The following is a 144,179-nucleotide window of genomic DNA, read 5'->3' as shown; positions in this document are numbered from 1 at the left end:
GTGTGGAGAAGTTCTTTCCTGAGGCCTTAAATTCTCTCAGTGAAATATGAGGCAAGTCCACCTAATAGTTAATGTTTTAGTCTTCTATGTTTTAGTAATTTTTTTTTTTGTCACTGTGAATAAAAACAACAAAGAGGATACAAAGTTAATTTGTGGTCAGGGTTTTAGAGGTCTCAGTCTTAGATGGTTGACTCCATAGCTCTGGGCTGGAGGTGAGGCAGATCATCGTGGTGAATGGGCATGGTGGAGGAGAGCAGTTCAGGACATGGCAATCAGGAAGCAGATATTTGCTCACACCAGGGAAAAATATAAATCCCAAAGGCATGCCCGGAGGGACCTACTTCCTCCAGTTATACCCTATCTGCCCAGTTACCACCAAGTTAATCCATATCAATGGATGAATCCACTGTTTAGGTTACAAATTTCATAATCTGATCATTTCACTTCTGAACAGTCCTGAATTGTCTCACATATGAGCTTTTGGGGGACACCTCATATCCAAAATAGAACAGTTACCATTAAGTTTGATGTGTGCCCTTTGTTTTTGATAAATATTATTCTTCCAATTAAAGTGCCCTTCTATTCCTACTTTTCTATGCCTTTATATCATAAATAGTATTAATTTTTTCAAACTCTATTATGCAGATAATCATATGGTTTAGTAGCTATTATTGGTAAGAGCCAGTTACTATAAAAAGATAAAGATTTATTTCAGAAGTGAATGTGTTAGAAGAAGTAAAGTGTTGAGCTTCTAAATAATGTGTTTACTGAGCAAAACTTTTAAATGTGAATTAATATGGGGGATCTATAGAACACAGAAGACAAGAAATTTTCGGAATTTAAGAGGCCAGCGATAATTTCAGCATGAATTACCAGAATGGGTCTTTGCATGGTGACAGAAAAATATAGATTCTAGTCCTAATTTTGACACTTAAAAATTATCAAGCAAATTATAAACATTTAAGATTAGGGATCTCATTTTGAACCTTCCACTTTAATTTTGTAATCAAACTAAGAAAATTCTCTACGTAATGTCTTATGTACACCAAGTATCATACTATCAAGATCATTTTATTCTTCTTTGACAAGGTAACAAAATATAAAATGAATCTAGGTATTTAATCCCAAAATAGTCCCATCATGCAGTAAATATTATCTTCTACTAATGACACAGCAAAGGGTAAGTGAAAGCTGTGTGCAGCTATTTTTATGCTGTTTCTAAATTCATCTATAAATCCATGTCTGACTTGATTTTTAATTATAGTCTAATATTAGAGTCTCTTTGATGTCAAAGCTCTGTTTTAACTTAAGGATGAAAAACTAGTAGCATTGTCTACCAGGGCCTGGTCTGCTTTTCCTGTCTCACCTTGTCCTACAGCCCCACTCCAACTGCAGTGCACTGATTACTCCACTTCTGGCTTCTCTCTCTGTAATATTTTCTCTTCCCACAGATATGGTTGTTCTCATCATTCAGATTTCAGCTTAAAAATTTTTCTCAGAAAGTTTTTTTGCCCACTTCTCCAGAGTTCCCCAGTCACCTTTGTTCTACTCCCTTAAGATTTTCTGAACATGTGATTGCTCTATGATTTTTGATTTTCATTTTCATAAGTTATCTGTCTTCTGCACTAACATATAAGCTCCGAGGTATAAAGAAAGTGAGTTTTCTTATTCATTGCTGTAATCTAGCTTCTAGCAAAGTATCCAAACTTTATACAAACTCAGCAAATATCTTTTAATCAACAAATGAATCTTGAAGTTACAAATACAGTTGGGGATTATTACAGCAAGATTCTTATAGCTGTAATAATATTTGTATTCTATTTCAAAATACAAATATTTGATTTAAATAATACCTTATTTGAATCCATAACTCATGCTGCAATTATTGTCTTCATATATATCATGCATATTTGTTTTAATAAGGAAACAATTTGCTAAATCATGCTAGGACTTTAGGCTCCTACATACCCCAAAAAGGGTGGTGACTTGAAACATTATCAGTGTCTTTTAGTCGTTTCCACAGCTGAATCTTGGAGAAAATAAACATCTTTGGATTTGAATATATGCATTTTGAAGTTAACAGCAAAACCATTTTCTCCATAATTAATAAATTAGGTCTAGGTGTGCATAACTAAAAAGAACCAATAAAGTAAATAAATAGGTCTATACTCTTGCTTTTTTCCCATAGAGAATATATAACTTCAAGACATAGACAATTGATTTGAAAGCATCTTGACTTAACCACCAGTGGAACTTGTTTTGCTTCTCTGAAGAATACTAAGAGTTGAGAATTTGGGGAAGTTGAGAATACTTCTACCCTTTGTATTAAATAGCACACTAACAAATAAAAAGTGTTTCCAAATGGGACACTTGGCAGTATGCCAAATATGGGGATTCTAATCCCCTAAAGTGTTAATATATATTTGTCTTCCCCATTTCTTTGTTTATTTGTAAATATTTTAAACTCTTAAGTCTCTTTTAGATTAGGAATCATCCAATAATGTTTATTAAGCACATATTGTGCACCCCTGAGGATATAGCAGAAAGGAACAAAAATAATCCCTACATTGACAATAACTATGATTTGGATATGATTTGGAGAACAGAAAACAGAACATGGACCTGAAGAAGTATTTTCAGGTATAATTCGTGATTGTAGACTTTGAGGGTAAAAGCTGAGTGGAGAAGTGGAGGACAGATGACGGGAAGGACTGAAGAAAGTCATCAGAAAATTCATTTCTCTCTCTCTCTCTCTCTCTCTCTCTCTCTCTCTCTCTTTCAGATAGGAGTTCATTTGAAAATAGAAAAAAAAAATCAAGGAGCCAGCCAAGCAAAGGCTTTTGGAAAGACCATCTCCAAGAGAGAAAGAAACCCCTAAACTTGTGAAGACTAGGGTTGTTCAAAATAGAATTTAATTTAAAAGTGTGCCTAGAGGATTTTGGGGAAGGTGAGGTAGTACAGAATGTACCTGTGAAAGTCTTAGAGACAAGTCCTGGTTAGACAAGATACTGCAGTATCTTCACTTTTTTTTTTTTTAAATGGATTCTGCTGTCATGCATAACTAAAGAAAATGAATAAAATAAAATGATGCATCTAGTTTCCTGTGCCCAATGAATTGCAGTTATGGGGAGGCTAAAACTCCACTGGCATTGTAAGGCAAATTTGTCCTTTGGTGTGTAATTCAGTGACCACCCAGGGTCCCTCATTTCACCCATAGTTTCCTCATGGCATGTTTCACCTCTGCATTCCTCAAGGTGTAGATCAAGGGATTTAACATTGGTTCAACAACAGTAAAGGACACAGCCATAGCCTTGTCTATGGGGTAAGTGGCCACAGGCCTCACATACAAAAAAATACATGGCACAAAGAATAACACCACCACAGTGAGGTGGGAGCTACACGTGGAGAGGGCTTTGCATCTTCCTTCAGAGCTGTAAGACTTCAGGGAGCAGAGGATGACCACATAAGAGGCCAGTAGGAGAAGGAAGATGGTCATACACATCACACCACTGTTGAGGGTGACCAAGAGACCCAGGACGTGGGTGTCCATGCAGGCCAGTTTCAACAATGGAAAGAAGTCACATATAAAGTGATCGATGATATTGGGGCCACAGAAAGGTATTTTATACATGAAAAGAAGCTGTATGGTTGCGTGCATGGACCCGCCCAGCCAGGCCCCTCCCACCATCAGGCAGCACACTCGGGGACTCATGATGCTGGTGTAGTGCAGGGGCTTACAGATGGCTACGTAGCGGTCGCAGGCCATCACAGTGAGCAGGATGATCTCCACACCACCAAAGAAATGCCCTGCAAAGAGCTGGGTCAAGCAGCCTTTGAGGGAGATGGTGGTGCTCTCAGAGAGGGAGGTCACAATCAACTTGGGGGTAATGATAGAAGAGTAGGTGACGTCTATGAGGGACAAGGAAGTAAGGAAAAAATACATGGGAGACTTCAGACTCTGACTTGCACTTATGGTTACCACAATGAGGAGGTTTCCCAGTACTGTGACCACATACATGACTAGAAACAAACCAGAGAGTATTTTCCTCAACTCCGGGTTCTTTGTAATGCCCAAAAGGATGAATACAGTCACATTTGGATTCTCCATTGAATGTGGGCTGAGGACAGCGTGTCCCTCTGCACTGGAAAGACTGCAAAAGAAATATCATTTTTAATTAGCAATCACTAAGTGCACTGGACATATTTTTGCATGCTGTCCCATATCCTCTTAACCTATCTTTTCCTCCAGCCGTTGCTACAGAAATCAGCTAACAATAAAAGCCTAACAGCAGCTTGATCCTACTGATCCACACAACAGCTCTTCCTCCCTCTGGTACAACTTCTGCTCTTTGTTCCACTGGTTGTTGCTTGTGATTCTTACAACTAGTAATTACTGAAGTTGAATTCTAATTCAGATTTTCAAGTTCCAAAATGAATGCTAATAACAATCCATATTGTTTTTTTAAGGGAGTACCGAGGATTGAACTCAGGGCCACTCAACCACTAAGCCACATTACCAGTCCTATTTTGTATTTTATTTAGAGACAGGGTCTCAGTTGCTTAGCAACTTGCTTTTGCTGAGGCTGGCTTTGAGCTGTGATCCTCCTGTCTCAGCCTCTCAAACTACTGGGATTACAGGAGGCACCACTGTACCTGGGTCATATAGTTTCATCTTATGAAAATTTCAGTGCTTAATATCTGTATTTCTGCCTATCATCTATCTATTTCAATTCTAAAACTTGGTTACAACTATTAACTAATAGTTAACAAAAATTCTAATAATTTTTCACATGTGCTTATTAAAGAAAATTAAGCCTTAAGCTTTTGTTTATCAGCTCCAGAAACCCAGATCTACATTCTAGCTAACAACATCCTTACACAGCCTGAGTTGGCAAATCACTGTAACCTCCCAGCTTTCTATTACTACTGCCTATGGCCTCCATTAGCAAATCTATCACTGTACCTTCTCCATCCCTTACTTCTTTCCCTCTACCAGCTTCATTGCTGTCATCCTGATATTTATTACATGCACCTATATAGATCATATTAGCAACAATTCAATTATCTTCTTGGCTCATATTTCAATAAAAATTGCATGTTGGCTTTATCACTTTATGGATATGCTTAAGGATGGCTAATTCATTATATTTTAATCATATTTCTAATAATGTGCTATACTAGTAAACATTAGTCATTTAATTAAGTTTGTTTTAAAAAATACAATGGAGTTCCTGCATGGGAAACTGCATTAAACAATGAAGCCCAAGCATGGCTGCTATCAGTTCTTGCCTGCAGAAATCACAGCATCATCTTCTGGGCATGGCTGCTATTATTCTGGCATCCTGGTTCAAATATCCTATTTACCATTTTATATCTGTAGCATTTCCTTTCTTAGACATGCTTTAACCACAACCAGAAGCTGCACTGTACCTTTCACTCTTCATTCAGTGTTGAATCATTGCCATCAAATCCTCCTTGTGATGTTAATTCTGACAACTTGCCAAAAGAGATTAAAGTACAGCCAGCTGAAAATTGTTGATAGCTCAAGGCTCTTCATCCTGAGACCAATTTGTGCCTATAAATAAAACAAATAGATGAAATACTGACATGTTTAAAACATAATTGTGTTCCAGTTAGGTGGTTTCAATTATCTCCACAACTTCAAACTAGTTCCTCAAATTAATAGAAATGTGTTTAATATTCAAGTAAAATTTCAAGGTTACCTTCAAAAAGTTCAGTCTTATGAAGCAAATAAGTAGAAGTCAAAAACTGTGTAAGTAAAATGTCTATGATCGCATAGAGGAGACAAAAGGTGTAGCCCCATCCAGATATACTCACATGAACTTTCTTCTCCAGAATTAGGAATCATAGCAAAGTAGAGGACCAAAATAAGTAAGGACCTGCACAGAGAATAAACAAAGCAATCATTCAAAGGGGAATCATTTCAATAGAAATAGACTTTCTAATGAAAAGAAAGATTATAAAAAGGCACTTGAAGTATCCACACACTTAAATAAGAACAACCACTGTAGTTGGCACAAGACTATGTTTCCTCTAAATAGAATAAGTTGCCAAAAGGAAAAAAAAAGAGGGGGGTGGATCTCTAATAAATTTTTGAGCTTAATTTACAAACAATCTCCAACCCAAGTTTTAGGAGAAACACCGTCAATAAAATGTTATCCTTCGGGTAATAGACATGGGGTAAAAACTACTGAGTGCCAGTTTCAAGTGGTGCAAAATTCCAAATATGCATATTTGCATCATTCCAGTTTGCATCATTCCAGTTGGATCCCTTTGTTGCTATTTCTCCTCTGACTGAGAACTAATCACTACACCAGCAATTCCCATCTGCCCTTGCAGTGATTGGTGTTTCCCCAGAGACAGAGACTCACTAGAGCCAGGCCAAGCTGATGATTTACAAGCAAAAAACAGATCATAATATTAACCATTTAGTTATTTGTTCCACAACTAAACTTTCTTTAATACAGAATGGCCACTCTGTGACCATCTGTTCATTTTTTTTTTAATACCTATGACTGAACCCAGGGTTGCTTAACCACTAAGTCACATCCCCAATCCTCCTCCTCCTCCTCCTCCTCCTCCCCCTCCTCCTCCTCCTCCTCCTCCTCCTCCTCCTCCCCCCTCCTCCTCCTTCTTTTATTTCTATTTTGAGACAGGGTCTTATTAAATTGCCAAGAACCTCTCTAAGTTGCTGAGGCTGGCTTTGAACTAGATATCCTCCTTCTTTAGCCTCCAGAGTTACTGTAATTACAGGCATGTGCCACAAGTCCTGGCTCACAATATAAATTCTTTAAAACTGAATGACTTATTTTGGCTACCTTGCAATACCAGAATCAAATTTTTTTTCACTTCCTCTGCTACTCCATCTATTGAAATAGGTCATACCTACCTGCAGGATAGCTGCCATTGTTTAAAAAGAATTTTAAATACCTCAGTCAGAAAAATTCTCTTGCCATAACAGCATTCTCAAATAATACATTTTCGATGTGGAAATATTTGGGCTTACAGTCTGAATTTTTTTTTAACTTCAACATTAAAACATACTAATATACTACATTCACAACATATTTTACAGGTTACACATAGTTCTTTAACATATTTATCTATAAATCCCAGGGAGTCTTCTGAGAGAATAAAGTGACTCCATTTTAGGAGATATGATCCTCAGAACTGACAGGCTAAACTCTGCATTTGGATTCTTAAAATGATTCTCTGAATTTACTCCATGTTCTAACCTAACCATTTAGAAATGGATTTGACAGGGATCTTCAACTTTATCTCTTTATTATGATCTCCCATGAGGAAATTTGAAAGATTTTTTTCCCTAATCATGCTGCTTCTGAAATTTTAATATCTCAGACACAGTATCTACCTGTTATACATGTTATGGACATCTGTACTTTAAGTGGAAAATCACTAAGATTTTTTTCATCCCCCAATATGCCATTTTCATATATTCATGATGTTTCATATATCATGTCCATTATATTAGGTAACTAACTTATTTTTTAAGAAATAAAAAATAATGTGGTTGTTTACATTTGGGTCTAACTAAAATTCTAGCTATTCTTCAGAACACAAGTCTGTGTCTGGTTCTTAAGTTCTGCATCACACTCTTAAAACTATTGTACTAACAAAATTATATTATGTATGATATGTTTGTTTGTTTGTTATATATCTATTTCTTGGAATTGAAGTTTGAACACCATTCTTATTTATATTGTGACACATCATATATCTAGTTCATGAAATTATCTGACTTACTCTAAACACCAAACAACATTTTGAAATAGATAAGTGAAAATTTCCTGATAGTAACTGTCCATATAGGCACATTCAAATAACCATATTAATGCTATGGAAGAGTCTGGGGGAAATCCCTGTAGAAGCATCACTTGTCTCTGCAGGTTCCTAACCTTATATCCATAAGGGGCGTCAAACCAATTCCCTGACTGCGTCACTTATTCTTCTTCTAAGCATCTCTCTCACCATGCGTCAGTTTCCTTGAAATTGAACCTCTATCACTAACTATTCAGTCCTGGAGCCCTGGACTTTCCATTTTGGATGGGGCTCATACACGTGTGGAATGAGATCATCAGATGGCTTTTACCTGACAGGAGAAATAAAGAGAGTGTGGGGAAACCTGGGAAGTGGAGGCCAAAGCAGAGCTAAAGGGAAGAAGATACCCCCCAAATAAACAAGGAGATAAACCCGAGAACAATCTTCATGACACAGCTAGTGACCAGGTCTGTGTTTTGATGTTTTGCATGACAGGACCAAGAATTGTTGTGGCAGGAATGGCAGAGAGGGTAGAATCCCAAAGATTTAAAACCTCGCTTAGTCTGAGTCTCACTTTCTTTTGTAGAAAATGGCATTCAAAGATACAATTTGCTGCATTAAGAGAGTTAAAATATGTAAAGGACCTAACAATATAAATGCCTCATAATTGGCCTTAACTATATATATATATATATATATATATATATATATATATATATATATAGTTCACTTACTTTCCTTATTAAGTAGTGTCTAATATTTTCATTGAATTGAGTGTCCAGATTAAACCAAGTATCCTTATATATTAAATTATTTTGTTGTTCATCTTAAGAGCTTTTAGAAGAAAACATACAGTTTTTTTTTAGGTCATTTTATTTTTAACATTAGAAAAAAAAAATCAGATGCAGTGTCTTCATGAGAAATTTTTAATGATGAATGCCAAGGATCATCTTAACAATCCCTAAAATGTTTGCAAACCAGTAAGACTGTCTACTGAAGATGTCAGGTTTACTTTCATCTCTTCCTTTAGTTCTTACATCTTCCACGATTGTTGTTGACAATTTATAATCTCATTGATCTCACCCTTCCACTGAGCAGTTGGTATAACCACAAAGACAGAATCATTGACCTGAGTTTCCCCCTTTAAACTCTCTTTTATCTTGGACTAGAAATGACAGTTTTCTCAATTCTGCTCCCCCATCCTTATTCCTGAATTGCTTGTGTCTCCTGTCTATCATAAGGCAAAGTGAATCACAAATTATTTACTCTGGAGTCTTTAGAAATGTTTATTTATTTATTTTACCAGCAATGAAAACTTAATCATTCTTACTGGATCAAGGGCTGACTACATCAGCTTCCAGGTGTAAACTTTATGAATAAAATGTCCTATTTCTTATGATTTTGAGACATTCATGCATAAGTCAGAATACCCACCCCCCAAAAAAAATAGTTGTTCCATATCTGATTTTACTGCATGGTCAAATTATGAGAGAAACAGCTCCAAGTGACCAGTGAGTATGAGAAAGGGAACATTTATGAGAAGAAGCAGGATTGGGACAGTTGTAATCAGAGAAGTTTGATTCACAAAGACATTTGCAGTAACATAGACTGACCTGATATTTTCTGAACTCATAGAGGAGCATTGCTGCTGAAATACATTGCTACAAGTCAGAAAAGGACACAACAAATTTGGCCTCGTTGTTCTCCAAGGATAAAGTGAATCTTGAGACTACATATGAAGTCCTTATGTATACACATTTACATATGACAAACAACTGTGTTTTATTGAAGAAAGTAGAACTGAGTGTTGGAAAACCCATATTCCAATTTCATAGCTGAAACTGTTGGATGTGTGAACTGAGGAAAGTACATTAGACAGTTTCTGAGCTCCACTTTGCTTCTTTGTAAATTGGGAACAGTTATCTTGAAACTACCAGTGTAGTACATACATTAAATTACCTAAATAAAGTGAATGTGTTCAATATATAAAATATATATATTCATTTAAAATAAATATATGTATAACACATATCACACCCAACGGCTTTATGATCTTATGCCTTTTTGGTGAGATTAAATAAAATAATGTTTACACTTGCTTCTGAAAATGGTTTCTAAAGTATTGGTAAGAAAAAATAAACCTTCCTTTATGTTCAAGAAAAACTGTGAGCAATGAGGATATCTAAGAAAATAAGAAATCAACAGTAATTTCAAAATTTCTGACTTATTTTTATGACAGGAAAAAATAGAGATAGTTCAGGAATAATTTCTTCTGAGGTCATGAATTGCTTCTTTTATGAATTTCTCTCTTTTTATATTTTTAGGTTGCCAAAAACAATGTAAAATAATGAAAATCAAGAGTGATTCTTTCACTCCCCAACTATCAACCTCATATGTTCATCTAAGGATTTCCTTCATCACAAAAGGCCAAGCAATTTTTTTTTAAGTTCTAAGACCAAGGTTCTGTAAGTAGAAACCAATTCCATGCAAATAAACCATGTATGAAAAATTTAGTAAATTCTCACTGAAATTGTTGAGGAATGCACACATCAAAATCATCACACTAGAGATTTAAAATTCTTATGTGAACATTGCAGCTTTGCTAAAACACATTAAACATTATCAAAACTGCTCAGCAAAAGTCTAACCAGTATAAGTACCCAATAAATGTTAGTTTATTTTTATTTTTATTTTTTTTGGGGGGGGGATTGCTTTTTTCACCAATGATCTGTAGAATGTGTTACTTCTCTCTCGGTATGTGTGCGGCAGATACCATCCTCCATAGTTATGGACACCATCACTGTCTTGGCACTATGAACTGAGCAGTTACTCTTCTCTTCCACAAGCTCCTCATGGCACTTTTCACCTCTGTGTTTCTCACTGTGTAAATTATGGGGTTCAACATGGGAGTGAGGATGGCAAAGAACACAGTCACCAACTTGTCCACAGGGTAGGTGGCCACAGGACGCATGTAGGTGAATATGCAAGGCACAAAGAAGAGGACGACAACGGTGAAGTGACAGCCACATGTGGAGAGTGCTTTGTGCCGTCCTTCAGAGCCGTGAGATTTCAGGGAGCTCAGGATGACGATGTAGGAGATGAGTAGCATGGAGAAAATGAGCAAGCACATGGCTCCACTGTTGGCTGCCACCACCATTCCAAGCAGGTAGGTGTCTCTGCAGGCCAGTTTCAATAATGGGAAGAGATCGCACATGAAGTGATCAATGACATTGGGACCACAGAAGGGCAGGCTGATCATGAAGAGAATTTGCACAGTGGCATGCAGGATCCCTCCAATCCAGGCTACCACCACCAGGAGGCGGCAGAGTCCCTGCCTCATGATGGTCATGTAGTGCAAGGGCTTGCAGATGGCCACGTAGCGGTCATAGGCCATGACAATGAGGAGGATGATCTCTGAGCCTCCCAGGAAGTGCTCCACAAAAAGCTGAGTCAGACAGCCACCCAAAGTGATAGTTGTCCTCTGGTAGAGCAGGTCGATGATCATTTTGGGGGTGGTGACAGAGGTGTACGAGGCATCTATGAAGGACAGGTAAGTGAGGAAGAAGTACATAGGAGCCGAAAGCGTGGGGCTGAGGGAGATGGTGATGGCGACGAACAGGTTGGCCAGCACGGTAAAGAGAAAAATGAGCAAAAAGACGATGAAGAGGAGCCTCTGCAGGTGTGGATTCTGCGTGAGCCCCAAGAGAACAAATTCAGTCACATTACTGGGAGACATGAGGTGATCCTTTCAGGAAGTGGCACCTGCCTGGGGACAGAATTACCTGTAAAAAAAGGTAAAGAAAGATAACAAATTAGCCAGGAGAGGGTTGCAGGCTGAGGTTCATAGCACAGAGATGGGGCAGTCATGGCTACTGTGGAGCATGTCCTTGCCCACCCCTGCCCAGTGATGGTCTCAGTCATTCTTTTTCATTTTCCTCCATGATGCTCTCCTCTCCTCAGGTACCTAGTACTACCTGTCACCTATAAAGCCTCTGTGGCTGACAGTTATTGTGTAATTTACTGATAAAACACTAGGCTCTACACATGAGATCTCATTTCTCCTGTTTCCAATTCCATGTCAACCTGCTAAGTAATCCCAGCAGTCTCTGCCTTTGAGCCCCTATATCTGTGAATTCAAAAATTATAGCTCTGAGATTTAATTTGTAAACTGTAAAGTGTTGCACACTAGTAAAGGCTATTCCCTCTTCCAAAATTTGCATTAGAACCCAAGCTTTACCTGTGAAAGAAGTTGGCCAGGAAATACCTACCGTGAGCAGGCAGATAGGAAATATATATAAGTCACAGGAGATTCACCTTCTCTGACACCTACCATAGCAATATGCAGCTTTCTCTTTCCTTGTGTCTTCAGCATCTGGCACCTTTGAAGTAATGAATAAATGCATCATGAATTCCCTCACTTCCTACATTTCCATGGATGAGGATAAACATGCTTCCCTGGTCATAAACCAAGAACAAAAGTACCCTTGTCTTCCCAATCTGCTTCTCCACACCATCTACTCTATGAAAAACATAAATTTCTGAAACATAAACTTCAGTTCAATTTCCAGCATATTTAGGGTATGTTACTGGGTATTTTGGCTTTCAAGATAATTATAATATTAGTTAATTAATAGTGCTTATTCTTGAAAATGATGTTCTACATATAATTTAATATAGTCCCATTCATTATAGTTCCAATAGAGTGGAAAAAAAAACCTCTTGAATAGTATCTCAGTTCATTGAGATCTATTAAATAAAAATAAAACCTAATTACAAGGTTATTAAAATAGAAATTCAATGTGGAGAATATAAAGACAGTGTCACACATGATAGGTAAGGTCCTATTCCGAAACACACACATATCAGTACAAATGCATATATTACCCTTAATAACTGCAAGTGACCATTACACTTTCACTCACTCCACAAACATTCATTGGACACTTATTATGCATATTAATGTATTTTGTTCATACAAGTTGTATAAATATCTCTGCCAAAAACCTTGAGTGATTCCTCCCTGGTTTTTTGTTACTGCATAGCAGCATCTCATCCATTCATGAGCTGAATGGTCACCTTTACTTCTCCATGTGCTTCTGCAATGCACATTCTCCTGTCTTTGTCTTTCCATAGCATCCATCATGCATAACTCTTGGTTAAGGAATATTTCACCATGAATAGAATGGGGAAAAATCATCCCAATTTGAAGACATAAATTCCCCCAATGAAATGAACAGCAAAAAAATACATATAACCAGATGTATTCTGCAAAAACAAACAAACAAAAAAGACATCTTTTCTTTCCCTTTCAAAGTTTAAAAAGACAAAGGGTTTTCATTCTTAATTTTCAAAAGCTTTTACATAAGTTAAGAAGAAGTAGAGAAGCTTCATTATATTCCGTTATTTTGAGGTCTATTTAGTAGATCTCAAAGAGTATGGTTAACATAAAATAAAAAGAAGCAATTAACAAAAGTGATTAAGAAATAATTATGAAGAAGTGGACCATCATTTTGTCTTATGTCTTTGATTTTACAATACTCTTTCTGGAATTGAACCCTAAGGAAAATATTTTCACAAGAGGAGAATTCTTAGGTAAAAGTGTTTTCAGCAAAATTATAAAGAACCTTGAAAGACAGGAGATTGTGTAGAAGGTTCAACATTAGAGCAGTTTATGAGTATACTATAGTGCCTCCCATCGATAATGGATAGCTGTTAACAGAGATTTTTAAAGTATGCAATTTTTATGTTGTAATAATGTGGGTAAAATTCAGAATGTAAATTTTAATGAATAATATAATTATGATGGGTTTAAATCATTATTTCTAAAGGGAAAAAAAGACCCACAATATTTTTATTCCTAAATTGATGGGATTATAGTTGATTCAATTTTTCTTGTGGCTGACATGCTAAAGAAAGATTGAAACCTTAGCAGTTTGGTGAGGATAGTCATCATTATATGATTTTTAGGGTGCATTTAATCCTGAAAATTTGTAATTACATGATTTCTCACCTGTTAACTTGTCTGACACAGCTCCATGGTCAGGGCCCCAAGCAGCTTCTAGTTCATGAAGAGATAAAGTTAGGGTAAAAATGTCATGTAGCTCAGAGACAATGAGTCTTGTTGATTTATAAGTGCACCATTGGAAGATGCCTTCCTCTGGAGCCTTAGCAAGAGCTGCCACATATCCTGTTTGCAGACAATTTCTCTCAACTATCTTAGCTGTGGCTAATTAGATCTCAGGGGTGTTTCATTGTCAGCAGACCTTGCCAGAAGCCAATTATTTTACCTTAACGGAGTATAAGAGAACGTTCACACACTCATGTTTAATTGTTAACTTTTTCCTTAAGTCCACACAAACTCAAATCATTCTGTCAAAAGAAAACAAAGTAAAAACGAGTCTGCCATTACTGAGTTTGGATATTTGATAATAGAGGAATTTAGTATATTAGCATGGAGTTTGAATATTTGGTATGGTATCAACTGAACATTTGAGTAGGTAACTATCTTATTTCTTAAATTTTATTATAATATTTTCTTTATCAACCCATCCTTCATTCTTATACTTTTTGTTGTTGTTTATGCAGTACTGGGGATGGAACCCCAGACCTTGAGCATGCTAGACAAGCTCTCTAACTCTGAGCTACATTCCTAGACCGTAATCCTCATTATAAGAACAGCACTTCAACTCAGGAACAATTCACAGTACTTCTTCAAAGCAGTTGTTTCTCATGCTAATTCTAGAACTACATTAACATCATAATAAAAATAATTATATTCTCGAATTATATTTAGACATGTTGAATGCATTTTTTTCAACCTTTTAAATTTAATCTAATAAAATTCCTCTGTAAAGAAGAAAAGGCACCAATGTTCCTGCCTGATAAAGTGGAAAACTGAGTTAGGGAATCAAAACATCATCTGCCAAGATAACACAAAAGCATTGGGTCGGGTTCCTTATTCTTAGCTTGTGTTTTGTTATTACTGTGTCATGACATTTTTTATGTTGTCACCAACTATGAGGCCTATAGGAATCATCTGCAAATATAAACACATGTCAGTATTTAACATTATTTTAAAGAATAAATTAAATTCAATTAAATGCAAGAATATTCCTATATAAAATTCTATCCACTCATCCATATTCAAATATATTTTCTACAATAGGAAAACGAAATTGTACATACATGTGAATTGGCTTGAGAGAATTCTGTCACTGTGAGCAGAGTATATCAGGGTGGAAAAAGAGTTTCAGGAAACTGAAACTATATGATCAAATCTAGTTTGACCAGACACTTGAATATTGTAGAGTTATTACATTTGTGATAGTAGGTGACAAAGAAAATTGAGTGAGAATTTGAAACTATGTAAATAATTATAATGAATATGCATTTTGCTGGAGTTAGCTTGCTGGAGAGAGCATATGGAGATCACATAAAAAAGAGAGAGATTCCCAAGGAGAGCACCCACCATTTTAGACCCCACTGTTCAATGTAAGATCCTTTTAAATAACCAGTACTAACCAATTTCTGACTGAACCTTTGAAATATCTTAAGCCAGAAGAAGCCAGTTGAGCTGCTCACAAATTTCTGACCAATAGAAGACAATTGATGTAGTAATAGGGTGATGGTTGGTATTGTGGACCACTAAATGTTGCAGTGATTTATACACAGCAATAGTATCTGAAATTCTACAGCAATTTAGATTCTATTGAATTGGCTCACAAATAGACAAACTAAATAAAACAGAAAACTAAGAATGAGAGTTTATATAGAGATTTTTATGTATGAAAGGTGGCATTTCAGGGTTGTGGGAATCTGGCTATTCAATAAATGTGCTGTGAAAATTAAATACTTTTATAAGAAAGCAAAGTGTATTTCATCTCATATTATATTTAAAAATTCGAATGCTACAAGGATTAAATTTCAAAAGCAAAATTTCAAACTTTTAGAGAAATTTAACATTATATATGACCCACAGCAAGGAAGAACTTCAAGACGCAGACGCAAGGGTTTTCTTCTGAGTCCAACTTCTTCATCTCTGCACCATGAGCGCTTTGGGTCTGAGAACTCAACTGTCTTCACATCTCTATCCAGGTGCCAAATTCTCTACTTCCAATAATTATGAAGTTTTTTATTCTCTGTATTGGATTCCTTTCTCATGAAAATAACCAGAGTAGTTTTTATTTTATCCATTAAATAAGAAATGAAGTTTCACACTGGCTTTTACTGCACATATGCTGAATAACTGGAGGTGTTAATATTGCTAAGTACCTCAAATAAATCCATTATAAGTTGAGAAAAAGATTAAGAAAGAAATGTCAGTTTTTCATTGTACATGTTATACGTGGACTTTTCAACAAGCCCTAACATGTAATGCCAGAGCTATCTGAAAAATGATCTTTGAAACACCGTGTTAGATCTCCAAATGTACTACAGAGCAAAGACAGAGTAACATCTTTGATTTACCATGCAAGGCAACAAGAACATATAGTTTATAGAAAATCAAAAGGGAATTTATTGTGTAAAATATAACAATCTCTGTTCCCAAATCATTTAGCATTCCCTGCATTAAAGCATAAATAAGTGCTCCCAAAGAGTTGGATTTAATGTAGGCAGGTCTGGTAGTTACTCTGTGGTTTGAGAGACTTAAAATAGGCTTTTCTTCTATTGGAAGAACCCAGTTGATCTGCATATATACAATGGTGTTGAACAGAACCTCTAAAAGTTGGTCAGGAATTACAAATTCAACTAGTTGCTACATGAGCATCTTACCTCCTCATAGTACAAAGTTAACTAATTTAATTTCTTATGAATTTCTCTTGATCTTTGAATACATAGTTTGAAATTTGAAATTCATCCAGTTGACCAAGAACTGTTAGACTGACAGGATTCTGCTGTTGTTTTTGTTTTCAGTACTGAGGATTGAACTCAAGGCCTCGTGTTTTCTAGACAAGCACTACCCAATGAGTTATATCCTCAACCTCTAGATTAAGAGGTTTTTTTTTTTAAGCATTCGGAATATTTGAATTTAAAGTATACTTCTCTTGAACCAAAGAGAATGTGTTCTATTGAGTCACATGTTTTGTGTGAAAGGAGGCAGCATAATCCCCACACAAGAACAGATTTCACCATTCTCATCAAAAAAGGAATGATAAGTTAGTGAGAAAATTGATGTTAATTAGCTTGACTGAAACTTTTATAATGTGTACATGGATTTAAACACCATACTGTATTTCATAAACATATACAATTATCATATGTCAATTGAAAATAAACTAACAAATACAAAAAAAGAAAGAAAATTAAAAGAACTTGAAATTAAAAGATACTATTGTCCATCAAATAATCTTAAAATAATATGATTACACATATAAGGCATTAAACCCATGCAATTTTCTTGGTCTCTAAAGGGCATAACACTTGCACTTAAAGATTAATTTATGTGGCTGATACAGAATAAATACACTAAATTACCAAAAGAGAATGGCAATACAAATGGAATCATGGAAAGTGAAAGTATTCTTTGCTGCTTAGAAATAATGAACATCATGTAGAATGTGACAAACATAACTTTTTGCCCTTCAGGATTCTGGGTGAGGCCCAGGAGGATAAATTCAGTCACATTGTTCCTGTTTTCCATGTGATCTTCTGAAGCCGGTAACCTTAGGTGGCAAAGCCTGCAAAGTAGAGGGCCAATAATGAATTTGAGATGATCCCAAGTTCTTCTTCAGAAATGGAAATAATCAGAACATTAGTGTTCAGGTAGGAATAGGCCACAATAAAACTCACGATTCAGTGCAATCACAATGCACTAATAAAAAACAATACTTATAAAAAGAAAAATGGGATGGCTTTCCCAACAGTATTTTCTCCATGCGCCTCACAATGAGGAACTCACTAGAAAAGGAGCATTTGGGATTTCTTCCCACAATTATTGTATTTATTTCCATAAATTTCTTCCTTCAACATCAAAGATGAGACTTCAAGGTTCTAGCTGGCAGATATATATGAGGGAATTTATATGCAACAGGATTTACTGAATATCCTTAAAGTCACTTTCTCCACAATCTCTCTCAGGAAGACTGCATTTGCAGCAGTATAGAGTTTTTTTATTTTCCTGATGACATTTTGGTCCTCCAGGACCTATCATGAAAACAAGCTCATGGGTAATAATCTCACACCTTACCTATGTAAAATAATACCTATTAAATAGAACATAAATTTACAAGCCAATATTTACATATTTGCCTACCAACTACTTTTCTATAAGTCTCAGCAGTCTAGGAATAACTCATAGCAATTAAAGAATCAGGAACACCATGAGTGCTTCCTGATTGTTGATTAGACTTTAATTTAAGTGAATTTCAAAGCTCACCAGAAATCAACTGAGAAAAATAATGAATTGACTTATTCCCCACCCTGAAAATCCAATTAAAGCAATGGATTTTGTTAACACACACACACACACACACACACACACACACACACAAACAAACAAACAAATAAACAAAAAACTGAACTGACATTTATTGCAAACGTCTTGCAGGTTTGCAGATGGCCACATATCAATCATAGTCACTCACCACTACAAGAATGACTTCAGCTAACCATGAATTAATTCCAGATGTCAAAAATTTGAAGTGGAATCATGGGGAAAAACTCAGTATGCACATCAAAGTGAACAGAAACTGCATAGATATTTTCCCCATTAATTCACATTTGATAATGGCTAACCATGAATCAATCCAGAAGTCAAGCATTTAAAGCAGAATCATGGGAGAGTAGAAAGAACTCTATACTAATAATCTGGAAATATTTGTTGATTTTAGTTAAGTCATTCTGGAAAAATTGTGTCCTACCTTTATTCCTTATTGTAAATGTTGTGGTCTTTTAACATGTATGATTTTCTGGATGATTATCATTGACAATTTTTTTATGAAGTGATAGGTTCACATTTTTTTATGGTAGATCATTTTTATATTAATCTAGTTTACTTAGCTTACTCTAAAGATTATTTGATTAGAAGTCATCATTTCAGGAAGTATTTTGTTCATATTAGTAATTCTTTACTCTCTGAGTTCATGTTGAATTAAAGATATTCATTCTTACTTGAGGAAAATAAATCCTGTATCAGACTCTGAAGACCTAATCCTGGGATAGTCTTATGTATAATATGTACAATTTCTTGTTGGCAGGATTATTTTTTAATATGCTCATTTTCAGTGCTACATTTCAGGATGATCATTTGTGAAAGCTGGAGAATATTCTATCTTTTGTGTTTCTAGGCAAGCAAAGCTACACTAAAGGGAGAGTAAAAGTGTAGGCATCAAGAAAATAAGAGATAACCCATAGAAAGCAGATCACCAAAGAGCATAAGCTAAATGAAGGAAATATGCTTTAAAATTTGTAAACCATTTTTGGGGTAATGGCAAAGTGAATGAATTCATAATAGAGATGCCCTACATCTCCTGGATTGTCAATCAGGAGGTACCCTAAAAGGATCATTAATATCAGCATTTGTTTCTGGAAATTGTTATACTTACAAGTCAAAGAAAAATGGAAAAATCAGATTCTAAACATAGGAATATATCAACAGAAAAGACTAGCTGCCTAAAGAAAAGGTTTCAATTTTGTGTTTTCTTATACTCCATATATACAAAACTAAGTATCTTCATTCAAAGTTATTATTCTATATCTATATTTTTAATGGAAAGTAAAGACCAATCACAGGAGCTTCTGAGCATTTAGAGATGACTTATGGTCGGATTTTCTCTCCTATTGACCTTACAAGTCCTTAACAACACTACTTTATATATAGCATTGTAACTGCTCCACAAATATTTCAGAATTAAAAATATTCTTAAGGGCATTATTAATCTAGACTGTTGAAAATCATTGATTTGTCTGAATGTCACAAAATTCTATAATTTATCACTGTGGTGATAAAAATTGTTATAAGCAATAGGTTTTTAAAAGATTGAACAATAATATAAATAATATAGCTAAAATTTCAAGTCCTAATAAAAATCAAATCAGATCAATAGATGTCTTTTAAAAGTATTTTTTAAAGAAATACCACATTTTTTCTGTAGTCACCTTTTTCATAGAATTTTAAATTGCTGAATGTAAAACCTGCATGAAGTTGGATGGACTTTTAAACCAATAGAAAAGATTAATAATCAGGTGTAGGGCTTCCTGTCCCATATGGAGTGTTTGATAGTTATCATTTGCTTTGCTTTGTTATTTTGCATGGCTGGCCTGGGATATCTGCATTAGTGTAGCTTTTGAAATATCAGATTCTAAATTCTGGTTTGGAATTTGAGCATCAGAATTTTTTTTTCAATTTTTTTATTTATATATAACAGCAAAATGCATTACAATTCTTATTACATATATAAAGAACAATTTTTCATATCTCTGGTTATATACATAATATATACACAGCAATTCATGTCTTCATACTTGTACTTTGGATAATAATGATCATCACATTCCACCATCATTTCTAACCCCATGCCCCCTCCCTTCCCCTCCAACACCTCTGCCCTATCTATGGTTTGTCTCTTACTCCTATGCTCCCTCTACATATCCCACTATGAATCAGCCTCCTTATATCAAAGAAAACATTCAGATTTGGTTTGGGGGGATTGGCTAATTTCACTTAGAATTGTCTTCTCTAACTCCATCCATTTCCTGCAAATGTCATAATTTTATTCTCTTTTATTGCTGAGTGATATTCCATTGTGTATATATGCCACATTTTTTCATCTACTCATCTAGTGAAGGGAATCTAGGTTGGTTCCACAGTGTAGCTATTGTGAATTGTGCTGCTAAAAACATTGATGTGGCTGTGTTCCTGTAGTATGTTGTTTTAAAGTCCTTTGGGCATAGACCAAGGAGAGAAATAGCTGGCTCAAATGGTGGTTCCATTCCCAATGTTCCAAGAAATCTTCATACTGCTTTCCATATTGGTTGCAACAACTTGAAGTCCCACCAGCAGTGTATGAGTGTTTCCCATATCTTTACCAACACTTATTGTTGTTTGTCTTCATAATAGTTGCCATTCTGACTGGAGTAAGATGAAATCTTAGAATGGTTTTGATTTCCATTTCTCTAATTGCTAGAGATGATGAACATTTTTTTTTCATGAATTTGTTGATTGATTGTACATCATCTTTTGAGAAGTGTCTGTTCATGTCCTTGGCCAATTTATTGATTGGGTTATTTGTTTTTTTGAGGTTTAGCTTTTTGAGTTCTTTATATACCCTTGTAATTAGTGCTCTATCTGATGTGTGAGGGGTAAAGATTTGCTTCCAAGATGTAGGCTTTCTATTCACCTCAAAGATTGTTTCTTTTGTTGTGAAGAAACTTTTTAGTTCGATTCACATATTCACATTTATTGATCCTTTGTTTTAATTCTTGCACCACAGGAGTCTAGTTAAGGAAGTTGAGGCCTCTTTCCACATGGTGAAGATTAGGGCCTACTTTTTCTTCTATTAGACATGGAGTCTCTAGTTGTATTCTTAAATTCTTTACCCATTTTGAATTGAGTTTTATGCATGGTGAGAGGGGTTTAATTTTATTTTATTGCACATGATTTTCCAGTTTTCCCAGCACTGTTTGTTGAAGAGGCTCTCTTTTCTCCAATGCATGTTCTTGGCATCTTTGTCTAATATAAGGTAATTCTAATTTTGTGGGTTAGTATGTGTCCTCTATTCTGTACCATTGTTCTACCAGTATATTTTGGTGCCACCATGCTGTTTTTGTTACTATTGCTCTGTAGTGTAGTTTAAGGTCTGGTATAGTGATGCCACCTGCTTCATTATTCTTTGTAAAGATTGCTTTAGCTATTCTGGGTCTCTTATTTTTCCAGATAAGTTTCATGATTCCTTTTTCTATTTATATGAGAAATGTCATTGGAATTTTGATTAGAATTGCATTAAATCTGTATAGTGTTTTTGGTAGTATGATCAGTTTGATAATATTAATTCTGACTATCCAAGAGCAAGGTAGATCTTTCCACGTTCTAAGGTCTTTTTTGATTTCTTTCTTTAGGGTTCTGTAATTTTCATTATATAGATCTCTCACCTCTTTCATTAAGTTGATTCCCAAGTATTTGATATATTTATGTATTTATTTATTTTTGAGGCTATAGAGAATGGGGTAGTTTTTCTCATTTCCCTCTCAGAAGATTTGTCACTGATATACAGAATTGCCTTTGATTTACTGGTGTTGATTTTATATCCTGTCACTTTGCTGAATTCATTTACTAGTTCTAGAAGTTTTCTAGTGGAACTTTTAGGGTCTTCCAGGCATAGAATCATATCGTCAGCAAATAGTGCCAATTTGAGTTCTTCTTTTCCTATATGTATCCCTTTAATTTATTTCATCTGTCTAATTTCTCTGGCCAGTGTTTCAAAAACTATGTTAAATAGAAGTGGTGAAAGAGGGCATCCCTGTCTTGTCCCAGTATTTAGAGGGAATGTATTCAATTTTTCTCCATTTAGAATGATGTTGGCTTGAGGCTTAGCAGAGATAGCCTTTATGATGTGAGATGTGTTCTTGCTATCCCAAGTTTTTCTAGGGTTTTGAAAATAAAGCAGTGCTGTATTTTGTCAAATGCTTTTTCTGCATCTATTGAGATGATCATACTGTTCCTATCTTTAAGTCTATTGATGTGATGAATTATATTTATTGGTTTCCAAATGTTGAACCAAACTTGCATCCCTGGGATGAATCCCACTCGGTCATAGTTCACAATCTTGTTGATATGTTTTTGTATTCAATTTACCAGAATCTTGTTGAGAATTTTTGCATCTATGTTCATTAAAGATATTGGTCTGAAGTTTTCTTTTTTTGATGTGTCTTTGCCTGGTTTTGAAATCAGAGTGATATTAATATAGAATGAGTTTGGAAGTGCTGCCTCTATTTCTATTTCCTGAAATAAATTGGAGAGTATTGGTATTAGTACTTCTTTAAAGGTCTTGTAGAACTCAGCTGTGTATCCATCTGATCCTGGGTTTTTCTTGGTTGGTAGACTTTTGATGGCATCTGCTATTTCTTCACTTGAAATTGATCTGTTTAAATTGTGTATATCATCCTGATTCAATTTAGCTAATTATATAACTAGAAATGTGTTGATGCTTTCGATATTTTCTATTTTATTGGAGTACAGGTTTTCAAAATAATTTCTAATTAGCTTCTGTATTTCTGTAGTGTTTGTTGTGATATTTCCTTTTTCATCACATATGTTAGGGATTTGAGGTTTATCTCTCCTCTTCATTAGCATGGCTGATATTTGTCAATTTTATTTGTTTTTTTTCAAAGAAGCAACTTTTTATTCTGTCCATTTTTTCAATTGTTTACTTTGTTTCAATTTCATCTCAATTTTAATTATTTCCTGTTTTCTGCTACTTTTGGTGTAGATTTGTTATTCTTTTTCTAGGGCTTTGAGATGTAGCGTTAAGTCATTTATTTGTTGACTTTTTTCTTATTTTAAGGAATGAACTTCATGCAATAAACTTTCCTTTTAGAATTATTTTCATAGTGCCCTAGCGATTTTGATATGTTGTATCTGTGTTCTCATTCACCTCTAAAAAATATTTAATCTCCTCCTTGATGTCTTCTGCAACCCATTGTTCATTCAGTGACATATTATTAACTCTTCGGGTGCTGAGGTGGCTTTTATTTCTTATTTTATTATTAATTTCTAATTTAATTCCATTATGATATGATAGAATGCAGGGCAGTAACTCTACTTTTTAAATATTTGATAAGAGTTTCTTTCTGGCATAGTATATGGTGTATTTTAGAGAAGGAATCTTGTGCTGCTGAGAAGAAAGTATATTCTCTTGTTGAAGTTGGAATATTCTATATATGTCAGTTAAGTCTAAGTTATTGATTGTATTATTGAGTTCTATAGTTTCTTTGTCCAGCTTTTGTTTGGAAGATCTATCTAGTGATGAAAGAGGTGTGTCAAAGTCATCCAAAATTATTGTATTGTGGTCTATTTGACTCTTGAACTTGAGAAGAGTTTGTTTGATGAACATAGCTGCTCTGTTGTTTGGGGCATACGTATTTATAATTGTTAAGTCTTGTTGGTGTATGGTTCCTTGAGCAGTATGTAGTGTCCTTCTTTATCCTTTTTGATTGAATTTAGTTTGAAGTCTTCTTTATTTGACATAAGTATGGAACCCCCTGCTTGTTTTCACTGTCCATATGAGTGGTATGATTTTTCCCAACCCTTTCAGCTTCAGTCTGTGAATGTCTTTTTCTATGAGATGAGTCTCTTGGAGGCAGCATATTGGTGGGTCTTTTTTTTTTAATCCAATTTGCTAGTCTATGTGTTTTGATTTTTTGATGAGTTTAGGCCATTAAAATTCAGGGTTATTATTGAGAAATTATTTATATTGCCAGGTATTTTTGTTTATTTTTGGTATTTAATGTGACTTTGTTTCTCCTCTGATTATATTTTCCTTTAGTGTAATCCCTCAATCTGCTGATTTTCATCATTGTTTTTCATTTCCTCTTCCTGGAATATTTTGCTGAGGTTGTGCAGGCTTTTTTTTTAAATTGACTTTTTTTTTAAGTGACAGCGGAATGAATTACAATTCTTATTACACATATACAGCTCAAGTTTTCATATCCCTGGTTGTATATAAAATATGTTGTCACCTATTTGTGTTTTCATACATGTACTTTGGATAATGATGTCCATCACATTCCACCATTCTTGCTGTAATGCAGCCTTTCTAGTTTTAAATTCTTTTAACTTTTGTTTATCATGGAAGGTTATTTTAGATTTGATGAAATCTAAAACTTAGTTTTTCTTGATGTAAGATTCTTGGTTGGCATCTACTTTCTTTCAGAGCTTGGTATATGTTTTTCCGTGATATCCTGGCTTTGAGGGTCTGGGTTTAAAAATCTGTTGAGATTTGAATTTGTCTCCTCTTGTATGTGATCTGATTTCTCTCTCTTATAGCTTTTAAGATTCTATCCTTATTCTTTATGTTAGGCATTTTCATTATAATGTGACTTGGTATAGATCTGTTGTAATTTTGTACATTTGTTGTCCTGTAAGCCTCTTGTATTTGGTTTTCCAATTTGTTGTTCGTGTTTGGGAAATTTTCTGATATTACCTCATTGAAGAGATTGTGCATTCCTTTGAATCTCTGTGACTTAGTCTATCCCAATAACTCAGTTTGGGTCTTTTGATGCTGTTCCATAATTCTTGGATGTTCTGTTCATGGTTTCTAACTTTCTTCACTGTGTGATGAACTTTATTTTCTAGATTGTATACTTTGTCTTCAATATCTGACATTCTTTTTTCCAAGTGATCTAGTCTTTCGGCTATGCTTTCTATTGAGTTTTTTATTTGATTTATTGTATCCTTCATTTTAAGGATTTCTGACTGTTCCTCTCCCCACCTCAGAATCTCTATCTCTCAAAGTAATCTTTTGCTACCTGTATTTGCTCTCTTATCTCATTGTTGGAGTGATTAATTTTTGCCTGTATTTTCTCATTTAGGTCATTCTTTAATTCACAGATTATTTTAATTATGAACCTTCTGAACTCCTTCTATGATATTTCATCAACTTTGCTGTCCATGGGTTCTGTTATTATAGGGTCCTGATTTGTTTGGGGCACTTTCCTCCCTTGCTGTTTCATGCTGTCTATGCTTCTTCCTTTCTTGAAGTATGGATCTGAGATATTATAGATCCTTCCTTATATTCTTGTAGTACCCATGCAGATTGTCTGTACCTCACCTTGATATTGGGCTTCCAGACACTTCTGGTTTCCCTCAGTTATGCTACTGCATCCTTGACCTGGCTCCTGTGCAAGTTTGCATGGGTAGATCTGGGCCACTGGGCTTGATCTCCCACAATAGTCTGCTGGTTGGAAGGGGGTCCTGTGCCAGAGGACAGGTGTCTTCTCTGCCTAGGGAGGGGTCAACTGAGCCTGCTGTTCTCCTATGTCCAGCACAGGTGGGTGTGGGTTGATCTGGGCCCCTGGGCTTGACTTCCTGCAGTAGTCTGCTGGTTAGAAGGGGTATTCCTGCACCAAAGGCATCTGCCCCACCAGAGGAAGGGTCAACTGGGCCTACTGAGAGCCTGGAACACGAGTGGGTTGGTGTGGGCTGTCTGGGCTGAATCTTGGCTCTTGTGGTAGTCCACTGGTCAAAAGGAGCGGTCCTGAACCAAAGGCTAGGGTCTGGCGAGTGTCTGCCATGCCAGAAAAGGGGTGGGCCAGGCTTTTTGTGAGCCTGGTCCCTGCAGAGGCCAGTGTGGGTGTATCTGGGCAGCTGGGCTTGACCTTCCACAGTAGTCTGTTAGTAGGAAGAGTCAGAATTTGTTTTCTCATGGACAACTTGGGATAAATTATTCAATATTGTCTGTGGAATGAAAATTGTAAGAGAAGCATCTAACATGTAGCAAAATTTTAAGGATCAAATAGGATAATGCAGGTAAGAGCTCAGAAAACTGGTAAATAGTGAACACAGTAAGTTCGAGTATTATTTTCTATTATTTGTTTCCTCCATATAACTTTAATTAAAGCCACATCTGTGTAGAGTTGTATGAATTTTCCCCAAATTCCATCCCTAAGTACCCAGTGGAGCATTCCTGGAGGATGGATTGATTGATTACATCCCTATTGTATATGGGTATGGAGAATGTCTTTCCTTTACTACTCACATCAGTGTAGGAAAATCCATTGTTTATCTTTCTCCACATGCATAACTGTCTTGGAAATTCATCATAAAAAGTAAACTGAAACTCAGGAATCTTTTTAATTAGAGGGTTAATGGTGTGCATCATGTCACATGTCCAGGTGCATTCATTGTATTTTTAGGACTCTAGACATGAGAAAATGTCCATACAATTGACCCATAGAAAGAAAGGTATTTTTTTTTTAAGATTCTGTAGATCTCCCCATCCCCCACAGCGGACACTCCACCGAGGCAGTCAGCGGCCACCATCCGGTAAAGCTGAAGGATACACAGCCACTCTCCTTCAGAGTTCAACATCAAAACAGGTTGGTGTCATTCAGCTCACCCCCCAGACAGCGGGAATTCGCATAAAATCTCTCCTAGGCTTGCTGGGAGAGGGAGTATCAAGCTGAGCCTCCATAAAGACTAGGGGGAAACTAGAGACACCTGACCTCCAACCCCTCCTCCCAGTAGCAGCCAAAAGGAAACCTGGCTAGCCAGCGCTGGGGGAGGGGCAAGCAGAAAAAATCAAAGTGATAGAGTGCCAGGGATCCCAGCAGCCTGCAGCAGGACCCAGGAGATCCAGGCCAACTGATTCGCGCGGCCTGCCCTGTGGCTACAGAAGGCGTGGCGCCTCAGTGAAGCCATTAATTAGCAAGCAGGGAGGTTAGGGACTGCCATTAGGTGGAATCCCGCCAGCCAAGCCCACACGGACCCTTGGGCCGAGCTGGGATCTCAGAAGGGGAAGGAAGCGGTACAGTCCCATCCCCCACAGCGGACACTCCACCGAGGCAGTCAGCGGCCACCATCCGGTAAAGCTGAAGGATACACCGCCTCTCTCCTTCAGAGTTCAACATCAAAACAGGTTGGTGTCATTCAGCTCACCCCCCAGACAGCGGGAATTCGCATAAAATCTCTCCTAGGCTTGCCGGGAGAGGGAGTATCAAGCTGAGCCTCCATAAAGACTAGGGGGAAACTAGAGACACCTGACCTCCAACCCCTCCTCCCAGTAGCAGCCAAAAGGAAACCTGGCTAGCCAGCGCTGGGGGAGGGGCAAGCAGAAAAAATCAAAGTGATAGAGTGCCAGGGATCCCAACAGCCTGCAGCAGGACCCGGGAGATCCAGGCCAACTTATTCGCGCGGCCTGCCCTGCGGCTACAGAAGGCGTGGCGCCTCAGTGAAGCCATTAATTAGCAAGCAGGGAGGTTAGGGACTGCCATTAGGTGGAATCCCGCCAGCCAAGCCCACACGGACCCTTGGGCCGAGCTGGGATCTCAGAAGGTGAAGGAAGCGGTACAGTCCCATCCCCCACAGCGGACACTCCACCGAGGCAGTCAGCGGCCACCATCCGGTAAAGCTGAAGGATACACCGCCTCTCTCCTTCAGAGTTCAACATCAAAACAGGTTGGTGTCATTCAGCTCACCCCCCAGACAGCGGGAATTCGCATAAAATCTCTCCTAGGCTTGCCGGGAGAGGGAGTATCAAGCTGAGCCTCCATAAAGACTAGGGGGAAACTAGAGACACCTGACCTCCAACCCCTCCTCCCAGTAGCAGCCAAAAGGAAACCTGGCTAGCCAGCGCTGGGGGAGGGGCAAGCAGAAAAAATCAAAGTGATAGAGTGCCAGGGATCCCAACAGCCTGCAGCAGGACCCGGGAGATCCAGGCCAACTGATTCGCGCGGCCTGCCCTGCGGCTACAGAAGGCGTGGCGCCTCAGTGAAGCCATTAATTAGCAAGCAGGGAGGTTAGGGACTGCCATTAGGTGGAATCCCGCCAGCCAAGCCCACACGGACCCTTGGGCCGAGCTGGGATCTCAGAAGGGGAAGGAAGCGGTACAGTCCCATCCCCCACAGCGGACACTCCACCGAGGCAGTCAGCGGCCACCATCCGGTAAAGCTGAAGGATACACCGCCTCTCTCCTTCAGAGTTCAACATCAAAACAGGTTGGTGTCATTCAGCTCACCCCCCAGACAGCGGGAATTCGCATAAAATCTCTCCTAGGCTTGCCGGGAGAGGGAGTATCAAGCTGAGCCTCCATAAAGACTAGGGGGAAACTAGAGACACCTGACCTCCAACCCCTCCTCCCAGAAGCGGCCAAAAGGAAACCTGGCTAGCCAGCGCTGGGGGAGGGGCAAGTAGAAAAAATCAAAGTGATAGAGTGCCAGGGATCCCAACAGCCTGCAGCAGGACCCGGGAGATCCAGGCCAACTGATTCGCGCGGCCTGCCCTGCGGCTACAGAAGGCGTGGCGCCTCAGTGAAGCCATTAATTAGCAAGCAGGGAGGTTAGGGACTGCCATTAGGTGGAATCCCGCCAGCCAAGCCCACACGGACCCTTGGGCCGAGCTGGGATCTCAGAAGGGGAAGGAAGCGGTACAGTCCCATCCCCCACAGCGGACACTCCACCGAGGCAGTCAGCGGCCACCATCCGGTAAAGCTGAAGGATACACCGCCTCTCTCCTTCAGAGTTCAACATCAAAACAGGTTGGTGTCATTCAGCTCACCCCCCAGACAGCGGGAATTCGCATAAAATCTCTCCTAGGCTTGCCGGGAGAGGGAGTATCAAGCTGAGCCTCCATAAAGACTAGGGGGAAACTAGAGACACCTGACCTCCAACCCCTCCTCCCAGAAGCGGCCAAAAGGAAACCTGGCTAGCCAGCGCTGGGGGAGGGGCAAGCAGAAAAAATCAAAGTGATAGAGTGCCAGGGATCCCAACAGCCTGCAGCAGGACCCGGGAGATCCAGGCCAACTGATTCGCGCGGCCTGCCCTGCGGCTACAGAAGGCGTGGCGCCTCAGTGAAGCCATTAATTAGCAAGCAGGGAGGTTAGGGACTGCCATTAGGTGGAATCCCGCCAGCCAAGCCCACACGGACCCTTGGGCCGAGCACGGGATCTCAGAAGGGGAAGGAAGCGGTACAGTCCCATCCCATCCCCCACAGCGGACACTCCATCCAGGCAGTCAGCGGCCACCATCCGGGAAAGCTGAAGGATACACCACCACTCTCCAACAGCTTGCAACATCAAAACAGCCAGCAGCAGGACCCGAGAGATCCAGGCCAACTGATGCGCGCGGCCTGCCCCGCAGCTACAGAAGGCGTGGCGCCTCAGAGAAGCCATTAATTAGCAAGCAGGGAGGTTAGGGACTGCCATTAAGTGGAATCCCGCCAGCCAAGCCCACCGCCCACGCCCGGAACAGGCCCAGCGACCTGCCAGCATGGTAGTCACGACACCCCAATTGGAATAGGGACAGAGCAGAGCCGCCTTCCAATCCCAGAACAGGCCCAGAGAGACGCCAGCGTGGTAGACACGTCACCCCAATTGGAGTAGGGGCACAGCAGCCGCCCGCACCTGCAAGGGAGACTTTTCAACTATACAAGAGCAACATAAATAAATAGGGGGTAAATTTCAAAAACACAAGAGTTGCACCAAGCAGAAAGAAACACGACCAGTATGAAAAGACAAGGAAAGAAAGGACCACAAGCAATGCAGGTCAACTCAACTTTAGAAGAGGTAATAGCTGCAAAAGATGGAATATCAGATAAAGAGTTCAGGATATATATGCTTCAGATGATCTGGAGTCTCAAGGAAGACATGAGACAGCAAAATCAGACAATGAAAGATCACATTGACAAACAAATCCAGGAAGTAAAAGATCAATTTCACAGGGAGATAGAGGTAATAAAAAACAAACAAATTGAAATTCTAGAAATGCAGGAAACAATAAACCAACTTAAAAACTCAATTGAGAATACTACCAGCAGAGTAGATCACTTAGAAGAGAGAACATCAGACAATGAAGACAAAGTATTTCAACTGGAAAAGAACATAGACAGCTCAGCAAGTCTGCTAAGAAACCATGAGCAGAACATCCAAGAATTATGGGACAATATCAAAAGACCAAATTTAAGAGTCATTGGGATACAGGAAGGCACAGAGCTCCATTCCAAAGGAATAAACAGTCTATTCAGTGAAATAATACGAGAAAACTTCCCAGAATTGAAGATTGAGACAGAATCCCAAATCCTAGAAGCCTACAGGACGCCGAATGTGCAAAATCATAAGAGATCCACACCTAGACACATTATAATGAAGATGTCCAACATACAGAATAAGGAGAGAATTTTAAAAGCTGCAAGAGAAAGAAAGCAGATTACATTTAGGGGTAAACCAATCAGGATAACAGCTGATCTCTCAACACAGACTCTGAAAGCTAGAAGATCCTGGAATAACATATTTCAAACACTGAAAGACAATGGGCTCCAACCAAGAATCGTGTATCCGGCGAAATTAAGCTTCAGGTTAGAAGATGAAATTAAAACCTTCCACAATAAACAAAAGTTAAAAGAATTCGCAGCTAGAAAACCATCTCTTCAAAAAATCCTTGGCAAAACATTACAGGAAGAGGAAATGGAAAACAACATTGAAAACCAACAATGGGAGGTAGGACAGTAAAGGGGGGAAAGTAGTCAAAGAGGATAACAAATCAGGTTTAGTAACATCAATAAACAAATATGGATAGAAGAACAAACCATATCTCAATAATAACCCTAAATGTTAATGGCTTAAACTCACCAATTAAGAGACACAGGCTAGTAGAATGGATCAAAAAACAAGACCCAACAATATGCTGTCTACAGGAGACGCATTTGATAGGAAAAGATATACATAGACTGAAGGTGAAAGGTTGGGAAAAATCATATCACTCATATGGACCGCGGAAACAAGCAGGAGTGTCCATACTCATATCTAATAAAATAGATTTCAAGCCAAAGCTAATCAAAAGGGATATAGAAGGACACTTCATACTGCTCAAGGGAACCATACACCAACAAGACATAACAATCATAAATATATATGCCCCAAATAATGGTGCAGCTGTGTTCATCAAGCAAACTCTTCTCAAGTTCAAGAGTCTAATAGACCAACATACAATAATCATGGGAGACTTCAACACACCTCTCTCACCACTGGACAGATCTTCCAAACAAAAGTTAAATAAGGAAACTATAGAACTCAATAACACAATTAACAACCTAGACTTAATTGACATATATAGACTATACCACCCAACATCAAGTAGCTACACTTTTTTCTCAGCAGCACATGGAACCTTCTCAAAAATAGACCATGTACTATGTCACAGGGCAACTCTTAGACAATACAAAGGGGTAGAGATAATACCATGCATCTTATCTGATCATAATGGAATGAAACTGAAAATCAATGATAAAAGAAGAAAGGAAAAAGCAAGCATCACCTGGAGAATGAACAATAGGTTGCTGAGTGATCAATGGGTTTTAGAAGACATCAAGGAGGAAATTAAAAAATTCCTAGAGTTAAATGAAAACACAGACACAACATATCGGAATCTATGGGACACATTGAAAGCAGTTCTAAGAGGAAAATTCATTGCTTGGAATTCATTCCTCAAAAAAAGAAAAAACCAACAAAAAAGTGATCTCATACTTCATCTCAAAATCCTAGAAAAAGAAGAGCAAAACAACAGCAAAAGAAGTAGAAGGCAAGAAATAATTAAAATCAGAGCTGAAATTAATGAAATTGAAACAAAAGAAACAATTGAAAAAATTGACAAAACTAAAAGCTGGTTCTTTGAAAAAATAAATAAAATTGACAGACCCTTAGCCATGCTAACGAAGAGAAGAAGAGAGAGAACCCAAATTACTAGCATACGGGATGAAAAAGGCAATATCACAACAGACACTTCAGAAATACAGAAGATAATCAGAAATTACTTTGAATCCTTATACTCCAATAAAATAGAAGATAGTGAAGGAATAGATAAATTCCTTGAGTCCTATGATCTGCCCAGATTGAGCCAGGAGGATATAGACAACCTAAACAGACCAATAACAATAGAGGAAATAGAAGAAACCATCAAAAGACTACCAACTAAGAAAAGCCCAGGACCGGATGGGTATACAGCAGAGTTTTACAAAACCTTTAAAGAGGAACTAACACCAATACTTTTCAAGCTATTTCAGGAAATAGAAAAAGAGGGAGAACTTCCAAATTCATTCTACGAGGCCAACATCACCCTGATTCCGAAACCAGACAAAGACACTTCAAAGAAGGAAAACTACAGACCAAAATCTCTAATGAACCTTGATGCAAAAATCCTCAATAAAATTCTGGCGAATCGGATTCAAATACATATCAAAAAAATTATACATCATGATCAAGTAGGATTCATCCCTGGGATGCAAGTCTGGTTTAATATACGGAAATCAATAAATGTTATTCACCACATCAATAGACTTAAAAATAAGAACCATATGATCATCTCAATAGATGCAGAAAAAGCATTCGACAAAGTACAGCATCCCTTTATGTTCAAAACGCTAGAAAAATTAGGGATAACAGGATCATACCTCAACATTGTAAAAGCAATCTATGATAAGCCACAGGCCAGCATCATTCTGAATGGAGAAAAATTGAAGGCATTCCCTCTAAGATCTGGTACAAGACAGGGATGCCCTCTCTCACCACTTCTGTTCAACATAGTCCTCGAAACACTGGCCAGAGCAATTAGACAGACAAAAGAAATTAAAGGCATAAAAATAGGAAAAGAAGAACTTAAATTATCACTATTTGCAGATGATATGATTCTATACCTAGCAGACCCAAAAGGGTCTACAAAGAAGCTATTAGAACTAATAAATGAATTCAGCAAAGTGGCAGGATATAAGATCAACACGCATAAATCAAAGGCATTCCTGTATATCAGCGACAAATCCTCTGAAACGGAAATGAGGACAACTACTCCATTCACAATATCCCCCCCAAAAATAAAATACTTGGGAATCAACCTAACAAAAGAGGTGAAAGATTTATACAAGGAAAATTACAGAACCCTAAAGAAAGATATAGAAGAAGACCTTAGAAGATGGAAAAATATACCCTGCTCATGGATAGGCAGAACCAACATCATCAAGATGGCGATATTACCAAAAGTTCTCTATAAGTTTAATGCAATGCCAATCAAAATCCCAGCAGCATTTCTTGTAGAAATAGATAAAAGAATCATGAAATTCATATGGAATAATAAAAGACCCAGAATAGCAAAAACAATACTAAGCAGGAAGTGTGAATCAGGCGGTATAGCGATACCAGACTTCAAACTATACTACAGAGCAATAGTAACTAAAACAGCATGGTACTGGTACCAAAACAGGCGGGTGGACCAATGGTACAGAATAGAGGACACAGTAACCAACCCACAAAACTACAACTATCTTATATTTGATAAAGGGTCTAAAAGCATGCAATGGAGGAAGGATAGCATCTTCAACAAATGGTGCTGGGAAAACTGGAAATCCATTTGCCTCAAAATGAAGCTGAATCCCTATCTCTCGCCATGCACAAAAGTTAACTCAAAATGGATCAAGGAGCTTGACATTAAACCAGAGACACGGCATCTGATAGAAGAAAAAGTTGGTTATGATCTACACGCTGTGGGATCGGGCTCCAAATTCCTCAATAGGACACCCATAGCGCTAGAGTTAAAAAATAGAATCAACAAATGGGACTTACTCAAACTAAAAAGTTTTTTCTCAGCAAAAGAAACAATAAGAGAGATAAATAGGGAGCCTACATCCTGGGAACAAATCTTTACTCCACACACTTCAGATAGAGCCCTAATAACCAGAATATACAAAGAACTCAAAAAATTAGACAATAAGATAACAAATAACCCAATCAATAAATGGGCCAAGGACCTGAACAGACACTTCTCAGAGGAGGACATACAATCCATCAATAAGTACATGAAAAAATGCTCACCATCGCTAGCAGTCAGAGAAATGCAAATAAAAACTACCCTAAGATACCATCTCACCCCAGTAAGATTGGCAGCCATTAGGAAGTCAAACAACAATAAGTGCTGGAGAGGATGCGGGGAAAAGGGCACTCTTGTTCATTGCTGGTGGGACTGCAAATTGGTGCAGCCAATTTGGAAAGCAGTATGGAGATTTCTTGGAAAGCTGGGAATGGAACCACCATTTGACCCAGCTATTCCCCTTCTCGGTCTATTCCCCAAAGACCTAATAAGAGCATGCTACAGGGACACTGCTACATCGATGTTCATAGCAGCACAATTCACGATAGCAAGATTGTGGAATCAGCCTAGATGCCCTTCAATAGATGAATGGATAAAAAAATGTGGCATTTATACACAATGGAGTATTACTCTGCATTAAGAAATGACAAAATCATAGAATTTGGAGGGAAATGGATGGCATTAGAGCAGATTATGCTAAGTGAAGCTAGTCAATCTTTAAAAAATAAATACCAAATGACCCCTTTGATATAAGGGGAGTAAACAAGGACAGGGTAGGGACGAAAGTTTGAGAAGAAGATTTACATTAAACAGGGATGAGAGGTGGGAGGGAAAGGGAGTGAGAAGGTAAACCGCATGGAAATGGAAGGCGATCCTCAGGGTTATACAAAATGACATATAAGAGGAAAGGAGGGGTAAGACAAGATAATACGAATGGAAGACATGATTTACAGTAGAAGGGGTAGAGAGAGAAAAGGGGAGGGGAGGGGAGGGGAGGGGAGGGGAGGGGGGATAGTAGACAATAGGACAGACAGCAGAATGCATCAGACACTAGAAAGGCAATTTGTCAATCAATGGAAGGGTAACTGATGTGATACAGCAATCTGTATACGGGGTAAAATTGGGATTTCATAACCCACTTGAATCAAACTGTGAAATATGATGTATTAAGAACTACGTAATGTTTTGAACGACCAACAATAAAAAAAAAAAAAAGATTCTGTAGATCTTGTACCTAACAACATTAATGACTTCTGTTCCACCACAACATCTTTTGAAAGAGTAAATGTGGCTATATAAATTAAATTTTTCTGAAGATGAGGTTCCACATTTTATAATGAAAGTTTATTAATTTATACCTCAAAATGTGTTTTGATATTCAGTTCATATGTAAATATTGAGTTTACACATCTAGATAAGTTAGAAGCATATACCTAAAAAGAATAGCAACTAAAAAACAGAAAAAAACATTCATACACTAATGTTTATATCAGTATTTTTTATGATAGCCTAAAGGTGGAAACAATCCAAATGTCCATCAATTAATAAATGAATAAACAAATCATAGCATATCCTAAAATTGAATGATATTTTATTACATAAAACAAGCAATTATTATATTGTTTGAATTATATAAATTGTAATGATATGCTTTTAATATAAAATATATTATAAATATGATAAATATATGTCATGCTATAAAGTTATATTGTACCATATGTTTTCTTTATTTTGTTATGTATTTAAAATATCTCTAATATAAAACTTGGAGAAAATTATTGCCATTGTACTTATTCTAGTAACATATTAAGAAATGAAGAAAATACATCTACTCTCTTCTTGGTTTTGGCATAAAACTTTTTAGATAAATTATAAAACCTACTTCTTAAGAAAGTTATGCAATTCATTCAAAGTAAGCCTGTGTTGCCTTATTAATAACAGGAATGATGAGTTTTGTAAATATGTTACCTGGGTTTTCTATTTCCTCTTTGGTCACTTGCTCCAAATCCAAGTTTCTCCAGTTTTACCTTTGGTCCTAAAAGATGATGGCTGAGTCTGATGAAGGTAAGTCAGGACTACCACCATGCCGATCCAGAAGTGACTGCTATAAATGCTTTGTCACACAGAAATATAACTCCTATAGCCTGCACATTTTCTCAAAAGCATTTTACATGGTAAATTATGGATTTATCCAGAGTTGGCTTCAATAATAATCAGTCAATATGCTTAATGTATCATCAAATTTTCGAGTTGCTATTGAGAATATAAAAAATAAAGGAAACTTTACAAAAATGTGTAAAGTGCATTCCCCAAAGCAATTGTTTCTTGTAGAGATTCAGGTGCATGTGATTTATTGGTGTGTGCCCTAGGGGAATAACACCTGTAAGAAAACTGGAGTATACAGAGGGAGAGATTCATATGAAAGTGGACACCTTGAAGGCCAATATTATAGAAAATTCTGCAGTAGATATGGCCTCAGAGATATCTAGCACAGGTTAACTAGGCTAAACTTCTGTACCCTTAATTCAACCAGTAACTAGATTCAGGCAAAGATGAGCCATGATGTAGCATGTGTTTCAAATATGCATAACTTTAACCTCATAAGAAATAAATTATCAAATCTGAGACACATTCCACAAAGAAAATGGGAGACACTTCTCAAATTGTTAGGCAACACTAAATCACACTAGTGAAGGGCAATTCAAAGGTAAAATATATTGTGCAGACATAGTGACTAAATTCAAAGCATCATCCCAGATTTAACCCTGAATATTCCCCTTACTGTTCCCTTTGAGAACCACCCTTGAATGACTGTAATGAGCAGTATTCTGCCTGAGGTCAGCACTATGTGAATATAAGCCTCATTTTCACCTTTAAAAGAAAATGTGTTAACTCTCAGCTTATTCCTCACAAACACCCAGGTGGGTATGAGAAATGTGAAGAAGCACAGGGACCCACTGAGATGGGAATTTGAGCTCGGCAGTTTTGAATCCCTGTTTTCCTATACTAACCATTATACTGATATATTAAAGAGATGTGTGACAAAAATACTGGAAAGAAGAATCAATATTTAAGATGGTATCATTTTGTGAGGGTGGGTGTGTGGGGGATTGAACAAGGAATTGAACTCAGGAGTACTCCACCACTGGGTCCAGCCCTATTTTGTATTTTAATTAGAGATAGGGTCTCACTGAGTGCTCAGTGCTCACTTTTGTGAGCCTGGTTTTGAACTTGTGATCCTCCTGTCTCAATATCAAGAGCTGCTGGGATTACTGGTGTATGCTACCACGCCTGGCTAAAATGGTATCATTTCTTAAATCTAGCAAACCTAAAAAAGTAAACTGAAAATCTGTCATATAAAGTAAAGGAGGAGATTATAGTGAATGAACTCAAAGTTAAACTTTCTTGAATACCATTCACAATGATGTAGAAAATAAAATGTAGAAAGAAATCTTAAATTAAAGCAACCCAAATTACAAATTATAAACTCAAAAAAAGGGAAAGATTTAAATTATAGAAACAAACAAACAAACTGAATTACTGAAGAATCTCAAAGACAGATAATAGACAGTTCATGTTTCCAAATAGAGTTGTGATCAATATGTCAATTCTTTTCCAAGTTAATGATACATTACATACATTGCAGGTAAAAAAATCCTAGTAGATTTATGCAACTTTATGAAATTCTAATAATAATGTTTGAATATGTTGTTCTAATAAGAGTTTTGAGTGCTGAAACTTTTATTTACATGAACTAATATAAAAGGATATTGGCATAGGAATAATCAATCTCAAGAAGGTAGTATAGAAATGCATAAATATTAAGCATTAAATATAATGAACATAGGAGGATTTTTAAAAGGAATGTGTTACAAATGGTTTTAGGATAAAAGAATATTAATAATGTGAGAAGTAATGGTAAGAAAAGAAACAAACTTATTTTAAGATGGGAATAGTATCTGAATAATCACTTATCAATACCAGCAGATTTATGGGAAAAGAGTCAAAATCACTAATCACCACAGAAATGAAAATTAAAACCACAAGGATATACCACCTCACAGCTATATGTACCTACAGTGCATATAGCTCTGAGAGACATCTGCACATATGCGGTGACCAGTGTGGCCAAACTAGCAGGTTCCAGGGAAGGGCGATGGGAGATTGTAAGAAACAAAGAATCAAAACAAGCAGATCTTGAAGATAAAGCTGGGGTCAGATGGATCGATGCACTATGATGGAGAAGCAGGTCTAAAGAATTACACCAGCAATCTTTATTATATATGTCTCTAAATCAGATTAAAGACCTATGCAAGCATTATTCTTTGTATTTATGAAAGTTACAGAGTTAGCAACAGTATGCAGCTATTTCCTCAGTTACATTCTACATTGCAATGTGCAACATTAGGAGCATTGTGCAGCTCTCAAGAAAATCCATAGTTTACAGTTATTAAATCATGGGCAGATTCAGGAGCAGCAGAACTGGTGAAACATTGTGGTTATCTTAGCAAGGAAGTTCCTTCATTCCCAGGAGCTGCAGTGCCTGAGAATAGGTCTAGGCTGATAACACTCTCCAGCATGGAAGATATCTCCATAGCCACTTGGCATCCTATGCTTTTGCACAGAAACTTTCCCAGCCACCAAGTATGCTAAAGCCTGAAGTCATCAGAGACCCCAGTCTTAGACACTGGTCTCCCAGACACTGTCACCACTCTCCACCCCCATCTATTTTCACTGCAGCATTATTGAAAATAGAAAACACATGCAACCAAGCTAAGTGTATAACAGTGGATGAATGTGTGGGTAAAGAAATAGTAAATGCACAAGGGAATAGTAGTCAGCCATAAAACAGGACATTCTTTCATATATGGTCACATAGGTGAACCTGCAGAAGATTATTTTAAGTTAAACAAGTCAGGTGCACAAATACAAACACTATGAATTTGTGTTTATATGTGGAATCTAAAAAGCTAATTCAGAAATAGCAGAATGGTGGTTACCAGTACCTGGACTAAAGGAGATGGGGAGATGCTGGGATAGATATTTTCAGAAAGATAAGTTCAAGAGCCCTATTATACAACATGGAGACCATGGTTAATAAAAACATGTTATTGAGAATGGCTGAAAAAGTAGACTGTAGGTGTTCTCACATCAGAAATGCTAATTATATGAGGAATTCCTGATTGAATCATTCACTCCACAAGTGTACATAGTTCAAAACAATGTACTTTATATTATAAATTATACAAATTTTATTTGTTAACTTGAAAATGAATAAAATATATTTTAAAAAAGAAGGGGCTGGGATTGTGGCTCAGCGGTAGAGCACTCGCCTAGCATGGGCAGGACCCAGGTTTGATCCTCAGCACCACATAAAAATAAAGGCATTGTGTTGTGTCCATCTATACCTAAACAATAAATATTTTTTTTTCTTTTTTCTTTTTTTTTATTGGTCGTTCATAACATTACATAGTTCTTAATACATCATATTACACGGTTTGATTCACGTGGATTATGAACTCCCGCTTTTACCCCGTATACAAATTGCTGTATCACATCAGTTACCCTTCCATTGATTGACATATTGCCTTTCTAGTGTCTGATGTATTCTGCTGTCTGTCCTATTGTCTACTATCCCCCCTCCCCTCCCCTCCCCTCCCCTCCCCTTTTCTCTCTCTACCCCTTCTACTGTAAATCATGTCTTCCATTTGTATTCTCTTGACTTACCCCTCCTTACCTCTTATATGACATTTTGTATAACCCTGAGGATCGCCTTCCATTTCCATGCAATTTCCCTTCTCACTTCCTTTCCCTCCCACCTCTCATCCCTGTTTACTGTAAATATTCTTCTCAAGCTCTTCGTCCCTACCCTGTCCTTGTTTACACCCCTTATATCAAAGGAGTCATTTGGTATTTGTTTTTTAAAGATTGACTAGCTTCACTTAGCATAATCTGCTCTAATGCCATCCATTTCCCTCCAAATTCTATAATTTTGTCATTTTTTAATGCAGAGTAATACTCCATAGTGTATAAATGCCACATTTTTTTAATCCATTCATCTATTGAAGGGCATCTAGGCTGGTTCCACAGTCTTGCTATCGTGAATTGAGCTGCTATGAACATCGATGTAGCAGTGTCCCTGTAGCATGCTCTTGTTAGGGCTTTAGGGAATAGACCGAGAAGGGGAATAGCTGGGTCAAATGGTGGTTCCATTCCCAGCTTTCCGAGAAATCTCCATACTGCTTTCCAAATTGGCTGCACCAATTTGCAGTCCCACCAGCAATGAACAAGAGTGCCCTTTTCCCCGCATCCTCTCCAGCACTTATTGTTGTTTGACTTCCTAATGGCTGCCAGTCTTACTGGAGTGAGATGGTATCTTAGGGTAGTTTTGATTTGCATTTCTCTGACTGCTAGCGATGGTGAGCATTTTTTCATGTACTTGTTGATTGATTGTATGTCCTCCTCTGAGAAGTGTCTGTTCAGGTCCTTGGCCCATTTATTGATTGGGTTATTTGTTATCTTATTGTCTAATTTTTTGAGTTCTTTGTATATTCTGGTTATTAGGGCTCTATCTGAAGTGTGTGGAGTAAAGATTTGTTCCCAGGATGTAGGCTCCCTATTTATCTCTCTTATTGTTTCTTTTGCTGAGAAAAAACTTTTTAGTTTGAGTAAGTCCCATTTGTTGATTCTATTTTTTAACTCTAGCGCTATGGGTGTCCTATTGAGGAATTTGGAGCCCGATCCCACAGCGTGTAGATCATAACCAACTTTTTCTTCTATCAGATGCCGTGTCTCTGATTTAATATCAAGCTCCTTGATCCATTTTGAGTTAACTTTTGTGCACGGCGAGAGATAGGGATTCAGATTCATTTTGGTGCAAATGGATTTCCAGTTTTCCCAGCACCATTTGTTGAAGATGCTATCCTTCCTCCATTGCATGCTTTTAGCCCCTTTATCAAATATAAGATAGTTGTAGTTTTGTGGATTGGTTACTGTGTCCTCTATTCTGTACCATTGGTCCACCCGCCTGTTTTGGTACCAGTACCATGCTGTTTTTGTTACTATTGCTCTGTAGTATAGTTTGAAGTCTGGTATCGCTATACCGCCTGATTCACACTTCCTGCTTAGTATTGTTTTTGCTATTCTGGGTCTTTTATTATTCCATATGAATTTCATGATTCTTTTATCTATTTCTACAAGATATGCTGTTGGGATTTTGATTGGCATTGCATTGAACTTATAGAGAACTTTTGGTAATATCGCCATCTTGATGATGTTGGTTCTGCCTATCCATGAGCAGGGTATGTTTTTCCATCTTCTAAGGTCTTCTTCTATGTCTTTCTTTAGGGTTCTGTAATTTTCATTGTATAAATCTTTCACCTCTTTTGTTAGGTTGATTCCCAAGTATTTATTTTTTGGGGGGATATTGTGAATGGAGTAGTTGTCCTCATTTCCGTTTCAGAGGATTTGTCGCTCATATACAGGAATGCCTTTGATTTATGCGTGTTGATCTTATATCCTGCCACTTTGCTGAATTCATTTATTAGCTCTAATAGCTTCTTTGTAGACCCTTTTGGGTCTGCTAGGTATAGAATCATATCATCTGCAAATAGTGATAATTTAAGTTCTTCTTTTCCTATTTTTATGCCTTTAATTTCTTTTGACTGTCTAATTGCTCTGGCCAGTGTTTCGAGGACTATGTTGAACAGAAGTGGTGAGAGAGGGCATCCCTGTCTTGTACCAGATCTTAGAGGGAATGCCTTCAATTTTTCTCCATTCAGAATGATGCTGGCCTGTGGCTTATCATAGATTGCTTTTACAATGTTGAGGTATGATCCTGTTATCCCTAATTTTTCTAGCGTTTTGAACATAAAGGGATGCTGTACTTTGTCGAATGCTTTTTCTGCATCTATTGAGATGATCATATGGTTCTTATTTTTAAGTCTATTGATGTGGTGAATAACATTTATTGATTTCCATATATTAAACCAGACTTGCATCCCAGGGATGAATCCTACTTGATCATGATGTATAATTTTTTTGATATGTATTTGAATCCGATTCGCCAGAATTTTATTGAGGATTTTTGCATCAAGGTTCATTAGAGATTTTGGTCTGTAGTTTTCCTTCTTTGAAGTGTCTTTGTCTGGTTTCGGAATCAGGGTGATGTTGGCCTCGTAGAATGAATTTGGAAGTTCTCCCTCTTTTTCTATTTCCTGAAATAGCTTGAAAAGTATTGGTGTTAGTTCCTCTTTAAAGGTTTTGTAAAACTCTGCTGTATACCCATCCGGTCCTGGGCTTTTCTTAGTTGGTAGTCTTTTGATGGTTTCTTCTATTTCCTCTATTGTTATTGGTCTGTTTAGGTTGTCTATATCCTCCTGGCTCAATCTGGGCAGATCATAGGACTCAAGGAATTTATCTATGCCTTCACTATCTTCTATTTTATTGGAGTATAAGGATTCAAAGTAATTTCTGATTATCTTCTGTATTTCTGAAGTGTCTGTTGTGATATTGCCTTTTTCATCCCGTATGCTAGTAATTTGGGTTCTCTCTCTTCTTCTCTTCGTTAGCATGGCTAAGGGTCTGTCAATTTTATTTATTTTTTCAAAGAACCAGCTTTTAGTTTTGTCAATTTTTTCAATTGTTTCTTTTGTTTCAATTTCATTAATTTCAGCTCTGATTTTAATTATTTCTTGCCTTCTACTTCTTTTGCTGTTGTTTTGCTCTTCTTTTTCTAGGATTTTGAGATGAAGTATGAGATCATTTATTTGTTGGTTTTTTCTTTTTTTGAGGAATGAACTCCAAGCAATGAATTTTCCTCTTAGAACTGCTTTCAATGTGTCCCATAGATTCCGATATGTTGTGTCTGTGTTTTCATTTAACTCTAGGAATTTTTTAATTTCCTCCTTGATGTCTTCTAAAACCCATTGATCACTCAGCAACCTATTGTTCATTCTCCAGGTGATGCTTGCTTTTTCCTTTCTTCTTTTATCATTGATTTTCAGTTTCATTCCATTATGATCAGATAAGATGCATGGTATTATCTCTACCCCTTTGTATTGTCTAAGAGTTGCCCTGTGACATAGTATATGGTCTATTTTTGAGAAGGTTCCATGTGCTGCTGAGAAAAAAGTGTAGCTACTTGATGTTGGGTGGTATAGTCTATATATGTCAATTAAGTCTAGGTTGTTAATTGTGTTATTGAGTTCTATAGTTTCCTTATTTAACTTTTGTTTGGAAGATCTGTCCAGTGGTGAGAGAGGTGTGTTGAAGTCTCCCATGATTATTGTATGTTGGTCTATTAGACTCTTGAACTTGAGAAGAGTTTGCTTGATGAACACAGCTGCACCATTATTTGGGGCATATATATTTATGATTGTTATGTCTTGTTGGTGTATGGTTCCCTTGAGCAGTATGAAGTGTCCTTCTATATCCCTTTTGATTAGCTTTGGCTTGAAATCTATTTTATTAGATATGAGTATGGACACTCCTGCTTGTTTCCGCGGTCCATATGAGTGATATGATTTTTCCCAACCTTTCACCTTCAGTCTATGTATATCTTTTCCTATCAAATGCGTCTCCTGTAGACAGCATATTGTTGGGTCTTGTTTTTTGATCCATTCTACTAGCCTGTGTCTCTTAATTGGTGAGTTTAAGCCATTAACATTTAGGGTTATTATTGAGATATGGTTTGTTCTTCTATCCATATTTGTTTATTGATGTTACTAAACCTGATTTGTTATCCTCTTTGACTACTTTCCCCCCTTTACTGTCCTACCTCCCATTGTTGGTTTTCAATGTTGTTTTCCATTTCCTCTTCCTGTAATGTTTTGCCAAGGATTTTTTGAAGAGATGGTTTTCTAGCTGCGAATTCTTTTAACTTTTGTTTATTGTGGAAGGTTTTAATTTCATCTTCTAACCTGAAGCTTAATTTCGCCGGATACACGATTCTTGGTTGGAGCCCATTGTCTTTCAGTGTTTGAAATATGTTATTCCAGGATCTTCTAGCTTTCAGAGTCTGTGTTGAGAGATCAGCTGTTATCCTGATTGGTTTACCCCTAAATGTAATCTGCTTTCTTTCTCTTGCAGCTTTTAAAATTCTCTCCTTATTCTGTATGTTGGACATCTTCATTATAATGTGTCTAGGTGTGGATCTCTTATGATTTTGCACATTCGGCGTCCTGTAGGCTTCTAGGATTTGGGATTCTGTCTCAATCTTCAATTCTGGGAAGTTTTCTCGTATTATTTCACTGAATAGACTGTTTATTCCTTTGGAATGGAGCTCTGTGCCTTCCTGTATCCCAATGACTCTTAAATTTGGTCTTTTGATATTGTCCCATAATTCTTGGATGTTCTGCTCATGGTTTCTTAGCAGACTTGCTGAGCTGTCTATGTTCTTTTCCAGTTGAAATACTTTGTCTTCATTGTCTGATGTTCTCTCTTCTAAGTGATCTACTCTGCTGGTAGTATTCTCAATTGAGTTTTTAAGTTGGTTTATTGTTTCCTGCATTTCTAGAATTTCAATTTGTTTGTTTTTTATTACCTCTATCTCCCTGTGAAATTGATCTTTTACTTCCTGGATTTGTTTGTCAATGTGATCTTTCATTGTCTGATTTTGCTGTCTCATGTCTTCCTTGAGACTCCAGATCATCTGAAGCATATATATCCTGAACTCTTTATCTGATATTCCATCTGTTGCAGCTATTACCTCTTCTAAAGTTGAGTTGACCTGCATTGCTTGTGGGCCTTTCTTTCCTTGTCTTTTCATACTGCTCGCGTTTCTTTCTGCTTGGTGCAACTGTTGTGTTTTGAAATTCACCCCCTATTTATTTATGTTGCTCTTGTATAGTTGAAAAGTCTCCCTTGCAGGTGTGGGCGGCGGCTGTGCCCCTACTCCAATTGGGGTGACGTGTCTACCACGCTGGTGGCTCTCTGGGCCTGTTCCGGGAGTGGAAGGCGGCTCTGCTCTGTCCCTATTCCGATTGGGGTGTCGTGACTACAATGCTGGCAGGTCTCTGGGCCTGTTCTGGGCGTGGGCGGTGGGCTTGGCTGGCGGGATTCCACCTAATGGCAGACCCTAACCTCCCTGCTTGCTAATTAATGGCTTCTCTGAGGCGCCACACCATCTGTAGCTGCGGGGCAGGCCGCGAGAATCAGTTGGCCTGGATCTCCGGGGTCCTGCTGCTGGCTGTTTTGATGTTGCAAGCTGTTGGAGAGTGGTGGTGTATTCTTCAGCTTTCCCGGATGGTGGCCGCTGACTGCCTGGATGGAGTGTCCGCTGTTTTGATGTTGCACTCTGAAGGAGAGTGGCGGTGTATCCTTCAGCTTTCCTGGATGGTGGCCGCTGACTGCCTCGGCGGAGTGTCCGCTGTGGGGGATGGGACTGTACCGCTTCCTTCCCCTTCTGAGAACCCGTGCTCGGCCCAAGGGTCCGTGTGGGCTTGGCTGGTGGGATTCCACCTAATGGCCTTCCCTAACCTCCCTGCTTGCCAATTAATGGCTTCACTGAGGCGCCACGCCTTCTGTAGCCACAGGGCAGGCCACGCGAATCAGTTGGCCTGGATCTCCGGGCCCTGCTGCAGGCTGCTGGGATCCCTGGCACTCTATCACTTTGATTTTTTCTGCTTGCCCCTCCCCCAGCGCTGGCTAGCCAGGTTTCCTTTTGGCTGCTACTGGGAGGAGGGGTTGGAGGTCAGGTGTCTCTGGTTTCCCCCTAGCCTGTATGGAGGCTCAGCTTGATACTCCCTCTCCCGGCAAGCCTAGGAGAGATTTTATGCGAATTCCCGCTGTCTGGGGGGTGAGCTGAATGACACCTACCTGTTTTGATGTTGCACTCTGAAGGAGAGTGGCGGTGTATCCTTCAGCTTTCCTGGATAGTGGCCGCTGACTGCCTCGGTGGAGTGTCCGCTGTGGGGGATGGGACTGTACCGCTTCCTTCCCCTTCTGAGAACCCGTGCTCGGCCCAAGGGTCCGTGTGGGCTTGGCTGGTGGGATTCCACCTAATGGCCTTCCCTAACCTCCCTGCTTGCCAATTAATGGCTTCACTGAGGCGCCACGCCTTCTGTAGCCGCAGGGCAGGCCACGCGAATCAGTTGGCCTGGATCTCCGGGCCCTGATGCAGGCTGCTCAACAATAAATATTTTAAAAAGAAGGTTTTAAAAAGTTCCCACTCATCAAATTGAATGATATTACTTTAAAAAATACTGATACTACTGGAAAAAATATAAAACAAAAATGGAGAGTTCACAACACATATAATCAATGCACACTTGGTACACAGGATTTCTACAGGGCTTCAACAATTTAAAAATAATGGAAAAACAATGTGCAAATTTAGCAAAAAATATGAATACACATTTCATAGAACAACATAAAAAATAGGTATTCTCCAAATGTACATATGTTCAGCTTCAGTAACAATATGGATAACAAACTAAAACCACTATGAGCTCAGTCTTGAACCCAAACAATTCTCATCATCAGATACAATTGGTGAGGATGGAGAACAGTGCAGTGTCATATACTGAGGTAGGAGGGCAACTTAAAATGCAGCATTAGGGAAAAAACACACACACACAATTATCTGTGAAACTAAATGCATAAACATCCTTTTGAAAAATGAAATAATTTCTTTCAATTAGAAAACTCTTATGGAGCATACATGATCACCTAAATTGCAATGAAAGCAATCCTATCTTCTTTGTGATCTTCCAAGAGGAAAACTGGGTTTTTGCACAAAATTGTAAACAATATTTCATTTATACTATAACAAATAAATATAAGCCTGTAAATATTTAAGTTGAATACAAGTTTTAAGGAACAGAGGCTTATGCAAAGCATCATTTCTTTAATAAAATCTTCAGCATCATGAAGACAAAATAAGAAGCTTTACCTATTCTTTGAAGAGAGGTAAAACTGAACATCATCACTAGTACAGAGAATGAGAAAAATGATTACAACCTGGATTGGAAGTTTTTCTAAAACAAAGTACCTGCTTTGTAATCAAGAACTCAAATCTGTTTTCATCACTGACATCCCCACTGACAAAATCATTCACTGCTAATATCTTGAATAAATAAAATTGCCATCCAAATATCATAAACTAAAAATTAATAGGCATTGATCCCAAAAGAAAATTAATCTTTAAACAAAATATATATGCAGCTACAAAAATATGACATACAGATAGAATAACCAATATTAAAATTTAAGAATTATTCTTTTGACTTCAGAAGTTTATGTATTAGCTGAATTGCTTTCTCATTAATTTGGATAATAAAAAATTTTCTAATTAAGAAAACACTTTATTTAAAGTTTTCTTTAAATATAAATTGAAAAAAAAAGTGAGTTTTAAGGTTAGCTTCATTTTATTTTTACTTATAATGGAACAAACACCCATACTTTTTATTCATCATCCCTAATTTTTTCAAAGTTGACCCTACATCCAAAGATAATTTATTCTGCTCTTTGATGATTATACATTAAAAGAAGCATCTCTAGAGAATACATTGAGTTGACCACATCAACTTTTGTTAGAATTTACCATGTATTTCTTGTTTCAGAATGAGTATCTAAAGGATTCAGTGTGGGGGATCCATTCTTATTTTACCTGTGGTTAATCTCTTACACCAGAGTTTTTTCATAGCATTTTTCATCTCTGCATTTCTCAAGGTGTATATTAGAGGATTCAACATGGGTGTGATAACTGTAAACACCACACTTATGGGTTTATCAATAGGAAAGGTGGAAACAGGTCTAACATAAATGAAAATACAGGGAGCAAAAAAGAGGACGACCACTGTGATGTGGGAGATGCAGGTGGACAGGGCTTTGCGCCTCCCTTCTAGGCTGTAGGTTTTAAGGGAGTTTAGGATGAACCCATAGGAGATTAGGAGAAGGATAAAAATGACCATACAGATTGCTCCACCATTGGCAACCACAGTGAGGCCTATAAAGTAGGTGTCAGTGCATGCAAGTTCCAATAATGGGTACATGTCACAGATGAAGTGGTCAATGACATTTGGACCACAAAAGGGGAGATTGTACACAAAGGCAAGCTGAACCACAGAGTGTACAAAACCTCCCACCCAGGCCACCACCAACAGGAGGATGCAAACCTGCCAGCTCATGATGCTCAAGTAGTGCAGTGGCTTACAGATGGCCACATAACGATCATAGGCCATCACCACCAGAAGGAAGACCTCAGCACCCCCAAATAGGTGATCTGTGAAGAGCTGGCCCATGCATGCTGGGAAGGAAATTGTCTTTTTATCACAGAGTAAGTCTATAATCATCTTGGGTGAGATAGCACTGGAATAAAGAGCATCCATGAGTGACAGATAGGCAAGGAAGATGTACATCGGGGAATGCAAGGAAGGGCTGGCAATGACAGTCACCACAATGAGCAGGTTGCCCACCATTGTCACAATGTAGATGAGTAAAAACATGGCAAATAATGCCTTTTGTCCATCAGGATCCTGGGTGAGGCCCAGGAGGACAAATTCAGTGACATTGTTACTCTGTCCCATTTACTTTACCATGAGGCTTCTCTCAGAGATGAGAGCTCAGGAGAAGAGGACCTTCCTGAAACTGTGAACAGGACCATGAATGCCCTCTGTCATAGAGCACATCTTCATCTTCCTGTCTTCTGCAGTGGCAAACACACTGTCAACATTTAGTAAGCATCTGTTGAGGTCCTCTTTCAAGAAGCCCAAAATACCTTCCCTTGACAATTGAATTTCCCTTTGGATGATTTTGCTGGACTCCCAAGTTAGAGGTTCCATCTTAAGATCTCAGTGGGTTTCTATGGAGAACAGCAGACAAAAGCACCACTGTTATTCATACATTTAATATCTTTTTCAATCACCTTTCTTCTTGGCATAGAAATCAGCAAAAATGAACAGGAAAAGACTTTCTGCTTTCAAGTTTCTGATTTTGTAGTGGTGGCATAAACCCTAAATATACAAAGTGATTTAGAGTCAGTTCTTTAAGTTGATCATATTTATGGGGAATACCTCTACAATATATTCTGTGTAGCTCCAAAAATATTACCTTTTCTGGAGAATCTAGCTCAAAACTCTGATAGTGATCTTTTAGACACCCACTGTGCATGTTTCAATGACACTCAATCTTTATACAATCCTCATTAAATTTAAAAACCAGACTTGAACTGTATCAAATAACTACAAAAATCAGAACACATTTCCCCCTGTACCAATGACATCATTGGGCTTTGAATGTCAACGTTTTCAGGAGCTGTAATTCCATCCCTTTTATTCTGGCCTCTGCTAAATTCTTAATACATTTACATACACCACCCTGATTTTCAAAAAGATATTTTTAATTTTACTGAACTAACCCTTTAGTGTCACCATCACTAACTAATCCATCACCTAAAAATATATTGTTTCCAGTACTCTTGAGAGTGAGCTGCATGTTAAGGAAGGAAGAAAAGGGAAACTGAAAAGTAGGAGAACAGTGGGGCACTGGTTCATATCTAGTGTTTATTAGTACAGAGGTGCTCACAAATATACCTTCATTGTGTTGATTCCAAAAGGCAGCACACTCAAGGGAAAAGTCCATACTTAGCATGAGAAAGTGTGAGTTTTTGTCATTTTATTAATGCAATGACAAATATGTCTCCATTTCTCATTGAAAAATGAAAGACTGAACTACATGAAATCAGAATTTTTTCCCATCCAACTACAACACTACAAATGTTTTGACTCTATCTTTTCTATTATTCTTACATATTTTCCATTTCAAGATTTGCATAATGAAAAAAAAAAATCCCCAAGGATATCACTGTTCAAAAGTGCTAGCCAGTGGTAAATAGGATCTGATAACTACTGTGACTAAACAATGACTCTAGATTTCTCATTCAATGGTTATCAACATAGGACCCAAGACACTCATGGAGAGAAAACAGAGCACCATGATGAATAATATAGATTCTGCAGCAATCCTAGTTGCATCCACTTGCTATCCATGTAAGCATGGCAACTAATACACCTCCCTGAGCCTCTGTTTCATCTTTTTTAGCATAGGGATACCCATAAACTACCTTTTGGGGTGTTTTTATTACATGCAAGTACTTAAAGTCAGTGTTGTTTGGCACCATTATAACATTTCTCAAAATTTCACTGTGAGCATTACATCAAAACAAATTAGAATCTGTATCAATTGAATAAAAATTTTTGACAGAGTCCAGGATTTAAAGAACAGTATTCCTACAATTTATGAACACATACAGGGACAAAAGGTAAAACTGCATGTCTAAGAAATTACCTATTTCATTATATGTAAGTACTAGAAATATTTACCTTTGCAGAAACATATTTAGACAGAAAGCAAGTGAGAGGATGCTGCTCACATAGATTTGGTAATGGGGAGAACGTGTGCAGATGAGCTTTCTAGAATCCAGCTGTGATGAGCCTTCTACACTTTTTATTCACATTCCTGCTTCTTTCTGATTCAGGAGTTCTGTGGATACTAAAGCTACAGACTGATAAAGACATATCTGTTGAAGAACACAGGGAATAAAATAGTCTATGTTTAATTTTCTTTTTTCACATCTTATTTATTGAATGTTTAGTGCATTTACTCTTATTCATTGTCAATATAAGATTTTACCAGGATAAATTATAGACCATACAGTAAAAGCAGAGTGCCCAAACTATGCAATATACATTATGTAAATGATAAAACTATGCATTATAAATCAAGGTATAGTTTAAGTTGTAAAAGATTATATACTACAAAAATTGAAAAACTAACATTACTATATTTTCCACTTAAAACTTGAAATTAACACTCTACCATAAAAATATTTTGATGCATTTTAAAGAAAAGGCTCTTTAAAATGATACTCCTATAATTTAAAATCACTGTGTATATTTCTTTACTATAACAATTTTAAAATCCAGGTGATAGGAGATGAGGTACACCTATGAGCATGAAATTCTTCACTTACATGTACTGCCATGTTTGCTAGAATAATTTCAATAAACACATAAAACATAAAAAGCCCCTATGATCTTCCAGGAAATAAAAGACATTTGTTACCTTACATTCTAATATGCTTGGTATGATGGACAATTTTAAATTTATTAATCCAAATTTTCTAAAAATAATTATACTTTTTATTTACATATCATGTAAAATGTAATATCCCATAAATTAAAGTAATAAATATATTGAATTATATTTTGTACTTGTAACACATTTCAATTGTTGTTTGGCAAATGAAAAATAAAAATTAATCAGTCTGTAACATTAAACCAAATATACTTCCTCTTAAAATGAATGTTGTTCACTGAGGTTGTCTGCAGTGCCTCATGTACCCATGATTCTTTCTAGAACACATGATAATATATGGTAATCAGTGGATCCATGAATAGTACCAAGTGGCTACAGCAAAAGTGTTTCCAGAGATCTCCATTATCTCAGTCTCTCAGAGAAATGTGAATGTATCCAAGTGAATACCTTAAATACAAAAACATTTTAAAATATCAGTATTTACTGCAAAAAAATGTAGTTCAATATTCTCACCTCCTGGGAAAAAGGCTTCATAGAAATTAATATGCTATGTTTACAAAACTACTTGAAAACATGAACAAATTACATTTGCAGCAAAAGGAATGGAATTGGAGAGCATCATGTTGAGCAATATAAGCCAAACTCAAGGGTCAAGGGTCATATGTTGTCTCTCATATGTAGAAGCTGGCCAAAAAAACAAAAAAAACAAAAAACATATTTTTAAGAAAAGGGATCTCATGAAAATAAAATGGAGACTAGTACAACTGAGGAATGTGGGGGAAGGAAGAAGGGAGGAAAAGGACAGTACTGGGAAATGAAATTGCTCAAATTATGTTATATGCATTAACAAATATGTTACAATCTCACTATTATGTATAATCATAAAGTATCCACAAAAATGATCTAATTAGTGAAAATTAACTTGGCTCAATTCATTATTTGATGACACAATTAAACAAAAAGTCAAACAACACTAAAATTCATTTTATATATTTTTAGCTATTTTAGAGAATTATTGTTAAGAAAACAAAAGGACTTGAGTCAGAGTGTTTAAAATAATTCATGCCTAGTTATCCAGCACTTTACCTACCAGAACAAAGACTGAGATGTAATCTCATTAAAAAGCCCATGATGGAGTTTTCTCATAGGTAGAGGCTGAACTCCTCAGTCTCTTGGTGAAGATCAAAAGCATCTTCCTAAGGGTTCTACCTTCCTAATTAAAACAGGTTCCCATATCAGCAAAATCTCATCCCAGAAAACAGAGACCTTCTGGAAACTTCTTTAAGCAACCATGACTATAACAAGAAAATGAGATACAAAGGGCTAGATGATAATGAAAGACATGTTTCCAGCTTGAGGAGAATGAGTTTTCAGGAATCTCTTGGATCATTCTAAGAGGAAAATAATTCTTCCACTTAAATGTGCAGAAAGCAGCTATGACCTTTTTATATCATCTCTATTTCTAATACATTAGCTTGTTAGCATATTTGGAATGAATTCAAATGAAAATCTCTCCTGAACAGGTTGCTTCCCTTGAACAATCCCTAGAGGACAAGGACTCGGATCTTTCCACAAAAGAGTAGCTGACTGTCAAAGGCTCTGAAAAAACATCTAATTTGAAGAGAAAAAAAAAAATACAAATTCCAGGGTAATGCTGGTCTCACAGAATGAGTCTGAAGAATTATCTTCCTTTTACATTTTTGGAATAGAGAGCAGTTGACATTTGTACTTCCTTGAAAGATTGGTAAAGCCAGGTGCAATGGCACATACCTGAAATCCCAGTCACTCAGGAGGCTGAAGCAGAAGGATTGCAAATTCAAGATCAGCCTCAGCAACTTAGTGAGGTCCTAAGTAACTTGGTGCAGGCCTGTCTCAAAATTTAAAAAAATAAAATAAAAATGGCTGGGGATATAGCTCAGTGATTAAGCATCCCTGGGTTCAACCCTCAGTAACCCACCTTCCCCTCAAAAAAAGGTTTGGTAGAATTATACAATTGAGCTATCCAGCCCTGGGATTTAATTTTCTTTCTTGTGTGACTTTTATTAATGATTGAATTTTGGTACTCCATGTTTTTTTTAGTTAGATCTGTTTCTTCACATTTCAATCTTGGTATTACCCGTGCACAGGAATTTATTTATATCTTCTACTTGTTTGCAATTTGTTGGTGTGTACTTTTTTATAAGAATCACTACTGATATTTCATATTCCCATGGTGTCAGTAGTAATGCTTACTTTTTCATCTATGATATTGTTTATCTGAGTCTTCTTTGTTTTTACTTTGGCTAGTAAAATTGTGTTAGTTTTTTTTTTTAACTTTTAAAAATTTTATTTTGTCAGACTTTAAAAAAATACTTAATATAATTTTCATGCTGTAATTTTTATTATTTGACATAATTCAATTTTTCATTGATATAACTTTCCTTGTCCCGTTTTTGTTTTCATGGCTGGGGATCCAAACCAGGGCCTTGCATATGCCAGGCAAGTGTTCTTACACTGAGCTGCTCTAACTTTCCTCTTAGAGCTGCGTTTTTTCCATGTCGTATGTTTGCATATGTTCTCTGTCAATTTTGGGGTTTCAAGAAGTTTTTCCCTCCCTTTTTATATTTCATTAATCTGTTTGTTGTATCAGGGTATGGTTGATTAATTTCCATGTGTTTGCAACTTCCATGGTTCTGTTTTGTTGTTGACTTCTTATTTTGTTATACTCAGAGAAGATATATGACATAATGTTGATATTTTAAAAATCTGTGGATACTTATTTTGTGGCCTGACACATTATCCTGGAAAATGTTCTGTGTGCTGATGAAAATAACACATATTCTGTAGCTCTTGCATGAAATGCTCTGCAAATATCTGTTAGCTCTACTTCATCTATAGCGTAGTTTAAGTCTGAGGTTTCTTGGTTGATTTTCTGTCTATATCATCTATCCATTAATGAAAAGTGGGCAATGAAAGTCCTCATGTATTATTTGATTAGAGTTTGTTTTTCCTTTCATATCTAATATTTCTTTTGCATATTTAGGTAGTCAAGAATTGGGTGCATATGTATTTACAGTTGTAAACAGAAGCAGGGAGTATCCAATAGATAAATTGTTTGTATCCATCTCTCAATGTTTACCATTAATTGTTTTCTATTCTATTATTAAATGTGTTCAAAATAATTGTTTATTTGTCTCTGGCTTATTAGCTTGTCATAGATATGAGTGTAAATTTCTCTGTGTTTTCCCATCATGGTCTAAATTAACATGCCAAAATAAGTATGATTGAATGTTGGAAATTTTAATTATAGTCATAAGTAAGTCCAAAAGAAAAATTGTAAGTTAATTTTAATAAGTTATTAAGTATAATTGGTTACTGTTATATAATTTTCTGAAAAACACTTATATATATTTATAAAGTGAAAGAATGAATTTTAAACTCAAATTCAATACCATGTTCAATAGCAAAACACTGAAATCAATGATTGTTTCTCTAAGTCATTTTAAAAGGGAATATTCCTTCTTTTTATGTGAGTCTTCATGCCAGAACAAAAATACCTGGGGACACAAATGGAATTCTAGTCATTAAGGATGTTCTTAATATCCTGAGAGCAGGCAGTGAGAAGACTGGCATCCTGTACCATGTGAGCTGAGGGAAGAGGACATCATCACATGGGTCCTCCTGCCTTCAACCTCTCCCAATGCCTCCAGTACCTCCCTCTGCAGCCTTCAGTACCCATCACAAACTCCCTACATACAAATTTCATCTTCTGCTTTTTCTGTTGGAGGAGACCCTTTGATGCTTTTGCAGGCATTCACTAGTAGAAACTACATACAATGTTAAAACCTGGACTGCTCAAATATGGGTAGACCCATCCCTTAAAAATTATTTGTTCATATTTTTAGAAGGAACAGAGTTACATAAATCTACTTCTCTCTCTCTCTCTCTCTCTCTCTCTCTCTCTCTCTCTCTCTCTCTCTCACATAGTGTAATATCAAAAAGCAAGAAGAGAATCTTGTTAAAAACTGGAGAATCAACTAAACCAGCTAATGCTAAGATACACATCCCCAACCCTTTTTAAAATTATTATTATTATTATTTAATTTGAGATGCGTTTTTCTACCTTGTTGAGGTTCTAAATTGCTGAGGCTGGTTTTAAATTTATAATCCTCCTGCCTCCACCTCCTGAGCTACTGGGATTACAGGTGTGTACCACTGTGCTCAGCTATTTCCTGAAAAACAAATTATCTGCAAGTTGTTTTAAGGAAGTGCCTTTAGAGCCTACTCAAAGTTAGCTCAAAACTGGCTTTTCAAGAGTAAGCATTCACAAATGAAGATGCCATCATAGCCCAGTGAATAAACGTGGCATTGCAAGTAACTGCACAGACCACAGTGTTGATCACAGGTGTGGTATCTAAGAGAAAATTCAGAATCACATGCAAAACCTCCTGCCAAAGGCGTAACCTGAAACTCAACCTGAAGAAACAGTATGAAAACTAAACAAGAGCACAAAGGACCTTTCATCAAACACTGCCAGGTACTCTGCAAGTCTTTGAAGAGTAGGTAGAGAAGTTTTAGGGTTCTTTTGTGCAGGCCTGTATAGTCATCTAACCTCTTCATAGGTAGCATGATATGATACTTTTCCAGGTAAGGTTTTTATCATGAGCCATGTGGAAGATTATGAGCTTATCACACACCCAAAAAGGTTTATAATATGGCCACATGGTCTTCTGTTGCCTGAGTTCATTCTTAAATGCTGGTTTCAAGGTGACCTTGAGTGGGCCTGGGAGGCATGTCCTGAAAAACAACTTAAAGATACTTGGATCCAGAAAAAATACAGGCTCAGTGATGTTTCACATGAAAAGAATCCATGCTTTACATTTGGCAGGAAAATGCAATGTGTGGGCCCGCTGCCGCTCCTCCTTCTCCGACCTTAGTTACCTCTATCTTGGGACAATGGTCATGTCCTGGAGGTCATTATGAGGGTACCTATGGGTTTACTTGCCCCTGGGGATTTCCTGCTGGGTGTGCTGTTGGCCACCATCTTGCTACAGAGGTGAAAAAGAGCCAGACTTTCCACAGCTCTGTGGATCCTGAATGCTAGGATGGATGGTGCTGGCCACAGCTGGTGAGAAGGTTGGAGGAAGGTGTGAGAGCATCTTGGTCTTGGTTCACCAGTCAGTTAGTCCAGCCCCCAGTGGGTTCCAAGGGCCCACAAAAGCCAGTACTTGCTGGGCCTCGTCACCAGCTTGGTCCCAGCACCAACCCAGTCCCTGGTACCATCCTCCCTCCCCATTCTGGAATCCATTGATACCCTGGTCCTGCCAGGTCTGGCATCAGTCTGGCACCTAACAGGACCCATTGGCTCCCCAATCACTTCTCTGACCACCAATCCAGCCCAGAACTTGAGCTGCATACCAGCCCACAGCTCTCAGTGTGTGGTCTTGATATGCCTGATACAGGACAGCTTTCTGGGACAGGTGCACATGTCCTGGTGCTCAGCTCTCAGGATCATCTGGGAGAAAAATGCTTGACATTTTAATATGTGCTATTTGGTTTAAGGCTATATATTGTTTGCATTGAGTATTGTTAATATTGATCCCCTCCTTAAAGGCAAGGTACTGGAAAGATTCAGGGACACCATAAGTCTAGAGGGTTGAAACTATACTACCTCACTTCAACACTGCTAGATGGGAAGATACATGAACAACACAAGAAAACAAGGGAACAAAATGTCCCTAACAAACCAAGAGGCTCCAATATAGAATCTATTGACAACTTAGTGGAAGAAATGTCAGAGAAGGACTTCAGAATGTACATAATAAAATTGATTCATGACATAAAGGATGATGTAAGGAGTGAAGTCAGAGATTAAGTTTCAGAAGAGGAAAGATCACTCCAGTAAAGAGAGATTATGAAAAGAAATCAAGCAGAAATTCTCAAAAGGAAGGAATTAATAAACCAAATTAGAACTTCAATGAAAAGTATCCCCAACAGACTAGATAACTTGGAAGACACAGCCTCAGGCAATGAAGACAAAATATATAATCTTGAAAATTAAATTTGCCCACACGGAGAAGATCTTAAGAAACATGAACATTATTTCCAAGAATTATAGTATAACATGAGGAGGCCAAATTAATATTTTTCAGGATAGATTAAAGCACAGAGATACAAACCACAGGAATGCACAATCTTTTTAATGAAATAATATCAGAAAATTTCCTACACTGAAGAGTGAAATGGAAAATCAACTACAAGAAGCTTACATGATCCTAAATGTACAAATTTGCAACAAACCCACACCATGTCACATTATAATGAGAATGACTAACACAGAATAAGGATAGAATTTTAAAAGCCACAAGATAAAAGTATAAGATACATAAAGGGGCTAATCAATTTGGATCTCAGGTGGTTTCTCAACCCAGATCCTCAAAGCTAAGAGGTATTGGAACAACATATAACAAGTTTTAAAAGAGATGCAAACCAAGAATTTTATATCCACCAGTTTAAGCTTCAGGCTCAAAATGAAAGAAAAATATTCCATAATAAACAAAAGTTAAAAGAATTCACAACCAGAAATCATGCACTACAGGACAACCTCAGCAAAATATTCCATGAGAAGAAAACAAAGAAACAAATGAAAAAATAAATGGGAAAACCAGAAAAAGGAGGAACTATACTACAGGAAAAGACAATTCAAGGAGAAACTAACTCAAATTAAAAACCAGAAATAAACCAAAATGAATGGTAATACAAATCACATCTCAATAATAACCCTGAATGTTAATGGCCTAAACTTATCAATCAAAAGACATAAACTGGCAGATTGGATTACAAAAAAAAGGTCCAACAATATGTTGTCTCCAAGACACCAACCTCATATGCCACAAATTCCAGAGACTAAAGGTGAAAAGATGGGAAAAAACATATCACTCACATGGACCATGTAAACAAGCAGGGGTTTCCATCCTCATAACAGAGAAAGTGAACTTCAAGCTAAAGTTAGTCAGAAAAGATAAAGAAGGACGTTTCATACTTCTTAAGGAAATTGCACATCAAAAAGACATAACAATCATAAATATTTATGTCCTGAACAGTAAAGTATTTATGTATATCAAACAAACCCTTCTTAATTTCAAGAATCAAATAGACCATGACACAATAATACTGGGTGACTTGAACAAATCTCTCTCACTATTTGATAGAGCTTCCAAATGAAAACTAAACAAAGAAACTATGGTACTAAATAATACAATCAATAATTTAGACTTAATGAACACATATAGAATATTTTATTAATAAATGAGTGAATAAATTTTCTTCTCAGCAGCACACCGATCCTTCTCTAAAATAGACCATATATTATGCCACAGACCTGCTGTTAGCAAATAAAAAAATATAGAAATGCCACTACATTCTATTAGATAATAATAAAATGAAATTAGATATCAATGATAAAATAAAAAATAGAAGATACACCAACACCTGAAGACTAAATAATGTGCTATTGAATGATGAATGGGTAGCAGAAAAAAAGCAGGATAAAACAAAAAAATACTTAGAGGAAAAATGGGAATAGTAATACAACATATTAAAATCTCTGGGACACCATGAAGGCAGTGCTAAGAGGAAAGTTCATTGCATTGAGCTCATTCATTAATAGAAGAAAGGGCAACAAATAAATGACCTAACATTACATCTCAAAGCCCTAAAAAAAGAGTAACAAATCAACACCAAAGCAGAAGACAAGAAATAATTAAAATCAAAATGGAAATCAATAAAATTGAAACAAAAGAAACAATTCAAACAATTGACAAAACAAAAGTTGGTTCTTTGGGAAATTTAAATAAAATTGATAAACCCTTAGCTAAGCTAATAAGGAGAAAGAGAAGACTCACATTTATTAAAATTTGTGATGAAAAAGGACATATCACAATGGACAGTACAGAAATACAGAAGATAGTTAGAAACTATTTTGAAAATTTAGTTAGAAACTATTTTGAAAATCACTCTAACAAAACAGAAAATCTTGAAGACATCAACAAATTTCTAGAGACATATGAACTACCCAAACTGAATCAGGAAGACATGCACAATTTAAACAGATCAATTTCAAGCAATTAAATAGAAGATACCATCAAGAGCCTACCAATAAAGACAAGCCCAGGACCAGATGAATTCTCAGACAAGTTCAACAAGATCTTTAAAGAAAAATTCACACCAATACTTCTCAAAGTGTTCCATGACATAGAAAAGGAGGGAACCCTTCCAAACTCATTCTGAGTCTAGTATCACCCAAATACCAACACCAGACAAAGACACATCAAGGAATGAGAAGTCCATACCAATATTCATGATGAACATAGATGAAAAATTCTCTATAAAATTCTGACAAATCACATAAAAAATATTAATAAGGTACACCATGATCAAGTGGGTTGATCTCAGGTATGCAAGTTTGGTTTACCATATGGACATCAATAAACGTAATTCATCACATCAACAGACTTAAAGACAAGAATCCTTGACAAAATACAGCACCCCTTCATGTTGAAAATACTAGAAAAATTAGATAGTTGGAACATACCTCAACATTGTAAAAGCTATCTAGGCTAAACCCAAGGCCATCATCATTCTAAATGAAGAAAAAATAAAAGCATTCCCTCTAAAACTAGAACAAGAAGATGCCTTCTATCACTACTTCTATTTAACAGAGACTTGGAAACTCTAGCTACAGCTATTAGGTAAAAGAAATTAAAGGAATATGAATAGAAAAAGATGAATTCAAATTATCACTATTTGCTGATATCATGATTCTATATTTAAAAGTTCCAAAAAATCCCACCAGAAAATTTCTAAAACTAATAGATGAATTCAGCAATATGGTAGGATATAAAATCAACACCCATAAATCAAATGTGTTCCTATATATCAGAGATGAATCCACTAAAGGTGGAAAACTTTAAAAACTAGGAAAACTACACTATTCACAAAATAAAATACTTGGAAATCAATTTAACAAAAGAGGTGAAAGACCTCTACAATGATGACTATAAGATACTAAAGAAAGAAATTGGAGAAGACCTTAGAAGATGGAAAGATCTCTCATGCCCTTGGATAGGCAGAATTAATGTTGTCAAAATGGCCACATTCCCAAAAGCATTATATGTCTTTAATATGCTTCGATTAAAATCCCAGTGACATCCTTCTTAGAACTAGAACAAATAATCATGAAATTGATTTGAAAAATAAGAGACCCTGAATAGGAAAAGCAATCATTAGCAAGAAAAGTGAACCAGAAGGCATCACAATACCTTAAACTATAATACAGAGCCATTGATACAAAAGTGGCATGGTATTGGCACTAAAATAGACAGGTTGACCAATGATACAGAATAGAAGACACAGAGACCAGCTGACATAAATACAGTATTCTCATACTAGACAAAGGCACCAAAAAGATTCATTGGAGAGAAGATAGCCTCTTCAACAAATAATGCTGGGAAAACTGGAAATCCATATGTAACAAAATGAAATTAAACTATAATCTCTCACCTTGTACAAAACTCCAGTCAAAGTGGACCAAAGACTTAGGAGTCAACAATAGAAACTCTGTGCCCAATATAAAAAAATAGGCACAAATCTTCACCATGTCTTCCTAAGATCTGATTTCCTTAACCAGACTCCTAAAGCACAAGAAGTAAAATCAAGAATTAATAAATTAGATGGATTCAAACTAAAAAGCTTCTTCCCAGCAAAGAAAACAATCAATGACATGAAGAGAAAGCTTACAGAATGGGAGGAAATCTTTACCACTTGCACCTAATATAGAGAATTAATCTCCAGCATATATAAAGAACTCAAAAACTCAACAGCAAAAATAAATAAATAAATAAATAAATAAATAAATAAATAAATAAATAAACAAACCACGATCAATAAATGGGCTAAGAAACTGAACAGACACTTCACAGAAGAAGAAATACAATTGATCAACAAATTTATGAAAAAAAAATACTTAACATCTCTAGCAATTACAGAAATGCAAATCAAAACTACTCTAGGATTTCATCTCAGAATGGCAATTATAAAGAATATGTAGCTGGGGTTATGGCTCAGTGGCAGAGTGCTTGTTTAGCATGTTCAAGACCCTCCTGGGTTCAATCCTCAGCACCACATGAAATTAAATAAATAAATGAAATAAAAGTACTGTGTCTATCTACAACTAAAAAATAAATGTTTTTAAAAAAATTATCAAGAATACAGGCAACAATAAATGTTGGTAATACTGTGGGGGAAAGGGTACACTCACTTGCTGCTGAGACTGTAAATTGGTGCAACCACTCTGGAAAGCAGTATGGAAATTTCTCAGAAAACTTGGAATGGACCTATCATTTAACACAGCTATCCCACTCCTCAGTTTATACTCAAAGGTCTTAAAATCAGAATACTACAGTGACATAGCCACAAAAATGTTTATAGTAGCTCAATTCACAGAGAAAAACTATGGAACCAACCTAGATGCCCTTCAACAGATGAATGGATAAAGACAATGTGGTACATATACACAACAGAATATTACTCAGACATAAAGAAGAATGAAATTATGGCATTTGCTGGGAGATGGATGGAGGTGCAGAATATCATGTGAAGAGAAATAAGCCAATTCCAAAAGCCAAAGGCCCAATGTTTTCTCTGATATACAGATGCTAATTCACAATAGGAGTGGGGGTTGGGGAATAAGAGCTGTATTTTGGACTATGCAGAGGGGAACAAAGGGAGAAGAGGAGGTGGGGTGTGAAGGTTAGTAGAATGAATTGGATATCATTATCCTATGTACATATATGATAGCACGACAGGTGGGATTCAACATTATGTATATTCATAAGAGTGAGAAGTTATACTCCATTTATGTATAGTTTGTCAAAATTCATTTTACTGTCATGTGTAACTAATCAGAATACATAAAAATAAAAAAATTTAAAACAATGCAATGTGTGACCTTGTATTCTCTTTTGCCACAAAGAGTTTATAGTTGGGACAGTTGGTGAAGTGGCAATAAGCTGTGTGGATTGTATAATAGTATTGTCTCTTAATTTTGCACTGTGATGTGGTGATTCAATAACTGTCTTTATTTTTGTCCATATTGATATATGTACACATAAAATTATATATATATATATATATATATATATATATATATATATATTTACTGATACAAAAAGATAGTAAAGAAAGTAACAAGTGGATGTGAAGTAATTTCAGTACTTGGGGAATCTGGAAGAAGTGTCCCAGGATGTCTTCCAACTTTTATCTGAGTTTGAAAATATGTCCCACTTAAGATATTTTTAAACAAACAACTATATATGAAAAATACAGAACTAAAACACCACAAAAAATAACAGAATCAATGGATGCTTACTCAATATATGAAAATAGGTCTGAAGGCTTTGTCATTACCAGATTACAAAACTTGCCACATCTGTGCACAGACCAGACTTCTTATATTTGGTCTAAACATTCTATGATCATAACCTTTCACAGGATTTTCAGCCACCATGAGCCCTTGCTTGTGGAACTGTAAAATGGGTCCAACAAGAGTACCCACCTCATGATGTTATTGAAGGGATTAATACTTGGAATGTTGCATAAAGAAACCAACATAAGACCACGCCCTGAAAAGGAAAAGCATTTTATAAATCCTGGGTGTCATTGTTATTCATAAACTTCAAAGAGAATATCATCTGAATGCTACTTAAGTTGTCTCAGAATATAAATTATTTTAGGGCTGGGTTACGTGGCTCAAGTGGTAGCACACTTGCCTAGCATGAGTGAGGCACTGGGTTCAATTCTCAGCACCACATAAAAATAAAATAAAGATATTGTATCCACCTAAAAAAAAAAACTAAAAAATTAATATTTTTTAAAAGACTATAAATTATTTTAAATGATAAAAAAATCTCTTTCAACAATTATTTACTGTGGGCAGCACAATTATAGATTCCAAGGATTAATCCGTATATTATATTCTAGAGAGAAACAAATAATAAAAATTAAAAGTAAAATATATAGAAAAGTGAGTCAACGGTGCTAACTTTAAATGTTCTACTTGAACATTAAGTGTGACAGGAATCAGAAATATTGGGGTGAATTCCTGAAATATGATCAAAATTATGGTATATAATATATATATATATATATATATATATATATATATATATATAATCTTGAATTATAAAAATCAATGTAAAAAAACTTTTAAAAGAGCCATAATAATCCTTTGATATTAGAAAACAATGTTTGTAACCTTAACATAATTTATTCTACAAATGCTAAGATAGTTTAGTACAATAAAATCCTACATAAAAATTGATCACATTAATATGTATAAGAGTAAAAGTTGTTAATCTCCTAAATAACTGCGAATTATTAATCTTCTAAATAAATGCAAACATGTTTAGAAAAATGTACAATTTTGATTTTATAATTTCAATAAAAACAAATTGTGATGCATCACATTATTTCACATTTTAATGGATGTGGCAGTCCATCGGGCTCACCAAGACAAATTTATTAGCAGTGTTAGAATTTGAAAAGAAAGAAACGTTATGATTATGAAAATGACCAAAGAATATAGCAGGAAAACCAAGAAAGAAGAAAGAAGCAATACCGAAGTTTGAAAAGGAACCAGAATGGGAGTATAATCATTATAAAGTTGATGACATAAAAACAAAGAGAAAAGGACAGCCTAATAATTTTGAACCATAACAATCCAACTGTGAATCTCTAGTAAAATAGAATTTATAGGCAAAAAGAACTGCAAAAAAATAGTGAATCACATAGAATAGTAATCATATATTGGCAGTAATAGTAGTATCATCTTTGTGTTTTAATTTTTTTTCACTTCTACTGATATCTGATAAATAAGAATCATGGATGTTTTGGGTTTACAACATGATATTTTGATATATGCATACATTGTGAAATGATGACTATAATTAACACACCCATGATGTCACATGACTTAAGTTTTCTTTAATCTTTTTGTGGTAGGGCAAAACTTATCAGAAGTATACAATACATCAAAAGTCATAATAGCTACCATGCTATCGACTCCAGAATTATTTCACTTGTATATGAAACTTGCTACTCTTGGACAAACATATCTAGTTTCCCACTTTCCAGCCATGACAACCATCATTCTTCTATATGTCTCTGTAAATGTGAAGATTTAGTGTTCACATATAAATGACATCTTGCAGTATTTGTCTTCTATGTTCAGCTTATATCATTTAGCATAATGTCCACCAAGTTGACCCAGGTTGTGCAAATGATAAGCTCTCTTACCTTGAAGAACCATAGAAACACAGTACCTGCATCTGGGAACAGGACTGGGAGATGCTGGTGAGGAATTCGTCATATCTTTTTTCAGGTTTATCATCTTGCAAGGGCTACATTGTAATATTCATACTCATTATTTATTCATATTTGTTTTTTAAAAAATAAAACTACTGAACTAAAATTATTAATTTTAGTGAGTAAAAAAAATTAAAAAGAAACACATATAGCACTTAACTACTTTAATATAAATGATAGTAGAATGAAACAGACATTATTATTACTGTGTGTATATATGTGAATGCATGACCAATGTGATTCTGCAACCTGTATACTCAGAAAAATGAGAAATTATATCCCATCTGATTCAAATGTATGATATGTCAAGGTCATTGTACTGTCATGTGTAACTAATTGAAATAAATTTTAAAAAAAGAAGACATAAGAAGATCATTCTGAGTTTGATGATATGAATTTAATGTATATGCCTGCCACACCATCAGCTGTCTTTTAAGTGATGGATTCTTTCAAATATTAGAAAAAAAAATTCAACCATATTTATGAAAAGACAGAATGAAGTTTTTATTATATTTTTACTTTTCAGGCATAGTTCTTAAATACAAACAATCTATTTTAAGGGAGAAGAACTCAGATATCATTATAATGTTTATAAGATTACATATTAATCAATTACTTTATATTCTAATAGTACAACTCTGTCTAATTTGTCATCTAATAAAGTTCTTAAATTCTCAAAAACGTATAAAAAATTAAAAATGAGAAATGACAACATAATTACTAAAGATACACTGAAAATTAAATATGCATATAATACTATAAAAATTTTATTAATAAATAGATTGCATATTTCTATTGACTTCATAGTATATGTGCACCATAAATTCCTAGGTCCCTTGATAAACAAGACACTACAGAATGAAAAATACACTGGGGAAATATGTTATTGTCAGACTTATAATTTATTCTTTAATTATGTTTAACAAAAATTCCTTATTAAATCAGTATCGGTTTTAAGTTTGAAATGAATAATGTATCCTAAAGAGACAGTTAAATAGTGAAATGTTTCTCTTTGTAGTGGGAGACTCAATGATTCCTACCTTATGTGATTTATTTTCCAAAGTTTCCTCATAGCATTTGTCATTTCTGAGTTTCTCAGGGTGTAGATAAAGGGGTTCAACATGGGGGTTATGACTGTGTAAAACACAGTCAATGACTTGTCAATGGGGAAAGTCTTCACTGGTCTTGCATACATGAAAATACAGGGGACAAAGAAGAAGACAACCACTGTGATGTGGGAGCCACAGGTGGAGAGAGCTTTCCGCCTCCCTTCTTGACTCAGGTTTTTCAGAGAGTGGAAGATGACTGCATATGACACCAGTAAGAGCAGAAACACAATAGAGCACATCAGTCCCCCATTGGCAATCACTAAGAGGCCAGTGACATAGGTGTCAACACAGACAAGTTGTAATAAGGGGTACATGTCACACATAAAGTGGTCAATGACATTGGGGCCACAGAATGGGAGCCCATAAATAGTGACAAGCTGAATTACTGAATGCAGAAAACCTCCAGCCCTGGAAACTATCAGCAGCACAACACACACCCATGGCTTCATGATAATCAAATAATGCAAAGGCTTACAGATGGCCACAGAAAGATCATAAGCCATCACCAAAAGAAGACAGATCTCTGACCCACCTAGAAGGTGTTCTGCAAAGAGCTGTAACATGCAAAACTTGAAATATATGATAACTTCTCCTAAGAACAAATTTGAAATTAATTTTGGGGAAATAATTGATGAATAAATGATATCCAAAAATGATAAGTTAGCAAGAAAGAAGTACAATGGAGAGTCCAGGGTCTTACTGAAGGTTACAGTTAGGACAATGAGCAGGTTCCCTAGCATGGTCAAAATGTAAAAGAACAGGAATATAACAAAAAGTACTTTCTGTTCCTTGGGATTTTGTGTGAGGCCCAAGAGGACAAAGTAAGTTACATTGTTCCTATGTTCCATCTGTTCTTTCATTGATGCAGATTTCAGAGAATAAAGTAGTTTACCTGTAAAACAATGGAAAAAATCCTCAGACACATCATAGCACTTTTATTCATCTGCCATATAGGTTTTAAGGCTCTACTACTGTCAGACTACCTGTAGTAGCTATCTGGATTACCAAGTAAAATAATACAAGGTTTACTTCCCTAAGTTATTTGATATGTACCTATGTGATTCAACTTTTAAAGATCAAATTGAGAAATGTGCTGATAAAATATTTATTGATTCCATGCTATCGATTCACAGTGCTTCAATTCTAAACCTTTTATGATTTGGAAAATTGTTTCAGAGAAAGTTACTATTCATATGTGTTTTAAAATGTGAAATAATTAGAAGGATCGAAAATTGCATTATGTATAAAAGTTATAGAGTGTAATACTGATAATAATACTAATAATTTTCATATGAAGAATGGATAAAATCAATTACTAATGGAAGACTATAAACCACCATCACTGTATCAATATTGGTACTGAGACTTTAGAAAATGATGCCCTTCCTACACTTTCTTTGGCCCTCAGGTCCACTGGAAATGTCACCCCTAAGCATCTTTTCATTCATATTTCCAGGAACATTGTGCTTTCAGTGATGTCTCTGTGCTCCAAAGGACATCCCATCTCCACTGCTCTCCTCTTTCCTTGTTGAGCCCTCTCCAGCATCATCTATCAGTGTTCACATTTCTACCCACCAACTCTTCCAGGCCATCTGGGCTCTTTCTATGATGATTCTCAAACATCTCCCAACATGTATCCATTAATCACACAAAGCTGGTTTTTTTATACTGGACATTTATTGCGGGAGCACCCACTTCCTGGCACCAAAAACTATCTTTATCTGCTAAAGCTACTGTTTTTTTTTTTTGTTTTTTTTTTTTTTTTTTTTTTTTTTAAGATGAACGTGTTGTCTCAGAGCCTTGCAGCTAGACATTCAAAATAAAGGTATGGGCAGAAGTGGATCCCTCAGAAGACCATGAGGGAAAGTCCAGCTCTGTCCTTGGCTTGAAGATGTCCAGATTGTGTTCGTGTGTCATTCTCCCTGAATTCAAATTTTCTCTTCCAATAGAATACCAGTTACATGTGATTGAAACACAACCTAATAAAATTTTATAACTGATGACCTTTATAAACTCCCTATTTCCAAACAAAGCTGTGGTACTTTAAGTAGGTAGGACCTCAACATATAAATTATATGGTAGGAAAAAATAAAACCATAATAATTTCATATGAGAAACTGAAAAAACAATAATTATCACATTCTCAGCTTGCTAAATCCCTGAAATCTGGAGTCTTTGGTTGAATATTCCATGTTATCCTAACCTATAAATACGTAAAACACTTTGTGTATCTTCAACATTATCACATCTCCTAGTTTTCATGCTGGTATCTGCAACTATTTCATTGACATCTTCACTTAGATATCCTTTTAGTATTTATAAAAGTAAATATTTTATTTTTCACAATAACTCTAGATTTTGTCTAGATTAAATTCTAGATTTTGCTAATTAAAGGGTACTTCTTTCTGTCTTATCCTTCAGGTCAAATTCTGACAGTGTTCAACCTTCCTTTATTCTTCTTACATTGCTTATTTATACATTTATTAAGTCCTCTTGGCTTTGTATTTATAACATCTTCTAAATGTGATCATTCTCATTCCATCTCCTTACATCCCCTGTCAACTGCAAGAGCCACCTGCCACATCTACCATTTGCTCTTGGACAGATGCTAATCTCAGAGACCAGAAGCAGACACCACAAATTTGGAAGTAACAGTGATTATTTTAAAAAAGTGTGTGATACATTCATTCTTTTCATTTTTCCAACAAATAAGTGTTCATAGAAAGCTATATCCAGTCACACTGTTCACATGAGGTGAACTTCCAGCCATCACTGAGTGTCCATTAGCTCATTAAGGCTCAGGGTCTACACTAGAATCATGTCATTACAAAGAAATGTCCATGCTGAATGAGGAATCAGCTTTTTGCCTTAGGCCTTCTATTTTCCCAGCTGGAAGCAAAAGTACTGAAAATATAACATGGCTTCTAACATAAATTTTCATTTTTTGAATATATTTGTGGTAATCTTATACAATCTGAATAGCCACTTTCTGCCTCTAGAGGTTTTTATCCATACTTACATACTCAAGAGCTATATTTCTTGTGTAATGAAATATTCACACAATCTCCAAGTCTGATTTCTGCTACTCACTAAAAAGTTTTACCTTTGGGAGTTTGTCTACAATTTGAAGGAGTAAATTTTGTCTCACTAAGAAATATTGAGTAATCCCTCTTCCATCCAGCATGAACACAGAAAAATAAAAGCTTTCTTATTTTTGGAAAATGTATTTAAAATCACACAATCATGTTTATCCATTTTCTCTTGAGTGAAAATAATGAGCGAATGGGTAGTGTTCAAAGGAATTAAATTAAAATTTTCATATTAAGATGCTTAACTAAAAATGCAAACAAATAATTTCAACATAGGAATATCATATCTAGCATTAAAAAAAAAGTTTTCTAGGTCTTTTCTGGTAACTTTAACAAATACCATTCAGCTTTTTAATCTGTTTCCTCTTGTCCTGGTAAGGCCAAACACTTGTGCTTCATATATGGATGGAGTATTCTTGAGCCTTTTCAAATGCTTAAGAATAATGAACCTTTTTATTTTTTTAAAAAAAAAAATTATAACTGTTACTAAGAGAACATTGCTTTCACCTGGCAGGGACAAAGATCACTAAAGATATTATACCATAGACACATTAATTATGAATCCCCGAAGCTGGAACATGCCCAAGCTGATTCTTGCTTAATTACACTCCCTGGGGATCTCCATATACTCTTAAAATAACATTTATGTGTCAAGATGCAATACAGAAAACACCTAACTAGAGTAACAAGCATATAACCAGGAAAAAGAGTTTCAGAAACATTATGGCATGGATAATTAAGATAAAATATCATTTCCATTAGTTTATTTCAATGAGATTGAATTTATCACTTATTCCTTTTCTGTGCCAGAGCAAAATTTTCATTTTCTCTTTATAGAATCTTCATTTTTCTCCCTGAGTTTGAGATTAAATGTATTTAAAAGATTTATGCAGCTGTAGCAACTAGTTATTTATATACTTATTTTATTTATTTTTTGTTTTTCTACAAAATTAAAGAGCATTTTTGACTATTTGGTTTCAGATAACATGACATTAGATGATAATAAAATAGTTAATAAAACATGAGAAAGAATAAAAATGTAATCCTAACTGCATCAGCTTTACATCTTCTAGTAGAGCCACAGAATAATAGTAACTAAAAATAGGAGCGTCAATCTCTGATTGGATAATAGGTTATTGTGACAGAAAAAAAGTGAATGACACAATTTTGAATAAAGTGATTGGATAAGGCCTTTTTAAATGTTATATTTAAACTAAAGTCCAAGGATGAGAAGTCAGTTGCCCCTATGGGTACGTGGTCACTTGTGGGAAGATGTAATGTGGAAGAGAGCTGGGCGATTTCAATGCTGTGCTGTCATTGAACCTGAATGGAGGAAGACAGGGAGAGGACAGAACAATGTGAAGTTTTTAAGATATGAGCAAGATCCAAAGCCTGGAGTGACATCACAGATCTTATTAAGGAATTTGGACTACTTTTAAAGCTCTTTTCAAATTAGAGTAAAGAGGACTTCCTGTTAATTCAACAAAAAATCTCAACAATTAGCAAACCAAATCCAGCAAAATGGAAGAAGAATTGCACATCACGACTAACCAAAATTATTTCAGATAAACAAGCCTGGTTCAACATTCAAAAATCAATTAACCTATTACTTCATAACATAGGATAAAAAAAGAAAAATCACAGGATTATATCAATATTTACAGAAAAGATATTTAATAAAATTCTAACACCTTCACTATAAGGACATTCTGTAAACTATGGATAAAAGGAAAGTTTCCAAAGTTCAAAAAAGAGCATTTTCAAAGCAAAGAAAAACTGACATCATCTTTAATAGTGAGAGTCTAGGAGCTTTCCTGGTGAGGTCAGTTTTAGTCAGCTTTTGCGTTGCTATAACCAAACCTATGTCTTTCTGTCACACCCTACCTGTCTAGAGTTATTGCCCAGTTACTCCATGTCAATGGATTATTCCACTGATTATATCAAGACTCACATGAGCTAATCATTGCACCTCCTAATATTCTTGCATTGTCTTACACAGGAGATTGGGCAGGACGCCTCATATCTAAACCATAGCAATCAGGAACAAGGGAAGGATGTTCCTCTTAACTGCTTTTCAACATTATACTCAAGTCCCAGCCAATACAATAAGACAAGGGAAAATAGTTATGCTAATTAGAAGAATAAAACTTTCCTTCTTTGCTGTTGACATCATCTATGCAGAAAATCCCAAATAATTCTATAAACGATTAGTGTAAAGCTGAAATACAAAAGGATAATGTGCAGATATCAATGACTTTCCTGTATGTCAGCAATGCACAAGTGAAAGTTGACTTAAAAACACAGTAACATTTACTCTAGTACTCTCCAAAATGAAATGCTTAGGTATAGTCTTAATAAAATATGTACAAGATCTCTCTGAGGGCAATTACAATGGTATGTGAAAACACATCTCCTGCTCATACACATTGTCAAGGTAAGTTATCCCAAGATTGGTCTTTTCTACAATCAAAATCTTATGACCTTATTTTATAGATGTTGACAAGCTAATTATGAAGTTTACATTCTGAGGCAAAGATACCAAAGGGGTAGCACCATGCCAAGGGTGGTGTTTTTTGAAGAAAAAATTTGGACCGTGAACACTACCTGAGATCAAGATTTGCCACAAAGCTATGTAATCAAAACATTCAGTGTTGGTGAAAGAGAATAGAAGGTGATCTCAGAGGAGACAAATATATTGCCCATTTTAGAAGACAGGTTGACAGTTTTTCATGTACTAATGCTCTTACCATGCAATCAAGCAATTGGGCTCCCTAGTATTCATCCAAATGAACTAAAAGCTTATGCTCACACAGAAACATGCACACGTGTTGTGTTTTGTCTTCTCTGTTTGTAACTGCCAGAACTCAGAAGCAAGAAAGATGGCATTTAGAGGCTCAACAATAAGGTAAGGACCATTATACAAAAAATATTATTTGTAACTAAAATAAATTCAGATACTGAACCATGGAAAGACCTAGAGAAAACTCAAAAGTATATTACCAAGTGAAGAAACCGGTCTAAAAAGTTGTGTGGTTGCAACTGTATGACTTTCAGAAAAGTCCAAAATTGTGAAAAAACAGTAAAAATTTTAGTAGTTATGAAGGATACAGGATTTTTATTTCAGTCAATTTTATCTGTATGATGCTTAAGAACATCATTACATGTTCTTCCAAAACTTTAGAAAGTACAACTCTGAAAACCAAGACAGGAAAATGTAAACTGGGAATCTTGGATGATATAATTTTGATTAATGAATTGTAAAAGGAAGCAATATGGTGGGGGAAGTTGAAAGTGTGTATTATGGTTTAAATGTGTCTCCTAAATGGCAGGTGGTAGAAATAATGCAGAAGTGTTGAGAGGTGAGATGCTTAGGAGAATCTTGATTAATCTGGATTAATGTTGTTGTCCTGGAGTGAGTTGATTATCTTAGGGGGAGGATGCCTGAAAAGGTGAGCTCAGTCCTCTCTTGCTGTCTCATTCTATACAGATTATCTTCAGATGTCAGTGCCATGTTCCTGGGTGTGGGAACCCATCCATGAACTGTGAGTGAACTAAAACAATGTTTAAGCCATTAGGCAGAAAATCCTGGTATGGAGAACTCCCAGCAGCAACCCCCTGGTTTGAGAATGCTTGGTCCGAGAATGCTTGGTCCATGCAGCTTCCTACCCAGCTCCATCACAAGTTCAGCACAGCATTGGAGATGGGGTGACCTATTGGAGCCACACAGCCTCTAGGAGATGGGTGTGGTTTGCCAAAATGCCAATCAACCTGTTTATTGCAAGGCCCCTGCCACATAGAGAAGCAAGACCTCCTCCTTCTGAAACATTCTCTCGGCCTTTGATGTACACCACTTAAATAAAGAATTGAGACCCTTTTTCAATTGTTCAGTTTCAGCTCCTATCAGGGCTGGAACACCTACAGGTGCTCCACTTTTTACAACTAATTTCTGACTGTCTCTATTTCTTACTAATTGGTTTCAGACATTTTTTTTTTTAAATTTCTCAGGCAGCTCACACTTCCTGAGAAGGAACTTTCCCTGGCAGGATGCTAGACACCCCACAATACTTGGGCTTCCCAGCTTCCAGAACCATGATAAAATTAGTCTCAGTTATTCTGTTAGAACAGCAGAAAATAGACCAAGGGAGAAACTGGAAAGGATGAGATTTCATAAAAAGATTGTAATTTCTGCTAAAATTTCAGTGAACCTAAAACTACTTTAAAAAATAAATAAATTTTCTTATTTTTCAAAACCATGGGAGACATTCAGCATCAGGAAGCTAGATCACCCAGAGCCATACAGATGGTGATGAGGTCTGCAAACAGATGGAGATACTAGGTGAGATTAAAAGATCAAAACATTGTCAATGTAGCCTAATGTGGATTTTAAGCAAGATTACACATAGGTCAAAGAGAGATGACTAGGGTTAGACTTCTTATGTATGATTTTGTAACTTTGAGAAAGCTACTTTAAATATACAGAATCCTCTTTTTTTCCTGCCATAAGTGGAACAATTTATAAATCAAGAAGTTTTGATAACACAGCATAATGTATGAACTATTCACACAGCATCTATGAGATCAATAGTAATGTATAATATGCTTTTTAGTTTGTTTTTATGAGAGTATTAACCATGCCTGAATGTTTTAAGATAAATCTAGATATGTCTAGAGTGAGATTTCTGGTAGAAACAAATTCTTACTTTCTATTTGCTACTTCTCAAAGTCCTGTTTTTAAAAGTTCTTTGGTAAAAGAGTAATAGAAATTAAAATCCAAAATATGTAAAATGATTCAAATAAAAAAATATTTAAAACAATGGGGTTTTAGCTCAGTGCTCTAAGTAAAACTTAGAAGAGTTTATTTTGTTTAAAAAGAAATGAAAGATTAAATATCATTTCAATTAAAACTGTTAGAAATAGAGATAAAATAGGTTTCCTCCATTAGAAAATATAGTCAAAACTATTATATGTTTGCTAGTCTCTTTTCCATTACTGTGACAAATATCAAAATTTTATTGTGGACCACAGTTTTAATGTTTTAGGCCATGACTGAGTTGTCTCTTTGCTTTGGGCCTTTGGAGACCATGTGCTGGAGCAAACTGTTCAGTTCATTTCAAAAAAAAAAAAAAAAGAAGAGAAAGTAAGGGATCAGTTTCCACAATCTTCTTTTAGAGCTTGCTTCCCAATGACCTAAAACGTACTACTACCTCTCACCTCTAAAAGTTTTAACCACCTTCCATTAGTACCCTGCCGAGGACCAAGTCTTTAATAAATAAGCATGTGGGGAGCACTCCATATTCAAAATACAGCAATACCTATGGTCTCATTGGTTGGATTAAAAATAAGAACAATATGAGAAAATGAATAAATTACTCTTAATTCTAATTATTAAAAAATAATGGAGGAACAAATTTCAAATTTGACACAAAGAATACGAAAAAAGATTTTTTTAAATATTTAGCATTTTTACCAACTCTAAAAATGGAGGCGTCTGGATTAAGTAAAATAAATCATAATCTGAATTAAATAAATGATTCCCCAGGAAAATGGAAACTACCAAAACTTTAAATCTATTCCTTACTTTATACTTAAGGTGTGTTTGTAGAGGCAGCATATAAGAAAGTCTTAGTTTTCTTACAGTCTGTAATCTCTGCATTTTAATGTAATATTTAGACCATTTACATTGATGTAAATATTGGTATGGTTAATTCAAACATCATCATTTTTTAAGAGTTCTGTATGTTCTTTATTATTTTCCTTTTTTATACTTATTTTGGATTATTTATGTCTCTTTTCCTATTTATTTCCTTTGATCACCTATTAAACATAATTATTTATTTAAGTTTTGGGGGTTGGGTTAAAATTACACAATATGGTTACATTACTATTATTTAATAATCATATTTTAAAGAGATTGAAATCAGAAAACTCTTGTTTGCTCATGCACTTATTATTTCTGGTAATCTGTTTTCTGTTCACAAACTCATATTTCTAACTGGTATAATTTTCCATCCATATGAATGACTTCCTTTAACACCCTTTTTAATTGTCTTCAATCCTTTAATTGTCTTCATTAGTGCATATAGTTATATGATATTTTTATGATGAGAACACTTATCTATGCTCTTATCAAGTGTCAAGTATATAATATTACTAACAATATAATATTATTAACTATACCTATAGTACTACCATTATCATGCATGATAGCTATAGTTAATACTACACCAGAAATAACATAGATAACAGAAGACATTTTCCAGTCTAATGTACTTTACAATTTTTAAAAATCATCATTGTTTCCTCTCCCTCCAGCCTGTGATAACCAACATTCTACTCTCTGCCCCAGGACTGTGTCTACTTTTGATTCTATATATAAATGATATTATGCAGTATTTGTCTTTCTGTGTCTAGCCTACATCACTTAGCATAATGTCCTCAAATTTCTCCCAAGTTGTCACAAATTATAAGACTCTTTACCTGAAGAAACAGAAAAAGAGTTTACTGCCTGCATCTGAGACCAGCACTGAGAGACCCTGATAATGGAGGGGCAGATTTCTATAAATTTTTTTGCGGGGCATACTGAGGCACTTAACCTCAACACTATTTTATATTTTATTTAGAGACACTGTCTTAATGAGTTTGCTTAGTGCCTCACTTTTCCTGAGAATGGCTCTGAACTCTACATTCTCTTGACTCAGCCTCCTGGGTCTCTGGAATTTCAGGAGTGCACCACTGTGCCCCACTCTACAATTTACCAAGTTGTGTGGGTTCTACTTTTAATGTTACTATCTGTTAAACGTTCCATTTTTTATTTTACAAAATAAAATTACTGGATTAAAATTTACATATACAACTAAAATAAAATGAAGGTAAGTTTACATAGCACTGAAATATTTAAACCTAATAAAAAGAAGCATCATAAAAAGAATTATAAAAATAAGATAAGGAACAACAAAGTAAGGGATAAGGATAAATACAAAAATTAAGTAACATCAGTGTAATGATTCCAAAAATTTATTCATTAAATTAGTACATGTTTTGATAGACTTTCTACCACATGTGCATTAGAACTTTCTAGTAGTGATAAACAGACATTATAGAGTTTACATTACAGTAGGGAAACTATTAGTGGCACAAATACATAGTTGATCCTTCACTTGTATTTACCAGGAATACTTTGGAAGGAAAGGAAGTTAGAATTCAAGTTTCACAAATGTTATGCTTCCTAAAAACACAGTTTTGTGATAAAATATCCTGCCTTATAGTGGGCAACTCACTCATTTACTAGCTGATATGACTTTTCCTCCCCAGAGTTTCTTCATAGCATTTGTCATCTCTGAGTTTCTCAGAGTGTAGATGAAGGGGTTCAGCATGGGGGTTATGACTGTGTAAAAGACACTCAATGACTTGTCAATGGGGAAAGTCTTGGCTGGTCGAGCATACATGAAAATACAGGGGACAAAGAAGAGGACAATCACAGTGATGTGGGAGCCACAGGTGGAGAGAGCTTTCCGCCTCCCCTCCTGATTCAGGTTCTTCAGAGAGTGGAAGATGACAGCATAAGACACGAGTAAGAGCAGAAACACAGTTGTGCAGATGAGTCCCCCATTGGCCATCACCAAGAGGCCAATGACATAAGTGTCAATACAGACAAGTTTCAATAAGGGATACATATCACATATGAAATGATCAATGACATTGGGGCCACAGAATGGGAGCCCATAAATAGTGCCCAACTGAATTACTGAGTGCAAAAAACCTCCAACCCAAGAAACTACCAGCAGCACAACACATACCCATGGCCTCATGATAACCAAATAGTGCAGGGGCTTACAGATGGCCACATAGCGGTCATAGGCCATCACCAACAGAAGAAATACCTCTGCCCCAGCAAAAAAGTGTCCTGTAAAAAGCTGGGTCATACAATTCTTGAAGGATATGATATTTTCTCTAAAGAACCAGTGGAAAATCATTTGGGGGGAAATAACTGTAGAATAAATTGCATCCATAAAAGATAAGCTAGCAAGAAAGAAGTACATTGGTGAGCCCAGGGTCTTGCTGAAGGTTATGGTCATCACAATGAGCAGATTTCCCACCATGGTCAAGATGTAGAAAAGCAAGAACATAACAAAAAGTACTTTCTGCACCTTTGGATTTTGTGTGAGGCCCAAGAGGACAAAGTAAGTTACATTGTTCCTATGTTCCATCTAGTCTTTTATTGGTGCTGATTCCAGATACTAAAGCAGTTCACCTAAAAAACAAAAAAGAAGAAATTCCTTAGAAGTATTATAATTTCAGTCTTCATTCATTAATCCTCTAAAATATGTATGAGAAGCATCAATTTGTGGCAAGCTATCTGTTGCACATATCAGGCACAGTGAAGTAAGATAGCATTTCCTTCCCCAAGTGATTCCATATGTAGTGATGGGATCAAGATTTAATGTAAAACATGATCGTGGTCATAATAAGTGAATTATTCATGTCATGCCATAAGTTCATTGTGCTGCAATTGATAAATCAACTGGATTATGGCAAGACTTCTCACAGGAAGCCATACTTTATGCAATTAAAGGAGGTGGGAAATAACAAAAAGGAATGAAAAATGAATTTCATGAGAAAATGCACCCCACATGATGTCACAAAGGTGTAATACCAGAGATTCACTTAAAGTCATTTTTATATTCATAGTGGCTAAAATAAAATGTAAAACGATAGACCAAAAGTCAGTACATTCATTTCTAGTTCTATGACTGTAAATCATTAACAATGACAGCTTTTCCTTCCCTCTCCAATCATCTCTTATCCCCTGGACACCTCAACCAGAAGTACCCTGCCATTCATATTTCTAGGAGGATTCTGTTCGTGATGATGTGTGTGTTCTCTAGCACATGAGAGGCTTTCTGTGCAGTACTCCTTTTCTCTTTCAGATCCCTCACCAGAACCACCTTTTGATGTTCATAGTTACACCCGTAGTCTCTTCATAGAGGCTCTTTCTATCATGAATCACAACTCTTCCCCAACCATCTACCCATTACCCATCCCAGAGCTACTTCTACTCTTGGAGGTATTTTTGTAGCTGCACCCCACTTCCCAGTAGCAAAATCCATATTCTCTTGTTAGAGCTGCTGTAATAAAACAGCACAAACTGGTTAACAGAAATCTGTTGTTTCAGAGTTTGACATGCCATAAATTCAAACTCAAGACCTGTGCTGTATTGGTTCCTTCAGAAGATATTGAGGAAAAGCACTGACCCAGGCCTTTCTCCTTGGCTCACAGATACCAGTTTTGTGTTCACGTGTTGTCCTCCCTACATCCAAACTTTCCCTTCTCATAGGACATCAATCCTATTGGAATAATGACCACCCTAATGAACTTATTTTAACTTCTTGATCTCTGCAAAGAACCTACACACAAAACATTCACATCATGTAGTAGTGAAGGGTAGGGCCTCAACATGCATTAGAGGAAAAAGTAGGGGTAACTGAACTAAATAAAACAAGAGTTGTTTCATGTAACACAATGTGTGATTAGTAGTTGACACATTTTCATGTGTACTACCGAGTAGTTGAATCCTCCTTTTAGGGTCTTTACTTAGACATTCCCCATTTTCTTTTTTTTAAAGAGAGAGACACAGAGAGAGAGAGAATTTTAATATTTATTTTTTAGTTTTCGGCGGACACAACGTCTTTGTATGTGGTGCTGAGGATCGAACCCAGGCCGCACGCATGCCAGGCGAGCTTGCTACCGCTTGAGCCACATCCCCAGCCCACATTCCCCATTTTCCTAACCTGCAAATTCTGGAAGAACCAGGGAATTGTCTGTCTTCACCACTGTCTCTCTCTTAACTTAAAAGGGTATCTGCAACTATTTAATTCACATCTCCAACTGTATATCCAATTATTATTTACAAAAGTGAATTTTTAATTATTTTTTCATGATAAATCTATTCTTTCTGAGGATTCCTTTATCTAATAAAATGGCTTCTCCTTCCACTCAACTTTTTAGTCCCAATTCTGACATTTTGACACAAAATGGACACCCATTCATTATTCCTTTCATGTTATTTATTTATACACTTAACAAACTCTCTTGCCTTAGTAGATATACTGTAAATCTGATCATTCCCACTGCAACCAACTACATGCCTGATCTACTGCAACAGCCACTTGCCAATTCTTTCTACGTTCATCTTGTACTTTAACAAGCCATTTTCCAAAAGCAACACAAATTGTCTTTTTAATCTTCTTCAGATCATACCACTTCCTTCCTCAAAATCCTACAGGAGATTTTTATCATACACTCAATTATATATTCATCACCTCCCTGACTTTAAATTACACAATTCTGTTACCTCCCCAAATTCATCTCTTACAATTCTCCATGCTCATCTGCTCCAGTCTTTCACTAGTGCTCAAATATCCCTAATGATTTTCCACCACTGTATTTCCATCTATTTTTTAGGAGACCCTAACTTCAGAAACCACATAAGCACAAACTCTAAAATAAAGGTATATATTGAAGAAAGGTGTGTTCTACATGCAATCTTTCATTTGTTTATTCAACCAACTAGTGTGTACATACCACTTACCTTCTGTCACATCAACCTAATTAGGTGAACTTCCAGGCATCACAAAGTGTTCACATTCTCATTAAAGCTGAGTCTGCACCAGGATTGTGTATTCAGTGGATGCAATCTTGGTGCTGACTGAGCAATTACCTTGTTACTTCTACTGTTCCAGATGAAGCACAAATCTTGAGGATAGAAAATGGTTGCAGAATTCATTCTTTTAATTTTTGAATTTATTCATGGCAACTCTCATTTATGAACTCATCAGCCATGATCTGCCTTCAGAAGTTTTTCCCACAATTTTAATTCTTGCAAATTCAAGTGATATAATTTCCTATGTACTGAAAATTACACACGATTTCAAATTCTAGTTTTTTCTATCAATCGTTAAGGTCTTACTTTTGGAATCTTGTCTGTAGTTTGAATGATGACTTTTTGCTTCATTAGTAAAGGGCTGGAAGTCCCTTTTCAACCCAGGATACACACAGAAGGAAAAAGTCTGTATTATTCCTGTTGATATATTTAAAACAACATCTATGTCTGTCCATTGTCACCAGAATCTTCTAAGTTTTGCAGAAAATCATTACCAGCATTGTAGATGTATTTCAAAGGAATTCCATGTTGAGAATACAAAAAGTAAAAACTTCCATAATAGCATAATTTCTCAAAAATGTAAACAAATCACATGTTCATGTAGGAAGATAACAACTAGCTTTTTTAAAAAAGGAATATTTTCTCTTTAAGTTCTCTTTCAGGAACGTTAGTAATAACTACCAGACAGCATTATTGTGATTCATATAGATCATGCTTTAAGCCTACTGAAGCATCTTTTTAAGTGATTATATCAGGCTTTAAAAGGACAGCATTTTTTACCTGACAAAAATTAAGATCACTATAGGTCTTATACCAGAAACCACAGTCATCCTGGAGTCCTGCAACTGGAATGTATCCAAAGCGAGTCTTCCTTAATCAGTTTCACTGGGAATTCCCACAAGTTTAAACATGTAAACATGCCAATAGATTAATTACATTATTATGGTCAAGAAAATGTAACAAAAGTATTTCAGAAACATGGGAAAATTGATAGAGTGACAATTGGCAAAAATAATACATCAGTTCATTTAGATGAACTGATGAACTTATCACTTATTACCACACTGCCAGATCAAGTTTTTTTCCCATTTATCTAATAAATGGGAATATTTTTTCAAGATTCATGTAGTTATGGTAACTAGTATTTATCTATCCATTTTTTTAAAAACAACCTTATAATATCTATTTATTTCATAGTGTATGCTGGAGATATAAAATTTAATGAAACGGAAGATCAGATCACTGATTGCATTGGGTTTATGTCTTGTAATACAGTCACAAATTAACAATGGGAACAACAAATTATAGTGAGTAGAACAAAGTAAATTTCAAGAAATGACAACAGCAAACCCTCAGGACATTACATATCCCATTAAGGAATTTGAAATTATTAAGGTTCTCTTCAAATGAGAGTAAGGGGGACTTCCAGTTTCTGGTTCAACAAAAATTCTCAAAAAAAAAAACATTAGCAAATTCAATCTGATAGTGTATAAAAGAATCAAACACCATGACCAACTGAGATATAGCCTTGATACATAAGGCTGGGATAGAATTCAAATACCAATTAATGCAATAAATTAAAACAAAGAACAAGGATTAAAAAATCTCATGGCTATATTAACAGTTGCACTTAAAGCATTTTAAAAATTCAACACTCACCTGTTTAAAAAACGAATTCTCAGTAAACTAGGAATAGAAGAAAATTTCCTAAACTTAATAAAGCAAACCTACAAAACAGCCTATAATTGATACCATCCTCAGCAGTAAGAAACCAGAAAGCTTCGTTGTAAGGTAAGGTACAGGCAAAGATTCTTCCTCTCACCACTGCTTTTCAACATTGTACTGCCAGTGCTCACAAATGTGATCAGGCACAATATCGAAAGAAATGCATGCTTATTTAATAAATCCATCTTTGTTTAAAAATAACATGATAATCTATGAAGACTTTATTAAAAAAAAACAATCAAAAGTGTACAAAAATCTGCTGGGCATGATGATGCATGCCTATAATCCCAGCAACTTCAAAGGATCAGCCAGGAGGATCTTGGGTTCAAAGCCAGCCTCAGCAACGAGGAGATGCTAAGCAACTCAGTGAGACCCTGTCTCTAAATAAAATACAAAATAGGGCTGGGGATGCAGCTCAGTGTGGTTGAGTGCCCCCGAGTTCAATCCCTAGTACAAAAAAAAAAGTGTAAAAACTCTGGAATAAGTGATTACAGCAAAGCTACAGGATATAAGGTTAAAGTGTACAAACGGCATTCCTTTTCCTATACAGCAGCCACAAACAAGAGGATGCTGAAATTAAATACCATTTACTTTAATACTTTCCAACATGGAATACTTAAGCATATATTTAACAAAATATGTTACAAGATCTATATAAGGAAAATATCAAAGCATGGATGAGACTTACTAACTGTTCATGGAAAGAAAGATTCAAACAGCATCACTAAGAGGTTAATTCTTCCCAGCTAGATCTTCAGAACAAATGAAATTCCAATCAAACTATCACATTATTTAGTAGATGTTGACAAGTTAATTCTGAGGTTCACATGGTGAGGCAAAAGGCTCAGAATGAGCAACCCAATACTGAGGGTAAGAATAAAAATGGAGAATTAACAATACCCAATTTCAATACAGTATAAACTATGAAATCAAGACAGTGTAGTATTGAAGAAAGAGTAGACAAATAGAAAAAAGGATAGACAAAGATGTCAGCCTCTCTGGAAAACTGGCAGTTCTATATGAATCCAAGCACTCTCACCACACAGCCAAGTAACTGGGCACCTTTGCATTTATTCAAATGAGCCAAAAATGTAGCCCTTACACAAAGAGACACTCAAATGTTTATAAAATCCTTATTCATAGTTGCCAAAGCATCGAAGCTACAATGATGCTTTTCAGGACATGAGTGGATAAATAGACTGTGGTCCATCCAGATAATGAAATGTAATTCATTTATTTGAAAGAAATGAGCAACTGATTCAAGAGCAGACATAGAGGAAACCTCACAGGATATAGCTAAGTGAATGAGACCAGTCTGAAAAGGCTACATATTGTATGGCCCCAATCATATGACATTCTAGAAAGTGCAACAATATAGAGAAAGTGAAAACATCACTAGTTGTCAGGGGTTGGAGGAAGGGAGATGCCTGGGTGGATCACAGAAGATCACAGAAGACTTTTCTATGATACCACAATAGAGATGCATGTCTTATACATTTTTCCAAGTCCACAGAAAGCACAACATCAAGAATCAAGAGTGCACCCTGATGTAAAAAAAAAAAAAAAAAAAAAAAAGAACTTTGAAAGATACTGTCGTGTCATTACTGATTAATTAATTGTAATGGGGCTGGGGATGTGGCTCAAGCAGTAGCGAGCTCGCCTGGCATGCGTGCAGCCTGGGTTCGATCCTCAGCACCACATACCAACAAAGATGTTGTGTCCGCCGAGAACTAAAAATATATATATAAAAATAATAATAATTGTAATGTACCACCATGGTGTAGGAATTTAATAGTGTCTTCTATGGTTTAAGAGAGACCCATAAACTTCTTGAGCTAGAACAATGCAACAGTGTTGAGAGGTAGAACCCTCAAGGGAGGAGATAGCCACTGGGTTAATGCTGTTATTGTGGGAGTTGGTTGCTTATCACAAGAGCAGGTTCCTGACAAAGGTGAGCTCAGCCCTCCCTTGCTGTCTCATTCTTGCCCTCTCCTGCTTTTTCTACCGACTATCTCAAGATGCCTGTGCTCGGCTCTTGGGCTTCCAAGCTTCTGTGGACCCTAGGACAATTAACCTCTGTTCTTTATGAATTTATCAGCCTCAGTTATTCTATTATAGTTACAGAAATGGACTAAGAGAGTAGGGTAGGCTACCTTGTTGGGGACAGAGGTTATATATAAAGTCTTTCTGCTCACCTTTCTTTGATTGTAAAACTGCTCTAAAAATAAAGTTTGGTATGTTTTTAAAAAATTGTAAGATTTAATCAGAATTAGGAAGCATCCAAATATTAGGAGATAAGATAAATTTGGACCTGAACTTCAGTCAGACCAAAATGTGAGTTAAGATGGAGTAATAAAACCATTTTGAACATATCCTATTATGGATTTTAAATTGCAAGACTGCAAACAGGTTTTGAGACTTGGTTATGGTTAACTATCCTTCTTATTATTTTATAACTCTGAGAAAGTTTTTTAAACCTATAAACATCTTTCTTCTGTGAAATGAAAAGAATTATTGTAATTAAAGTTTTTATAATACATTAAAATATGTGTAGAGTGCTCATACAGTATCTGGTACACAGAAGTATCTAATATACTTTTATTTTGTTAAGTAAGAATACTTAACATGCCTTTTAAAATAATCTAGAAATAAATGACAAAGTGAATAGAAGCCAATTGTTATTTTTTTAGATATTAAAGCCAACAATCCCATCTTTAAAAACTGTTTTCTGAAAGAGAAAATTGAAACCAAAATTCTACTACGTACAGAATTCTTCAAAGGAAAACCCTATCTCAAACAATGTGATACAATTACCAGTGCTCAGAGGAAAATTCAAGGCCATAAGAGTTTACATTATTTAAAAAGTAAAGAAGAGACTAAGAAATTTTCAACTAAAAATGTTAGAAAAAAACCCATAAATTAGCCTAAGCTAAAATAGGTAGGAGAACAAAATAAGATAAAAATGATTTCCTCCATTAGAAAAACCTTAGAGCTATCATACCTGTTTGTTTTCCACTACTATAACAAGTCCCTGAGCTAACTCAACTTAATAACAGAAAAGGTTTATTTAGGCTCACCATTTTAGATATTTTAGTCCATCACCAATTAGCCTCTTTGCTTTGGGCTTTTGGTGAAGCAACACATCATAGTGGGGAACAAGATGCAGAGCAAATTGCCCACAGAACTTATGAAATACAAAAATGAAAGAGAGGAAGAGATCAGAGTTCCACAATCCTTTTCAAGAACAACCCCACCAGCCACCTAAAACCTCCCACGGTTGAACTTTACCTGTAGGCCTCACCTCTACACGTGTTAGCCATCTTCCAATAGCAAGGAACCAACTTCTGTGTGCATTTCTGGGACATTCCAGATTCAAATAATAGTAATATATGTTTGGTATTGGATCACAAGTTAATAACTAATGAGAAATTGAATAAGTCACTATCTATTCTAATTGCAATAGTGACAGAAGCACAAATCTCAAACTTAGAACTGACACAAAGAGACCAAAGAAAGTTTAAAAAATATGAGTTTTATCAATTATAATACAACGATAAATAACTGAATTAGCATCAAGTAAAATAAATTTTAATCTGAATTAAATTAATTATTTCACAGGAAGTTATGAACTACCAAAATTCCAAATATATTTGATGTCTTATATTTAAAGTGTGTTTCTTATAGGGGGAATATAAACGAGTCTTGTTATTCTATGGAGTCTGCAAACTTTGCATTCTATCATGGTATTTAGATCATTTACATTTTATGTACTTCGTGGTAAAGTTCATTTTAAACTTATCATCTTGCCATTTTTCTATGTGCTTTGTATGTTTTTTTTTTCCATTTTATGTCTCCTTTGGATTATTTTTTTATCTTCCTATTTTACTTATTGACATAACTCTTACTTTGGGAGGCTTATAAATTATAATTTCACCCTATCAGCAGGTGATACTATTATAACACTATGTATTTTATAAGAACTCAGAATTCCTTCTGAGCCATTATGGCATTATCATCAAACTACATATATTTGAAAACCCATAGTATGTTATCTTAATCAGGTATATTTAAAGGGATTTAAATAATAACAAAAATCTTAAAAATTTGTTCATGCAGTTTCTATTTTCATCTGGTTGTTTACACTGATAGTATCACCTAGGATCATTTTTCATGAGCTAGAATGATTTTCCTTAACATTTTATAATGAGAACCACTGAGAGCACCATTATCTTAATCAACTTTTAACATTCTCTCCTTCTTATTGACTTTGAGTAACTTGTATAGGATGTGCTTTAATATGTTTTCTTTATGCTCTTTATGCTTACCTTCAAGCAGCTTCTTGGGTCAGTATTTGTGAAGTCTATCAAATTTTTTAAAAATATTTTTATATATTTTAAAAATATTTCTTTCATTATTTCTTTAAATATTTTTGCATGCTCTGATACTGTTTTTCTTCCACATCTGAAATTATGTATTTATGAAGTCAGTTGTAGTGGTTCAGCAACTTACCATGTGTGTCCTGTTTTGTATTTTGATATGTTTTATTTTGAATAGTTTTAGTGTATCTTTTGAAATCTATTGCACTAATGTGATATTAATCCCATATCCTATTTTTTTTTTTTTACTGCAAGTAGTGTAACTTTTGCCTCTTTAGAAAATTCAGATTGGGTTATCTTTTATCTTTCATATGTTTAATTTTTTAACATATAGTATAGAACTACAATTTCTTTCAAAACCCTTTAGGCTAATGAAATATGTGTGTCAGTTCTGAGTAGTATTCCATGATTTATTTATTCTCCTAAAGAGCATGGTTAAGTGCTTTTTTCATGCCTTGTATTTTTGTATTGGATGTCAGAATTTATTGTTCTACCGTGTTAAGTACTAGGCATCATCACATCTATACATATTCTTGAAAGTTTATCTGTTACAATGAAGTTGTTTGGGAATAATGTGATGTTTGTATGTTTTTCTATTAATCATTTTTGAAATACTGTCCTACAGATCAACTTGTTTGTATCCCATCTCTCAATGTTTCCCATTAATGGTTTTCTAATGTCAAATGAAATGTGTTCAAAACCATTGTGTCTTTATCTCTGGCTTATGTGCTTGTTATAGATATGAGTGCAAATCTCTGTATTTCCCCATCATGGCCAAAATTAACATTACAAGAAAAAGTATAAGTAAATACTGGAAAATTTATTTAGCCTTTATAAATAGGTAAAATACAGATCACAAGTTAAATGTAATAGGCTCTTAAGCATAATTGGTTAATGCTATACCACTTTATAAAAAATAGGTTGGGAGAGTACATACATATTTTTTTTCCTTAACCTAAAGTGAAGGAATGAATCTTAACCCAAAGTCAGTGCCATGCTTAAAAGCAAAATTCCATGATTCTTTCTTCAAGTTATTTTAAAAGAGAAAATTTCTCCTCTGTGAGTCTTCATGTCAAAACAGGAACTCATGAGATACAAATGGAAATCTACTCACCAAGGATGCTCCTACAACCCGGAGGACAGACAGTACAGACAGTGTTTCCTGCACCATGTGACCTGAGGGAAGAGGACATCATCCTTCCTGTCCTCCAGCCTCAGCCTCTCCCAATGCCACCAGCATCTCCCTCTGCAGACTTCAGCACCCACAACACATTCCCTACACAGAAGCCGCTCCTGCCGCTATTCTGGTTGGAGGAAACACTTCAAAACCTTTGTGGGAAAACACCAGTCAAACTGGATAGAATGTTAAAACCTGGGCTGCTCAAATAGGGTAGACTCTCACCCCTTCAAATTTTTCTGTTCAGTCTTTTAGAATAAACAGGGTTACATACATTCACTGCACTTTCTCTCTTCTATAGTGTAATATCCAAAAGCAAGAAGAGATTCTTGTCAATAAATGGAGAATCGACCGAATCAGATAATGCATGAAAACACCTGGACACAATTTCCTAAAAAACAAATTACCTTTATTTAATTTATTGATTTTTGTAACCAGGGATTGAACTCAGGGGTGCCTAACCACTAAGCCACACATCCCCAACCCTTTCTTATATATTAATGTGAGACTTGGTCTTGCTACCTTGCTGAGGGCCCTACTATGTTGCTCAGGCTGGTTTTGAACTTGTGCTCCTCCTGCCTCAGTTTCCAGAGCCTCTAGGATTACAGGTGTGCACCACTGTACACAGCTGGGACCTGAAAAATAAATGATTTATAAGTTGTTTCAAGGAAGTACCTACAGAGTGTACTCAAAGTTGGCTCAAAATTGTTTTTCAAGGGTAGGCATGCACAAAAGAAGATACAATCATGGACCAGTGAATACATGTGGCATTGCAAGTAACTGTTCAGACTACAGTGATGACCACATGTGTGGTATCTAAGAGGAATTCATGCAAAACCTCCTGATAAAGGTATTATCTGGCCCTCAACCTAAAGTAACAGCTCACAAACCTGAACAGGAGCATACAGGACATTCCACCACACAACTGCCATGTACTCTGCCTGACTTTGAAGACTGAGAAGGCGAGTTTTAGGGTTCTTTTGTGCAGCCTGAATGGTATCCAACCTCTTCACAGGTAGCATGAATCTTTACACGGTGGAGTTTTTTCATGAGCCATGTGGTGGATTTTGAGCTTATCACATGCAAAAAAAAAAAAAAAAAAGTGCTTATATAGACATGTGGTGTTTTGTTGCTTCAATCCATTCTTAAAATGCTGTTTCAAGGTTACATTTATGATGGACTCCAGAGGCAAGTCCTGAAAAAAACTTAAGGATACAGACATACAGAAAAAAGAAAGGCTCAGGAATGTTTCATATGAAAGGAATCCTCGCTTTATATATACCAGGAAAATACACTGTGTGACCTTGTGTTTTATTTTGCCACAAAGAGAATGTCATTGGGTCAGTAGGTGAAGGGGCAATAAACTGTGTGGATGTGTAATAGTATTGACTCAATGTCAACTTCTTAACTTTGCACTGTGCTGTGGTTATTCAATAGTGTCTTAAGTTTTGGAAAATATTGGAGTTTAAAGGCTAAAGGCTCATCAGGCCTATAATTGACTCCTTTAAGGAAAATATGATCAAAAAGTCTATACAAAGGGCAGGGTTGCGGCTCAGGGATTGAGCACTTGCCTCGCATGCAGGAGGAACTGCGTTTGATCCCAGCACAACATTAAATAAATAAATAGATAAATAGATAGATAGATAGATAGATAGATAGATAGATAGATAGATAAAGATATTGTATACATCTACAACTTAAAAATATATTTTTAAAATGTCTAAACAAATAAATGACCTAGAGAAATGAACAATAAAAAACCATATTGGCATATGTCTAGAGAGACATACATGTATATATAATGAGATATATATTCATATGTACTGATACAAAAATAGAGACAAGACATTAAAAAAACATGTGGAATAATTTTAGTACATGAGGAATTTCAGGGAAGGGTCCACAGAATATCTTTTAACTTCTATCTGAGTTTGAAAATATGTTAAACCAAAGATATTTTTAAATAAAAACTATGATGGAAAATATAGAAATAAATCACCACTAAAAATAATAGAATCAATGGATGCTTTACTCAATATATGCAACCATATAAAATAGTAATCATATATTAGCAGTAATAGTAGTATCATCTTTAGTTTCTTTATTTTTTTTAGTTCTACTGATTTATGACTGACAAATAAGAATCATACATGTTTTGGGTGTACAACATGATATTCTGATATACGTACACATTGTGAAATGACAATTATAATTCACATATCCATCATGTCACATAATTAAAGTTTTCTTCAGTCTTTTTGCAGTAGGTTACATTAGTCTACTCTCTTACCAGGAGTCAGGTATACAATACAGCAAAAGAAATAATAGCTACCATGCTATCAACTCCAGAATTGTTTAGCTTGTAAATGAAACTCGGTACTCTGGGACCAACATGTCTGCTTTCTCACACTCCAGCTATGACAACCATCATTCTTTTTTCTGATTCTGTGAGTGTGAAGATTTTAGTATTCACATACAAATGACATTATGCAGTATTTCTCTTCTGTGTACAGCTCATATCATTTAGCAGGACAAACTCCAAGTTCACCCATGTTGCACAAATGATAAGCTCTCTTAACTAGAAGAAACTTAGAAACACTGTCGCTGCACCTGGGATGAGTACTGGAGATGCTAGTGAGTAATTCATCATATATATTTTTTTCAGATTTACAATTTTGAAAGCGTTACATTGTAACATTCATATTTCTTATGCTTTCCATATATGTTTAAAAACAAAATTATTCCAATAAAATTATAAATGCCAGTAATATCATATAAAAATAAGACAAATATAGCATTTAACTATTATAGAAAATGAACAAAAAAGTAAAAATAAAATGAGAAACAAAAAGTTAGTTGTTAAAAATAAATATAAAAATTGGGCTGGGGATGTGGCTCAAGTGGTAGCGAGCTCGCTTGGCTTGTGTGGGGATCTGGGTTCGATCCTCAGCACCACATTAAAAAAAATAAAATAAAGATGTTGTGTCCACCAAAAAATAGATATTAAAAATCCTCTCTCTAAATAAATAAATAAATAGATAAACTAAACAAACATCCTTGTAATACTACAAAATTTTATTCATAAAGATATTTACTATCCCACTCCTCGATCTATAACAAAAGAACTTAAAAACACCATACTACAGGGACACAGATACATCAATGTTTATAGCAGCACAATCCACAATAGTTAAACTGTGGAAGCAATGCACTTGCCTTTCAGTAGATTAATGGATAAAGAAAATGTGGTATATATGCATAATGGAATATTACTCAGCAATAAAAGAGAATGAAACCATGGAATTTGCAGGTAAATGAATGTAGTCGGAGAAGATAATGCTAGGTGAAGTTGGCCAATCCCAAAAAAACAAATGATGAACGTTTTCTCTGACATAAGAGGCTCATTCATACTGGGAGCATGGGAGGAATAGACAAACTCTAGATAGGGCAAAGAGGTGGGAGAAAAAGGGAAGGGGAATGGGGGTAAAAAAGACGGTGGAATGGGATGGATATCATTATGCTAAGTACATGTATTAAGACACAAATGGTGTCAATATACTGTGTATACAACCAGAGATATGGAAATTGTGCTCTATATGCGTAATATGAATTGTAATGCTTTTTTCTGTCATATATAACAAATTAGAATAATACATTTAAAAATTTAATTATATATAAAAATATGTGAAGTGACAACATTATTAAAAATTAATATAAAAATTAAATAAACATCCTTGTAGAAATTTCATTCAGAATTAGATATCATATTTTTATTGACTTCCTAGTATATGTGCACCAAAATTCCTAGGTCCACTGATAAACAACACACTGTAGAATGAGCAATACACTGAGGAAATATGTTAATGTCAAAACCTATATTCTATTCTTCAATTATACTTAACAAAATTACCAGAGCAAATTGGCATCAGTTTTAATTCTGAAGTAAACAATGCTTCTGAAGGAGACAGCTTCATAGTGAAATGTTTCTCTTTGTAGTGGGAGACTCAGTGATTTCCTGCCTGATGTGACTTCTTTTCCAGAGTTTCTTCATAGCATTTGTCATCTCTGAGTTTCTCAGAGTGTAGATGAAGGGGTTCAGCATGGGGGTTATAATAGTGTAAAACACACTCAATGATTTGTCAATGGGGAAAGTCTTGGCTGGTCTTGCATATATGAAAATACAGGGGACAAAGAAGAGGACAACCACAGTGATGTGGGAGCCACAGGTGGAGAGAGCTTTCCGCCTCCCCTCCTGACTCAGGTTCTTCAGAGAGTGGAAGATGACAGCATAAGACACGAGTAAGAGCAGAAACACAATAGAGCACATCAGTCCCCCATTGGCAATCACTAAGAGGCCAGTGACATAGGTGTCCACACAGACAAGTTTCAATAAGGGATACATGTCACATATAAAGTGGTCAATGACATTGGGGCCACAGAAAGGGAGCCCATAAATAATGCCAAGTTGAAATGCAGAGTGCACAAAACCTCCAGCCCAGGAGACTACCAGCAGCACCACACACACCCATGGCCTCATGATAAGCAAATAATGCAAGGGCTTACAGATGGCCACATAGCGGTCAAAGGCCATCACCAACAGAAGAGTGACCTCTGTCCCTGCTAAAAGGTGTTCTGCAAAGAGCTGAGACATACACCACTTGAAGGATACCATACCTTTTCCTGAGAATAAGTTTGAAATCAAAGTGGTGGAAATGACTGATGAATAAATAATGTCCACAAATGATAAATTAGCAAGAAAGAAGTACATTGGAGAGTGCAGGGTCTTACTGAAGGTTACAGTTAGGACAATGAGCAGGTTCCCCAGCATGGTCAAAATGTAGAAGAACAAGAACATAACAAAAAGTACTTTCTGCTCCTTTGGATTTTGTGTGAGGCCCAAGAGGACAAAGTAAGTTACATTGTTGCTGTGTTCCATCTAGTTTTGATTGATGCTGATTTCAGAGAGTAAAGCAGTTTACCTGTAAAACAATGAAAAAAATCCTTAGAAGTATTTTATGTTTTTGTTCATCTGATACACACACATACACACACACAATCTCCTTGCATCACACTCCTCCCTTCAGGAGATATCTGGATTACCAAGTGAAATAAGACACATTTTCCTGCCCTAAGTGATTTGATATGTAACTATATGGTCCAAAATTTAAAGAGTAAGTTGAGAAATGTGTTGATGAATATATTTATTGATGCCATGCTATAGATTCAAAGTGCTTCAATATCTAAACCTGTTGAGACTTGGGGGAAGGTTTCTCAGAGAAAGTTACTCTTTTTTTTTTTTTAAATTAGTGACACATGACAGTACAATGATCTTGACAATTCATACATTTGAATCAAATGGGGTATAATTTCTCATTTTCTGATTGTACAGGTTGCAGAATCACATTGGTCATACATTCACCTATATACATACAGCAATAATAATGTCTATTTTATTCTGCTCTTTAGATGAGTTTCAAGATGTGAAATAACAAAAGAGAATGAACATGAAATTTACATAAAGATGCACTATGTATGAAGTGATATAGTGTAAAACTGAAGACTCACCTAAGGTAATTTTCATATGAAGAGTGGATAAAACAAATTACCAAAGGAAGACTATAGACTACCAATCACTCTATTAATACTGGTGCTAAGAACTTAGAAAATGATGCCCTCCCTCCACTTTCTTTGGCCCTAAAGTTCACTGTAAATGTCACCCCCAAGCATTTTAGCATTAGGTTTCCAGGAATATTGTGCTCACAGTGATTTTTGTTATTTAAGACAGATGCCATCTCCAACGCTCTCCTCTTTCCTTTCTGAGATCTCATCAGCATCATCTTTCAGTGTTCATATTTCTACCCACCATCTCTTCAAGGCCATCTGGGCTCCTTCTATCATGATTCCCAAACATCTCTCAACATTTATCCATTAATCAATCAAAACGTGGCTTCATATATTAGACATTTATAGCAGCAGCAGCACCCTCTTCCTGGTACCAAAAGCTATCTTCATCTGCTAGAGCTACAGATGCTATAAACACAAACGTGTTGTCTCAGAGCCCTGCTGATAGACATTCAAAATAAAGGTATGGGCACTGGTGGAGCCCTCTGAAGACCATGAGGGAAAGACCAGCTCCATCCTTGCCTTGCTGATGACCACCTTGTATTCTTGTGTCACTTCCCCTATATTTAAATTTTCTATCCCAAAAGAATATAATTTACATGGGATTGGGACCCAGCCTCATACATTTTACAATTAGATGACTTTCACAACCTCCAAATTTCCAAATAGAGCTTCTTTTTTCAGTACTGTAGGTAGGACCTCAACATATAAATTATATGGGGGGACACAATAAAACCATAATAGTTTCATGTGAGAACTTGACAAACAAGGAATTACCATAGTCTCGGCTTGCCAATTCCCTGAAACCTCCTTCTAGAGTCTTTGGTTGAATATTCCACATTATCCTAACCCATAAATACCTAAAACTCTCTGAATTGCATATCTTCAACATTATCACAGCCTTGTTTTCAACTTGATATCTACAACTATTTAATTGTCATCTTCAAGTAGATATCCTTTTCATATTTACAAAAGTAAATATTGCATTTTTCACAATAAATCTATTCCTTTCTAGTTTTTTCTAGAAAGATATTTCCTTCTGTCTTTATACTTCAAGTCAAAGTCTGACAGTATTCTCCTTCCTTTATTCACATTTTTTATACATTTATTAAATCCCCTTGGCTTTTTATTTATATTATCATGCAAATGTGATCATTCTCATTTAATTCTCTTACATTCCCTGTCAACTGCATGGGCCCCCTGCCACATACAGCATTTGCTCTTTGATAGATGCTAATCTCAGAGAACAGAAGCAAAAATTAAAAAAAAAGAAATGGGGAGTAATAGTGATTATTGTACAAAGATGTGTGGTACTTTCAATCCTTTCATTTATCCAACCAACAAGTATTCATAGAACACTATATTGTGTCAAACTATTCACACGAGTTGAACTTCCAGCTATCAGTGTGTCTACTAGCTCATGAAGGTTCAGAGTCTACACTGGGCTTATGTCATTAGAGGAGAGAAATCTCCAGGCTGACTGAGGAATCAGCTTTTCATCTTGGGCTTTCTACTTTTCCAAATGGAAGCAACAGTGTTGAAGATAAAACATGGACCCTGACTTATATTTTAAATTCTTTGAATCTATATTTCATAACTATTTTATACAATCTGAACATCCACTTTCCACCTGCACAAGTTTTTATCCACATTTTCTTACATACTCAAGTGATATAATTTCCTGAAAAATGAAATAGTCACACAATCTCAAAGTCTGATTTCTGCTACTGACTAGAAAGTATTACCTTTGGAAGCTTGTCTGCAGTTTGAAGGAGGAAACTTTATTTCACTCCGAAATAGTGAGTAATCCCTCTTCCATTCAATATGCACACAAAAGAAAAAGTTGTGTTATTCATCTTTTGATGCTCATAGTTGCATCCAGTCTCTTCATATAGGCTCTCTCTATAATGGATCGCAATTCTTCTCCAACCATCTGACCTTTACCCAATCCCAAAACTACTTCTACACTTTTAGGTATTTCGTGTAGCTGCACCCCAATTTCCAGTACCAAAATACATGTTCTTTTGTTAGAGTTGCCGTAATAAATTAGCAAACTACTTAATTTAAAGGACATCTGTTGTTTGAGAATTTAGCATGCAATGAATTCAGAATCAAAATCTGTGCTGTATTAGTTGCTTTGCAAGACATTGAGGAAAAGCAAAGACCCCTTCTCCTTGATTCATAGATACAAGTTTTGTGTTCATGTATCATTTCCCTACGTCCAAATTTTCCCTTTTAATAGGACATCAATCCTATTAGATCAAGGACAACCCTAATGAACTTAATTTAATTTGTCAACTTCTGCAAGAATCCTACACACACACACACACACAAACACACACACACTTCATATTATGTGGTACTGGAGGTTAAGATCTCAACATATATTTGAGGAAAATGTAAGTAGGGAGGAAAGGAACAAAAATAATAATAAATTAAAAAATTGTTGTTTCATGTGACACAATGTGTGACCAATAGCCATCACACTATCAAATATCCTGCCAAGTTACTGAACCTTCCTTTTAGGGTCTTTGCTTGAACACTCTCCCTTTTCCTAACCTGCAAATGCTCAAAGAATGATGAAATTTGTTGTCCTCACCACTGTCTCTCCCCTAATTTAAAAAGTTATCTGCAACTATTTACTTCACATCTCCAACTAGATGTCCATTTAGTTTTTACAAAAGTGAATTTTTAATTTTTTGTGATAAATCTATTCCTTCTGAGGTTTTCTTTATCTAATAAAATGATATTTCCTCCTAGATAACTTTATAGTCCCTATTCTGACATTCTGACACATAATGGATATCCATCTATTATTCCTTTCATGCTATTTATTCATACACTTAAGAAACTCTCTTGCCTTGTACTAGGACCCTCCCTTTCTGATATATTATAAATCTGATAATTCTCATTGCAACCAAATACATCCTTGATCTACTGCAAGAACCACTTTTCAGTTCTACCTATTTTCATCTTGGACCCCAGGAAGCCAATTTGCGGAAGCAACACAAATTGTATGTTTAATCTTATTAAGATCAAATCTCTCACTTGTCCAAATTCCTACAGGATTTTTATCACATGCTCAACCTATAATCATGGCTTCCCTGACTTTAGATTACATGGTCCTGCTAACTGCCTGAATTGATCTCTTAACAATTATTCATGCTCATCTGATCAAGTCTTTCACTCAAATATTCATAATGATTTTCTACCACTGTATTTGCATCTGCTCTTTAGTAGATGCTAACTTCAGAGACCAGAGTGATTACCACAATCTCTAAAATAAAGGGAAATATTGAAAAAAAGGTATGTTCCGCATTTAATCTTTTATTTATTTTTTTATTCAACCAACTAGTGTGTACATAGCACCTACCTTCTGTAACATCAGCCAAATTAGGTAAATTTCCAGGAATCACAGAGTGTCACGTTCTCATTAAAGCTGAGTCTTCACCAGGGTTATGCATTCAGTGGATGGAGTTTTGATGCTGACTGAGAAATCCTCTTGTCACCTCTACTATTCCAGATGAAGCACAAATCTTGAACATAGTTGCAAAATTCATTTATTACAACTCTCATTTACAAACTCACCAGCCATTATGTACTCACAGCAGTTTTCCCCAACATTTTAATTCTTGCTACTTCAAGTGATACAATTTCCTATGTAATAAAAAATTCAAACAATTACAAAGTCTAGTTTTTACTATCAATTTTAAAAGTCTTACTTTTGGAATCTTGTCTACAGTTTGAATGAGATGTTTTATTTCATTAGTAGATGAAAATTCCTTTTCACCCCAGGATACATGAGGGAAAAAAAATTGATCTTTTTTCTGTATATACATATTTAAAGCAATACATCTATGTCAGTTCATTGTTTTCAGAATCTTCTAACATTTGCAGAAAATCATTACCAGCAGCATAGATGAATTTCAAATGAATTCCATGTTGAAAATAGAAAAATTAAAAATTTCCATTATAGCATAATTTCTCAAAAAGGCAAACAAATCACATGATCATGTAGGAAGATGGTAACTTAACCTTTTTTACAAGGAACATTTCTCTTTCTTCCAGTAACTTTATTAATAAATACTGTTCATTTCTGTAGTGAGTCTCTGTTGGTGTTAGTATAGACAAATAGTTGTGCTATAGATTAGGAGACAGCAATATTGCACTTCATGTAGATAATGCTTTAAGCTTACTGAAGCATCTTTTCAAATAATTACATTAGGCCCTTAATAAAGAGCATTTTTTTTTTACCTGACAAAGATGAGGATCATTGTGGGATTTATACCATGAAACCATGTTAACCATGGAGTCCTGCCCTGGAGTGGATCCAAGACTGAGTCCTCCTTAATCATGTTCACTGGGAATTCCCACAAGTTTATATCTGTAAATATGCCAATAGATCAATCACATTACTATGGTCAAAAAGATGCAACAACAACAATAAAAAGTTGCAGATACATGGTAAAGTTGGCAAAATGATAATTGACAAAAATAATATATCAGTTCAGTGAGTTTGTTTCACTGAAGATGAGTTTGTCATTTATTTCCACACTTCTAGGCCAATTATTTTTCCATTTACCTAATACTCAATTTTCTCTCACATTTTGTTTGGGATTTGGGATATTTTTTTCAAGAGTTATGATGTAGCTGTATTAACTAATTATTTATCCTTTTGTTCATTAGTGTTTTGAAAAATATCAGAACATTTATTTATTTATTATTTTATGCTGTTAAATGGAGAAATAATATTTAATGAAACAGAAAATGAGATTATAGATATACTGCATCAGATTTATGTTTTAAAACATAGTCACAAAATAATAATGGGAACAACTAAGCATAGTAGATGGAAAAGAGAAAAGTCTAAGACATGACAAGAACAAACCCTCAGGGCATTACAGATCTTACTCAGGAATTTGAAATTATTAAGGTTCTTTTAAATGAGAATAAGGAGGATTTCCTCTTTCAGTTTCCAAAAAATTTCAACAAACTATTAGCAATTCAATTTGATAATGTAAAAACAATCATACAAAGGACCAACTTATATATAGCCTAGATACATAAGGCTGGTTTAGAATTCAAATATCAATTAATGACATGAATTAAAACAAAGGATAAAGATGAAAATTTACATTGTTATATCAACAGATTCAGTTAAAGCATTTTAAAAATTCAATACTCATCTCTTTTTTTAAAAAGAACTATCAGTAAATGATAAATAGAAGAAAATTTCCTAAAATTAAAAAAAAAAGTTACCTACAATGCAGCCTATAACTGATACCATCCTCAGCAGAGAGAAACCAGAAGCCTTTCTTGTAAGATAGGAACAGGCAAGGATTCTTCCTCTCACCACTGCTTTTCAACATTGTACTGACAGTGTCTGCAAATATAATTAGGCACCATATAGAAAGAAATGCATAGTTATGAAACAAATTTTAATATGTTTCCAAATAACATGATAATCTGTGAAGACTATCCAAAAAACAAAAGTCTACAAAAATCTGGAATAAGTGATTACAGAAAAGCTGCAGGATACAAGGTTAATTTGCAAATGGCATTCACTTTCCTATATACAAACCACAAACAAGTGGATAATGAATTTAAATACACAATACCATTTATTCCAATACTTCCAAAAATGGAATACTTAAGCATATATCTAACAAAATATGTTATATTATCTATACAAGGAAAATATCAAAGTTTGGATGAACGAAGTAACAAGTTAATGCAGAGTTACTAACTGTTCACGGAGAGTTAAGACTCAAAAAGCATTGCCAAGGGATCAAAGATGGAGGACCACAGAGAGGCAGCATTATGTGTCACTCTGTGGCCTGAAACTCAAGTAGTGAGAATACTGCTTCTCTGTGAGCAATATTCCTGTTCCCACTCAGGAATCACAACCACCATACCTGTGCAAGGCTCCCAGCCTCAGCATCCAAGTAGGTATCTCAACTACTCACCTACGCAGGACTACAGGATACCTGAGAGGGATCATTGGCATCAGCACCTATGCAGAACTTTCAGCCACCCACCCCAGCAGAAACCCTGGACAGAGCTTCCACGCAGGACACCCAGCAGCTACCCATGTGCCAGATTTTCAGCTGCCAAACCCATGTGGACATCCACCTACCAATGTGGGGCTCTCCCCAGTCACTTCCATCTTGAGACTCTGGCAATGTATATAGTCACTTATGCAGGGTATCCTGCCTGCAACTGGGAACTTCACACAGGCTCTAAAGACAGCTAGCAGCCACACACTGCACACCACAGAGCTTGTCTCTGAGCTAATTGTCCAACACCATCACTCAGCTAACTCACCAGACCAAACACCCCATCAATAAAAACAACTGCCTCCATCTTGGGTCACTTTCATCATCATCTTTAGTGGGGGCAACTCCCAGTTTGGAACTCTGGTGGCCAGGTACCCAGTTTCTAACTCCTCCTCTCCCCAGCAGATGCTAACATGGCAAAGTGACTGCCTAACACAAAACAATTATCAGTGGGGCAGGAGTGCAGCACCCACAAAGTGCCACACACAAGAGCCCCAGAGAAAAGGGTCCCTCACTAGGAGGCAGTAAGGGAGAGGGTGAGTTTGAAGCAGTTTAGAGACTAACACAGAGACCAGGAACTGGGAGGTCTCCAGGTGAGATAAGGAGATGAGACCAGGCACTCACATACCACTAGTGGGCCCAAGAAGAGAACCGTGTGGTGCAGCCTCTCTTAGGGGACCAGCAGGTGCCACATCACTTCCATATGCCCTCCACCAAGGACCAACCCTCCCTCACTGGTTACCTTCCCCATCCTGAGGGCAGAGATACTAGCTAACAACAGATGACCCCAACTATTGGAGGAGAAGAGTAGTAGAAAAGATACTGATATCCAACAAAAACAATCCTTTCTTCTTCCTTCAAGATTTTTTTTTCTTCTCCCTCTCTATTTTCCTGCCCTCACATCCCCAACATATGCAAAACCAAGAACATTGCACGAATTAGGATATTGAGGATACGGATGACTGAATGCTATATTACAGTTGTGTTGTATATGCTTTTATCACTCCAATTTTTACTATTTTAACATTTTAAAATTTTTCTTAATATATATGTGTGTTTGTTTTATATACTCTACTGTCTTCTCACATACTTGTCTACCCCAAATTACCTCCTCTTTACTCTCCTGCTACTAACCTTATTCTTTAGATTTCTCTTTCAGACTTCCTAAGATATAATAATTCTATATCCTCACCTCCTTCTTCCTCAGCATATCTTCCCACACCTAACCCCCAGTTCTTTGTCCACCATCAGAAACTGTAAACCCTTTTACAAACCTACTGATTATATTATAGATAATGATTGAATTCACTATATCTGTATATTGCAACCAAACTGTAAATGTCTTAATTGCGACTATTTGATTTTAGGTTGTAAATTGTTTTTATTAGGATCTGTTAACATTGTCTTTCCCCTCAAAGGAGAGGTATTGCAACCCTACAGGAGCCTACAGAGTAAACAGGTAAAGCCTTGGATCCACAGAGCTAGAAAGGCAGAGCTAGAAGACAAAGTAGCAACATGAAAAGACAAGGGAAGAAAGTGCCCCAAACAAATCAAGAGGCCATGTTATTAGAATCCATGGCCTGCTCAGGAGATGAAATGACAGAGAAAGAATTCAGGATGTGCATAATTTAAAAATTCTGTGAATTAAAGGATGATATAAGAGAGCAAACACAGGCAGCAAATGATCATTTCAGGAAAGAGCTACATAAACAAATACAAAAAGCAAAAGAATACTTCAATCGGGAGTAAAGGTACTAAATAAAAACCAAACAGAAATCCTTGAAATGAAAGAAACAATAAGACAAATTAAAAGTTAAGTTGAAAGCCAAATTAAATGTTCAGATTAGACCACTTGGAAGACAAAATATATAATCTTTTTTATTTCTTTTTTCCTTTTTCTTTCTTTCTTTCTTTATTTTTTTTTTTTTTTACAGAAACCATGCAGACTGTGTTCCTTTCTTCTTGCTCTCCAAAACGGAGAGAAGAAGGATCATCAATGGCAACAGGCAGTTGCAGCAAAGCAACAACAAAAGCCAGCCATATACTCAGAAGGGAGCACTACGCCTCCTCCTTGTGTTTTCAGGTATTCTACATGATCAGAGAAACTTCTCTAGTAAGAAACTATAGAAATGCTCACTAAAAGTATAGTCTTAAAAATATATAATCTTGGAAAGAATGTAGACCATGCAGTGAAAATGCTAAGAAGCCATCAGCAGAACATTCAAGTAATATGGGATAGCATAAAAAGATCAAATTTAAGAGTTATCAGGATAGGGGAAAGCATAGAGTTCCAAACCAAAGGAATGAACAAACTATTCAGTAAAATAATATTAGAAAAATTTTCAAAAATGAAGAATGTATTGTATAATCAAATTTTAAAGGCTTACAGGATGTCAAATGTACAAAATCACAACAGATCCACACCAAGGCACATTATAATTTAAATGCCTAACATTCAGAATAAGGAGAGAATATTAAAAGCCACCAAAGAAAGGAATCAGATAACATATGGGGGGAAACCAATTAGGTTATATGCAGATTTTTCAACACAGACCCTGAAAGCTAGAAGATCCTAGAACAACACATATCAAGCTCTGAAAGAAAATGAAATCCAACCGAAAATCTTGTATCCGGCAAAAATAAGCTTCAGATTCGATGATGAAATAAAAATCCTACATGATTAACAAAATTTAAAAGAATTTACAGCTAGAAAATCTGCTCTATGAAGAGGAAATGAAAAACAACAATAAAAATCAACAGAGGTAGGTATTATACTAAAGGAAAATTTAATCAAAAGAGAAACCAAGTCAAGTTAAATAACAAATAAAAACAAAAATGTTGAGAATGCAAATCATTTTTCAATAATAACCCTGAATGTTAATAGCCTAAACTCACCAATAAAAAGACATAGGCTAGCTAGCTGACTGGATTCAAAAAGACACAACAATATGCTATGTCCAAGAGATTCATCTCATAGGAAAAGACATCCACAGACTGAAGGTGAAAGATTGGGAAAAATTATATCACTCATATGGCCTATGGAAGCAAGCAGGGGTTTCCATCTTTATATCAAACAAAGTAGACTTTAAGCTAATCAAATGGAATAAAAAAGGACATTTCATACTGCTCAAGGGAGCCATATACCAATAAGATATAACAATTATAAATGTATATTCCCCAAACAATGCAGCAACTATCTTCATCAAACTCTTCTCAAGTTGAAGAGTCAAACTGACACCAACACAATAATTCTGGGTGACTTTAACACAACTCTTTTACTACTGGATAGATCTTTCAAACAAAAGCTGAACAAACAAATTATATAACTCAAAAGTATAATCAATAACTCAGACTTAACGTATTTCAATGAGCAAATACACTTTCTTCTCAGCAGCACATGAAACCTTCCCTAAAATAGACCATATATTATGCCTCAAAGCAATACTTAACAAATACAAAAAAAGTAGAGATACTACCCTGCATTCTATAAGATCACAGTGGAATGAAATTAGAAATCAATGATAAAATTTTAAAAAAAGTCAACAAGTAAATTAAAATTACATCTCAAAGCCCTAGAAAAAGAAGATCAAATCAACACCAAAAGCAGTAGAAGAAAGGAAATAATTAAAATCAGAGCTCAAATCAATGAAATTGAAACAAAAGAAACAATTGAAAAAATCAACAACACAAAAAGTTGGTTCTTTGAAAAAAACAAATAAAATTGACAAATTCTTAGCCATGCTAACAAAGAGAAGGAGACAGAAAACTGAAATCACTAACATATGAGATGAAAAAAGAAATATCATAATAGACATTTGCTGCAGTCCGGCTGCAGCAAAATAACCAAGGGGTGACAAGCAACTTGTGTACATTGATGCTGCAAGAGTGGGAGCCGTTTATTGTAGGACAGGAGGGGTATATATACATTCCACACAGCTTATCTTAATTAACATAAACTAGATACAGCAGTCAACCAATAAGGAATCTCTGCACTTAATGGCTCGCTGGCATTACTTCACAAACCACTCCCTCTGGCAAAATGCCAGGCACCATCTTGACTTGTTTGGGACCTTAACAGACATTATAGAAATACAGAAGATAATTAAAAATTAATTTTAAAACTTGTAATCCAATAGAATAGAAAATACTGAGGGTATCAACAAATTTATAGAATCATATGATCTGCCCAAATTGAATCAGGATAATATCCACATTTGAAACACATAAATTACAAGCAATGAAATAGAAGATGCCATCAAAAGCCTACCAACCAAGAAAAGCCTAGGACTGGAAAGATACACAGCTGAGTTCTACAAGACCTATAAAGAAGAACTATTACCTATACTCTTCAAATTATTTCATGAAAAAGAAAAATAAGGAGCACATCTAAACTCATTCTATAAGGTCAATATCACCCTGATTCCAAAACCAGGCAAAGACACATCAAAGAAAGAAAACTCAAGACCAATATCTCTAACAAATATAGATGCAAAAAGACTCAATAAAATCTGGCAAATCAAATACAGAAACATATTTTAAAAATTGTGCACCACAATCAAGTGAGATTCATCCCAGGGATGTAAATTTGGTTCAACATTTGGAAATCAATAAATGTAATTCATCACATCAATAGACTTAAAGATAAGAACCATATGATCATCTCAATAGACACAGAAAAATATTTCAAAACTACTCTATGCCTATGTGGATTTGACCATTCTATCTACCTCCTAGAGGTGGAATAATATTGTGTATATTTCAACGTGTGTGTGTGTGTGTGTGTCAGTGTGTTTGTAAATTGCTAGGGATTAAATCTGGAGCCCTGGGCTTATTAGGCAGTGCTCTACTACTGAGCAACACCCATAACCTTTGTGTATGTTTTCTTTCAAGTAGTGAGATGCTTTCAAAGTTAATCTGTGTTGGAGCTTCTGGCAATTTAACTTGTTTTGAGATTTAATTAGTTATAAAAATTTTCTGATAAATACGAGACATTCCTTTATCAAACAACTTCATGGCTCATTTCTATCAAGCATTTAAAGAAGAACTAATACCCGTTCTTCTCAAACACTTACAAAATTTTAAAAAGAATATTTCAAAACTCAATTTTTGAGGCCCTATTAGTCTCATACCAAAATCAGACAAGGACACCACCAAAAAAAAAAAAAAAAAAAAAAAAAAACAGTTGATATCTGTGATGAACAAAGACATAAAATAATCAACTACATGTTACTAATGTAAGTCTAACAACACATTAAAATTTTTAATCTTGGCCACATGATTTAATTGCAGGGATGCAAGATGGTTTGACATATGCAAATCAATAAACAATCCACACATGCTTATTTTTAAAAAATGTTTATTTATTTATTTATTTATGTGTAGATGGACACAACACAATGCCGTTATTTTTATGTGGTGCTGAGGGTTGAACCTGTGTCGTGCTTATGCTAGACAAACACTCTACCGCTGAGCCACAATCCCAGCCCAATCCACACCATCTTAATAGAATAAATGGAAAAAATATACAGATAATTTGAATACATGCAGAAAAACATAATTTTTATAAATTATGGTCCCTTTCATGATGAAAAGTTTCAATAAATTAGATATAGAAGGTATGTACCTCAATGAAAATATACCAAATCAACACGTAACATCTTATTCAATATGAAAAGTAAAAAGTTTTATATTTAAGATCCTGAATGAGACAATGAAGACCCCTTTCACCAATTTTTTTTCCAATGTAAAACTGAAAATCCTATTCAGAGGAAGTAGTAAAGAGAAAACAAAAAAAGAAATAAAGGCATCCAGCCTAGATAGGAGGAAGCCAAACTGTCATTGTTTGCAAATGGGTGGATCTTGTATATGAAAAACCCTAAAAAACACATAAAAAGCAACATCATAGGACAAAATCAACATATGGACATCAGTAATGTTTCTGTACAGTAACTTCAAACTATCTGAAAAAGAAATCAAAAGAACTTTTAAAGGCCAAATAGCCGCATATGCCTAGGAACAAATTTAATCAAGGAGGTGAAAAATCTCTACAATGAAAACTATAAAGCACTGGCAAAACAATGTGAAGAAGACACAAATAAACAGAAATACATCCCATGTTCATGTATTAGAAGAATTAATATTGTTGAAGGTTTGTGCTATCCAAAGCAAACTACAAACTGAATGCAATCCTATTAAAATACCAGTCACACATCTAGTACAGTACCCTAAAATCTGTATGGAATCACAGTGGGCCATGTGTAGCCAAAGCAATCTTGAACAAAATCCCAAACCATACTACAAACCAATAGAAACCTGAAACAGCATGGTACTGGCATAAAAGCAGATACATCCACCAATGGGAAAAAAAGGGAGCTCAGAAATAAATCCACACATCTACACCCAACGAACTTTTGACAAAATGCGCCAAAAATACACAATGGAAAAGGACAATTATCAATAAATAATACTGAAAAAACTGGACATGCACTTGCCCAAGAAAAAAATTTAGTTCTTATTTTATTCCATATATAACATTCAACCCCAAATTAATTAAATACTTAAATATAAGACATTAAACTATAAATCTAATGGAAGCAAATATAGAGGAAGGGATTCAGTCAACAGAGAAAAAAGATAACCAATAGAAAAGAAAATAACATTTAAAAACTTACATCTAATTGAAGTGCTATTATCCAAAATAATGGAGGAACTCAAATAGCTTATATAAACCAATTAAGATATGAACAAGAACCTAAATAATCTTTTCTCAAAAGAAGATATACAGTTGGCCAACAGGTATGTTAGAAAATTCTGGGCATCTTAATCATCAGGGAAATGCATTTTCAGACCACAATGAGCACCTCACCCCAGTTATATCTGTGCCCAAAAGCCCAAAAGACAAAAGATAACAAGTGTTGGTAAAGATATGAGGGTAAGGCAACATTTGCATACTGCTGGTGGGAATGTGAATTACCAGCCTTATGGAAAGTAGGTTAGAGTTTCCTTAATAAATACAAAAGAGAACTGCCATATGATCACAGATTTCCTCTTCTGAGTATATACCCAAAGGAAATAAAATCTCTATGCTGAGGACACATCTAAACTCTCACATTTGTTCCATTACTGTTCTTCAGAGCAAAGATATGGAATAAACCGAGGTGTTCGTGAACTGCTGAATGGATGAAGTGCATGTAGTACATCAACATATTGGGACATTCTTCAATAATCAAACAGAAACTCTGTCATTTTCAACAACAAGGATGAACTTGGAGGATGAAATGCTAAGTGAGATAAAACAGGAACAGAAAGACAAATTCTGCATCAGCTCACATGTAAAATTTAAAAAGATGGATCTCACAAAGTAGAATGTGGAATGGTGGGTTCCAGGGTAGGTAGGCTGGTGGGTGTTGGGGAAAAACAGGTGAAAGGATACAAATTTACAGTCAGATAAGGAAAATAAATTCAGATTTATTGTACAGCTTGGTAATTATAGTAAATTCCAATTTGTTGTATTCTTGAAAAATGCCAAGTGTGGATGTTAAAGGTTCTCATCACAGAAATGACAACTGTGTGAATTAAGCCCACTTAGTTAGGTTGATTTAACCATCCCACAATGGATAGATTTCAATGCATCATGTTGTACAAGATAACCATATACAAATTAACCTGTCAATTTAAAATAACTAGTTACAATTGAAAAGGAAAACAAATGACAATGATCTTCCTTTTTCTGCAGGGAATATGTTCCAAAGCCTCCAATGGATTCCCGAAATGAGACAGCTCCAAACCCTTACACTAAGCACTTAGCCCCTCTGTGGTCATAAATATTGCTGTGTGAAGTGCAGCAGCCAAATTAACTTGGGTTTCTTTTGCTTTCTTCACAATTTCATTAATAGTGCTTGTATGATGGATCTTAGCAACCTCAGCACATGATTTTTCTTCTGTGTGTTAGGTCAAAACTTTTGTCTTTTAATTTAAAGAAAGCACTTTGTGGCTTTTCTTTAGCATATCTGAATTACCAGTATCACTGCTCTTGTTCCTGGGACCATGATTAATGAAGTAAGGGTTATTTGAACACAAACACTGAGAAACTGTGACAGTCAGTCTGACAACTAAGACTGTTGCTGGGTGACAAGTGGGCATGTAGCTCACATGGTGTAGACACACTGTTACAACGGAGAATTCACCGGTCCAATGGGACAGAGCGAGATGGTCTCACTGCTCTGAATACAAATCACACTGCTCTGAACATTGTGCAATTCAAAACTTAGTGAACTGTATCTAAGATTTGCATTTGGGATTTTCAGACCTCAGCTGATCACAGGTAACAGACTCTGTGGAAGGACAACTCATGAATAATTATTTTAAAGAGGGAATGACATTCCCTCTTGTATACACATGATGTTTTCTTTATTCATTATTGATTGCTTTTTATTATTGCATTTATTTTATCTTGAGATCTACTATTTTAACAAATTTCCAGTATACAATACACTACTATTAACTATAGACATAATGCTATGCAACAAATCACTACAACTTATTGACCTTGCATAATTAAAACTTGGTATTGGTTGAATAAACACTCTGAAATTTCTGCTCACCCAGCCTATGGCAATGACCACTCTACTCAATATTTCTGTGAATTTGAATATTTGAGATACCTCATATAAGTGGAATAATGGAGTATTTGTTTTCCTTTGATTTTTTTTTTTTCATCTGAAATGTTGCACTCATGGTTCATCTGTGTAGTTGCTTTTGGCTGGATTTCTTCTTTTGTAGGATTGAAGAGAATTCCATTTTATGTATACGCCACTATTTATTTATCCATTGCTCTATACAGGAATGCTTAAAAAATTTCATCTCTTTAATCCTGCAATTAAAACACTAAGTGCAGGTATTTCTTACATTTCTTTATTTCAATTCTTTTATTTGATGCAGGTTTTGTTTTATCAGGTTTTGATTTGTTTTTTCCCTTATACTTACTGAAGAGTGAACTGTGTAGTGTGCAACAAATCAGCTGTAGTCCCATCTCCTTTTTGGTTATCATTTTGAGACAAGGTCTCACTAAATAGCTTGGGTCCAGGCTAAGTTGCTGAGGCTGGCCTTGAACCTATGAACATCTGCCTCAGCCTCCTCAGTTACTGGGATCACAGGTGTGCACCACCATGTCTTGCTTGTCTTTCATTTTGAAATCATTTTGGACTTTAAGAAAGTTGCAATTTGATTTCTATTCTTTTGTATAAATACTCAGAAGTTGGGTTTGTGCATCCTATGGTAGTTTGATTTTTAAGCAGTCAAGGGATCTTTTTTCTGTTTTTCATAAGCAGCTGCACCATTTCCACCAGCACTGTCCACAGCTGCCAAGAACAGACCTGAGGCTGAATATATGAGGGTTAGTCTGAGTGGGACAATTTGGAGGTCTGAAGCTGCTGGGGTCAGCCTGCTGGTATTTGGGCTTGGAGAGCAGGCCAACTGTGCAGTCAGTGTTGGTTTGATTGAGGCAGGCTTGGTTAATGTCCAAGGCACAGCTCACTTCCCTCTGTTTCCCCCAGGGACATCATATCTCTCCATGCTGTGCTGCCAGGTGTTGGGGGGAGGGTGATGCAGGTATTGCAAAAGTTTCTATCCCATCCCCTTTCACATATCATTTCTTGTTTCTGTGCTATGTCCAGGAGCTATAAATTCTCATCTAATTTCCTAAGCTCCTTTGAGGTGCTCGTATATTGAATAGTTGTTTAACTTGATGTTTATGAGGTAACACAGGCACTATAAGTCTTATTTTTTCATCTTCTGGTTAGAAACTGGATACAATTGTTCATGAAGAAACTTAAGATTGAAAAAAATGATGTTGTTTTGTCTATTTTCCTGACAAATAGCAAGCATAATCTTCTGCTATTTAAGGAAAAATAGTAGAATATAGATCATAGGGAATTGGTGGAAAATTGGAGTATAGGCTAAGGAAAACATGTAGGAAAAAAAGGAGCTATTGAGTGAATATGCCCTGGAGGCTTTGCAATTCTAGTTCACATTGGAGGTCATAATTTTTCTTGGCACTGCTGTAGTATAAAGTTGTAGAATTTTCTTCATATTTGCCTTATATTGTAGAAAATAGGAATAAGAAGAAGTTATATAAATTTGTGTTGTAAATGTGTAATTTAGTTGCATTGAACCCAAAAAATCCCTCTGTGGATTTGGTTTTATAAGGATTGATATTTACACACCCTACACTATAGGAGATTGAGATAACTGCAAATATTATGTTAACCTATTCTTTTCTTAATACTGATGAGTCTTTAAAGGATGAAGTTATTTTATGCCTTACTTGGGATTAGATGCATTTTTTGTGATAACAAAACCAAATCCTAGTGCTTTAACACATACAATTTTATTTCTTCTTCACCCTCTAAAGATTGTGAATTTCTCTAACACAGGTGTCCTCCATGGTTACTCAGTATGACCCTTTCATCTCAATGTTCATCTTTCAGCCTTGCTGCAGGAGGGGAAAAGAAAGCTGTGGATTAAGAATTGGGTGCTAATTAGTTCTGTCTGTATGGGACATGTGTCAGTCACTTCTGCAAACATGATCCTACTTAAAAGAATGTGGACAGAAAGTAAATCTTTGGCACATTGACGCTTCATGATCACCAGATGGGTTATCCATAACTGAGGAAATCTCAAGTCCAATTTGAAATCAGTGTTTTATTAACCTGCTGAAAGTCATCTGCATGTAATATATACAAAGTAGCTGGTTTCATCCTGACACACACATGCATGCATGGGAATCAATTTCAGTTCAGGATCCCCCCTTTTCCTTCCCCTTTTCCCTCCTGTTCTCTCTCCCTCTTCCATTCTCCTTCCTCTACTTCCTTTCACTGATCTATTAATTTGTGTTTGGTTGGATTCTCATGTTATCTTATCCTTCCCTCCACCTTTCTTTTATTTTACTCTAGCTTCTGCATATGAGAAAAAACATTCAAACTTTGAGTTTCTGAGTTGAATAATTTCACTTAACATAATATTCTGCATTTATACCCTTTTTCCCTGTAAATGTCATTCCTTTTGATGGCTGAATAGAACTTCATTATATATGTATACTTAACAAAAGACATAGGTTCTGAAAAGGAGCCCTTTTTAATTCAATCTATGTGACAGTAGAAGTGATGACTATAAGATTTGCAGGACTTGTTTTCTGGTCTTAACCTTAATTTTTTTTCTCTTTTTTCCTCCTTAAATTTGAATGTGCAAAAAGTCTGCCTTGATTATTCAGATATCATCAATTGTGTGTGTGTGCATGCGTGTGTGCATGTGTGTGTGTATACACACATGTGCACATGTGAGCTACCTTTTTCCCTATTACCTAACACAAATTCAGCCCAGAAGAGCTATTTGGGAGGTACAGTAATGTGTAGGAAAGTTTTCCCCAAAGTATCTTTTATCTGAGAAATAATGTCCAAGACCATGAAGAAATGTCTGTATCTGGAAGAATTTTAGATCCCTCCATGTCTTTTATTAGAGAAAATGATTTTTGGAAATAGGAAGATTTTAAGGCAATTGGTGCCCCTTAGAGTTGTGCAACAAATATCCTTAATTTATGGATGTGCCCTGTCTCAATGATTCTCATTTCTCAAAACCAATTCATTTATGATTGTTCACTGTCTTTCACAGGGATAGTGACCTGATTTTGATGGATGGTATTTATACTGAGCAGTACAAATATTCAGCTATTAAATATCTTTGTTGAAATACTGCAACTACCTGGCCTGTTGGACATACTAGTCACCCAAAGCTTTGTAGACAGTTGTTATATTGCTTACATAAGCTATTGGATTTACACCTGTAATGAAAACTTTTATGTTGGCTAGCAAAGTCATTTTGGTCAATAATCCGTAAATGTCAAGGAGTTTCTATTTTTAAGTGGACTTGGTTATATTTCATTCTATTCATATGAATTGTTGCCCAAGATGATTCTTTGGCCCCAGAGCTTCCTAATAGCATTTTTCACTTCCGTGTTTCTGAGAGTATAGATTAAAGGATTTAACATGGGTGTCACCATAGTATAAAACACAGCCACCACTTTGTCAATGGGAAAGGTGATCATGGGCCGAAAGTATACAAAAATACAAGGTACAAAGAAGAGGATGACTACAGTAATGTGGGAGGCACAGGTGGAGAGAGCTTTCTTCTGTTCTTCATGACTGCGAGTCTTTAGAGAGCAAAGGATGAGGACATAGGAGGTGATGAGAATAGCAAAAATGAGCATGCACATCAGCCCACTGTTGGCAGCCACAAAGAGATCAAAGACATAAGAGTCTGTGCAGGAGATTTTCAGGAGGGGGAAAAGGTCACAGATGAAATGATCAATGACATTTGGGCCACAGAAGGGCAAACAGACCATGAAAAGAGTTTGAATCAGACCATGAAGAAATCCTCCAGCCCAGGCCACAGACACCAGGAGGCCACATACTCGCCTGTTCATTGTGATCATATAGTGCAGGGGCTTGCAGATGGCCACATAGCGGTCATAGGCCATCACTGTGAGCAGAATGATCTCAACTCCCCCAAAGAAATGTTCTGCAAAGAGCTGAGTCATGCACCCACTAAAGGAGATAGTTTTCTTTTCAGCAAGTAAGTCAAATATCATTTTAGGGGTCATGGTAGAAGAGCAGCAGCCATCTACAAAGGACAAGAAGGACAGAAAAAAATACATGGGGGAACCCAAGGCTGGGCTGGTGGTGATAGTCACAACAATGAGTAGGTTGCCTAGCAGGGTGAGAAAGTAGATGATCAAAAATACAACAAAGAGGAATTTCTGCACATGTGGGTCCTGGGTCAGGCCCAGCAGGATGAATTCTGTCACATTGTTCACTTGCTCCATGAATCCAATATGGTGTTGGTGTGATTGATTGATCTGTGAAATAGTACAAATATTTAAATTGTGGCAAGTTTTGAAGAATGAAATAACTTGGAATAGAATATTTTTTGTAACACTGAAAAAAGCAGAAAAACTCAAAACTCAAAGTTAAGCAATACTATTAGTTATAAAATGAACACATAGCCCTCTTCTTTCTTACACAAAAACGTGGGAATGCACACCTGCACGTGCACACACACACACACACACCAAATTCATTCATATGTATAAGCATGGTTTTATCACACTGCCTTCCCTGTAACTGTACATGTATGGCTACTCTCCTAATAACTGCCACAGTATTTTCCTCAAAGAAAGTGGAACATAGGGAGAGCAGACCTTTAAATCCATGGGAGTCTACACTGGACTCTATTCTGTATTCACTGGAATTGATGAAGCTACAGAGAAAGTTGTCAGTCTTGTTATTTTTAACTCGTTTTCAAGGTGACTATAAATATCAGATGTGTACAATTTTAAAATTGGAGATGAAGCATTAACATAACAGAATCAAATGAATTTAAGGAATGCTTAAAGCTACAGTAAGATACATCTGCCAGTTTTATTTGTGGCTTCATGCTACAATTCAATGACTATGAATACATATCATGAAAACTAAAATTCTGGAAAAAGCATGTCTTCGAAAAAAAAAAAAACAGAGTTGATATAATCCGGAATGTCCAAATTTACTTAAAAATTCAGAATTCACTTCACTCTCTGTTGATCATCTGTCATGTTTGGATCACAGGCCATTTTGCAAACAAAAATCAAGGTTAGGAAAAACTATGAAAAGTTCTCTCTGGATTTGTTTACAGAACAGACACTTTTAAGCTGAGAAAGCAGAACCACCATAATTTGATGAACAGAGTGTTATTTGGAGTCAGATAAACTATTTCTTTAATTACACTGATTATTAGTAAAAAAAATGTGGTGTCCAGATCCTGGTCTCAATGCTACTGAAGTTTTTCATATATAAAATGGGAAAATTATCAAGTTATGTAAAGAAATTGAAGAATAACATTACACATTTCAAAGTTTGAATCATAAAGTTAAAAATATAGCTTTCCTTATACTTGTTCTACTTGATTGGAAAATAATTTTAACCATATTATAAGTATGATTCAAGATAAAAAGTAAATAAAAATTAAAGAATGCATAGCATGATAGCATGCTTGTTATTCTCTAAAAATTTGTCCCAAATTTGAGAGAACATAAGTAATCAAGAGATGAAAATTGACCAACTATACTTAGGAAAAAAGTTTCATACAGAAATACATACGTTAAACAAAACAAAAAAAATAGACTTGATACAGTTAAAAGTGTTTTACTATTTTAAAAATACAAAGTAATTGACATACATAAACTCAATAAAAAGAAAATAGAGTCATATTACAAAAAAGTCTTATCTTTCAAGAATATTTAAAAGATGACAATGCATAGTTCATAAAAGGTTTTCAATAACTATATAGGCATTTTATGAAACTTAATTTTCCTTAATGCTGTCACAAAAAAGTGAAAAGGTATCATGTAATAAAATGTCAGGTAACACAAAGATCTGTAAAGAACAGAAAATGGAAGATATCAACATATATCTAATATGTAGTTAGAAGGAGCATTTAAGTGAAAATGATGGAACAAGTCACATGAAAAAATGATGCAGTTTGCCACAGAAACATATGGAACATATTGGAAATTGCTTGTAACAATGTGGCAATGGTGATTACTGAAATCGTTTTTAAAAAAATTAAAATAATCCTTCACCATTATAAATAGTGTAAAATTAATAAAAATAATTTTAATCAAGGACATCACACAGGTAAATAAATCTTCTACTTCATAAGTCATCAGAGAAATGCAATTTAAAGACAAAGCTATGTTTTTCATTGGCAAACTTATAAATATTGATGAGAGTTATAACATCTTATGCTGGTGAATGTGTGTTGGTATAAAATATTCTGAAATTTAACTCTAAACAAGGGATTTAGAACTGCTCATGTCCTTTTATCCAGTACCCCTTATCCTTGGAAATCTACTCTCCATAAATATATGAAAAATTATGCATATAGATATAATTTATTTCACATTATATTTTTTGGTAATGAAAAACTAAAAACAAATGTTCTTTCAAATGTTCTCCAAATGTCTACATAAAGAGGAAAATTTAAATGAATTAGAATTTTACAACATCAAGGGGACATTACAATTATCTGCACAAACTAGTAATGTGGAAACATTCACTTTAATAAGAGTGAAAAACAGAATATACAATAGCTCATATATTATGATCTAAATTGTCAAAAATAATACATATCCATCGAAAAGTATTTCAAAAATGCATACTATACACAAATAATGCTTATCCTAATTATATGGTAATGGACAATTATGTGTCATTTAAAATATTTTCTCATCTGTGTTTTCTACAAATGGTGTATATTACCATCAGTAAGTGAACTTTCACTTCATTATCAGAGCTAGATCCATGATATTCTGAGTGACTTTTTTTTTTTTTGAGTAGACTTGGGTTATTGGTCATTACTCATAAAAATCTGTGACAACAGATACATACATTTAACTTACCTGTAACCCCAAGACTCTAGTGTCACCTTGACAAAAAAAAATAAAAATACGAATAAGGAAGTCACATATTATACCTAGGTAGGTCTCTGTGTGGGTTTGTGGGTGTTGATTTTGTCACAGGTCATCTGGATTTGCAGAGAACCCTCTCATGGAGCTAGCATGCACACTGAGCCACACTGGATTCTGCTTTGCAGGTACATCAATTTGTTTCTTAAACCTAGAATTTCTTTTCCTCAGTTATTTGGAAAAACGGCAGAAAACAGAAGCTTCCTAAATAAAGCTGAATGTATGGACTGGGTTTATTTGGTTTCATAGGATTGCAAGATCCTGTGAATATGAGGCAGAAGCTGCCCAACACAGAAAATGAATCTTTAAAGTCAGCTTCAAAGCATTAGGCTTCTATGGAAATTGATGTTTTGGAAAACAAACAAAAAAGCAAACAAACAAACAACAACAACAACAACAAAAAACATTAACCTTGCTCCAAACCCCCTCAGCATGCCTTGGCCAGCTGAAGTGACCAGATGAAGTGAAGCATACAAACCAGTTATGGGAGATCTAATATGAGGCATTTACAAATCAGTAACACAGGAAAGTTGTCTTGGTGTAGCTGGTCCCTGAAGTCAGGGATTCCAAGCAAGCCTATGCTTATCTTAAAGATAACTCCCTTAGATCATGAAACCTTGGATCCAACTGAGTTGGACACTCAGAACTAAATAGCATTGGCAATCTGTGGCTGATGTGATCTTCCTGGGTCAGGAATCCTCTGAGTCTGTGCTTATCAACAATTCATGTGTAGATTCTGGGAAATAGTTACTGCTCTTATGCACATGCAGGGCTTAGGGGTGCTCTGACCCTTTAGCTCCCAGAGGATTAGGATGAGCAGCTTCAAGCAGGTTGGCAGTCAAATCAATCTTTCCTGTTTTCTCTCTTGTGGCCATGAGCTCTGTGCCCAAAGGGTGGTGTGGGGAAGAGAGCCAGCTCTGCTGGTTTAGTAGCATCTCTATGACTCTGGTCAGAAAATGTTCAAGGAGCCTGAAACCCAAGGCACAGACCATTCTGTGAGAATATGGGTGCATCATCCATCCAAGCCTGTGAAACAGCCCTAACAATCCTTGTTTCAGAATTGTAATGGAGATTAACTAGATAACAAGTGAAGACATAGAAGTCAGTGCAAAGCTACCATTCTGTTATTAATATCCTGAGAAGAGACACATGTAGGCTAGAGCAACTGTTCTTCATTGTCAAAACTCAGAATTATGCTTAAGATTATGAGCTTTGGTGGCCATTTTATTTTCTAAGTAGTGGACTTGTTTCTTTGGCTGCTTTTAAAAACATTAATGAGTGCCTCTGAATGTTACTGAGAAGGGGTTATTTGTAACATTTTCCTGCATGCATGAAACCTTTTTATTGAATGTCACTTTTCCCATAACCCACTCTAAATCTCCCCCACACCTGCACACTTCCCTTCCCTAATAGTCTCCATTCTACTCCTTATTGTCCCGCATAACCGGATTTCACATATGAAAAGGCTTGTGAAACTTGTCTTCCTAGGTCTGGTTTGATTTGCTTAACAGGGTGATGTTCACTTCCATCTTTTTTCCTGCAACTGACATAATTTCACTCATCTTACTGATTCATTAATACTCCATTGTGTATATATGCCACTTTTTAAATCCATTCATCTGCTGATGGTTACCTAGGCTGATTCCCTACCTTGGCCACTGTGGATAGTGCTGTGATGCACATGGGTGTGCAGCTGTCTCTCTGCTGTCTTGACTTTGATACTCTTAGATAAATACCAGGGAGTGCTATAGCTGGATTTGTATGAAAGATCTATTTTAGTTTTTTTGAGAAATCTGCACACAATTTTCCATAAAATGGCTGTATAAATTTACAGTCTCACCAACATGGCATACAATTCTCCTTTCACCCACATTATTGTCAGCATTTTTTTTTTCTTTTCTTCCTAAGCCATTCTATTTAGAGTGAGTTGGAATGTCAGTATAGTTTTGATTAGCATCTCCATGAATGCTAAGGATGCTGAACATTTTTTCATGTATTTGTTGGCTCTTTTTGTTTCTTCTTTTGACAAATGTATCTTTAAATCTTTTGCCCATTTATTATTATTTTTTCTTTTTGGGATTGAGTTTTTACTCTTTGTTTTCATATATTCTGATATTCATCTGTTTTTAAAAGGGTAGCTGGAAAAGATTTCCTCCCATTCTGTAGGCTGTCTACATGCTCATAATGGTTTCCTTTGTTCTGCAGAAACCTTTTAAATTGAATGTCATGCCACATATTTATTCTATGTCTTGTTAAGGAAATTAATTCCTGAGACATGCTATTGGAGATTTTACCTTTGTTTGCTTATAGAAGTTTCACTGTTTCCCATCTGATTCATTAGTCTTTGATACACTTGGAGCATAATTTTGTGCACTCAGGAGGTAGGGACCTAGTTTCTTTCTTCTACATGTGGGAAGCATTTTTTTTTTCCAATGCTACTTGTTAAAATGGCTGTGTTTTTCATGACATGTGATTTTGTCATTTTTTCAAGGTTCACATGGATTTGTCTTTGGGTCTTCTAGCTTATTAAATTGGTCTTTATACCACCTTTTAAGCCATTACTTTGCTCTTTTTGTTCCTATAAATCTGTGATGTAATTTAATATCAGATACTGCTTTTCAAGTTCTATGAAGAATGCTATTGGTATTTTAATGGGAATTGCATTGAACCTGTAGATTGTGTTTGGTAATACAGTCATTTTGGTGATATTAAGTCTACCTATTCATCTTCTAAGGACTTTATCAGTGTTTTATAATGTTCCTTGTAGAGGTCTTTCACCTCTTTAGATTGATTCCTATGCACTATTTGGTCTTGAAATTATTTTGAAATAGTAGTTTTCTTGATTTCTTTCTTGGTAAATTTATTACTGGAGTATAGAAAAGCTATTGATTTATGAATATTCATCTTGTAATCTGCTCTTTTGCTGAATTCATTTATCAATTCTTCTGCTGACGTTTTTAGGTTACACTTCTAGACACAGTATCATGTCATTAGTGGAGAGAGATATTCTGATTTCTTCTTTTCCTATTTGTATCCTTTTAATTCCCTTCCCTTGCCTGATTGCTCTGTCTGGATTGTCAAGAGCTATATTGAATAGGAGTGGTGTGAGTGGGCATCCTTGTCTTGTTTCTGTTTTTAGAACTAATGCTTTCAGTTTTTCTCAGTTCAGGATGATGTTGGCTTTGTTTTTTTTTCATATATGGCCTTCACATTGTTGAGGAAAGCTTGTATTCTACTTTTTTTTTCAGTGTTTTGAAATGATATCTGCTGAATTTGGGCATTTTTTTCACCATCTATTCAGGTAATCAAGTGATTTTTGTTCTTGATTCTATTAACGAATTATACTTCCTGATTTTAGTGTATTCAGCCAAATTTACAACCCTGGGATGAGTCCCACTTGATTGTGGTATAAAGAATGTATAGATAGTTCTTGTTTTTTAATCCAGCCCATGTCTTTTAATTGGAGAGTTGAGATCATTCGTCTTCAGAGTTATTATGGAGAGATGCTTGCTATTTCTAGTCCTTTGGTTGTTTTCCACAGATTTAATTTCTTCTTAATTTTCATTTGCTTAATTACTCTTCTATAGATTTTCATTCATTAAAGATTTCTTGGATGTGTTTTTTGAGTTTTTCTTGGTGTAGGATTTAAATATTCTCTGAAGTACAGGTATAATGAACATGAAATGTTTTAATTTGTCATTACCATGGAAGGGTTTTATGTCTTCTTTAATTCTGAATGATAGCTTTCCTGGAAATAGCAACCTTGGCTGTTAATTATTTTTCTTCAGATCTTGGATTCTCTCTTCAGAGTCCTTCTAGCTTTTAGAGTCTCAGTTGAGAAGTCTGAAGTGGCTCTTTTTGGTCTGCTTAAATGATGTGATCTACAATTTTCCTCTTGCAGCTTTTAATATTCTATCCTTATTCTCACTGTCAGCATTTTGATAATGATTCCAATGTCTTAGGAAGGTTCTGTTTTGATCTTACCTATTCAGGATTCTATATGACTTCTATATATAGATGCCTCATTGGACCTAATGTTTGGATTTTTCTGCTATTATTTCACTGAAAAATTTCTTTTTTAATTCCTATATCCTGCATTTCTGGGCCCTATTTTATTCTGATGAATTTTAACTTTGATCTCTTAATGTTCCGTATTTCTTGTATGCTTTGTTGAAACTCTTTTATTCTTTCCCGTACTTTCTGAATATTCCAGCTCAAATACCTGATTTAGAAGTTCTGAGTTTCTCTTTCTACATAATCTAGCTTGTTAGTGACACTTTCAAGTGGTTTTTTTTTTATTTTATAACTTTTGTTTAACATGGCCAAGTGTTTTGATGGGTTTCTTTTCAGAAACTACATCTCTTTATTAAAATTTTCTTTTACCTCCTATAGTTGCAATCGCAATTAATTTCATTGTTCACTTCTTAGATCATCTCTCATACCACTAACAATTTCCATAATTGATTTTTAAAAGTCTTTCTTTGAAATTTCATCCTCCTTCATATCTGTGTGTTCTTTTTTTGGAGGATTATAACTTTTGGTCACAGACTTGTTTGTCCTTTTTTTTTTTCATGTTTTCAGAGGTCTTGGGCTTGTACATCTGTTGAGATGAATTCTTCTTCCTCTTTGTTGAGGATGTCCATTGGCTTGTAGTTATCTCTTTTGTAATAAGTCATGTTGGTATTTCTTAGCTTCAACATGTAGGCTCAGTGTCATCTGAGTGTTAGTTTCAACTGCCAGTGACTCTCACTTTGTCTTTGAAGAACTACTGATTTAATTCACTCCTGTAGGGTCACTGAAACCCATGAGATTTTCTGGTTCATTATTTTAGAATATTTCTTTGATTTTTCTGTAAGATTAGATGTCCATGACTACCAGATGTTCTCCTGTAGTCATGGCTACTTGAGGCATCGTCATTTTTTTTTTCCTTTTCTCTTCCTTATTATATGTGTTAAAGTATTGTTGAGGCTTGAGCAGGGTTATTTGTATGTGAAGACAGGTGTGTTAGAACTGTGCTGAGATGCAGTAGTAATCAATATTCAACATTAGAATAAATGTGTGGTGCTTCTTTTGACATATGTTAGACAGATCAAGGTCCCCAAGAAATCTAACATGTGCTCAAAAGTGGGTGGGCAAAGCAAACTTATACTCCTGTTGGACAGGTGTGACACCAGAACTTGGCTAGACAATGTGTGTGAAGTAAGCCTGGTTATATCCCTAATGCAGTGAGGCCCATCAATCTGAGTGGAGGAGGTTGGAATTATAATCTGTGATCAGCTAATTTCAACATTGGGGAAGGTAAAAAGAAGGGCTTAATTTAAATAGCTGCAATTGGAAGTTATTAGGCTATATTCTGAAAATGGACCACTGGAGTTTCTATTCTCACACATACACACCATTAACTACTTCAACAAGTAAATTGCTTGGATCATCATTTAACAACAGCAACTACAATAAAGAGCCAAGAACTAGATCAGGCATTTAATACATAGCAGATGTTAATTATGCTCCCTGCAGTATCAAGAACCACAACAGCATTAAGGGCAAGAGCAGTAATAATATAAACTAAAATGTTATTCAAGAAAGTAGAATTACAGTTCAATAAGAGAAAAGGAAAAGGGGTGGAAGGTAAAAGTTGTAAATATTCAAAAGTTGAACAGATATAAAGCAAGAGAGAGGTAGCTACAAAGATGGAGCAGTACAACATTGCAAAAAGGAAGAACATAACTAAAGAGAGTCAGATCAAATGAACATAGCTCCTGAGGGGAGAAGGGAAGAGTGAAAAAATAATAGAAAAATAAGAGCTAACACAAAAAGTTCCACCAAACAAAAGACCAAGAAATGCTACCTCTAGAAAATCAAAGCCAAGCAAAGTAACACATGGTTGAAAAAAGAAAAAGAAGGGGTAAAGTGACAATGAGAAAAAGAAAAAAGAATATGTGTATATTCATGAATCAATCAGGAGAGCTAGAAAACACACACAGACACACACACACACACACACACACACACACACACACACACACACCAGAAAGAAAAAGAAGAAAAATACTCTAATTGAAAAAGGGAGGAAATGTCTCCACAGAGGTGGTCCCAACTATTGGCAGAAATGCCTACTCACTGCCTGTGCCCTACTGTCTTCCTTTCCCTTTCCTCTGCAGCCCTGTGCTCCTGTGGGAGAGCAAGGGCTGGAGGTTTAACCCTGTCTTCTTTGAGATGCTCACTCAGTTGCAGCTGGAGTGGCCTTCAACTGAAACTATATGTGACAGCCCTCAGATCCCCTTGTCACCAAAGTTAATAACAAAGTTAATACGTTAATTAAGTTACTACAGAATGGGATGTAGTGAAAATTATACTTTATCTGTGCAAGCTAGGAAGTTTCACTCCAAGGACAGGGCTGATGCTGAAGATCAGACAGCTGGGGATTACTTTTGACCAATGTTTTGGATTTGTCATGAGGTATTTCTCTAGAGTGAATTCTTGCTCTCACCTTGGTTCCCTGGAACATGAAATATCTATTGGGTCTCTGGATGGTGGGAGGATTCCTGTGGACTCTGTGTTGAGGGCAACATGATTAACTGTCCACTGATATTACACACCCCACTGTCCACAACTAAGAACTTCCCCAGATAAAATTCTAAGTGCAAATGTGCCTGCTTTCCCAGTTTTAAGATTCTTTGTGGCTAACTCCATGAGATTAGCCACAAGACATCAAACCCAAAGGGACAGAGAGCTTCACTTCACTCTCTACCTCTGGCCTGAGTCCAACCTATGCACGATGCCTTCTGTGCCCACCTCAGAAGAGCACTGAGAGGAGCACTCTAGATATCTTAGTGCAACACTTCATCAAAGCTTGTTAAGGACCCCCAGGCTCCCAAAGCAAAAACCCACTGTGTAGCCTTTTCAAAATGGCATCCCACATCAGCTCTCTAGCTGAGAAGCATGGAACACCCATCATGCACCAGATGGCTGCAGTGCCTCTGGGTCCCTCAATTTCAGACCATCCCTGTGGCTATGCGTTCCCAAGGCCAAGTGTTCTCAGCAGAATCTGGCTCTTGTTCTGCCTGGGTGGCCCCTCTGCTTTGCAGTGAACTGGAACAGTGGCATTACAGGCTGGATTCTTGGGGAATCCTTTCCTCTCCTATGTTCAAAATGCTTGAATTTCTGTGTCTCTATGATGCTGATATTAAATTTCGGTGCATTTCTCTCTCACCCCCAACACTTGTAAGCAGTATTTCTGATGCTTGAATCCTGAGCTAGGAACAAACAAAAATTGCATACTTCCTCCATATCACCATCTTCGTCTCCACCCTTACTTTTTATTTTTATGTACTATTTTTAAAACACAACATAATTATATATGGATGGATAATAAAAAGAGAAATATAAACATGAAAATAGATATGCTATGCTTTTTATGTGTTCTTTTTAGGTATAAATGGCAGTAGAATGCATTTTGACACATGCATAAATAAAGTATAACTTCTCATTCTTTTGGTTTTACATGATTAGAGTTACAACAGTCATGTAATCATATATACACATAGGGTTATAGTGTTCGATTTATTCTAATATCCTTCCTACCCCCAAACATCCTCCCCTCCTTTCAGTCCCCTTTGTCCCATCAAAGTTTCTCTAGTTTTCCCTAGCCCCCACCCCTATAGTTAACTAGCATCCACAAATCAGATAGAGCATTTGGCCTTTGTTTTTTGGGATTTGCTTTTTCACTTAACATGATATTCTCCAACTCCCTTCATTTACCTGCAAATGCCTTATTCTTCCATAAGGCTGAGTAATATTTCATTATGTATATTACCACATTTTCTTATTCATTCATCTGTTGAAGGGCATCTAGATTGTTTCCATAACTTGACTATTGTGAATTGAGCTGCTATAAACATTGACGTGGCTGTGTCACTATAGTGTGTTGATTTTAAGTTCTTTGAGTATAAAACTAGGAGTAGGATAGCTGGGTCAAATAGTGGTTCCCCATTCCATGTTTTCTGTGGAATCTCCATACTGCTTCACAGAGTACCAAATTGCCATGCCACCAGCAATTTTTCCCCACATACCTGGCAACATTTTTTGTTGCTTGTATTTCTAGTAATTGCCATTCTGACTGGAATGAGGTGAAATCTTAAGGTAGTTTTGTTTTGCATTACTCTAATTAATAGAAATGTTGAGCATCATTTCATATATTTGTTGATTTGATATGCTACACTTCAGAATGATCGCTTATTATTGGTAAGAATATGGTGATTTTACCCCCTGCAAGACAAAGTCTTTCTGATGATATCCAGCTCCTCATCCCAGGAATTCCTTATGTACCTACATACTTATGGACTCTGCACTCATTTATATTTCCCTTACTATTCCAGGCCAATCCTTCTATTGATTCCAAAACCTTCTTCCCAACACATTGTCTGTAGGGCTACTTTCCTTCTTAATTATTGCTTTGTTGTTATAACTTTGACTTCACCTATAGACTTGACTAAACCTATGCTAGCCTGAGAGATGGAAACTACATTCTTGGATTTTTTTTTTTTTTTTTTTTTTGCTTAGCTTACAAACCAACAAAAACTAATACACCTCTCTGATGCTCAGTTTCCTTGTCCAAGTATATGTGTTTTATCTCCTACTTTAGAATACAGTAAAGGATGGTATATAAAAAATGAATACTAGCTGATTAATTAGAGCCTGGTAAATGTTATTTCTTGTCACATGTTGTTGAACAAAAGGGAAAATAGAAGAGGCTAAAACTAGTGATAATACTCAGATCTTAAGAACTATGGAAAATGTACCAGTGAGTACAACAGGAAAGTTATATTTGACCTTTTGCTCCTACAACACTTTCTTATGTGGCCACTGGCAAGGAACCTAAATATGACTTTTTTGACCTCTCTGAATTCATGCCCATTAAGTGAAGTTTCTATCTTAATGGACTATATTAGGATGAATTCATACTTATGTCAAGTACGTTTAACAATTTTTTCTTTTGCTTTTATTATCAGGGGAAAGTACCACACTTCAAGCCAAAGGCTACTTTATATACAACTGGAACAAGCAGAAAAAGTAATTAATTTTAAATGCATTACCTCTAACATGAGAATCAAAACATTCATGGTAAATCACTAGCTGAATCTTTGGAGACTCAGCATTTTCAGTCATTTCTGTGTGAAAGTAATCTACCCATAAGTGAGTCAAAACAAGTGAAGGGTAAAGGATTTCAAGAAGACAATTCCAAAAAAATGGAAGAAGTTTAAAACAAACATAGGAGATTGACCTGTTTACTTTTATCCAGGGAATTCACCATGAGGTTGAATGAAGTACAAAAGCTTTGAGTCAAACTGATTGAGACTGAAATTCTACCTAAGACAGATTTTAGCTACATAAAATCTAAGCTAATCTAGCTAATTAGATTTTAAGTGTTCTTACCTCAAAAAGGATAATCATGTGAGGTAAAGTCTGTGTTAATTATCTCAATTAAGCCTTTGCACAATGTATCCATATTTTGAAGACATCATGCTGAACACAATAAATCAACATGATTTAGTTTTCAATTCAGTAAAATAAAATGCTTTAAAGAGAAATTAATTTACTACTTTCAAAACATAAATGAGTTCTTAGGTCAGTATTGATCCAAAGATCTCAAAATGACTCCCACACGTTCCCTCTTCTGTAACTAGGTAGATATGTCTGGGTATTTTAATCCCACAATAGGAAGCTGGGGATGGACTCTTCCTGCCTTTCAGACCTGGACTCAGTTCCATTAAGCACAAATGTAAACATGACAATCAGCTTTTGTACTGTCCTTACTCATTACTGAGTGACATTCAGATACATGTTGAGGTGTTGAGATGAAGTGAGGCTGAGACAATGTCTAGTCCTCCTTGAGCCATACCTAGTCACAGATGCTAGTGGTGTCCTTTGACTTCTGTCAGGAACTTTGGCCCCCAGCATCCCTTGTGCCCTAGTGACATCCCTGAAGCTCATTCAGTGTTTGAGCAAGTTTTAGTATTTTTCAACTGAGACATGGTTCCAGTATAAGTAATGTGATTCTCACTATTTAAGAAAAAAGACATAATGTCCCTTTTACTGATACAGAGTGAGAGAGAGAGGTGAAGGAACTGGCTTACAGTTATAATGGCAATTAATGCAGGTAACAGCATGAAAAGAAGCTTCTTTCTCTAAAGCTCTAACTTTAGAACTTTTGAAGCATCTGATGGTTTGTGAAGCTTTTAGTATAACATTGCATTCATGATTAGCATTCTTTTCAGCAATCCAGATTTGAGAACATTACCATTCAGTTCCATGACACAAGTTGCTCTTAACAACACTTGTGATTTCCTGTAACAGCTGTTTTCAGAGTTCATGTCCAAAACTCAAATTCAGTGTTCAGATATTTTCAGTTTTAACCCTCTAAAATTTATCAGTTTTATTTCTTTTGCTCCAGCCAATTCTCTCCCCACATCCTTTTATAGATCATTGTATACAGGAAGGAATGGTAGAGATGAAATTGTCAAAATAAGTTCTTTTTGAACGTGCTCATTTTATGGTTGTGTTAAGTAAAAAGTTTTCTATCACTGTAATAGAATCTTTCAGATTTATGAAGATTAAAAGCAGTTTTTGATGAATATACTTTTGAAGATATTTCCTACTGTTCTGCAGATTTTTCATGTACTTTTTCTGTTTCTCTTTTAAAATAAAAATTCATTCTTGCTGTAGTAAAGAGCATGAAATTTGTCACAGATATTGCTATTGGTATGTGTACCACCACAATGAGGCTGACAATTTAACTCTGTGAATACTTGCCCATATCTGTTCTTTAATAGCAAAGCTATTGAAAACCACATTTTATGAATGCATTGGTACAAATATAAATATAACTTAAGTTGGATTAATGAATACCCAATTAAATTATGTATATATAAGTTTATAACATGTGTATATCAAATGAAACAATATTCAGGTATAAAAAAATATTATCCTGCAATGGTGGCAACATGGGTGCAACTGAAGAGACAATTTAATGGAAAAAAGACAGACAATTACCATACATATGTGTCACTCATGCGGAATCTAAAACATATGATCTCATAGAAGTTGAGAGTAGAGTACTGGTTACTAGAGTTGAGGAAGAACGTGAAAAGATAATAGAGGAAGGTTGGATATTGAGTAACAAGTTACATAAGAAAAATCAGTTTAGTGTTCTACAGAACAAGAGGGTGAATGTAGTTCACAATTTATTCCATATTTTCTGAAGAATTAGAAAAGAAGAGTTTAAAGATTCCCACTAGAAAAAAATAATGTTTAAAATAGTGGAAATTCTATGTACCTTGATTTGCTACATATATTGAACTATCACAATGTACCCCATGAATATATACAATTACATGCCAATTAAAATTTTGATGTACACAGGACAATTGACCATTACAATTTAATGAATCAGGAGAATACAGCTTTATAAAATATCTCTCAATATTCTTGCCTAGGGAACTACCCACAGGGTTATTTTTCATCAGCTTTCATCAACTGAAGCCAGATCTTCTTCAGAACCTTTTTCACTTCCTCATTTCTGAAGGTGTAGATCAAAGGGTTTAACATAGGTGTCACTAGGGTACAAAACACAGTCACAGCTTTGTCAGCAGGGAAGGAGGCCACAGGTCTGAGGTACAGGTATGAACAAGGTACAAGAATAAGATGACAACTGTGACATGAGAGGCACAGGTAGACAGTGCTTTTCGGCGCCCTTCAGAGCTATGAGACCTCAGGGAACGCAGGATGATGACATAGGAAGCCACCAGCATGGAGAAGATGATCAAACACAGTGACCCACTGTTGGCAGCAATCAGGGGCCCCAAAGTGCGGGTGTCTGTGCAGGCCAGTTCCAGGAGAGGAATTAAATCACACATAAAGTGGTCGATGACATTAGGTCCACAGAACGGTAACTGAGCCATAAACAAAATCTGTATCCCTCCATGAATAAACCCCAAGACCCCAGCAGCCCCCACCAGGAAAGCACACACCTGCCGGTTCATGATGGTCATGTAGTGCAAGGGCTTACAGATGGCCACATAGCGGTCATAGGCCATGGCCATTAACAGGATGATCTCAGCTGCAGCAAAAAAGTGTTCAGTAAAGAGCTGAGTCATGCAGCCACTGAAGGATATGGTGTTCTTTTCAGAGATCAAGTCAAAGATCATTTTGGGTGCTATGGAAGAAGAGTAGAAACCATCTATAATGGACAAACAAGACAGAAAGAAGTACATGGGAGAGCCCAGGGCTGGGCTGATGAAGATGGTGACAGAGATGAGCATATTACCTGCCAGTGTGATCAAATAGGCCAGTAGAAGCACAGTAAATAAGAGTTTCTGCAGTTGTGGATTTTGGGTCAGGCCCAGCAAGATGAATTCTGTTACATTGTTCATCTTTCCTGTCAATTTAGCTTGTGTTTGGGCATAGTTTATCTGAAAAACAAACAAACAAAGAAACATGGATGTGTCTGAGGGATGATCGCTCAAATTCCATGTTAAAGCTTCATCATCGTTTTAGAGTGGCCCTCTGCAATGGATGTAGTTAGTCTTTATTTATCTCACCTCTTTTACAGGCAGTTGTACAGAACAGAAGGAGGTTAGATTTCAAATAGTACAATACATTATAGGTGCCACAAAACAACAAGGCATTATTATGAATGTTGACTTGTTTTTAATTTCTGAACATTCTTTCTTTCTCTAAAAAATCTCAAAGATGGCTTTCTTTCATTGCTGGGAGGATTTCAAATATCATCAATGACGATTATTTTATAATTATATTTCTTTATCTTCATGGACATCTATGGATACATGAACATAATATTCTATTAAAATCAACTGTATCCTATACTAAGGTGCCAAGTTTCTCTGAATCTAAACCAGCTATGTTTTCTGAGCTGTTTTTTCTCTGTCATTTGGACATAAAATTGAGCTAGATATGAAGTGTGTTTTTTTTTTCTTCTTCTCCTAAATGCCAAGGAATTTTCTTTACTACAGCTCAACAAGAATGATCCATTGTTGTGACTGTCTCTATGCCACCATTTCATGCTCTGCTTGCCACATCTTTGGATATGAATGTAAATGGTACAATGTTTCCCTGAAAGTTCACAGTATTTTACAAATAAATTATCCTTACATTGGTATTTTAATAGATACTGTGTTACACTCCAGATTAGATATATTTCCTCACTCACATTTTACAAATGGAATAAAATGACATGAACTTACTATTGGCAAGATATAAATATTAGGATCAGATAAGAAGATACAATTATCATAGCATAAATTCAGTCAGATAAGATGAATTTGTAATTTTCATGCCTAATTGGTAGAAATACTGCATATTTACAAAATTTTAAAATAATCCTTATTTTGAATAATCTAGATGTAGGTTTTCAAAATTAAGTCCATGTTGTTACAAAAGAACATAAGCCATTTAATTTTTTCTTAGCCTTTTTCTTTTTCCAATCTCTGCCCCAAACTATTCATAATCACATAATTTTCCAAAAAAAAATTAGTTTTTCTGGACACAGAATTCATCCTCAAGACCTCTCAGATTCTATGAAAGTGTGAACAAATGTTTTTGGTTTTCAGCAAAAGTGTATCCCTGAGTTTTTTTCCTTTCTATTCCTGGCTCTTGTGGATGCTAAATACAGTTATTATTATTTTTTCTTAATATACTTAATTCACAAAATCTAACTTCAAATTGGCAACATGAAAGTTATGAATAAGGGAAATTTTAAGCCTTTACAAACAGAACTCCACAGACTTATTGCAATTATTTAGACATAAATGATTATCACACTGTCTTAAAAGTGACTCTAGTCATTTTAATCATCATGCTTTAGCAAATTATAGAACATGTTTTCACCTGATATTTTCAGTGAAAATTTGTGTCCATTTTCATTTTCAGAGCAAAATAGCAAACTTCTAATCAAATATGTATTCACAAAAACAACTTCAGAGAAAATAAGTTGGCTGGATGAAGTTACTTGATTAAAAATTTGGAGAAAAATGTTTAGTTTTCACTGACCTGTGTCTGTTGATAGTGGAATTCTCTGTCAATGTTTTCTTCTCCTCTGGGAGTTTGCAACACAGCCTTCCATGGACTCCATCAGCTGAGACTGGAATTATTGTTGCCCCAGACCATTTTTCAATGTCGACATTTTCGTTCATATGGTACCATTGTCAGTCTGGATTTTGTCAGAAAAACAAAGCATTTCAGTTAGGAAGCTTTGATAGCTCTAGAACTTAATTCATGCTCATTTTCTTGGTTTCCTATGAAAGTATACATGAATCTTCTATATATAGTTTTTCAGGAAACAATAATTTCAGGTATTTTGAACTATATTGAATCCAAAATAAAAATAAAAGGAACACAGCTTAATTATCCAAATCAGGAAAAGTCATTATATTCAACATTAAAACATAAGTGAATCCTGCGATTAGACACTGTTTTCTCAATTTGACCAAACATTTGCTTCCTAAGAGCCTAGGAGCAATGTGGAGAGGGGATTCCTTGCATCTTAAATGAAGTTCTCCTTTCCTTTCTATTGCCCTAGAAACCCACTTAGCTCAGGAGTGGGATCTCACAAGCAAGTAATTCTCCATCTCATTGGTCATGGCTCTGCTGCTGTCATTGGCTCACAGCCCCATCATTATAATTCTCTCCTCCTGGACTCTAGAGAGATGTTCAAATTGACTTTCACAGATTGCAGGGTTTGGTAATGCTTTGACCTCTCAAGTACCCAGAGGATCCATAATTGGCTCTGCCGAAATATTTTCCAAGGCAACAACAAAAGTCCTCTGCTTACTCCCACTTGGTGCCCACAAACATAATTAGTGGCTAGCTTTATAAAATCACTTAATGTGGGAGTAAAAGTATGTCCAGGCTACAGTTTAGGATGAAACTTGAGCAATACAATTTTGCAAACTTCTTTATAAGTTTTTTTGTTTGTTTGTTTGTCATTGTTTTTATAATTATGACCTTGAGAGCATGGCTTAGGATATGGGTCAGAGATCAGAGAAAATATTTTTCTCTGATACATGAATGGTGTCAAATGTATGGTTGCTCTGAAGGTTGGATCTGCCAGTGATCAAGACTGTGTCTGAGTGTGCTGGAGATTATGCATTTTTATCAGTGACTGATGAAATTTAGATGGCAGCATTCCCAGCTACCAAAGATTCATAATTTAATAGTTATGGGAATCTCAATTTATTTCAAGGAAATCTCATTGATGACACATTTTCATGGTTATTTGAAATAGAGAATAATAAATCTTAGACTTACAGGCTCTGTGTTTCCAACAGTAGCTATTGAGAATGTCACAGTCACTTGAACACTGTGGATAAAGACACACAGAGAACTCTGGAAAGGAGACCACACCAGTATCTTATCCCTTGCAGCTTCTGAAGTGATGAAGAATGATGAAAAAATATTTAAAATGCAATGAAATTCCAAGAAAACTAAAATTATAGTACAAATTTTAATATATTATTAATTTTATAGAAATAAAACAATTTCCATAATTAAAACTTGATATTTGTTGAAGAAACCCTCTGAACTGTTCTTTTCAGAAGTTTTAGTTTCAGAATTTTTTTAGTTTTGGTTAAGTTAATCATGGCTCTGTCTGTATTTCTTGAGTTTGAATATTTGAGATACTTTATATGAATGGAAAAATGAGGTATTTGATCCCCTGTAACTTTTTTTTTCATCTTATATGGTATATTCAATATTTATCTGTCCAGTTTCATATGACAGGGCTTCATTGTTTTCTAAGACTTAATAACATTCCATTGAATGTATATCCCACAATTTATTTATCCACTCATCTGTACCAGAATGTTAAAAATTTCCACCTCTTTAATCATGCTACAATCATAAACACACTGACCACAAATATTTCTTATGTTTTTTATGTCGATTCTTTTGTTTTATGGAGGTTTTCTGCCCTGTGTCCTTTTAGGGCACTGCAGAAGGAACTGTGGGATACTTAACCAATGAGCAACAGGCTCAGCCCTTTTTTACTTTTCTTTTTGAGTCAGGGTCTCACTAAATTGCTTGGGGCCAGGCTAAGTTGCTGAGGCTGGCCTTGAACCTGTGATCTTCTGCCTCAGCCTCCCCAGTTGCTGGGATCACAGATGTGCACCACCATGTCTTGCTTGTCTTTAATTTTGAAATAATTTTAGACTTTAAGAAAGTTGCAATCTGATTGTAATTTTTTGTATAAATGCTCAGAATTGAAGTTTGTGCATCAAATAGTTTGATTTTTAAAGCAGTTAAAGGATCTTTTTTTCTGTTTTCCATGGCAGCTGACTCATTTCCACCAGTGTTTTAGGGACAGACGAGGCAAGGCACTGAAGAGAGCAGGAAACAGTTTTATTTGGCAGCAGCCAGGTTCAGAGAGAACAGCTTTTGCTGTAATCAACTAATCCCTTGAACCCCGAGTTCAGGTGGTTTCAGAACTTTATACCCAGCAAGTATGGGGAGGAGCTCAAAAGTTCACATTCTGCAGAAGTTCACACATAAAAGCAGCTTTTCTCTTTCACTGTTCTGGGAAAGTTAACCCTTCAAGGACAACACCTGAGAAGGGGAGAGCTTCTTCTCCCATTTCTTTCCTTCCCCTGCCAGCTCTCTGTTATCAGAGAGCCCAATTGATAAGGCCTCTTATCTTGGAAATGTAGACATCTCTATGAAGCTGTAGCTCAAAGCCGGAGGCCTTGCTAAAGGATCTGTCTTTTTTGTTTTTTTAAATCACATTTTGCATTTGCAAACACACTTTTACAAACTACCATACTGCATAAATGTTTATGGAAAACTAGTAGAGGGGCATTCAACACCTGGAGTACTGATGTCTTCCAGCCAGTGGCCAAGTAAAATAGAGCAACAGGAAGATATGAAGTTTACCTACATTGAACTCTTTTGTAGATACTCTTTTGATGATAGTCCTAAAGTCAATTATGGTGAAGACTTCTGGAGAAGCTTAGCTAAGATTTTCTGTAGAGGAGGGAGTGTCATTATACCAGCAGTGTCCACAGATGCTGGGAACAGGCCTGAGGCTGAATCTAAGTTTTTAAAGTGATGTTTATGAGATGTCAAAGGGAGTAGAAAATCTTCTTCTTCTGTCTTCTGTTTAGAAACTGGATACAATTGTTCATGAAGAAACTTATGATTAAAAGAATGATGTTGTTCTGTTTTCTACTTTCCTGACAAGTAGCAAGCATAATCTTCTGAGATTCAAGGAAAACTTATGGGATATATATGGAATATATATATATATATATATATATATATATATATATATATAGAGAGAGAGAGAGAGAGAGAGAGAGAGAGAGAGAGAGAGAATAATATATATTTAACAAAAGATGTTGGATGGCCAAGGATTTTTTAGGCTTTATTTTTTATAACAATAGAAGTGGTGTTGAGAAGATTTTTAAGACTTGTGTCCTGAACTAGACCTAAATATTTTTCTTCTTTCTTTATAAATCTGGGCTCCTTTTCTTAAAATTATATTTGTGGACAACTGAAATTACTTTCATACTGTTTGTCTGTAATTCTCTACTCAAATTTGAATGTGCTGAGTGTCTTCCTTGATTACTCAGATATCATCATTTTCTTGTGTGTCACCTGTCTTTGTCCTTCTTAGCCAAGGTACAAGTACAACCCAAAGAAGTTTTTAAGAGGTGACATGGTGTGTAGGAAAGCTCCTCATGAAATATCTTCTATTTGAGAAATGACGTCCAAAATTTCTTTATGATTATAATTGGAAGAATTTTATACCCCTTCATGACTTTCAACATAGACAATAGTTTATTCTGGAAAGATCAATATTTTAAGGTAAATGAAACCACCTGGAATTGTGCAGCATAGCAGTCTTAATTCCTGGGTGAATCCTGCCTCAGTGACTCATATTCCTCAAAACCAATTCATTTCTGTTTATCCTCCATCTTTCATAGTGATAACCTGGATTTCAGTAGTTATAATTAAAATTATACTTTTTTCAACACAATTTTTAAAGTTAGGTCCATTTTTTAAAATATTGTAATTACTTGGCCTATTGGTTTATATAGGGTACCCAAATTTTGCTCAAAATTGCCATATTAGGTACATAAATTAATAGAATTTATGTGAAAACATTTTTTATGCTACTTAGCAATGCACTTTCCTTTGCTGACTAATTTGTAAATTTCAGGGTGTTTCTAACAGGAAACACCTTAGTAATCATTTAATCAAATACTCATCTTTCATGTTAAATGTGAGTAGATTTTGTTTTTATATTCCCTATTCATTTGAATCATTCTCCAAGATGATTCTTTGGCCTCAGAGCATCATCATGGAATTTTTCACCTCTGTGTTTCTGAGGGTATAGATTAAAGGTAAATGGAACCACCTAGAGTTTCAACATAGTATAAAACACAGCCACAACTTTGTCAATGGGAAAGGTGACCATGAGCTGAAAGCACACAAATAGGATACAAAGAAGAGGATGACTACAGCAATGTGGGAGGCACAGGTGGAGAGAGCCTTCCTCTGTTCTTCCTGGCTGCAAGTCTTTAGGGAACAAAGGATGAGAATGTGGGAGATGATAGGAAAAGCAAAAATAAGGAGAGCAGCCCAGTGTTGGCAGCCACCAAGAGCCAAAGATGTGAGAGTCTTTGCAGGAGAGTTTCAGGAGGGGAAAAAGGTCACAGTTGAAATGATCAATGACATTTGGGTCACAAAAGGGCAAACAGACCATGAAAAGAGCTTTAATCAGACCATGAAGAAATCCTCCAGCCCAGGCCACAGACACCAGGAGGCCACAAACACACCTGTTCATTGTGATCATATAATGCAGGGGCTTGCAGATGGCCATGTAGCGGTCATAGGCCATCACTGTAAGCAGGTTGATTTCATCTCCCCCAAAGAAATGTTCTGCAAAGAGCTGAGTCATGCACCCACTAAAGGAGATAGTTTCCTTTGCAGCAAATAAGACAAGTATCATTTAGGCGGTAAATAAATAAATACAATTTAAAAAAAATAAAAATAAAAGAAGAAGAAGAAGAAAAGAGACATTTTAAAAATACTTGGTATAATATGACAAGTATGATTATTGATAGAAGAATGCACATTTGAAAACACACAGCATTTTTATTATTCTGGAAATATTTGTTACAAATTTGAGAGAACATAAATTAAATAACCAAAAAATGAAAAAAAACACCAACTATATTCACACACACACACACACACACACACACACACACACAAAGTGTTCACTATAGACATAAGTACACTAAGCAAAAAGAAGATTTGATGAATTTAAAAGTTTTTGGTATTTTTAGAATATAAACTAAAGGTATGGACATACATAAACTCAATAAAAAATAAGTAGGGTTAAATTACAAAGGAACCTTACCTTTCAAGAGTATTTAGAAGATTATAATGCACAGTTCATAAAAGGTTTTCAATAACTAGATAGGCATTTTCACAATCAGATTTTTCTCAATGCTGCCACCAAAAAGTGGAAAAAAATAGCATATAGTAAAATTTCAGGTAAACCAAAGATCTGTACAGAACAGAAAAAGAAAGAGATCAACATATATCTAATATCTGATTAGAAAGAGCATTTAAGTGAAAACAATGGTATAAGTCACAGGGAAAAAAAATGATGCATTTTGCCACAGAAAAATATGGAACACATTGAAAATGCTTATAATAATGAGGCAACAGTTGTTATAGAAATTGTTTCTTAACAAATTCAAATATTCATTTATCATTGCACAAAGGGTAATCTTCCATTTCATAATTCACAAAACAAATGCAATTTAAAGACAATGAAGTATTTTTAACAGGCAAATTGGCAAATATTGAAGACAGTTATAGCATTCTATGCTGATTAATGTGGGTTGATATAAAATGTTCTGAATCACATCGGTTACACATCCACAATTTTACATAATGCCCTATTAGTAACTGTTGTATTCTGCTACCTTTCCTATCCTCTACTATCCCCCCTCCCTTCCCCTCCCATCTTCTCTCTCTACCCCATCTACTGTATTGAATATGTAGGTACATGGATGTGTAAGTGAATAAACTCTACACTGTAGTATATACTATAAATGTATTTGTGTAAAACCTTGTAATATTACTAACAAAGTTAAAATTGCCCATTAAATTAGTACTACAGAGTAAACACACAGCAGTCTGAGATGCATTTTGAGTCCTACAAAACAAGTAGGTATGGTAAAAGACCATGGGATCTAAGCATGCTAAATAAATATGAAGCAAGGAAAGTTATGGAGAAAAAGGATTATTATGTTATTTTATATGTATTGTGATTCTTCAAATTGCTTCAACTATAGTTTTCTAGATTTTAATCCAATTATTCTCAGAACTATATTATATAAATCCTTTCTGAAACCTAAAATATAAATAATCATGGAGGGAAGAGTATTGCACATGGAACACTTTAAGTTGCATGCCTTATGAGCTGACATTATATGTGCTTTAATTTTCTGCAGGACTACCATCTTCTTATTCAAGACAACACACACAGCTTATGTTTCTTAATAAGAACATCCTGTTGCATATTCTCACAGATTTCCTTCATCAACTGCTCTTTTAGATTGCCTTTGATCCAATATCCATAATCTGATCTCCTATTCCATTAATTATTTCCTGTTTTTAATCTAGCACAAAGCTCAATGAGTCTAAATTCCATAACTAAACACACTCTTAAACTTTTTCAAATGTTTTACAAAATCTGTATTCTTTCTTTAAATTTCTTTTCACATATTCTGAGTGGCCCAAGGTTGAAAGCAAAATCATTTCCATCAAAGACAAATATATCCTGATATTTATATATTCAGCTGACTCCTATCCTCACATCTGTTCCATGTGCGCAGGTTTGACTCACCTCCTACATTCTGTATCAGTACTTATGGGCTCAAGGCTTCAGGCCAAGGTTCACAGTCTGCCATATAACCTAGAAACCATCACAATATTCAACAGACTGAGGCTCAAGGTGCAGACTAAAAATTCTTTTCTTCTTTTAAGACAGCTTATTTGTTATGTGTTTGCCATGTACTCATTGCTGTATTAAGAATTTTAAACCACCAAATTATGATATATCAGCCTTGTCCTCTAAAATATTTCCTCTGAGATTTATCTGAAGAATAATGTATATAATTTCAAAAAATTCAATATATATTTTCTGGCAATGTAGTCCAGTCAATTAGAGTAAATAGAGTAAAAGAAAAGGAAACAAATATTTATAGCCAGCAGTATTGTGTGGTTAAAATGGCAGCTGGATTTGCACCTGAGTTTGCCTCTTGCAAAGATTATAGGAACACAGTCTTTTCCTTCTAAAGTAAAATAAAGGAAGAATTGAATAAACGCACCTCAATGCAGAAGAATTTGACTGAATCATTTATTAAAACAACTTTTTTGTTGGTTTTATATTTTAATTGCATGACTGTAGAATGCATCACAATTCTTGTTACACATATAGAACAATTTTTCATATATCTGTTTGCATATAAAGTATGTTCACACCAATTCATGTCTTCATACATGTACTTTGGATAATGATGTTCATCACATTCCTCCATCATTGCTAACTCCCTGCCCCCTCCCTCCCTCTCCCACCCCTCTGCCCCATTTGAGTTCTTCAATTTCTCTCATGCTCCCACTCCTTACCCAAATAAGAGTCAGTTACCTTATATCAGAGAAAACATTCACCATTATTTTTGGGGGGAATTGTTTAACTTCACTTAGCATTATCTTCTCCAACTGCATCCATTTATCTGCAAATGCCATGATTTTATTCTCTTTATTGCTGAGTAAATATTCCATTGTATATATATTCCATATTTTTTAATCTATTCATATACTGAAGGGTATTTAGGTTAGTTCCACAGTTTAGCTATTGTGAATTGTGCTGCTATAAACATTGATGTGGCTGTGTCCCTGTATTATGTTATTTTTAAGTCCTTTGGGTATAAATCTAGGAGAGAGATATCTGGGTCAAATGGTGGTTCCATTTCAAGTTTTCCAAGGAATCTCCATACTGTTTTCCATATTGGCTGCACCAATTTGCACCAATATTCTTGTTTGTCTTCATAATAGCTGCCATTCTGACTGGTGTGAGATAGTATCTTAGTGTCAGGGACTAGAAGGACATTCTCCTTCAAAGATTAGCCTGACAGCCCCCTGGGAGACATCCTGCCTGGGAGGCATCCTACAGCTATCTATCTCCCTGGAACATCCTGCAGCTGGCAGTTTTACCACCCACATCCAGCAATTGCTGATTAGAGACCTTCCCCATCCCCAGCATATGAATACCCACCCACATCCAGCAATTGCTGATTAGAGAGCTTCCCCATCCCCAGCATATAAATACCCCTGTGTGAACAATAAAAGTTTGCAGCTTGATCAGAACTTTTGTCTTGCTGTCACCTTTCGTGTCTCTTGTCCCTTCATTCCTCCCCATCTAGGTTCGCTGCCCACGTTGATGTGTCCTGCCTGACAGGACATCTTAGAGTAGTTTTGATTTGCATTTCTCTAATTGCTAGACATGATAAACATTTTTTCATATATTTGTTGATTGATTGAATATCCTCTTCTGAGAAGTGTCTGTTCATGTCCTTGGCCCATTTATTGATTGGGTTATTTATTTGTTTTTGTTTTCTTTTTTCTTTTTTTTTTTTTTTAGTGTTGAGCTTTTTGAGTTCATTATATACCCTAGAGATTAGTGCTCTATCTGATGTGTGAGGGGTAAAAATTTTCTCCCAAGATGTAGTCTCTCTATTCACCTCACAGATTGTTTCCTTTGCTGAGAAGAAACTTTTTAGTTTGAGTCCATCCCATTTACTGATTCTTGGTTTTAATTCTTGTGCTATAGGAGTCTTATTAAAGAAGTTGGGGCCTAATCCCACATGATGGAGATTAGGGCCTACTTTTTCTTCTCTTAGGTACAGAGTCTCTGGATGTGTTCCTAAGTCCTTGATCCATTTTGAGTTTAGTTTTATGCATGGTAAAAGATAGGGGTTGAATTTCATTTCATTGCATATGGATTTCCAGTTTTCCTAGCACCATTTAAGAGGCTATCTTTTCTCCAATGCATGTTTTTGGCACGTTTGTCTAATATAAGATAATTGTAATTTTATGGGTTAGTCTCTGTGTCCTCTATTCTGTACAATTGGCCTACAGTCTGTTTTGATGTCAATGCTATGCTGTTTTTGTTACTATTGCTCTGCATTATATTTTAAGTTCTGGTATAGTGATGCCACTTGCTTCACTTTTCCTGCTAAGTATTATTTTAGCTTCTCTGGGTCTCTTATTCTATACCTAGAAGACCCAAAAAGCTCCACCAGAAAACATTTATAACTAGTAAATGGATTCAGTAAAGTAGCAGGTTATAAAATCAACACCCATAAATCAAAAGCATTTCTCTGTATCAGTGACAAATCTCTGAGAGGGAAATGAGGAAAACTACCCCATTTACAATAGCCTCAAAAAAAGAAAAACAAAACTTGGGAATCAACTTAAAAGATGTGAAAGATGTATACAGTGAAATTTACAGAACCCTAAAGAAATAAATTAAAGAAGACCTCAGAAGATGGAAAGATCTACCTTGCTCTTTAGGCAGAGTTAATATTATCCAAATGACCATACTTCCAAAAGCACTAAACAGATTTAATGCAATTTCAATCAAAATCCCAATGGCATTTCTCATAGAAATAGAAAAAGCAATAATTAAAATTTCTTTATAAAGATTAATAGACTCCCTCAGGGGGAAAAAAGTCTTTTTCTGCTTAATTTCTTCAAAATAAACTCAATGATGACAGAATGAAAAAGAAGATGAAAAGCTGAATCCTAGCTCCAAAGGGTGCCTTACATATATTCCATCAACCTTAGGGATTTTGACCCTAGAGAATTTAACTAAAGTGCTGCCTCAGAAGTCACACATGGAACAATTCGATGATAAAAAAAAAGACCCATGTGATATTTTGTTTGAATGTGATTTCTTACAAAGATTGAGGTATATTTTCATAATGAATTTAATTTTCATGATCTTACTTTAAAACTGTTTAGCTTACGTAACACATTTTGATTTCAATATCTAGTATATTTTAAACTTACAAAAGAAAAATTCAGATATTGAACAACAATCTAGAGCTAGTTACTCTTAATTTTTTACCCTTGGACTCTAGCATGTGTTCCTGTATATCTGGATACAAATCTTGCACAAGGAGATGACTGGATAAAGAAATTGTGGTATGCATAAATGACAGAATATTACTCAGCCATAAAGAAGAATGGCTTTATGGCATTTGCTAGTAAATGCATGGATCTGGAGACAATCATGATAAATGAAATAAGCCAATCCCAGAAAACCAAAGGTTCAATGTTTTCTCTGATATGCAGCCAACCAATCTTGAAAAACCAAAACAAATTTGTATTTTTGACACTTTCTCATTTCAAACTTACTAAAAAAGTTATAATAATTCAAACAATGAGGTGTTCATATAAAAACAGAAACATGATACATAGACTAATGGAACTAAATAAATACCTGAGAAATAAACACACACATATAGTCAATATACAACAGGGAAGGACCACAATCATTTAATGGCAACAGGATAGTCTTTTTAATGGATAGTGTTTAGGAAGCTGAATATATTCTGCAAATATAGTTTAGACTTGCAACATATATAAAAATACTGAAAATTGATCAATGAATTAAAAAAGTATAAAATTTACAACTTAGAAAAATGTCCCATGGGACAAGCCTATAATCCCAGATGCTTGGGAGCCTTAGGCAGGAGGATCACGAGTTCAAAGCCAGCCTTAGCAAAAGTGAGGCACTAAGCAATTCAGTGAGATGCTATCTCTAAATAAAACAGAATATAGGACTGGGGTGGTGGCTCAGTTTTCGAGTGCCCCTGAGTTCAATCCCTAGTACACTCCCCCAAGAAAAAACAACTTTATGACTTAGTATGTATTAATGATTTTCAGGAAATGACATAAAAACAATAGAAAAAAAGAAAAAGAAAAATAGAAGGAAGGAAAGAAAAATGGAAGATAACAAATTTGGGGGAAGGATGTGAAGAAAATAGTCCCTGTAATTACTCATGGGAATGTATAACATTGAAGCCTCTAAGGAAATATGTGCCTTGGATTCCCAAATAACTAAATAAGAAACTACCATATGATGAAGTAATTCCACTTCCAATAAATGCCAAATTAATTAAAAACAGATTCTCTAAGAGAGATTTGTAACCACTTTTCTTAGAAGCATTATTTACAATAGCCAAAGGTGGAAAAACCCCAAATGTCCATCAACAGATGCCATATGTTAATATAGATGAACCATGAACATATCAGGCTAACTGAAATAAGACACAGAAGGTAAATATTGTGTGAAGAATAAAATTCATATAGACAAAAATCAGAAAAAAAAGAAATTGAAGAAATATAATACAGATAGAAGAAATAAAATATAAAAATAGAGGAAATTGAAGAAGACCTTAGAAGATGGAAAGACTGCCAATGTTCTTGGATAGGCAGAATTAATACTGTCAAAATAGTGATACTCTGGACATAACTTCCTATGTTCATATATGACTATACCACCAGAGTAACTCCACATCATGTTCAACCACAAGAATCAGATCATAAGAGTAAGTTAAATTCCATGTATGTATAATATGTTAAGATAGACTTTCCTGTCATGTATGTCTAAAAAGAACAAAAAGTGAGAAAAATGGTCACATTATAGAAAGCAATATATGGATTTAACGCATTTCCTATCAAAATACCAATGACATTCTTCAAAGAAAGAAAAAAAATTGTAAAATTTATTTGGAAGAAAAAGCAACTTGGAATAGTCAAAGCAATCTTAATCAAGAAGAGTGATACTGGAAACATCACACTACCAGACGTCAAATCACACTATAAAGCTACAGTAACAAAAACAGTACAGTATTGGCACCAAAGCAGACATAAAGACCAATGGAATCAAATAGAAGACAGAGAGACAAACCCACATCCACACAGTCATTTGATATTCTACAAATGTGTCAGAAACATGTGTTGGAGAAAAGGTAGCCTTTTTAACAAATGATTGTGGGAAATTGGGTATATATAATAAAATTAGATTCCCATCTCTTCCGGTGCACAAAAGCCAACTTGAAGTGGATCAGAGATTAAGAAATTAGACCAGAAACTTTGCAACTGCTGGAAGAAAATGTAGGCTCACCAATCCAACATATTGGCATAGGCAACAATTCCATTAACAAGATCAATTCAGTGTAAGAAATAAAACCAAGAATTAACAAGTAGGACAAAATCAGATTAAAAAGATCTGCAAAGCAGAGGAAAGAATGGTGTGCTTGAATATAGAGCTCATAGATGGGAGGTCTTTACTGCCTGGTCCTCAAGGCATTAATTTTCAGAATATATAAAAAAACTCAAGAAAATGTAATATCAAATAAAAAAAACCCAATTAATAAAAAAGAGAAATCAAATGACTAACAAGTATTTGAAAAAAATGTTCAACATCTCTAACAATTAGGGAAATGAAAATCAAAAACAAGCTACAAATTTTAAGATGTATAAAATAATAGAAGAAAAATGAGTAGAGGAAAGGAAATTGGAATGGGAAGGAGGAGAAGAAAAAGAGAAGTAATGGGGAGTGAATTAGAGCAAATTATATTACATACATGTATAAGTTGCATCAAAATAAGCTTTTATGTCACGTAAAACTAAAACAAACTAATGAAAATGTAAAAAAGAAAGTCAAATTTATACAGACAAAAACTGGAATACATTTACTGACAAAGGAGGGGAGAGAATTGAAGAGTTATTTTTTTTTCATGGATACAGATTTCCAGTTTTTGAGGTTTATTTATTGCCACTAATTTGTACACTTAAAAGTCTTTAAAGTGGTAAATTTTCATGTTCTGGGATGTTTAAATGAAATAAAAATTAATACAAACAGCTTAGTAATGTGGAAAACACTTTAAATGAATGATTTTTAACAGAGCTCAACTATATGGATGGCCAATGATCACTGAAAAGATGCTCAGAATTAGTGCCCATCATAGAAATTCAACTTAAAATCCTACCAAGGTATCACTACTCAATTGGTAGGTGAGTGATGATACCCCATTAGGATTTTAAATGTAACAAGATATTTTTGAAATTTAAAAATACCAATTTATGATAAGGATAGAAAACAACTGTAGGTCATATGTACCTGATTGGAGGGTAAAGCATTGACATTGTCCCATAATTGTCACAACTCATGGAAGTGAATTCTTAAAAATCTGTACAAAATTTGTACAGAAATTTTATTTCAAATTTTAAAATATGGAATATGTGTAGTATCCCTCAATTTGAGAATTTTGTGGTGTCAGTGTGAAGGTCTTCCAGTTATTAAAGGCTCCCTCTTACCCAATGTCAATAGAGAACTGAAATCTGTAATAGTGGTACCAAACACCAGTTGTAAGACAATCCTCTGTATGCTCCACATTTGAAAGATAAAACTTACAAAGAAGCAATAGATAATTGATGGATGGATAGATAGGTAGATTATAGCTACAGACATACAGAAATAAAGGAAAGCCAGAAACAAGAATTATATACACAAAAGGATACATACATACTTATATAGATATAGCAATTATATAAATATATATATATATATATATATATATATATATATATATATATATATATATATTGCATTTTATAATGCAAAACTGCTCTTCATAAGGCAGTGACAGACTTTTAAGCTATGTAATTTAAGCTATGTAATAGCTTATGTAATTATGTCTGAAGGTAATCGTTTTTCAAAATATTGCAAATGATGAAAACAAATTTAAACAGTTGAATAGTTTTTTAGGGAAACATACATAATTATATTAGAATAAAAACTAGATTGCCAAAGTCTCAGTCCACTATTCTTTCTTGTTTCACATGAAAAATTAGGAAACTTTATTTTTCAAATTTATTGTAGTTGGACCAAATAGGAATCAAATATATATATTGGTTTTAATTTCTACAAATATTATCAAGTTGACTCCTATTTTTTACCTTATACTCGGTGAACTTATCTGGCAGTTGAGAAAATTTGTTTTCATATATTCCAATGGTAGCACAAAATACATCTACAAAAGACAGCAAAGAAAAACTTTTTTTTTTTTTTTACTCTCAAGTGGTAAAAATAGAATGACCACTAGGTGGCAGAGCAATACCATCATTTAAATCAATAATCAACTTTTTTTTTCAAAGTATTAATTTGAAAGGTTTGAAATATTCAGCTGAAGCATTATAATACCCCATTTATAATATTTTAAGGACATAGAAAAAGTTCAGAACCAGGCTCATCAAGGCTAGCTTTACCAACAGAAATAGAGACAACTATCAGAAAAAGTTGTTTTTGTTTTTGTTTTGTTTTCATTGTTTGATTTTTGTTTTTATATTCCTGGCTCACAAACATAAATCATTTCTTTGAAGTTTCAGGGCGTACATTCCCTATTTTTACATTTTCAATACAGTAGCAAGTAGAAAAACAAACAGCTTTTAATTGTGCATAGACTTTGGCTTTAGAAGTTAGTATGAATATTTGAAATGAATAAGCAAAGTAAGTTTGTGGTAAGTTAAATTTTGAATTTTGTCCTATTTATACATAAACTTTGACTCTGTAAGAGGGAAGCAGTTTAAACTGCTCCTATGGTGAGCTGGGTATCTGCTCTGTCCATTGTACCATTTCTTTCCAGCTCCACTTTCTTATGGACCTGGTTTTCACCTGATAGAAATTGGTACACACTACACACCAAGGCTTCCTCTGACATGGAAAGCTGATTGTTAAACTCTTGCCACCACATCCTTGAATGTACCTATTTAACTTTTATTGTTATAGTCAAATAATTCCTTTAGACTTCAATTTAATAGTAAACAGAAACAAATTTTTAAAAATGCCATTTGTTGGTCTGAAAATACTTTGAAAGCTATTAATTCCATCCCTATTTGTTTTACAGGTAAGGGGTCAAATGTCCAAAGATGGTAAAATGACATAATGATACACTTGACATATTTGTTAATTTTAATTTTTGTTTCTTCATTATTTATTTTGACTAGAAGTGACTCATTGGCTCCTGGTCACTTATAGCTTCACCAATTTAAAAATAAAATTCAGAATTGCATATCAAATAACAACACAATACCCCTAAAGACTTAATTTGAATCTATAATATTTTTATTTAATATATTTAGATGTCTCCAAGGTTGGCTGAAGAAATCATTCATTCAGCAAGTACATTTTGCAAAATTGCAATGTTTCACATTGACATTGTTAAGGGAAATAGTGAATTAAACCTAGAGTTTATTGACAGTGCATTTCAATTTATTTAACTGACAGGGAAAAAAAAAAGCAAACTAAATGTGTGCTTTTGCCCTATTTTACTCAGAGAATATTTCCAAAGATCTGGAAATTACTCTGATAATAACCAAAGATCTCTAACTCTGATAATAACCAGCAGCATTCATGGGTTTCTCATGTTCCCAAGACCAAAGCTGTTTCCAAAGACCCTCAAGAAAACCTCTTGTTTTATTCTAAGGCACTTCCTCTCCTAACTCTGTTCATATGTAAGACAATAGCACATTTCTGGCTAATGTAGCACCATATAGTGTATTGGTTGAGGGCACAGGTTCTGGGTGCAGATCTGATTAGTAACCATGCAGATGATGGGCAATATGATCTTATATAACACAGAGGTGTGATAATGACACACCACTTAATATATTGTAGAGGTTTGCATGGGAAGGGTGAAACATTGCCTATAATGAAGCCAGATTTAAAGTTAGGTAGTCAGCGTAGTTAGATAAATCGGGTCTAATATCAGTGAAATCTAAAATGGAGGCCATGCTGAGAATGATTCTGGGAAACTCAGGACAACTCATGGAATGTTAATGAAGTCCCAGAAAGGCCCTAGGCCAAAGTCCACCCCAAAGAAATGTTAATGGAACCCAGGAAACAGCCCCCAACAGATTTGGAGATAGCCCATCCCAAGAAGTGATAATGAAGTCCTTCCTGCCCAGATTTCTTGTTTGGCCCACCTGTGTCCCACCCCTCGGGCCTTTCAACCCAAATTCCATCACCAAAACTATAAAAAGGGGAGACAACAGCACTTCCACGGATTCCACTTCTTGGGTCCACTTCTTCCTCCCGGAGAAGTCTTTTCTGCTGTTCTTTAATAAACT

At 35.6% G+C, this 144,179-nt stretch overlaps 8 protein-coding genes and 1 non-coding gene across 9 annotated transcripts; all 9 read right to left on the bottom strand.

Annotated features, from left to right (window-relative positions):
• Positions 1 to 3,202: 3,202 nt before the first annotated feature.
• LOC144254656 (olfactory receptor 4C6-like) lies at positions 3,203 to 4,108 on the bottom strand. The gene has a single exon (XM_077798072.1). The coding sequence runs from the start codon at positions 4,106 to 4,108 to the stop codon at positions 3,203 to 3,205; it is 906 nt and encodes a 301-aa protein (XP_077654198.1).
• Positions 4,109 to 10,597: 6,489 nt separating this feature from the next.
• LOC113177504 (olfactory receptor 4C3D-like) lies at positions 10,598 to 11,536 on the bottom strand. Its single transcript, XM_026382041.2, has one exon. The coding sequence runs from the start codon at positions 11,534 to 11,536 to the stop codon at positions 10,598 to 10,600; it is 939 nt and encodes a 312-aa protein (XP_026237826.2).
• A 36,124-nt stretch (positions 11,537 to 47,660) lies between these two features.
• Positions 47,661 to 48,608, bottom strand: LOC113177511 (olfactory receptor 4A16-like). The gene has a single exon (XM_026382048.2). It carries the CDS (start codon positions 48,606 to 48,608, stop codon positions 47,661 to 47,663), a length of 948 nt encoding a protein of 315 aa, XP_026237833.2.
• A 16,946-nt stretch (positions 48,609 to 65,554) lies between these two features.
• LOC113177503 (olfactory receptor 4A47-like) lies at positions 65,555 to 66,475 on the bottom strand. The gene has a single exon (XM_077797542.1). It carries the CDS (start codon positions 66,473 to 66,475, stop codon positions 65,555 to 65,557), a length of 921 nt encoding a protein of 306 aa, XP_077653668.1.
• A 9,518-nt stretch (positions 66,476 to 75,993) lies between these two features.
• On the bottom strand, positions 75,994 to 76,926 carry LOC144254370 (olfactory receptor 4A47-like). Its single transcript, XM_077797454.1, has one exon. It carries the CDS (start codon positions 76,921 to 76,923, stop codon positions 75,994 to 75,996), a length of 930 nt encoding a protein of 309 aa, XP_077653580.1. The 5' UTR covers positions 76,924 to 76,926.
• Positions 76,927 to 90,624: 13,698 nt separating this feature from the next.
• On the bottom strand, positions 90,625 to 91,590 carry LOC144254222 (olfactory receptor 4A47-like). The gene has a single exon (XM_077797234.1). It carries the CDS (start codon positions 91,588 to 91,590, stop codon positions 90,625 to 90,627), a length of 966 nt encoding a protein of 321 aa, XP_077653360.1.
• Positions 91,591 to 100,268: 8,678 nt separating this feature from the next.
• On the bottom strand, positions 100,269 to 100,484 carry LOC113176792 (small nucleolar RNA U3). Its single transcript, XR_003300090.1, has one exon. It is a non-coding gene; the product is annotated as a small nucleolar RNA U3 (small nucleolar RNA).
• A 9,786-nt stretch (positions 100,485 to 110,270) lies between these two features.
• On the bottom strand, positions 110,271 to 111,241 carry LOC113176783 (olfactory receptor 4C5-like). Its single transcript, XM_026381325.2, has one exon. The coding sequence runs from the start codon at positions 111,207 to 111,209 to the stop codon at positions 110,271 to 110,273; it is 939 nt and encodes a 312-aa protein (XP_026237110.2). The 5' UTR covers positions 111,210 to 111,241.
• Positions 111,242 to 125,399: 14,158 nt separating this feature from the next.
• LOC113176784 (olfactory receptor 4C45-like) lies at positions 125,400 to 126,325 on the bottom strand. Its single transcript, XM_026381326.2, is given in 2 exon segments — positions 125,400 to 125,584; positions 125,587 to 126,325. Coding segments are annotated over 2 exon segments (918 nt in total). The 5' UTR covers positions 126,320 to 126,325.
• Positions 126,326 to 144,179: the final 17,854 nt, after the last annotated feature.

Source organism: Urocitellus parryii, chromosome 4 (assembly GCF_045843805.1).
Source record: "Urocitellus parryii isolate mUroPar1 chromosome 4, mUroPar1.hap1, whole genome shotgun sequence".
In the NCBI taxonomy this organism is placed as follows: domain Eukaryota; kingdom Metazoa; phylum Chordata; class Mammalia; order Rodentia; family Sciuridae; genus Urocitellus; species Urocitellus parryii.
Note: the sequence above shows the minus strand (reverse complement) of the source record. Positions and strands in the feature narration are given on the sequence as shown.

Excerpts from the sequence above, each read along its gene's own strand:
- LOC144254656 (XM_077798072.1), bottom strand. The coding sequence starts at position 4,108 with ATGGAGAATCCAAATGTGACTGTATTCATCCTTTTGGGCATTACAAAG.
- LOC113177504 (XM_026382041.2), bottom strand. The coding sequence starts at position 11,536 with ATGTCTCCCAGTAATGTGACTGAATTTGTTCTCTTGGGGCTCACGCAG.
- LOC113177511 (XM_026382048.2), bottom strand. The coding sequence starts at position 48,608 with ATGGGACAGAGTAACAATGTCACTGAATTTGTCCTCCTGGGCCTCACC.
- LOC113177503 (XM_077797542.1), bottom strand. The coding sequence starts at position 66,475 with ATGGAACATAGGAACAATGTAACTTACTTTGTCCTCTTGGGCCTCACA.
- LOC144254370 (XM_077797454.1), bottom strand. The coding sequence starts at position 76,923 with ATGGAACATAGGAACAATGTAACTTACTTTGTCCTCTTGGGCCTCACA.
- LOC144254222 (XM_077797234.1), bottom strand. The coding sequence starts at position 91,590 with ATGGAACACAGCAACAATGTAACTTACTTTGTCCTCTTGGGCCTCACA.
- LOC113176783 (XM_026381325.2), bottom strand. The coding sequence starts at position 111,209 with ATGGAGCAAGTGAACAATGTGACAGAATTCATCCTGCTGGGCCTGACC.